Genomic DNA, 144179 nt, shown 5'->3' with positions numbered 1-144179 from the left:
GGTGGGAGGGAGGAATGTGCTTTCAATGTGCTTTATATATATAGTAGGCAGCCTGAGAGGATTCGGTTGCCTTTTCCTCAGCAATCATTCCTTCTTATAGCAAGGCCTGTAATTCTGTGCCAACAGGTCTGGAGCCAAACCAGGACCACTGAGGAACAAGGACAGGATGTCCACATACTTGTGGGACCTCCAGGGTTTTACAAAAAATGGAAAAGCAACATGGGGGGAGATAAAGGTGGACCAAACAGTCCGTGACCAAATAGTCTAGTACTGGGCATGTTCAGTAGCTGCAGAATATTAAGCATCAGTTTGGGGTGAGGAACCAAAAACCAGGGAGTCGGGTTAATGAAATTTCCTGCTTGGAAGGAATGGCTGACTTAAACCCTGACCAGTGACTCAGCTACATTAGTCAAAATACAACATTATTTTATTTTATTTATTTTACAAATGTAAATTAATTACAATACCAAATACATATCCATAGAGTGAGATTTCTCTGAATCTTGAGACTTTCTGCCCAATCCCCTCCATGGTTCCTATTGTCAACATTTCCAACTGCATATTATTTCATAGTCTATCTTTTGTATCTATCCATATTGTCCATAGTATTTGTTACATTACAAGTTTTCATCTGCTTACAAATGAATAAATAAATTACACGTTTTAAATGCGTCATAACACTGTGACACCAGATGGCACTGTAGAGTTCAGCAATGTGATTTTGCATTAAGAGCTTTACAACGCGTTTTCCTGAAACTTTTTTTTTATGTGTCTAGATCCAGCCCAGGAACACTACAGTAGTAGTAGTAGTAGTAGTAGTAGTAGTAGTAGTAGTAGTAGTAATAGTAGTAGTAGTAGTAATAGCCCATCTTTTTACCTGACAAGGACTCAAGGCTGCTTACAGATAACAATAGGTAAAGGTAAAGGGACCCCTGACCGTTAGGTCCAGTCATGGCCGACTCTGGGGTTGCGGCGCTCATCTCGCTTTATTGGCCGAGGGAACCGGTGTACAGCTTCCGGGTCATGTGGCCAGCATGACTAAGCGCTACTGGAGAACCAGAGCAGCACACGGAAACGCCGTTTACCTTCCCGCCGGAGTGGTACCTATTTATCTACTTGCACTTTGACTTGCTTTCGAACTGCTAGGTTGGCAGGAGCAGGGACCAAGCAATGGGAGCTCACCCCATTGCAGGGATTCAAACTGCTGAGCTTCTGATCGGCAAGCCCTAGGCTCTGTGGTTTAACCCACAGTGCCACCCGCATCCCTACAGATAACAATAGGAAGCACTAAATAATTACACATTGATAGAATTAAGACTATCTATAGTTGTGTGTGTGTGCACGCGCGCGCGCACACACACACACACACACACACATAAAACACTATAATTTTTTGTCATAAGAAAAAAACAGGCCAACCAGAGTATATTTGAGAAGCAGAGCGGCTAGTAAGCCTGATCTTTATTAAAGGAAAATAAACTGTTTCAACAGGGTCCCCACTCGCCGCACACAGGAGGGAGGAGAACCCTGAACAATGGTGAACAAGCTCTCATATAGACTCTTGAAACTGCCCACCCTGTAGACCACCTCCCCCCAAAAAATACATCATACATACATCACAGAAGGAGGCGGTCTAGAGCAAAAATCCTGCCTGCCAGGATACCTGATAATGGTCACTGGTTGCATTACCTGGGCAGTTTGGCCATTCTTTTGTGATTTAGTTCCTGAATCCAGGTCACAGGCTCCCCCTATTCATACACAAATATGCCCTTGAGACAGGATTTGCAAGCAAAAAGACAATGGAAGGCTTTCCCCCATTCGCCTCCCTTACTGCAGCGGAATATCTGAGGTCATTGGGAGAGTCAAAACAGCTTCAGGATTGCTTTCCCATACTATTTCAGACACATGGTTCATATATTTAGACATGTGTGCATTTATGAATATTCTACATTTGAGACCTTAAAATCCTTATAACATTTTGCAGGTAGTGGTGAACAAGAGGCAATAGGAATCTGCATAATAATAATAATAATAATAATAATAATAATAATAATAATTTATTTATTTATTTATTTATTTATACCCTGCCCATCTGGCTAGGCATCCCATCCCAAGCCACCCTGGGCAGCTTCCAAAAAAGTATTAAAATACAGTGGTCTGTTAAACATTAAAAGCTTCCCTAAACAGGACTGCCTTCAGATGTCTTCTAAAAGTCTGGTAGTTGTTCTTCTCTTTGACATCTGGTGGGAGGGCGTTCCACAGGGTGGGTGCCACTACCAAGAAGGCCCTATGCCTTGTTCCCTGTAACTTGCTTTCTCGCAGTGAGGGAATCACCAGAAGGCCCTCGGCCCTGGACCTCATAGTTACAAGCTTTGTGGGAGTCAGTCTGGAGGACACCCTGTGCCCCCTCCAATCTAGTTTGTACGGCAGGGGTTTGGCCTGGGGTGTGTAAAAGCAGATTGGCTGTTGCCTCCACTGTGGGCTGTGCTGGAGCGAGCAAGTTTTTAAAATAAAATAAAAGAGAGAGAGATGAGCAGAAAACACTTTCTGACACAGTCCAACTGCACAGACTGCTGTGTGTGTGGTGGGGAGGTCCATCTAGCTCAGCAGAGCCTACACTGACTGGCAGCAGCTCTGTGGGAAACCTTTCCTAGCCCTATCTGGAGATGCTGGGGACTGAACCAAGAATCTTCTGCATGCTCTACCCCTGAGCTAGAGTCCTTCCCCATATTTCTTGTAACATCTAGTTCTGCTCCAGGGAAAGGCACGCTTGTGGATTTTTTAATTTCATTTTTAGCAGAGCTCCCTCCTCCCCAATTTAAAAGAACGAGAGAGTTTTTGCCAGATGGGAAAGGGTTTCCCTTCTCTTGAAACAGAAGGATTTCCATCCCTGCAGCCTTGGCACCCAATCACAAAACTGTCATGGACTTCAAAGGTGCCAGACTTCAGCAGTCTCATTTGCAGCTTGTCAGCCAGGACAGCAGCTCATTGCCGAAATCTGCAGCTGTGTTATGCAGAGGGGAGGGGAGAGAACCAATGGGAATGTTTATCTTGATGCCTGGGTAAATGTAAATTGTGCAAATGTAGCCAGATTTATCCTGATTGCATTTGTGCGCAGAAAGCAGTATTCATGCCACTGTTGTCATTTAAGACTGCAGTCAGAAACACATTTAAGGCTGCAATTGTATACACCTTTGTCTGGGAGCAAGCCCCATTGAGCAGAGTTTGACTTGCGTCTGAGTAAACATGCATCAGAGCATGCCCTAAAAAAACGATAAATAAATTAGGCACAAGGACATCATAATATCATTTGTTCCCATCTTTTAAACATGGCTTGCAGACACACACACATACACACACACACACACACACACACACACACACACACACACACACACCATATTGCCTAGGCAATCGTTTTCCTATTATCACATTTCTATGAACAGAATAATCCTCCTATTATCTACCCTGAAAGAAAGTGAAATAGCTCTGAAAGAGTGTGGATGAGGATAAGCTAAGAGCTGCAGGAAACCAAGTCCAGCTCAGAGTCTGCTCATTGCAATTAATGGACCTGTCTTTGGTGGGTCTGTTAAGTTCAACGGGTCTACTCTGAGTAGGAGCACTGTTACATTTCACCAGTGCTACAGAGAGTCCAACATGTCCACATCAATTTGCAAATCATTGTCATTTTTAAAAAGTCCTCAGCAGAATTTGTCAGCCTTTTAGAGTGCATTTCTCCCAACACACACATCTCTGCAACCCATTTCCCCTAATATAATGCGATTTTGCATCTTATTTTCTCGAATACATGCCTTTGAGCCAAAGGTTTCTCCTGTTTTGCACAGTTTTGCACATATGGTTTGGCTGGAGAATCGCACTGCAATACTTAGAAAAATTTGAATCTCCAGAGATAGCTACATTCCAGTTTGTTTCGGGAAGAGAGAATCAGGGAGTTTCGTATTAAGCTGAGAACTGAACCAAATATTTTCCCCATAGCCAGGGTACAACTTGGCAACCTTTTGTGCAGAAATTCTAGCTCAGCTGTGCTACTTAAGAAATCAAATGTGCATAATTTGGGCCTCTTGCAGTGATCACATTTCACCAAGCAAGTAACACTTCCTACATTGCCTCTGTGTGTGTGTGTGTGTGTGTGTGTGTGTGTTTTACCCAGAACCCTCCTCTCCTTTGCTCTTGGCATGTAAACATTTCTGCTGCTGTTGCCGAAGTTAAAGAGAACTGGAGAGCTGTCAAGGAGTCAACGTTCCCTTCCAAAATACTCAGAGTCCTGGTGGCGTGGCTGTGGGATCTTCAGCATGCAGGCACAGAATCCAAAGCGAGCCGTATTTACGGAACGAGGTGACTCAGGAATAAGCAGCATGCACTGACTCTGCCAGGGTAGGATCCCCAGCTGCTCATGGGAAAGGCGCCCACACATCGCCAAGTGGGTTACATCATCTGCGCCTCCATAAGTGGGAGTCTTGCAGCGCTGACACACCGCCTGGGTTTTGTACCGTTTGTCAGTTTTATATTCTGCTCTGCTGAGCCAGAATTGCCAACACACGGTCACCAGACAACCTCCCAAGTTCATGTGCTTCTTTTGTTTCTTTTCCAGGAGCAGAATAAACACACACACACACACACACACACACACACACACACACGATGAGATTGCATCATTTTGTTTGCAGCCGGGGGGGGGGGTGAGAGACAGACAGTAGAGGAGAAAGACAGAAGACAGGGAGAGAAGAAGCTCAAATGGACTGAAAAGAAAGTGGAAAAGAGTTCAGAATTGCTTGTCACTGTCCCATGTTTGTTAGTTCTTATGAAGGATTCCTCCTCCCCCAGTTGCAGCAAGAGCAGAGAAAACAAGATACAGTGGTACCTCAGGTTACATACGCTTCAGGTTACATACACTTCAGGTTACAGACTCTGCTAACCCAGAAATAGTACCTCAGGTTAAGAACTTTGCTTCAGGATGAGAACAGAAATCGTGCTCTGGCGGTGCTTCGGCAGCGGGAGGCCCCATTAGCTAAAGTGGTGCTTCAGGTTGAGAACAGTTTCAGGTTAAGAATTAAGTTCTTAACCCGAGGTACCACTGTAGAGTCCTTTTTCATGAGTTTATTCAATCATAATAGTGAGAGACAAAAGAACGCAACAAGCCTTAACAATGGCGTTGCTCCAAACTGGGCTCCTTCCTCCTCCATCCCAGCAACAGCATCTCCCCTTATGGTGGCCGCTCGGGGTCAAATGTCTCTGTTTCTGTTGTTCTTGCACTCTTAATGAATGCCATGTTCTGGGAGAAGGGGGATCACAAATACTCTCCAGTGACAAAGTGTCATCTGGCTGCCCTGCTGCAGTCATCGTCCCCCCATTCTTCTAACACTGCCTGACTCTTCTGTTCATCTATCTCTGAGCTGTGACTTTCCTCAAAGCCCTCTTGTAAATCAATCCTGCATCCAGTGTGGTGTAGTGGTTAAGAGCAGTGGACTTGTAATCTGGTGAACCGCGTTCATGTCTCCACTCCTCCACATGCAGCTGCTAGGTGACCTTGGGCTAGTCACACTTCTCTGAAGTCTCTCAACCTCACTCACCTCACAGGGTGTTTGTTGTGGGGGAGGAAGGGAAAGGAGATTGTTAGCTGCTTTGAGACTCCTTAGGGTAGTGATAAAGCGGGAAATCAATTCCAAACTCTTCTTCTTCTCTTCTACTGCAGCATCTGAAGACGGGGCGGGTGATCTCCACCATTCCTCCTCCTCCATCTTGCCCTCTTGAGTCCAATCCCTGACACCTCCTCACACACAGATTATTGTTTAGGGCAAGACTGCTTCACACACTACAAAATAAAGACCGCGGCCCTAGCTCTGTGCTTTGCGTGGTGAGCTAGCCTCTCCGCCCACAGTTGGGTCTATCCCATCCCACGTAGGTCCTCAGTTCAGAGCAGGGAGGGCTTAAGAAAGTAAGAAATGCATGGCTGAGTCAGGCCCAAAGGCCCACCTTGTCCATCACTCTGGGATCAATGTGGTCGGCTGGATGCTCTGGTGGGAAGCTCACTTGGGAAGATCAATTTCCCATCCTTTGCTGTGCTTAATTTTGCCTTGGGCCTCACCACTGATATTTCACCCTCAGGACAGTTGCCCAGAGATAAAAGTGAGCAGAGCAATGGCATACGGTCCAACTTTTTCTAAGCAAAATCTGGGACACCCCTCTCCCCAGATATCATTCTGCCCCTCACCCTTGCCTCTTGCCCTCCCCGCCTGCACCGCTAGCCCTCACCCTTCCTGCCCACTTGCGCTCCTCTCTCTCGCCCGGCGCTCTTGCGATCAGCGGAGTTGCACCAGGGCACTGGAATGGAAGGAGCTTTGGCACGACGCTGCTAATGATCACCAGAACGAGCGTCTTTTGGTCCATCGCTCACAAAAAGGGGAGGGGGCATTCCAGGATCAAAACAGAAACCGGGATTGGCTTCTGTGATCTGGGATGTCCCGCTTTAAACGGGACAGTTGGTGGGTCTGCAATGGAGGTCGGTTTTACTTTGGTTGCTTTCTACATGCACTCATGTGCCCCTCTCTAGTCACCAGGGACATGGGTAGTGCTGTGGTCTAAACCAGTGTTTCCCAACCTTGGGCCTCCAGCTGTTTTTGGACTACAACTCCCATCATCCCTAGCTAGCAAGACCAGTGGTCAGGGATGATGGGAATTGTAGTTCAAAAACAGCTGGAGGCCCAAGGTTGGGAAACACTGGTCTAAACCACTAGGCCTCTTGAGCTTGCCGATCAGAAGGTCGGCGGTTCAAATCCACATGATGGGGTGAGCTCTGTTCCCTGCTCCTGCCAACCTAGCAGTTCAAAAGCACACCAGTGTGAGTAGATAAATAGGTACCGCTGTGGTGGGAAGGTATATGGCGTTTCTGTGTGCTCTGGTTTCCGTCACGGTGTTCTGCTGTGCCAGAAGTGGTTTAGTCATGCTGGCCACATGACCCAGAAAGCTGTCTGTGGAGAAACACTGGCTCCCTCAGCCTAAAAGCGATATGAGCACCACAACCTCATAGTCACCTTTGACTGGACTTAACCATCCAGGGGTCCTTTACCTTACCTTTACCTCTCTAGTCACCACTAAGAGGCATCATCTGGGCTCAGAGACACATTCCAAGTGGGAGGTTGTGGATCTTGGAGAGTGCAAAGCAAGGCTAGTGATAGAGATAGCTCAGGAGGGTGCATGCCCTGGGGAGAGTTTGGAGCACCAGACAGAGATTCTTGGAGGTCCCAATCTGGCCCCTAGACCAAAGGTTCAGAGTATTCCATCTCTACTCTTTCCCCCTTTCTTTTTAAAGTCCTCATTTGTTCTTTTCTGACTCTGGCTTCTGTCTTTTGTCACGACCTCTGGTCTGGGCACACAAAGCAATTGTGACTTGAGTGCCACGGGGGTAGAATATACCTTGTTTGTCCCTTCTCTTGTAAGGTCAGCTCTCATCTGCTGTCTAAAGTATATGAAGATGACATAAGATTTCTTAGGTCTCGGCTGACCTCGGTGGCATTATCTGCCAGGGCCACTTTGCCAATAAAATTGCTTCTACCCTAAGGGAAACCCTGAGAGCACATTTTATTCTGTGCCCCTGCCTTCCTGAAGATGACACAACCCACTCAAAGCTCCCCAGCCTCTTTGCCAACTGTGCTGCAGCCCTGACAGATATTAAATGACATCTTCAAATAAGGCTTCAAATAATGAATTGTAGGATTTCCCCCCTTCAGCCTAGTGCTAACTCAAAGCGTTTCAGTAGGAAATAGGCCTTGCTTGGCAGTATCTGCCAATAAGCAATGCCCTTACTCTCTGTGACAAAGTCTGGATTAGAATCGTAAAATTGTAGAGTTGGAAGGGAGTCCCGAGGGTTGTCTAATCCAACCCCCTGCAGTGCAGGAATCTCAATTAATCATCCATGACAGATGGCCATTCAACCTCTGCTTAAAAACCTCTAAGGAAGGAGAGTCCACAAGCTCCCGAGGGAGTCTGTTCCCTTTTCAAACAGTTGTGACAAAGATCTCTTTCAAAGGTCTCTGGACTGTAGCTTGTGGGATTGCGATGCATATGGAATCCCTATAGGGAAAGTGACTTGATCCATAGCTCTTTGGCTAACTCCAGATAAGAACTTAACAATCTAACAGATTCTACACTTCTCTGAATTTTGCAATAATAATAATAATAATTTTATATTTATACCCTGCCCATCTGGCTGGGTTTCCCCAGCCACTCTGGGCAGCTTCCAACAGAATATTAAAATACAATAGTCTATTAAACATGAAAAGCTTCCCTAAAGAGGGCAGGGCTGCTTTCAGATGTCTTCTAAAAGTCTGGTAGTTGTTTTTCTCTTTGACATCTGGTGGGAGGGTGTTCCACAGGGCGGGTGCCACCACCGAGAAGGCTTTTCACAGTGAGGGAACCGCAAGAAGGGCCTTGGCACTGGATCTCAGTGTCCAGGCAGAAAATGAGGATGGAGACACTCCTTCAGGTATACTGGGCCGAGGCCGTTTAGGACTTTAAAGGTCAGCACCAACACTTTGAATTGTGCTCGGAAATGTACTGGGAGCCAATGTAGGTCTTTCAAGACCGGTGTTATGTGGTCTCAGTGGCCGCTCCCAGTCACCAGTCTAGCTGCCGCATTCTGGATTAGTTGTAGCAATGCAGTTCTTGGCAGTTGAAACCAGTGGTGGTGGTGACAGAGGGACCTCCAGCCGGCAGGTATAATTACACACACACACACACAAACACACCCCAGGCTAACTCCTGAGGCAGTTTTGGACTAGCTATGCCCACCTGCCATACAAGTGATGCAGCCTGCAGAGAACGCCCATTCAGAAGCAATGCAATGCAGTGACCCTGGAGTCCAGTGGTAGCGAGGACACTGAATCAGAAGCCACAGGTATGGTTGCCAGACCTCCAGAGCTGACGTGAAGTCCCCAGGTTTGCCTGGCACCCTGCAAGTGGCAGAAGGGAGGATTGAATATCCAGCTGGGTGAGAGACCCTTTCAGAAAAGTTTGTTAAATTAAGACTGGCTATAGCTCTGAATGGCTTCAAGCAGAGCTCTTTCCTGTTCCTGCCTCAAGATGCCAAGTATGGAAGTTGGAACCTTCTGCATGCAAACCAGGTGCTCCACCAATGAATGCCAGCCATTCGCTCTTCAGGGCAACTTGACCTTGAGTTGGCACTGCACTCCAGCTTACTCATAGTAGTAGTAATAATAATAATTTATTATTTATACCCCGCCCATCTGGCTGGGTTTCCCCAGCCACTCTGCAAGGCTTCCAACAGAATATTAAAATACTCATAGAAGGAACTTCTTCTATTTAAAAACTTTCCATAATTCCAGGACATCACAACATCACCCAATACATTATAATACATAAGAACTTCCACATGCCCCTCAAAATAACAATGCAGTGCCCAACAATTTAGTACAAGATATAAAATACCTCAGGGACCACCTCTCCCCATATAAACCACCCCAAACTCTGCATTCATCATCTGAGGCCCTTCTTCAAGTGTCTCCTCCACGAGAGGTTTGGAGGGTGGCAACACAAGAAAGGGCCTTCTCAGTAGTGGCTCCCTTGTTGTGGAATGCTCCCCCCAGAGATGCTCACCTGGCACCTTCATTGTACACCTTTAGGCACCAGGCTAAAACATTCCTCTTCAATCAGGCCTTCAGCTGATTGACATGCCCTTTTAAATATGCAGTGGGTTGTCTTTGTTCTTATTTTTATTATGTGTTTTGTGTTTTTTATATTGTAATTTTATATTGTGAACTGTCCTGAGATCTACAGGTATAGTGCAGTGTACAAATTTAATGAATTATTATCAATAATAATAATAATACTACAGTGGTACCTCGGGTTACATACGCTTCAGGTTACAGATTCTGCTAACCCAGAAATATTACCTCGGGTTAAGAACTTTGCTTCAGGATGAGAACAGAAATCGTGCCCTGGCGGCACGGCAGCAGCGGGAGGCCCCATTAGCTAAAGTGGTGCTTCAGGTTAAAAACAGTTTCAGGTTAAGAACACACCTCCGGAACGAATTAAGTACTTAATCCAAGATACGACTGTAAAAGGAAAATGCATCAATTTAACAAAAATGGCCGGGGACTGCTTAGCCAGGAAGGCGCCTCAGTAATCAATCTAATCAAAAAAAGTTTCTGGGAAAGTGGCAGGGGTATTGCACCTCTCTGACTGACCACATGATGCTAAAAGGGGTCCCACATATCTGCAGGTCTGTCCCTCCTGCTATCATCCTCATTTCCTTTTGTCTCTATGTAAGTTTCCCAGGAGACCAGACTAGGGCTTGGAACACTATCCCTGCCACAACAACTTCTGAAAGGAGTTTTGGAGATAAATAAAAGCACACCCACTGGCTTCTGCACACCCAATGGCTTTCAGGGTTGGAACAAATAACAATAAATACCCCAAATTAATAAAATAATATTTTAAAATAATAAAATAATAAAAATAAATACCCCATCATTCCAAAGGGCAGTCCAGCCACATCTGCTTCCCCTGAATGCTGAAGATCATTCTGTTATGTTATATGTGTGGAACCACTGACCCTTTGTATGTTGCTAGACTACAACTCCCATCATCCTTGACCACTGGCCATCAGCTGTTTGGGTCTGATGTGAGTTTCAGTTTCATATCCGACGTCTGCTTTAAAGCTACAGTAGCAGGAAATATCAGTCTCCTGCACTGCATGGTTAAAGGGAGAAAATTGCTCTTTTGTGGTTTAATACAAACTTCCAACTAAAATGTGGTTCTTCAGCTCATCTAGGCCGGGGGATATCTTTGGACTATTGTTGGGAGAATTATTAATGTTCTAATATGTTCCAAATATTTCTAGCAAGTGGGGCAGTTTTAATTCCCAATGAATGGCCCGCACCTGCAAAATTAACCCCCTCCCCTCTTATAAATCAAAACAGAAAAGAAAGGGGGGTGTATCACATCTGCCAGACAGGAATCAAATTCTCCTCCAGCTATTTTATTGAGGCACTATTGTTTCACTGCGATTTCCCCGTTTAATAAAACCCGACAGAAGCAGAATCTTCAGCTGCTTTTTGCAGGAGCCTGCCAAGCCTGAAATTATATTTTGCATTATCCCCATTCTGTTTGTCTCACTTGGGTATTCAGTGAGTAGATCAAGAAAGGAAGTAATGCCTAGTGGCTAAATTATTAGATTAGAAGTCTACAGAACTGGGAATAATTCTATTGACCTACATCCACAGCGCTGTAGAATTTAATTTGTGCATGGGACTACAAAAAGACTGCAGGTTTGTGAGATGTGTGGGATAACCAGCCTCATATAATCACCATGCTTAAGTCCAATTCATGCATGAAGGAGTTAATACCATAAGAGCAAACTGTCCTGCCAGGCTTAGCTATGTCCACTTTTCTTACCCTGTGAGCAAATAGGTAATCAAACCTATTGTTCCCTCCCCCAGCCTACCTGAGAAGCTCAGTGTGTGATGAGGTTTGAGCTTCATAATTTAGGAACATTTACCACTTTGTAACTATGCCATACCCTCCAACATTTCTCTGATGAAAATAGGGATGACCTAAGGAATAGTGGGACATTACAGGCTCAAATCAGAAACCGGGATGGTTTCTGTAAATCCGGGACTGTCCCTGGGAAATGGGGACACTTGGAGGGTCTGCTATGCTAAGTTTTTCTGCCTGTGGAGATGTATGGAAAAGCACATAAACCAGACCTTTAAAGAGTTTGTAAGTAAACCAATTTTAATTGACCAAATCTATAGTCTTTTCAATATGCTGGGGGAAGAGGGGAACTTTGGAAGGAACTTGGAAGGACATATCTTAAAGGTTTAACTCCTATATTTCCATGCTTTACCCTGATGCATATTTTGTGATTTTAAATTTCTGCTGGGGTTCAGTAGAACCCCACAAAAGATTAGTTGCCCCAAACCTGGATCTTGGCATCCAGAAATTTACAGACAGACAGGCAGACAGACAAACAAACAGACAGACAGACAGCTATAGAGATATATCATCAAGAAGATGTACCAAAGGGGATAGAAGGCAGAGAGACCAACAGTAGGTGTAGCTAGAGCCACCAACTAATTATGGTTTTGCCCTCTTCCTCCTCCCTGCTGAGTCTGATAAAGGAAACACAGACTAAAGAGGAAGAAACTGGAAGTCACTGCTACCCCCTGGACTCCTTTTAAGTAGGAAGGCAGGCACATGGTGGGTGAGCTCATTAAACAACCACTGACTATTCTGGAGAAAGCAGCCGTCCCCGGTTCCTTGGCAGGATTCTTAATCAGAACCATTCACTCCATGGGGGCCTTGGTTCCTGGCCATCAGTGCATATTGTTGGCATGGAGGAGGGAGGCCTCACGCAGGAGCAGAGGGAGAGGAACATGCCCACCAGACTGCTTGCTTTGTGCCACGTATTATGTGGTCCACAGGAAGGAACCAAGAAAGCTGAGCATCAGAACATAGAAAGCTGCCTTATATTGAATCAGAGGAGGAGGAGGAGGAGGAGGAGGAGGAGGAGGAGGAGGAGGAGGAGGAGGAGGAGGAGTAGTTTGGATTTGATATCCCACTTTATCACTACCCTAGGGAGTCTCAAAGTGGCTAACATTCTCCTTTCCCTTCCTCCCCCACAACAAACACTCTGTGAGGTAAGTGAGGCTGAGAGACTTCAGAGAAGTGTGACTGGCCCAAAGTCACCCAGCAGCTGCATGTGGAGGAGCGGGGAAGCGAACCCGGTTCACCAGATTACGAGTCCACCACTCTTAACCACTACACCACACTGGCTCTGTGTAGCTCAGTGTCATCTACACAGCGGCGGAGCATGACTCCAACAAGCCTAGGGCGGGAGGGAGGGAGCGGGAGGGGGTGGACTCCCACCCATGTAAGGGGGTGGGTCAAGTGGCAGAGAACAAAGGCATCGCACAGCCAACCCCCCACCGCCAGCTGGAGCGACCCCAGCCCCAAGCGGAGGCTGTTGCGCCCTTCTGGCACCCCCCCCTCCCCAGATCCAACCCTTGCAAGGCTGCTCAGTGTGGGGACGCGGCGTAAACAAAAGTCACCTGACTCGGTTGCTTTGCTTATATTTTGAAACACACTCGCTGCTGCAGGGCACTTGTTTGTGTGTGTTATGTTTTCCTGCGGGAGGTTCCGCTTCCAAGTTCGCACCCGCCCCACGCTCCAGTGGATGGAGTCAGGCTTCGCCCCCCACTTCCCACGGCTCCCCAAGCCACCCCCAGTTCAGGATGGTAGTGCCAGGAGGCGGGCAGCACTCTTAGAGCCGAGCGCCGGCATCAGGGAAGTGGCGCCCCCCCTTTCCAGCTGGTTGGCCATTTTGTCACCTCCCAGAGAGCCAGTGTGGTGTAGTGGTTAAGAGCGATAGACTCATAATCTGGGGAACTGGGTTCACGTCTCCGCTCCTCCGCATGCAGCTGCTGGGTGACCTTGGGCCAGTCACACTTCTTTGAAGTCTCTCAGCCCCACTCACCTCACAGAGTGTTTGTTGTGGGGGAGGAAGGGAAAGGAGAATGTTAGCCGCTTTGAGACTCCTTCGAGTACCGATAAAGTGGGATATCAAATCCAAACTCTTCTTCTTCTTCCGTCATTGATGACACCCAGGGCAGATCACACCCCCTGCACCCGCCTTCCTACCCCACTGCATCTATACTGACTGACAGCAGCTCTCTGGGGTATCAAGCAAGGTTCTCTCCCAGCTTTACCTGAAGGTGCTGGAGATACCTGGAACCTTCTGCATGCAAAGCAGATGCCACTGGAGGCTGATCCATCAGGGCAAGTGGAGTACAATTCTACCAACCTCAGTCGGCCCTCACCACCCCCCACCTGCATATCTTCTTGCTTACAACATGCCCAGGGGATCATGGCCCTAACTGCCAGCTTCCTCCCCCTCGGTCTCAGTGTCACTCTTGTAGAATCCAGCAAGGAGGAGGATGGGGACAAAGCAAGAATTAATTGGCTCTGCCTGCTGTTGGTTCTGGCGCCACCTACTGTTGGGCTCCCTGCCCTCTGCCCTACCAATCACAGTGGGTACCAGGTACCACTGGCAAATAACATATCACCTTTCCAACACCCCAATACAACGGCTGGCTAGGGCTGATAGGAGTTGTAGTCCCAAATATTTGGAGTGCACCAGTTGAGGAAGGCTGCCTTCTTTGTAGGCGTGCAAGGTTTCATCAGAAAACTAACGAAGCTATCTACTTTAGTTGGGCCCAGCCTCACCTCTTGAGGCTGTAAATTTAGAGAGACATTTCTTTTGGAAATGGGAGGGGTGCTCTTTTAATGCTGTGCTGATGTGTTAGTGTTTTAGAATAATAATAATAATAATAATAATAATAATAATAATAATAATAATAATAATAATAGACATGGCTGATTTCTCCCCTAGATGATTTGTGGGAGGTTTTGCTTCATACATTGTAATCTCTTTTACAGTCCCTATAATAAGAATTTGGAGTGTAAGGCTTTGAAGAACGTAGGCAGAGTTCTTCTGGATCAGACCCAAGGACTATCTAGTCTGGCATTCTCTTCTCACAGTGGCCAGCCAGATGCCTCTAGGAAGCCCCCTGGCAGTGTATGAGCACAATAGCTCTTTCCCACTGGTGACCCCCAGAAACTGGTGTTCCTGACAGGCTTCTATGGCATCTGTGGCAGGCAGCAGCTGCCACACACTGATCAATACCAGCTTGCTGGGTCTGTGACCTGCCATTTTAGCTTTCTAACACATTCCCAACATAGCACTGAATTTGTTCCAGGTCAACCATCCTCTGAAGACCTTTCAGAAACTGAAGCTAGCCCCGAATCCAGCAGCCAGATAGTTGGCTGGGACCAGATGCTCAGAGCATGTAACACAACTTCTGGTCCAACTGAGCTAGCTACCAGTTAGTTTCTAGGCTCCATCCAAAGGGCTGGCTTTGACCTATAAAGCCTTATGCAGCTCAGGAGTCTCATACTTCACTGATGGCCTCTTCCCTATGATTCTAGTTTGGTCACCAGAAGTCCTTCACAGTGCACCTTTTCAGGTCTTCTCAGTGGTGGCCCCTCTGGGATGCTGTCTCCAGGGAAACTCTCAAAATGCAGCATCTCCTTCCCTTGGCCCCACTTTTGATAGTCCTGAGAAGCTCCAAGAGGGCCAAACTCAGGGTGATTCAGGGCTGTCTCAACTTGCTCTGGGTGAAGGCCATATCAGCCCATCAGCCAGACTTTAGATGGATTGATGGCTCGCCTTACTGGGTATGTGCCTCATGCACCTCCAGATTCCATTTTAGGAAGTGAGACTTGACTCCTTAAAACTTAGCGAAGACCTGGAATGGGTAGCATTTCTAAGTACTTAGGAAGATATATACCGAGTTATTGTACAATTGACAATGGCCAGTGCATGTTGTGCTGTTGGAAAATATGCTACAATTCAAAACTTAATTGGTTTTTTATTATTATTGCCTAGCCTTCCTACGCTCCTGTGCGTCAACGTAACTAATACGGCACCCTTACGTGCGTCAGCTACTTTGAGGTACTGTATTTCACGTACTCCCAGAGCTTTCTTGCATGCTGCTATGTCAATAATCTCCATATATAAATGTCTCTGAGGCCTCGTTGCCGCAAATTGCAATCGCAAGTTTTAAGAGTTTTAATGGAAGATGAGGTCAATAACGTGTGTTGTAAAAGAAAGAAAGAAAGAAAAATCTTTCTGAAATTGTACATTGTGAGATTTATGGGCTCCAATTTTATACCTTATGGCTTTGGAAACGGCAGTGGAAAGCAGAGCCAATGTGGTGTGCTGCTTAGGATGTTGGACTAAGACCTGGGAAACCAGGGCTCAAATTCTCACTCAGCCATGAAGCTCACGGAGTCACCTCCGGGGCCAGTCACTGCCGCTCAGCCTAAAATACTTTACAGGGTTGTTGTGGGGTTAACTGAGGAGGGGGAGGACCTCCTCCTTGAGCTCCTGGGAGGAAATGTGGGCTGTGAATGCAAAGAGCATGTATAGTCACAATAAAGAGCTGGTGGGAAGTCTTGTGGGATGTTATGACAAGGCAAGCAAAGGTGCTCTTATGGTCTCATTCTTGGAAGTCTATGTGATGGCTTGGAACTCAGGCTCGGACTCAGAGCCAGAGGAGTCTCAGTCACAGCTGTCAACGTTTCCCCTTTTTAAGGGAAATTATTCCGAATAGGATTCCTCACAAGAAAAGGAAAAAGTTGACAGCTATGGTCTCACTCCACACTGGATCCTTTGCCTCAGGCGGCAGCTGAACCTAGTCTGGGGCCTGATTCTGAAGAGCCCCAGTCTGCACAGGTTCCCCTGCAACAAGCACCAGCTGGGCTGAGTCAGGGGCCTGAGCCTGCCCTGGCTCCAGATGTGGAGATTACCTCGTTGCCTCCAGCTGGGCAATCACTTACAGCTGCTCCACTACCAGTTGGGTCAGGAGAGGCTGAGGCGGCCTCTGGGTCTAGTAACCCACCGACGTCTCCCAAGCTGCAGAGACTGAGGTCTGAGAGAAGGAGAGACCTGAGTACTCGCAGGAGGAGTGCTCGCCTTCGGGCGAGGCAGGGAGGTGAGTCACAGGGGGTTCAGGACCCGCCGTTACCCCTACAAAGATAAAAGGCTGCTGGACCCTGCCCAAGGTTGCGGGATTAACGTTGCTGTTTGCCAGAACCTGTGCCTGACCTTGCCTGGTTTCCTGCCTCATGTCCTGCCTTGGCCCTGTCGGACTGACTCCTCGCAGAACCCTTGGATTCGGGACTGGACCTGGACCACATTACTTGGGTTACCCCCGGGCCCAGCACAGTCTAATTCTTGACCTGCCTTTCAGCACCTGCTACTGAATCTGTGTGGTGAATCACTGCAGGCTGCAGTTCCTCACCCCCTGAAGAACCTTCTGACCCTGGGCTGCTTCCACTCACCTAAGCTGGCCATTGGATCTACCTGGGCTGTTCTTCTTGCTTCAGCCGAGCCTCCCTTGAGCAACCTGGTAATTCTGAGTGCAAGTGTGTCCCTGTCTCCTTGTTGATTCTTTGGTCCTGACTTCCTTCCTCAGCCCCATCTCCTGGCTTGTCCTCTGGTCCTCAGTTGCCCAGGGCTCCCCTCAGACTGGGGAATGGCTGCAGCTAAATGGAAAAGCATCAGCTGTGCATGCAGAAGGCTGCAGGTTCAATCCCCAGCATCTCCAGGTAGAACTGGGACAAGATCCTTGCCTGAGACTTTGGAGATCTGCTGTTAGCCAGTGTAGGCAATCCTGAGCTGGGTGGACAAATGGTCACAGCCCACCCCTGGTACTACTGATGCATTTTCCTCATCCAAATCTCTCCTGGTTTTTTTCTTCTAACCTGTAACAAATGCACTAGAAATTTTACTGTTCTCGTTCCCACCTGCTTTCCTTCCAATATACAAATTTCTTTTGCATATGCACAGTTTCACCAAGGCTTTCCGCTCCTTCAGTTCAGAGGCTGCCCCGAGACAGTCTGCAGCCTGGGGTCTTCGGAATAGGGGTGGGAAACCTTTTCCAGAGGCCACATTCCTTTCTGGGTAAATTTCCGAGGGCCACATGCCAGTTAGAAGAATGGCCAGAAGCAAAGGTTGGTGGTATTATTATATCACACTCTATTTTCCACCCAGGTAAGCAAGGAGCGGGACGCGGGTGGCACTGTGGGTTAAACCACAGAGCGTAGGACTTGCCGATCAGAAGGTTGGCGGTTGGAATCCCCGCGACGGGGTGAGCTCCCGTTGCTCGGTCCCTGCTCCTGCCCACCTAGCAGTTCGAGAGCACGTCAAAGTGCAAGTAGATAAATAGGTACCGCTCTGGCGGGAAGGTAAATGGCGTTTCCGTGCGCTGTTCTGGTTCGCCAGAAGCGGCTTAGTCATGCTGGCCACATGACCCGGAAGCTGTACACCGGCTCCCTCGGCCAATAAAGCGAGATGAGCGCCGCAACCCCAGAGTTGGCCATGACTGGACCTAATGTTCAGGGGTCCCTTTACCTTTACCTAAGCAAGGAGCATTGCAGTGGCAGACCGTGGGTTCTCAAATCTCAGTGGCGCCTTGTGCGATGCTAAAATCCCCTGCCTCTTGCGCTCCGTTCTACACTATTATTGCAGCACCCCCTGGAGCCAAACAGGATGCACTGCCTTAGAACTGCCTCTGAGCATTATCAGACTTCAGTAATAAATCCTAGTCAGGCCAAGAGAGTCAAATTACATTTTAAAGAAACGACAAAAAGAGGGAATAGGCAGGAAGACAACCTCTGATGCCAATCCATAACAGTGTGCAAATCTGGAGTGCGCAACTGCCAGAAGCCCACACACATCTAGGCAGATCAAATCAAGTGCTTCTTCAGAATCGCACCTTGCCATCCCTAACTGGGTCAGGTGGGAGTTACTGGCCGCCACCCTAACCACCCTTAAGCCAGTCCGAATGTGTGTGGATTCGTCAGAGGTGTCTATCTGCTTATTTCTTCCAGCTCAGCTGGTCTCCGCCAGCTGCCAAACATGTGGGTGGTTGGAAGGCTGCCTGGTGGCATCCCTGCCAGCAGAGTCTGGTGGAAAGCTCCAAGAGAGGCCATCATAAAGGTGGTGAGGGGGCCGGCCTGAGCCAACCACCGGATCCTGATCTGGTCTCACAAGTGGCCAACTTCAGGCCTGATCACTGCACCAGCCTGGACCTGGCACAGGGCCGGAAGCAGTCTGCCTGGGTCCCTGTCTGCTGCTGCCACTGCTTCCATGCATAGATGGGTTGGGGTGCAGTGGTGGACCCCCCCACACACACACTCCACAGAGCCCCAGCAATAGAGAGTCAGGCTTGCTCTGTTCACTTCTAAACATCTGGAGAGCACCAGGTCAGGGTAAGATGGTTTAGACTGCTGTAGCCTCAGATTAGCTTGGCATAACAAATAAAATAAAAACACTATGTGACTCACGAGGGTGTATTTCTGTGGCTTGATCTACCAGGGGTTTGGCACCAACTCTAGACAAGATGCAACATCAGAAATTCTCCGCCTGGCCCATCACTGGGCCACTGTTGTCTTCCCAAGGCCTTCTGTTTTTTTAAACTTTCTACTCATAGAGCAAAACAAAATAAATTGTGGCGTATGCATGTTTCCTTGAACCGCAGGAGCCTACTGAAGGCGGGGTGGGGAAACAAAACAAAATTATGGTATATCGCTGCGGTGACTCTTTTCAGAGCACTCATTCGCATGCGCTTCGTTAGGACCTGGATGAACTCTGGAGGACAGGAGACGACTGGCTGCTGCAATACTAAGAGTGGGGTAGGGGGGACCAGGCCATTTTGTGTATCAGTTGTTTCCAAGGTTAGAGCCGAGTTGGAAGTTCTTTGAAGAAGGTTTCTTGCTCAGAATAGATAGCTCTTAGGGGCACTGGCGGAGGAAGAGTGCGGGGGGAGTGCACTGCCCCCGACAGCGCGATCCCGGTGAGGTACCATTGCAGCTGCCCCCCCCGCCTGCGCTGGGCACCACGCCCCCGCAGGCAGCGTACCACGCCCCCAAGACGTGTGCCAGCCCAGGCGGGGGGCTGTATTCCGCCCCCAGTGCCAGAGCATGAAGCTCTGCCACTGCTTAGGGTTGAGAGAAAAAGTAGTCCAGGCTAGATTACTGCCATGTATTCTATTTGGGGCTGCCCTCGAAGACACACCAGAAATTGCTAATTGTGAAAAATGCTGTGCCAAGAATGAGGATAGGGGCAATAGGCTTCAGGCTTATTACCCGCACCTCAAATCAGCTGCACTATTTCCACTCACATTTCCACTGGAATTCTCTGACAACCAATCCCTCTCTCACAAATAGAATCATCAAACTGTAGAGTTGGATGGGACCGCAAATTGGAGTCCCCCAAACTAGGGGTCATGTTATACACGGGAAAATACGGTAATTGTTTTCATTGATAATTTTCATTGTTTTACCCTTTTTTTGCAAAGCACTTTAAGAGTTCCCCCAACCATTAAACTTGGGTATAAATTTTATAGAAAGAAAGAAAGAAAGAAAGAAAGAAAGAAAGAAAGAAAGAAAGAAAGAAAGAAAGAAAGCTTTCTATGAAAAAGCAGTTTCCGTTTGGCGGGTTTTCCCCTCCCACAACATGGTTATGTCCTCCTGATTTCCCACCTCCAGGCCTGGCTCCTTTGTCCCCCATTGCTCTGCCTTCTTACCTTGACTCCCTGGCTCTGCAGCTCAGCAGGTGACAATTCGCAAGGGAACAAATACCGTATTTTTTTGCTCTATAAGACTCACTTTTTCCCTCCTAAAAAGTAAGGGGAAATGTGTGTGCATCTTATGGAGCGAATGCAGGCTGCGCAGCTATCCCAGAAGCCAGAACAGCAAGAGGGATTGCTGCTTTCACTGCGCAGTGATCCCTCTTGCTGTTCTGGCTTCTGGGATTCAGAATATTTTTTTTCTTGTTTTCCTCCTCCAAAAACTAGGCGCGTCTTGTGGTCTGGTGCGTCTTATAGATTGAAAAATACGGTAGCTTCAGGTATCACCTACGCCATGGTACCGAGCAAAGCACAATTGCATCCCTTGCTGTTATGAATGGGGGGGAGGTGTGCCTGACAGGAGACGCGCAAGTGTCACCGCAGAGAAACGTGATCTTGAAACATTTTGGAGAGGAGTCAGACCTGCTGCCACTGGCGGGCAATATCAAAACCACTGCTCTTCCCACCAACACCTGGGATTATCCATTTGAAGTCTGGGGCCTTATAAAGACCTTGCTGTCTGACAGAAATCTCACAGGAAGTTGGTGTTTCGCCCCAGGGAACAGACCAAAAATATGTACATAAAAGGCCTCAGTTTTTCAAAGTAAAAACTCCCCCCCTTTTTTTCCTTTTAAATAAACATTAAAAAGTTGTAGTAGTACGGAAAGAGTTAGTTGCCCACCGAGCCAGTTCCATGTTGGCAGAACTCTGAGTACTTGAAGCTAACATGAGCCACATTCCACAGCTCTAAAGCTCTAAAGGTGGGTGTGTTAATACTACTGTTAATACTCTCTCTCAGGCAGTGCCAGTGGGACCTGCAACAAAGTGTTGCAGCGTGGCATGCTTCTCTTCAGGATTCCAGATACTTCATTCCTCCTCCTCCTGGTTTTCCATCCTCCTTGCCTCTCCAAAGCTTTACACATCCACCGAGCAAGCTTAGTCTCCTTGGCCACTTTATGTGTGTGTTGTTTTCCCCCTTGAGAGTTTCTTTCTAAATATTCTTTTAGACATAAGCCAACTGATAGCTGTCACAGCATTACAAAAAAACCTGAGGTACCTATTCATACATATCATCTATGATTCCTGCATTGTAGCGGGTTGGACTAGATGACCCTCAGTGTACCTTGAAGCGCTACCATTCTGTGACATGTATATATTATGATCCCTTTGTTATAAGAAAAAACTGCTCCTTTTCCCTTATGGGGAATTGCAGAGCCTATATAGAGTCCTTAAGTGGATTCCCTATCGGTAGAAGAAAATAACAGAGGCCAACCAGAGTAAATTGAAAAGCAAAGTGGCTAGTAAGTCTGATCTTTATTAAAGGAATTGTTGCAACAAGGTCTCCACTCACCACACGCAGGAGGGAGGAGAACCCTGAACAATGGTGCGCAAGCCCTTATATAGACTTTTGAAACTTCCCACCCTGTAGCCCAAAACATCATACATACATCACAGAAGAAGGCAGTCTACAGCAGAGAAGGCAGTCTACAGCAGAAATCCCGTCTACCAGGATACCTGATAATGGTCACTGATTGCATTACCTGGGCAGCCTGGGCATTCTTTTGTGATGGCTAGTACCTTAGTTCCTGAATCCAGGTCACAGGCTCACCGTATTCATACACAAAGACACCCTTAAGACAGGATTTGCAAGTGAAAAGACAATGGGAAGGCTTTCCCCATTTGCCTCCCTTACTGCAGAGGAATATTTGAGGTCATTGGGAGAGTCAAAATGGCTCCAGGATTGCTCTCCCATACTATTTCAGACACATGGTTCATATATTTAGATATGTGCGCATTTATAAATATTTATTCTATATTTGAGACCTTGAGATTCTTATAACACCTTCAAAATACCAAACATTGTCAGTGACTCAAGGGCAGAATAGCGTTTTGCTGAAAATCTGGCGCATAGAGAGAGAAAAGGTGGAAGAGAAGCATGAAAATGACAAGCATCAAAGAAAGAACAAAAGCCAAGTGAATTAAAGAGAGAAACAATGAAGTTAAAAGAACAAGGAGTTTGATAAGACCATCTGAATTTAGTTTTTTTAAAAAACAAAAAAACCCTAATGAAATAATGAGACAAGAGAGGAATAAAGAGTGATGGATGCTCACTCTGAGTGCTATTTGCATAAGTTCAAATGGGCCAGAACAAATGTTTGCTCTTCACTTATTGGCTCTCCAATGAAGGCTGCCTCTCTTGTTCCAATTCCCCTCTCATCTTTTTGAAACCACACGTGAAGAATCAGCCGAAAGACAAAGAGGGGTTTTTTTTAATGCGAGGATGATCAGACACAAGCGTTCGGGCTCCTTCTCATATCAATCTGCAATCACTCTCAATGGGCTGGCTCATGTGCCAAACAAGGAAGGGGAGTCCGCAAATGTTCCAATTAGGGACAGGGGAGAAATTTGTTTCAGTTTGCATTTAAAGCCAAATCTTTCTAAAACAATACGAGAACTGAAACACGGCCATCCTAAGGTGCAGGCGATGCTGATTACCAAACCAGAGCAAATTGCATTTTAATTGCTAGTTTAAAATGTGCTGTGATGAATTTTAATCATTGCTTTTTAACTAGTTTGCTTTTATTATTCTGCATCTTGCAACCGGTGCTTTTAAATGTTGTGAGGTGCCTTGAAATCCCAGCTAGGGAGAAAGGCCGGATAGAAATATATTAAATAAATAAAACAATTCCTTAAAGAATCTCAACTCATTTTGCAATGCAGTTCTCCAACTGAGGAATGTTTACAGAAATGCATATATTAGAGACCTAGCACACAGAAATGTGCACATTAATCAATCTGCATGCAAAAAATGAGTTTATTGGGGAGGGGAATCACTCTAAAATGCTAATGAATTTTCATGAGAATTTTTTTTAAAATGGCTGAAAAAATGTAAGGAATTGAATTTAAGATTGGTTCTCTTCATTTCTCATTTTTCCAAAGTGGACAGATCCTTCCGTTCCCACTTCTAAGCCAGTGGAGGGTGAAATGCCATGTGTGAAATCAGGGTTGTTTGGGCCATGACTGCCTCCAGGTTTGAGGAGACCTTCAGCAAAGCGACCTCTGGTGGGGCCTCTTCTATGTAGATAAAAAGGACCCCTGACCATTAGGTCCAGTCATGACTGACTCTGGGGTTGTGGCGCTCATCTCGCTTTATTGACCGAGGGAGCCGGCTTACAGCTTCCGGGTCATGTGGCCAGCATGACTAAGCCGCTTCTGGAGAACCAGAGCAGCGCACGGAAACACTGCTTACCTTCCCGCCGGAGCGGTACCTATTTATCTACTTGCACTTTGACATGCTTTCGAACTGCTAGGTTGGCAGGAGCAGGGACCGAGCAACGGGAGCTCACCCCGTTGTGGGGATTTGAACCACCGACCTTCTGATCGGCAAGTCCTAGGCTCTGTGGTTTAACCCACAGCGCCAATGGGTAAATCTGTCCATTTTGTTTTCTCTTGTTCTCTCATTTTTCCAGCCTCATGTTCAGTTCTCCACATTTCCCCATTGGTTTGCAATTTCCAAAGTCCTTGTGGAAATTCAGTACACAATTTTGTCCCATTTTGCGCAACACTGTTTTCCCTGATATATGATGCATTTTCAGTGTCGCTTTCACTAATCTATGCATTTATATGCACACTTTACAATAGTATAGTAGACATCTTTATACATATTCCTTGACAGGAGAAATACTTGTCTTGCGTTTCAGTTCAATTAATTTACATCTTTATGCTGTAAACCACCCTGTAATCTTTGGATGAAGTATATACATCTAAATAATAATGCTAATAATGATATTCTGTGAACCACCCTGAGACCCCTGCAGTGCCAGATTTACGTATAAGCTAAACAAGCTATAGCTTAGGGCCCCACTCTCTTTGGGGACCCCAAAAAAATTGAAGGGGGGAAAACTGGATGTACATTTCCCAAATATAAGAGAAAAAACAAATAAAATAAAACCTACATACAGCAACAGTCTTTTATGTTGTGTAGGCTCCTATGATGTAAGTAAGGGGCCCCGCCTGCTAGCCTGCTCCCTAAAATATCAGTGGTTTGCTCATTTCTATATCAATTACTTTAATAAAGTAATTGAATATAGAAATAAAGTAATTAATTTGCTAACAAATAAAGTAATTTGTTATGTGCAAATGTCTTTAGATACCTATTAGGCCCATAAATTACCATATAGCATATATTCAACATTTCCGAGCACAATTCAAAGTGTTGGTGCTGACCTTTAAAGCCCTAAACGGCCTCGGTCCAGTATACCTGAAGGAGCGTCTCCACCCCCATCGTTCTACCCGGACACTGAGGTCCAGTGCCGAGGGCCTTCTGGTGGTTCCCTCACTGCAAGAAGCCAAGTTACAGGGAACCAGGCAGAGGGCCTTCTCGGTAGTGGCGCCCGCCCTGTGGAACACCCTCCCACCAGATGTCAAAGAGAACAACAACTACCAGACTTTTAGAAGACATCTGAAGGCAGCCCTGTTTAGGGAAGCTTTTAATGTTTGATGTATCACAGTATTTTAATATTCTTTTGGAAGCCGCCCAGAGTGGCTGGGGAAACCCAGCCAGATGGGCAGGGTATAAATAATAAATTATTATTATTATTATTATTATTATTAAACACAGCAACAATTTGTTGTTGACAAAGGACAGCTGGGCATATAAAAGGCCCCATTATCTTCAGTAGCTTAGGGCCTCATCAAACCTAAATCCGGCCCTGGACCCCTGGGTATAGGGCATTATATAAAGTCAATAAATAAATAAATAAAATTATTCAGAAAGTGTGACTTAGGGGCGCTCTCCTTTAAATGTGAACTAAATCAAATTCCCCCCCCCCCCCATCCCTACCTCAGGCTTATCTGGTGGTGGTGGCAGCACAACTATGAGCGGCCATTTTGAATTCTCTACAGGACCTCAAATCTAGGATCTGCCTCCTCTGACCTATGCTTTTTAATTGTGTGGGGAGGGGGATTGCAGACACAGCTTCAATTATCAAAAGAATGTCATTAAAGGAAGAGAGGAAAAGATGGAAACCATTTAAAACAAAGGATTTGAGACAGAGCACTGTCCCAGCACCTGAAGTGGAGGCCATGTGGCTTCTGCCGTCTTCAGTGTCCTTATCTTCGCCCACAGCAAGTTGCCGGGAAGCACAATGAACAAAGGAGGCTGTGGAAGGAAGCAAGGAGGAGTTCTGTGGTCAAGAGTTTCTTCACCTCACCACGCTCCCGATTTATGCCTTCCTTCCTGTCTTGAGCTCATGACTCAGGAAGCTTGGCTTCCAACCAGTGAATCACTGCTTCAGTCAAGATGTTGTTTTTTCTCGAGGAGGGTAGGAGGGGAGGGAAACCAAACCAAAAATTAACACAAAACAAAGGTCACTGAACAGCTCTGTTGACAGAGCAGCTTACGATACACTCCAAGAAGCCAGAACAAAGCACAAAATCCACTACTATCTCCTTCTGTGTCATAATTTCCATGGTAACCTTAACTAGATCAGCCAAGAGTTGACCGATGGAAGGGGGCGCAGGAAGCATAGGTTTGAAGCTTTAAAAAGAACTTTTGGTATATAAACTTTGTGGGAAGGCACCTGGAAACTTTGGCAGGCGTTGTGACCATTGTTGACCTCCCAAGTCCTTCCTTGAGTCCTCTGGTGTGTCCAGAGACCTCATGGGTGAAGAAGGGTGAGTCTCTGAGGTTGGACAACAGCTGGAATTTGTCGTAGTTAATAATTAAATTTATATCCCTTCCTCCCTCCCAAAGGAGCCCTGGGGGACAAGTTGTCCAATACTTATTATCTACAGAATTTCATCGGGGTACAATGACTGTATGTAGGGTCAAGATGGGTGACTGTCAATTTTGATTTCTCTCTGTTTCTCTCTCTTAAGTTCAGTTCTACAGCAAGTCCTTCTTAAAATTCATCAGCATTTCAGTCTGAATTTCCCTAAAACACACATTTTTGCAAAGCAATTTTCAAGGGCCGTGCACCAGATTTGGCAGAATCCCAGATAACACACTGATTCAGGCAGGTTCAAGTTGACTCAGGATTTAGCCGGATCAGGTTGAGGCAACCCAGAATTGCCACAAGTCAGAATGGGTCCATCTGGAGTAAGTCAAATTTGTGAAAAGGGGTGGTAATCTGGCAGCGAGGAAAGGAGGGCAGCAGGAGTAGACTTTGTGGATCTCTTTCTTCCCCTCCCCCCCCCATTAACTGCATCTTTAATTAGGGGTTTAAACCCTGATTCAACATCCAGTCAGGGGGAGAAGAAGGTGTATGTCTCCTTCTCCACAAAATCTGGCTGCTTGTTTAATTGTTTTAGATGTGCAAGGATCCCAAATCAGGCCCAGAACAGGGTCAGGATTAGATTGGAAGTACCAGATCAGGCCCCAAATCTGACTGAAGGTGGACCCATACACAGCCCAGCAATTTCTCCTGATATACAGTGGTACCTCAGGTTAAGAACTTAATTCGTTCTGGAGGTCTGTTCTTAACCTGAAACTCTTCTTAATCTGAGGTACCACTTTAGCTAATGGGGCCTCCTGCTGCCGCTGCGCCATCATCACGCGATTTCTGTTCTCATCCTGAAGCAAACTTCTTAACCTGAGGTACTATTTCTGGATTAGCAGAGTCTGTAACCTGACACGTCTGTAACCTGAAGCGTCTGTAACCCGAAGTACCACTGTAATGCTGGTTTTGTTTGTTATTTTGTGTTTTCAGACCCAGAGACCTCCCCCCTAAATAAAAACACATTTGACTAACATTTTACTTTGGTTTTTGGCAGAATTTAGGTCACAACTTTATTGATTGCAGAAAGTGAGTGGTTGCATAGGCTCTGATTCGACTAGCTCCCTGCACCCTTGCAGATAATGCTGACCCAGAGCTCCATCATAGGTCAGCCAAGGGTGAACACCTGAGGTAGGTAGAAAGCCCAGATACAGGCTATATCCACTCCCCAGATGCTCCCCTGGACTCAGGCATGGGCAAAACCCCCTCTCGGGAGTTGAGTCCCTGGATTCCTTTCAGTGGTGTAGCATGGGGGGTGCAGGGGGGCCGGCCGCACCAGGTGCAACATCGGGGGGGGGGGCGCGCTCACACTCGCAGCTCTCTGCCCCTACCTGGCTCACTCAGGGTTAGGGGGCGCAAATTACTTGCCTTGCCCCGGGTGCTGACAACCCACGCTACGCCACTGATTCCTTTAACAGAATACCCTTCACATAGGGATGGCGAGACCGTTCCCCCATCCCTATCACCTGAACCAGTGCCTATCCACAACCTTACAAGTTGTGACGATTTGCTACGTGGCAGGCAAAACCCAAATGGCAACAGCCAATCAGCCAAGTGGGGAAAATCCCTGCCATGCCCCTGCCCCAATGATAGATGACACACGATGGCATAGCAAGGTCAATCGCAAAAGTACCTAAATATAGGGAGAGGTGGGTGAGTGTTCCGATGCACGAGCCAAAAGAGGAAGCTCTGGGTCACGTGCATGGGTATTTATAGGTCCCTCGATCTGTTGAGACAGCACCCCATTGGCCAGATTAAACCCAGCAACAAGGGACCTACCAGTTGGGTGTTGTGACTGTCCAATATACCCACTCACAACAAGAAGGTCAGTCTACAGGCCTCACCACAATATGTGCCCTCTTTTAGGGAGGACACACTTTTACTAACATAAGACATTCTAATGCACACTTTCACCAAATATAGGCATTTCGTCTACACATTATCCTCCACAACAGAAGCATTTTTCTACACATAATTTGGACGGCACCACAAAATTTGCCCAAATGTGATTATTGAAGGATAGCTAAGTTTTGGTTCACAAACTGTTTTGAAAAATGGTATCACTCCTGATTTTGGGAACTGTATGTGGGGAGATGAATGCCTAGGGGCATCTCTGCACGATGGCAAGACCCCCTACCTTTGTAAGGCAGAAGAAAGAAGAGTTCACAGGAGCTAGCAGCATCTGGGAGAAGTTGTTTAAATCTCTCTTGCCACTTCCTGAGTGGCACAGCACTTTCTTTGCATGCAGAAGGTGCCAGGCCCAATTCCTGGGAACTGTAGTTGAGTGCCAGGGGGTGCAGAACCCCTGCCTGAGGCTCCTGAGACTCACAACCAGTCAGAATGGGCAATACCAGGGTAGATGAACGAATGGTTTGCTCAGCCATAAGGCAGTTCTCCGTGCTCCCAAGTATCTCTCCACCTGATACAAGGTGACCAAACGACCTCAGGAATTCCCTAGTTTTCAGAGGGCTTGGAGGTCAGCCTCTTATATGACACTCTGAAGCGCAGAGAAACAACCCATCTGTACACTTTGATCAGTGCAGAAGGAAGTTCATGTAAAACAGCACAGGAATATTAGGCTCCACTCTTGATCTCCATGCATTTAGGGATGGGGTTTTTCTGAAAATATTGTCGTCATGCTTACCCGCATGGATTCCCCACCCCCACCCCCAATTCATGTCTTGCTCCTTGATATTGATGCAAAGCAAGTTTTTCCAATTCTTTCTTCTTTTACCAGTGCCACTGAAAGTACAGACTCTCATATGCATTATAAGACATATCGTATTACAAACACCCCCAGTTTCCTCAAATAACCTAGCACTTAAGCAGATACATACAATAATGCATTTAACTTTATATTTAAAAAAATAGCTTTACTTGCCCATGCCTATAAAATGCTGCAGATAAATAGTATTGCAAGGGGGTTAACTGTTTTATTTATTCATCTTTACCATAATCTTTTATTGTATTTTATTGTAATATTTTGCTGGAGGCTGCCCAGAGTGTATAAATGGGCAGTGTATAAATAAATTATTATTATTATTATTATTATTATTATTATTATTATTATTATTATTTCTTCTTCTTCTTCTTCTTCTTCTTCTTCTTCTTCTTCTTCTTCTTCTTCTTCTTCTTCTTCTTCATTATATTTCATTCATGAATTGCTTCCCATGAGGCATACTTGTACATATGCATATTAAAAACAGGTAAAACATTATATATGACAATTTTAATCTCTCTCTCTGTCTCTCTGTCTCTCTCTCTCTCTCTCTCTCTCTCACACACACACACCCTTTCAGATTCAACACAGAAAGAGATCCCAAGTTATAGTTTATGCATTTCCCCCTCATATGCCATATAATTAGCAAGGTTTAAAATCCAACATTTCACAAATGGCCAAAACAAAAGCAAGTGTGCTGATATATGCATGACTCGCTCAGATCAGAGCTGTCTGAATGAGTTAGTGACCATTAGTTAGTGACCTCCCACATCCCTGCATGCATTCACTTGAGTGTCAGAAGAGACCCTCCATGTGTACAAGGGTACGTCCGGGAGGGTCTCTCTCTGCACAGCTGGGAACCAGGCCTTCACTAGTCAGTTGCCTCTGCTGGCACTATCAGGGAATGCAGTTCCAGCCCAACAGTCCAGTGTGGAGAGATAGAGGGAAGGCAGGCAGGCAGCGTTCAGTCCTAATCAGGGATTCAGTAACAAAGGGGAGTCAGGCACAGGTCTTTCAGGACCCCGGACAGGGGACAGGGAGCAGGCAACTTGGTCCTCTGAAGGCAGAGCTTCCCATAGACCCTTTTAGATGTCATTTCATTTCAGAATCACTTCCTATGAAGCTTCTTGAAGCGATTTCTCAACACAATATAAGTATATCTAAAGAAGCCCATGTATGAAAATCAGTTTTAACAACTGCATATTAAAAACAGTTGCACATATAAAAATAGCTGTGTATTATCTATTACATGTATTTCCCCCAAGCAGCTCAAGTTCTCCGTGGTTCTCTTCATTCTTCCAACATCCCTGAGAGGCTGAGAGATGGTGACTGGCCCAAGGTCACCCAGTGAGCTTCACGGCTGAGTGGGGATTCAAACCCCGGTCTCCCAGGTCAGAGTCCGACATTCTAACCATTGCGCCACACTGGTGAAGGCAGTTGCATATATAAAATGGTTTCAGATTCCATAGAGATACTGACTGTCATAAAAGAAATCCCCACTTAGAAGGCTTGCTGGAGGAAGAAAGTCTTCAGCAGGCAACAAGACAAGCAAGACAACACCAGTCTGATAAGTCACAGGAGTTCGTTCCAAAGAACAGGTGCCACCACACTAAAGGCATCGTATGGAATGGCATCGAGCTTCATGGCTGAGTGGAAATTCGAACCCTGGTGCCCTAGGTTCTAGGTCAGTTCCTCACAGTCTTCCCGCTGAGGCAAGAGCTAGGGTTGTGTATTGGTTAGTTAGTGTGCTGAACTAGACTCTGAAGGAAGACTCTGTCTCAGCAATGGAGAATGATCCATTAGAATGAATGGGGCAATGCTCCACCAACCTTAGCATGCTTTCAACACACCAGTCCTGAAAGACCTACATGGGTTCCCAGTATGTTTCTGAGCACAAGTGTTGGTGCTGGCCTTTAAAGCCCTAAACTGCCTCGGCCCAGTATACCTGAAGGAGCATCTCCACCCCCATCGTTCAGCCCAGACACTGAGATCCAGCGCCGAGGGTCTTCTGGCAATTCCTTCACTGTGATAAGCGAATTTACAGGGAAGCAGGCAGAGGGCCTTCTTGGTAGTGGTGCCCGCCCTGTGGAATGCCCTCCTGTCAGATGTCAAGGAAACAAACAACTATCTGACTTTTAGAAGACATCTGAAGGCAGCCCTGTTTAGGGAAGTTTTTAATGTTTAATGTTTTATTGTGATTTTAATACAGTGGTACCTCAGATTACATACACTTCAGGTTACATACACTTCAGGTTACAGACTCTGCTAACCCAGAAATAGTATCTCGTGTTAAGAACTTTGCTTTAGGATGAGAACAGAAATCGTGCTCTGGCAGTGCAGCAGCAGCAGGAGGCCCCATTAGCTAAAGTGGTGCTTCAGGTTAAGAACAGTTTCAGGTTAAGAACGGACCTCCAGAATGAATTAAGTACTTAACCCGAGGTACGACTGTATTCTGTTGGGAACTGCCCAGAGTGGCTGGCGAAATCCAACCAGATGGGTGGGGTATAAATAATAAATTATTATTATTATATTATTATTATTATTATTATTTCATTGTGTGCCCACCCACCCTGTCTGTCTGTCTTTTAAAAAGGTCATTGCACTAGTCCTCAAGGTGACTAGCCCACACAAATAAAGGGAACGTGGCCAACACATGCAAAGGAAAGAAAGCAGCCTCTTGAAAAAGCTGGTCTGCTGAAAGGAGAGGCAGTGATATATTTTCTAGCTGGCTCGGCATGCCACACACACAGCAGCCTGCCTTTTGAAGTCCCTCCCCTCCACAATGGAGCCCTATCTTGTGTTGCTCCTTTTATTTTCATTATCTAGCCAGAGCTTACTAGCTCAATGCAGCTCCAATGAACCTTAGCGAAACGATGAAGGGAAAGGGATGACTAACCAGACAAGCAGAGCTGCTTTTTTTTGGAGGGGGGGGGAGGCGGAGAGGCGGCAGCTGGCAAGAGGTCATGTGAACAGGATGGCAACTGCAGCAGACAGGTTGCTGCTCCCTGAGAGAAACAGAGGGGGGAAAGAACATGAACTGGATTTTCAGATTTTTGGTGCATAGATAGATGCATAAATCTGAGGACCCACCTGTGGGTCAAGCAGTTTCCCTGGACAGTGATAGCCCTTCTCAATGATAATCCTACATTGAATGTGACCAGTGCTATTTTTCCAGAAAAAAAGGTGCCGGAACATTCCATAAAACTCATTCTCTTATAATGGCAATAGTGGCCACCTGAGAGGTGCCGGAACTGAGTTCTGGCATTTTCCAGCTGAAAAAAAGCCCTGTATGTGACTAACTAGGGTCCATTAATTTCAATGGATACAGCACTAGGTGTCCATCGAAACCCTCTGTCCACTCTCTTAAAAGTTTTTTTTTCCTGGCTTTTGGGAGTTGGTGGGAATCGGCCTGCTTTCTTGTCTATGTTTAAAGTTGTGTTTAGGTATTTTGCCTGTTTCCTGGAACCAGGGGGAGGTCTGAGCGCTGAGAAATTTTCTTCTGTGTAAATGGGCATTTTCTGGCACCGATAAACAAGGGACAGTTAGGCAGAGATTTATGTTATGTAAAATGAACAATGGAAAGAGAAGAGGGATATAATTGGCATTTTAAGGTTGTATAAACGAATATTCTAAATTGTAAAACAGAAAATTTAATAAAAATTAGAAAACAAAGGACAGTTACAGTACTTTGATTTCCAGGTGGGCCACTGGCCAACCCACAAACTTGGGGACCCCTGAAATAGATACACACATACAATTTTCCCCTTAAGCCACCAAGATGCCACATTTAGCTGGATCCCGAAGTGAAGCGTAAGTTTGCATAACAGCATTTCTCCAAATACACCTTCCAGTATCTTCTCTCTCCACCCTGATCTCATCATGGCTTTCCTTCCTGGCCATTCCGAAGTTGCAGTCTTGTGCTTACTTGCCAGCAGGGGTTGCTTGTGCCTATGGGGTCTGGTAGGGCAGAAAGTGGGGAGTCCAAACACTAGGTGTTGGACACATTGGAGAGCCAGTGTGGTGTAGTGGTTAAGAGCGGTAGACTCTAATCTGGTGAACTGGGTTCGTGTCCCCGCTCCTCCACAGGCAGCTGCTGGGTGACCTTGGGCTAGTCACACTTCTCTGAAGTCTCTCAGCCCCACTCACCTCACAGAGTGTTTGTTGTGGGGGAGGAAGGGAAAGGAGAATGTTAGCCACTTTGAGACTCCTTCGGGTAGTGATAAAGCGGGATATCAAATCCAAACTCTTCTTCTTCTCTTCTTCTAGGTGGAGCCAGAGCCCATGACAGGCAGAACCCACTAATTATAGTTATCTCCCCATCCTCCTCCTCTGTGGTGAGTTCAACAAGGGCAACACCGAGACTGAGGAAGAAGAAGCTAAGAGCCAGGACCCCACTCTGGTTGTACAAAAGCAAGTGGGGCTGCTGGAATCTAGACTGAGGTTGGTGGGGCAGTAAGGGGAGCAGTCTCCACTGAACACAGCAGGACTTCCGATTAATTGAACTTGCATGGTGTTCCGTTGCCAGGTTAGCAAGCCCTTGGGGGCAGAGAACTCTTGGGTTTGGTTTGCATGTGCTCCCCATGCATCGTGCTGTGCCGATAACACCGATGCCACTATATAAATAGTCTCTATTACACAGTAGCTCTAAGCGTGAATCGTAGTAAAATTCCCAGCTGGGCCTATTGTGTTTGTGCAGACATGCATGTTGTCCAGAAGCCAGCTGAAAACAAATTTCAGTCGTTTAATATGTGTACTCAGGAGAACCCAGACTCATTTAATTTAAACAAATCACACAAATTCCCACCATTGCCAACGTGACTGCGAAGGCAAATAGATTAATCAGGGGGAGAGATCTGGCAAACCAGCCTTTTCCAGCAAACCGTATCATAAGCGTATACAAGCGATAAGAGTTACCACGCAATTGCCAATCCTTAAAATACAATACAGAGGGAAGGATGCAACAGAGGCGTGAGATGCGGGATTTGTGCCACAGGTCAGCTCCACCTTCTTCACTTCACATTACTGCTGACTCTCAAGGAGACCTGTCTAAAACATCAAGCATAGTGCCCACCTTGCTCCCACTGGGTACACACACAGGGGTAGAACAATGATGGAGGATCACACACCTGGGGAATCAGACCATGTCAGCATATAGTAGCTGTGCTCCTACCCTGGTTGCTGATTTGCTGCTGGTACAGGTTCAAGGTGATATATATATATATATATCTCGGGACAACGGGTGGCGTTGTGGTCTAAACCACTGAGCCTCCTGGGCATGCCGATCGGAAGGTCAGCAGTTCAAATCTCCGCAACAGAGTGAGCTCCCGTTGCTCTGTCCCAGCTCCTGCCAACCTAGCAGTTCGAAAGCATGCCAGTGCAAGTAGATAAATAGGTACCATTGCGGCGGGAAGGTAAATGGCATTTCCGTGCACTCTGGTTTCCGTCAGTGTCCCGTTGCACCAGAAGTGGTTTAGTCATGCTGGCCACATGGAAAGCTGTCTGTAGACAAACGCCGGCTCCCTCAGCTGGAAAGCGAGATGAGTCATCTTTGACTGGACGTAACCATCCAAGGGGTCCTTTACCTTTACTTTTTTATTAGTATATAAAGCACTTAATAACTTGAGAACTGTTTACCTGCAAGATGGCCTGGCCCCAGGTATGCCCACTTAACCATTTCAATCTACTCTTACATATGCCACATAAATTCCTCTTCTACCATGCAATAAATCAAACTTTTAGCATGGCAGCACCTACACTCTGGAACTCCCTGCCTATTGACACCTGTGGAACACAGGTGGCTCTGTGGTCTAAACCACTGAGCCTCTTGGGCTTGCCGATCAGAAGGTCGGTGGTTCGAATCTGTGCGATAGGGTGAAGTCAGAAAACCACAAGGTAGGGGGAGTAAAATGGAGCGACTGGAAGCCTGTGGGAAAGCACTCCAAATTTGTGTTGGTCCTCTTCATAATAAGCTTCTAAAGCCAATAATTTCTAATGAATGCTTTCATGTGGCATCACCCTGTTCCAATACTGAATGACTGGGCTCCATTGTCTCAGCGAGGTTTCTTTTAATTTACTTTTCCCACCCCAGAGAGGTTTGAAACAAGTCACCTTATGCATTAATATAGTGCTCCAATTATTTTTAATATCTCAATTGCTGGAAAATGTCCTTATTTGGAGAGTGAAGCCATTAAAATAGTACCTGTGGTTAAGAGATTTGCAAGGAGATGCCTAGAGGGTCAATTTAACGTTGGGTTTCCAGCAGCCTAATAGGACAGGTATAGGCATCATATCCAATAGATTTTCAAAAAACTGCTGGTACAATGTGTCTCTCTGCCTGCATTTGAATGATTCTTTGTCTCATTGACCCTATCTCTCCAGAGTTTCCTGTATCTCAAAAGCCTCTTTCTGGAGAATGCGGGGTCCTCAGGACTGATTTTGGAGGGGCTCAGGGACTGTAATGTGGAGGAAGAGGGGACGGAAAAGCCCCATTATATGATTGGACTTCCACACCTCCAGATCTAGCACATTGCCATTCTTTGGCCTATCCCCATTTAACATCTCGCCAGCCCCTGCCCAGCCATAGACAGCATGGACAATAGTCAGCGATGATGGGAGCTGTTGTCCAGTTCCTGCATTGCTACAGATTCCCTATTCATTCGTCTAGTCAAGGAGTGGAGAACCTCCAGCCTGCAGGGCAATCGTGGCCCACCAGGGGGAGTCCAAGCTGGCCCACAAGGCCATTTCCGGCCAATCCACACTGCTCAGTTGATATCACTTGTGACATCTGATGGGTGGTAGGGTAGGATTAAATTTGTTCGTTTGTGCATTTTTATCCTACCTTGTTCAAGGTGGTGTCCATCGTTCTCTCACCACCATTTTATCCAAGAGACCATATTGGCTGTGATTCCTGGAAGCCTCTTTCCTTTGGAACCTACCTGGACCCTGAGATCATCTTCTGAGACCCTCCTTTGTGTGCTGCCTCCTCGAGAGGTCTGGAGGGTGGCATCATGAGAACAGGGCCTTCTCTGCAGTGGCTCCCCGTTTGTAGAATGCTCTCCCCAGGGAAGTTCGCCTGGTGCCTTCATTACACACCAGGCAAAAATGTTCCTTTTTAACCAGGCCTTCAGCTGATCTGTTTGACATCCTATACCCTTTTAAAATGTGGCTCTTCTCTGTCTCTCTCTCTCTCTCTCTCTGTGTGTGTGTGTGTTACAGTGGTACCTCAGGTTACAGATGCTTCAGGTTACATACGCTTCAGGTTACAGACTCCGCTAACCCAGAAATAGTGCTTTAGATTAAGAACTTTGCTTCAGGATGAGAACAGAAATCGTGCTCCGGCAGCACAGCGGCAGGCCCCATTAGCTAAAGTGGTGCTTCAGGTTAAGAACAGTTTCAGGTTAAGAATGGACTTCCGGAACGAATTAAGTACTTAACCCGAGGTACCACTGTATTGGGTTTTATTCTGATTATATACATTGTGATCTTTTCTGTGAACTGCCCAGAGACCTCTGGGTATAAGGCAGTATATAAACTCTAATAATAATAATAATAATAATAATAATAATACCTGCCCACGGAGAAATAAATAAATTGCACCCCAGTTTAGCCCCTGACTGCTCATTCATAGCGATCAAACTGGGCAAAGAGAGAGTCTAAAATGGGGCACGTATTGTTTCATCTACTCCATGATCATCCAAGTTGTCAATTTTAGTCTTTGGGGTAGGGATCAGAATCAATAAGGTTTGGACAGAAGTCAATTTAGAAATCAAAGCAGACAAAACAGCGTCAATGAGGTCATGGGCTGATCCAAGACTGAGTTCTGAATTCTGGAGGGAGCATACTAGGCAGGTGGTCTTGAATAAGAAAGGAGAGCTGGAGTTTAATCTTGATGAATTATAGGTGGAGTTAGCCAGAACCTAGGAGAATCAACTGGCTCCCCCCCCCCCAATTCTCATTGCTAGGAGTGTGCATCAGATTTGGGGGGGGGGTTAAATGTCAAGCAGAAGTGAGGTGCCTCAGTGAGATGTTGGGCTTGTTTGATGTGAAGCAGGACACACCAGCCTGTGTGTCAAAGCAGACACCCACTGAACTGTTTCATGGCGCCTCGGTGATCCAGGTATCCAAAAATGCTGCAGACAAGTGCCCGCTAAAAGCAATTTCTCCAACCTATCATTTGAGCAATCACACCATGGTGAAGAAAGAGAGAACATCAGAATGGGGAGTACGCATAGGGATAGCTCTGTGGTAACTGACCCTCGGGTTAAGTACTTAACTTAAGTTCTGAAGGTCCGTACTTAACCTGAAACTGTTCTTAACCTGAAGCACCACTTTAGCTAATGGGGCCTCCTGCTGCCGCCGCGCTGCTGGAGCCCGATTTCTGTTCTCATCCTGAAGCAAAGTTCTTAACCTTAAGCACTATTTCTGGGTTAGTGGAGTCTGTAACCTGAAGTGTATGTAACCCGAGGTACCACTGTATAGCTTGTAGTCAGAGGGAAAGATGTTATCCCGAAGTGAATCCTTTCTAGTCCTCCTCTCCCCTCTCCCCACCCCCACCCCAAGAAAAAACACATTAAAGGTACCTAATACAAAAGTCACTGGGCTGATTTGTCTGAAACGTAGCAGGTTTCTTACCCAGGGGAACCTCTTTCATAGCTGAAAATTTCAGACCAATTGTCCTGAAAATATCATGGAAGATTAAGTGATTAATTCTTCCCTCCCCAAGGTGATAGCTGCCCCAGCAGAAAAACCATGACAATTATCTTTTTGGAATTTGGCAGGATTCTTCGACTCAGAAGGGGCAACGCTGCCTGTGAATTTCATTCAACTCTGCCCTCCCCCAATAAAATAAAAGTTACAAAAGATGCCTGCAACTACCATCTACTTCTGCCAAAATAAGGTACTTACTAGGTACTTGCCACAAAAAACTTCTGCTCCTTAAAACACCGATTGTCAATCCTACATGCAATGGTCAGTTGCAAACGGTTGTCTGTGTTACATTTCTATAATTATATTTGTTGTTCAGTCACAAGATCATACACCAGACTTGCTGATATTAGCTACTCATATCAATAATGCGGGGGCATGGGGGAAAGAGGAAGAGAGAAGGAGAACAGAAACTGTTTTCAGGCAAAAAATAATGCTAAATCACAATAGGTGCCACTATATACGAAAGAGTTCATTTTATTACATTTATCAGCCAGCAAAAAACCCATATTAATGGCAAGCAATTCCATTAAGAGCTCATTATTTCCTTGTGTTTATAATAGGGGAAGCATTATCAAGGGTAATATTCATCTGACACAGCAGAAACAGTTTGGGAAAGTCACAGGAGAAGACGTTGAGCTTAATTCCTAAAAAGAAATAGTTATGTTCTGCCTTCCGCCCCCCCCCCCCCGCCCCCCGAAGTGAGTTCTGCTCATCAAAAGCATATCAAACCTTCATCGGAAGGGATGAGGGTGCAGAGGCATCTATATAAATGCCATGTATATGTTATTGTCTCGGTAATCCCCGTAACAAATTAAAGTAGGCAATTTATGTTAGCCGCACATTGCAGAGGGAGACCAACCCAGTGTGTCGAAGACTAAACCGACATTTCAACCAAGGACCTGCAGGCATTAAACCACTATGCTACAATTAATTGATATTGTTATAATTCAGCTATTATTGGGGGAATATTGGCAAACATAAGAACTTATTAGTTATTCTGCAACATTATCTTCATTTATTGCATAGTCGGAGAACCTAAGCCTTAGGGCTTAATTGCAGCCCTCCAAGCCTCTCTATCTGGTCCTTGGGGCTTTCTCCTGGCCACACCCTCTTTCCCCGAGCCACACCCCTCCCTGGCCTTGAATCACAGCCTCCTTGAGAGTTTTTGCCTGGCTGTTATGTGCCCTCGACTCTCATAGAGGCTCTTGCTTGTCTGCCTGGATGGATGATAGACAGGAGAGGGTGAATGTGAAAATTCTGGACTGTACTTCCCATTGCCCCTGAGCATTGGACATGCTTGCTGGAGCAGATGACATACCCCCCAACAGTTCTCTGATGAAAATGGGGACATCCTATTCTATTATTGGGACGCGGGTGGCGCTGTGGGTTAAACCACAGAGCCTAGGACTTGCCGATCAGAAGGTCAGCGGTTCAAATCCCCACGACGGGGTGAGCTCCCATTGCTCAGTCCCTGCTCCTGCCAGCCTAGCAGTTCAAAAGCACGTCAAAGTGCAAGTAGATAAATAGGTACCATTCCAGCGGGAAGGTAAACGGTGTTTCCATGCCCTGCTCTGGTTTGCCAGAAGTGGCTTAGTCATGCTGGCCACATGACCTGGAAGCTGTCTGTGGACAAACACCGGCTCCCTGGCCTATAGAGCAAGATGAGCGCCGCAACCCCAGAGTCGGTCACGACTGGACCTAATGGTCCGGGGGCCCTTTACCCTTATTCTATTATTATTATTTTTTATACGATTTATACCCCACCCACCTGAATGGGTTGCCACAGGCACTCTAAGCGGCTTCCAACATATATATAAACACAATAAAACATTAAACATTAAAAAGCTTCCCTATACAGGGCTGCCTTCAGGCAGCTTGGGGGTCAGATAACTCCATACCCTCCAACATTCCTCCAATAAAAATAGGGACGTCCTAAGGGAAAGTGGGATGTTCTGGGATCAAATCAGAAACTGGGAATGCTTCTGTAAATCTGGGAATGCCCCTGGGAAACAGGGACACTTGGAGGGTCTGAGATGGCAATCAGGGTCCAACAACACCAGGAGAGCACCACATTGGCTATTCCTGACCCAACAGTCAGTTTCATTCCAGTGGCTTTTGGATTCGTCTTGCAGCCATTGCATACAGAAACCGCAATAAAATCTGGCCTGGTGTGCCTACTTAACCCTGGAGAGCTGCTCTGGGAGCTATTACGTGTGCATTTATGGATTGATTATTTTTGCATTAAACGCGCGCGCAGCCTAGACTATTCGTGTGTGCATCTCTCATCCCTCTGTAAAAAAACAAAACCCAAACCAAAATAATGACCTTGCAAAAGGAGCCAGATGCACTTCTCCTTTGTGTTTCATTTGCGAAATGTGCTCTGTGTAATGCAGACGATGACAACAGCAAAAAAATATATATTAAAATAATAATTCAAGTCCCTCTGATCCGACGCAGCCAGACTGCCCTCATACTTTGCAATCATAGATTTTCTTCCTTTCCTCTCTCTCTTTCTCCCCTGCTACCAGCGTCTTCCCCTCCTCAAACCTTTGAGAAAAAGACGCCCTCTTTTTGCCCTAGTTGGATCTGCAGTAAAAATGAGAGAGATACTGGGGGGAAAGGAGAGAGAGAGAGAGAGAGCGCTTTTGGGCTGAGGTTTTCCTGTTACTATCACTGTAGCATTTATTTAGCCAATCTCTTAACTATGACGTCTGGGTGGATGGCTTGCTCATAATATTTTAACACACCCACCGAAGGCCGGCGCTGCCTCCTCCTCCTCTCTCGGCCAGCCAATCTGCTGCATTCAGTGTGGCTCCGAGGGGGGAATAGCGCTGCACCTGCCAAACGCTCCCTCCGAGCGCGCTCTCTCTCCCTCCTCCCCCCCACTTTCCCTTTCTGCCTTTCCACATTTATTTACCCCCTTCCTCTTCTTCCCCACGAAAAGCAGATCCGCACAGCCCAGCGCGGATACAACCCTAGCTGCTACCTTGCTCCAAGAAGGACCGCTAATGAATGTGATGCTCCTATAGATCTTTTATTTTCCCCCTTCTAATTCGCCTCCCCCCCCCCGGCACCACCCTATTTAAATTCTCTATTTTGGGTCATCTGGGAGGTTATTATTTCTTTATCTCTCCCCCTCCCTCTTTGGAGCAAATGAAGGGATTGCATTTTTCTTATATATAGTGCGGGTTTTCTTTTTTCTCCTCCTGCACTGATTTATTTTTTTAAGAGAAAACCTCTGTCCTTTCAAACCCCCCCCCCCCTCTCGCTACCCAATTCCTGGATGAGCCGATCGCTCTCGCCCAAGCGCTGGAAGGAAGCTCCGGAAAGAAACATGTTAAAGAAAAAAACCAGCGTCCAGCCAATGTTTTGAAACAGTCGCGCAGAAAGGGAGAGAGCGAAGAGAGCGAAGAGAAAACGGCCAGAGGAGAGAGAGAGCGAGAGCGAGAAGGCAGTTAGATTTTCGCCTCCTGCCTTTTTTCCAGCAGCTGCCGCGCTCGTTTTGCAGAGAACCGGGTAGGAAAAGAGAAGCTCGAACAGAGGACCAGAAAAATAATGGGCTGATTCCTTCCCTTCTCCACCATCATCTCCCTTTCTTATGGTCCTTTTCTGAAATCTCGTCATCCACCCCCCCCTTTTACCTTTTAAATTTAATTTCTTTTTAAATGCTCCTGAATTCTTTGCCTTTATTTCCCTCGGCTTCTTTCTCCCTCCCTTTTTTCCCCAAAGGCAAAAAGAGGCCGATGTTGTGTGCATTCGGGGAGGTCACGTCCAACATCCGACTCTCTCTTCATTTTTTGCATCTGTTTTGACCCCTTCCTGCATTAAACCCGTCCGACCGTGGGGTGCTCCGAGGACTTTTTTTTTAAAAAAAAGATTTAATTTGCAACTCTACAGACCGCGATGCTGCTGCTGCTGCTTCCGTCGCCGGCTGCTCCTCTGTTTTAAAAAGACTTGCCTGGTGCGGGGGTAAAGAAAAACCCGATTTATTTATTTATTTCTGGAAATGACTGGCTGGACCGGACCGGGAAGTCCCGACGCTTTTGTGTTTCTTTTTCTGTGAAAAAGCCCACCCAACTCCAGCCAGCCTTTCTTCCCCACCTGGCTGGGGTCCCTTCATATATTTATTTCCAAATTAACCCCCCAATATATTATATATATTTATTTCCTCCTCCTCCTTTCCAACCGAGCCATGAAGATGATTTTGGTGCGCAAATTCCGGATCCTTATCCTGATGGTGTTCCTCATCGCCTGCACCATGCATATCATGATCGACCTGCTGCCCAAGCTGGAGAAGCGAGCGGCGGGCGCCGACGGAGCCGGAGACGGCAGAGGAAGCGCTGGAGGAGCCGGAGGAGGCAGCGCCAACGCGGGCTGCTCCTGCTCGCACGCCGCGGCCGCCGCCGCTGCAGCCAGCCGAGCCGGGGAGAAGGAAGGCGCGCGGGGCTGGGCGCCGGCTCCGGAGCTGCCCGAGCAACAGCAGCAGCAAGCGGCTGCCGCAGCGCCGGCGGAGAGGGCCCGCGCCTCGGAGGCTGCCGCTGCAGCCGCGGGCTGGCCTAGCAAGCACACGCTGCGGATCCTGCAGGACTTCAGCAGCGACCCCAGCTCCAACGTGAGCTCGCACTCGCTGGAGAAAGGCGCCTCGGAGCGGGCCGAAGCCTTCAAGCGCGCGCAGCAGGAGAAGCAGCAGCCGCAGCCAAAGGGGCCGGATCTGACCCAGAAAGCGCTCATCCAAGATGGGGAGCTGCGCCACGGCCAGCCGAGCAAGAGGAGGCAGCAGCAGCCGGGGAACCGCCTTGGAGGCCACCGGCCTCGCCAGCAGCCGGGCTACGAGGAGGAGGAGGAGGAGGACGAGGAAGGCGCGTATTTCTCCAAGCTGGAGGCGCTCTTCGAGCACCCGCTGTACAAGCTGCCCGTCCCGCCGCTGGGAGACCAGGACGTCCTGTTCAGCGTCAACAGCGACATCCGATTCAACCCCAAAGCGGCGGAGAATCAGGAATGGTGAGTTGGGGGATTGCTGGGCTGGGGGAGAGGAAAGAGGCTTTGGAAAACGCCCCGCCCCGCCGTCGAAAATAGAGATGGGGGTAGGAGTGAAACTAGGCTTTCTTTCACCCGGGGCAAAGACCCAGGTTGGCACACTCCCCGTGCGTATTTGCGCGCACGCACACACAGGCTGGAAGTCTCAATAGCGCCCCTTTGGAGGCTTCACCCGGGGCAAAACCTCCCCCGGCTAGCTTCCCCACTGAATTGGGGTTGGGGGCTGCTGGGGGAGGGGGAGGAGAGAAGTGGCTTTGGCTTTAGGTAACGCCCCACCGCGCCGTCCAAAATAGAGGAGTGGAGGGGGGGTCTAAGGGAGCGTTGCCTGAAGCGGCCCTTTCGGATTCTCGGCTTAGGAGCAATCTTTAAAGAGCCTTGTCCTAATTGATTCTCTGCGCCCCCACCCCTTCCGCACCGGTGTCTTTCTTTGCCCGTTCAGATTCTTGCATTCAGTGATTCTCTGCTCTCCCCCCCCCCAATTAAATAGAGGGGGGAGTCTTTGCCCCTTCTGGTTCTCTCCTGAAGAACAGGCAGCGTTGGTTGATTCTCTTTCTTTCCCCTAAAATTACAATAGGGAGGGAGTCTTTCTGGGAAAGGGTGGGCTGCTGCTGCTGCTGCCCCTTCTCCACCCTTAGAGTTTAATATCTCCCCCTTCCCTGCCTGAAGACTGGAAGAGAAGCTTGCATGGGCTGACAAGCCCCCCACCCATATACTTCAGCATAGAGGGAAGGGGGCAGAAAGTATTAGCTGACGTTGGCAGTACCTCCTTGCTGGTTCTTGCCTTCCCTTCTTAAAGAGAGGGAAAGAGAATCTTACATTGACAGCTTGCCCACCCACCCTGTAAATAAAACAGGGAATGGGTCTTTCTAAGAGAGCTTCGAGTGATGTTGCCCCCTAGGAATCTTCAGCTCCTTCCAAAAATTATCAGCTCTCCTTCCTTAACAAAAATGGATAAGAGTCTCCTCTTGACTTTTACTGCTCTCCCCTCCCCCAACCCAAGAATACAGTGCAGAAGTCGTAGTAGCAGCGATAACATTTCAGAAATCTTCCTCCCTTACAAAAAAATGGACAAGTCTTGCATTGGCTACCACGAGCTCCCCTTAATATTTTTTTAAAAAAAGGCCTCACACACCCTACAAAAATATAAGAGACAGCCGAGTTCTGTAACAGCCTCAGCTGATGCCACCTCTTCTGATTTTCTCCTCCCTTCAAACAGTAGTTAATGCCCCCCATAAGAGTCTTACAGTGATTGACACTCCCTTCTTAAACTAGATAAGATATCCTGAGATAGCAATGGCTGGTGTTTCTCCCCCACTTCTCCTCTGCTCCTGGTTTTGCAGTTATTGATGCCAAGGCTAACATTAACAAATACAAATATTTTACTGACTGTCACCCTTCCAAAAAAACAAACAAACCAGAGTGCATTCTATGATGCCGCTTTCTCAGTAAGTTGCTCCTTTGCAATGTATTTCTCTTCTCCAGCTGTTGTAAAAATGAAGGAGTCTTGGTAGACCTCCCCTCCCCCCAAATAAGTAAGGCAGAGATAATGTTTCTAAGACAGCACTGTGTGTTGTGAAAGGTAGCTTTGGTTTATGATAAATCCCTTCTTTGATTCCCACCCAACCTCCCCGCCTCCACTGTGGAAATAGATAAGGATCTCAGGGGCAAAAAGGCAGTGTTTTCCTTTAAAGATAGCACCTGGAGATTTCTTGCCCACCCAAACAAAAACTGAAGAGGCAGAATTGCCATGTCTTCTTCTCACTCTTAATTATTCTCCCACTGCCGCCCCCCCCCCTCCAAACAACAGATAATGGATAGTGGGTTTTTCAAAAATAACACAGACTAATGTCTTTTAAAATACCACTTTGAACTTCCTGATTGGTCTCCTGTCTCTCTCTGCCTATGTGCAATTGTTACCCCCTCTCCCCAAAAAGGAAGGTGAGATACAGTGTTTTTAGGAATCCTGTCATTGAGAAGAAGGTTGTTAGATTGTTTCATCTGAGCTGAAATGGGTTTGCAGAGTTAATCTACCCAAAAGACAAATAACTAGGAATCAGAAGGAGGAGATGGACAATTCATGGTCTTCCCACCTGTCAGTAATCCCCCAGCCCATGTTTACCCCTTGTTAGGTAGAGAAAATAGAATTTGGAGGATTTTATTTCAGTGGAGGTGCCAGATTTAATTCACCACAGGAAGAGGAACTGGATAGATGTTATGACTTCCACCACAGCCAGCCTTCCCTTCCCAGGAACCTTTCTTAAAAAACACGATTGTTTGAGTTGTGTGAATGGAGCCTGCTAATCTTATCCACCAAAGATGAAGCGGTGATGGTGAAATAGGAAGTATGTCCAATCCCATCTCGTTCCTCCACTGCCTTTGTCAGTGTATAATCTACTCAACTTCAACCCTTTGCTGGAACTGCTGAATGAATTGCTTACTTTTAATTATATAGGATGTCTCCCTAGCTTAAATGGCAGTTTTACTTGGAAATAAGCCCCATCAAACATAGTGGGATTTACTTCTGAGTAGACATGTACAGGATTGTGCTAGTAGTGGGTTCCTGAAGAGAACCAGGTATGTTAGAAAAAAGGTGTGTCTTTCTCTCCCCCCCCCCATCTTTCCAGGCTTCTGTCTTCCCAATTTCTCTTAAAAAAACCCAACACACCCAGGGATGAAGGTCTTAGTATGTTGTCCAATAATTTGAAATGCTGAGGGAGCTCCTGCAGATTTAAGCCCAGACACACCCTGGAAGGATGCAGAGAATTTGAGATAACCATGCTGACATCCTCACCCACTGCCGCTACTACCACTTCCAGTGTTCGAAACTCCCATTGATCTAGGCGCATTTCACAACAGGGAATTTAATGAGTTCTAGGTGCAGTATTGCACCTAAGATTTCAGATTAAAACTGCAGAGTGGAAGGAAAGGAGGACCTTTTTCTGCCTCCCCACTTCCAGCTACTCTCTGAAGAGGGGAGAAGAGACCCTCTTAAAGAATATTACTGAGGTGGGCAGGGAAAGGACTAGACCATGTGAAAAATGAACATAATATTTTAGCTGCAGTTCATTCATTTTTCAGCTCTGTATTCTTATAAAAGAGAGTGCTTAGAATTCTGTTGTTGCGCCTGTAACCTAGGTTTAAGGTGCCGTCGAGCTCCTAACTTTCATATCTCAGTTTCTAACACTGACCACTACTATACTAGATCCCGTTTTCCATATATTTGGTGACACCACTAGATATTGTTCCCACAGGAAGCAGTGGTGGCCACCGATTTGGGTGGCTTTCAAAGAGGATTAGACGAGTCCATGGAGAGGAAGGCTATTGATGACTACTGGCCAAGATGGTTATACTCTGCCACCACAGTCAGAGACATTAATGCTTCTGAATACCAGTTGCTGGAAACCACAGTAGTAGGGAAAGTGCTCTTGAGCTCTGGTCCCACTTGTGAATTTTCCACAGACATCTGGGTGGCCACTTTGAGAACAGGATGTGGACTAGATGGTCTGATCCAGCAGAGCTCTTATGCTCTTAGCTTTCACGCTCTGGTCATTTACTGATTGATCCTGTAGTCCAGGCATGTCCAAAGTCCGTTTTGGGGGCCTAATTCAGCCCGCTGGTTGGTTTAGTTTATTTCCTGGGGTAAAATCCCAAAAAACTTCAACCCTAAAAAAAGGTCAACAACTTTGGTCGGCCCTCATGGCCCTCCACTTCATCAAATCTGGCCCTCTTTGAAAAAGGTTTGGACACTACTGCTGTATTCCTATACTCACTGAGAGTGAGCCCCTTTGGATCGACGTGTGTAGGGCTGCACTGCTAACTTCCAAAGCTGAAAAAATTGCAGGTGGTCTAAACACTGTTTGCAAAAACTCTTCCCACCCCTTAGGATACCATTGTAGGAGTTGTTGTTATAAAGATAAAAGCAAGTGCATGAGCAAATCCCTAGGGTCCATCTCCAAGTAAGAGTATTAGGAGCTGGATCAGGCCAAAGTTGCATCCTGTTCTCACTGTGGCCAGCCAGAAACCTATGGGAAGCCTGAGAGCAAGAGCTGAGTGAAAGAGCACTCTCCCCGCCCCTTTGTGGTTTCTAGAGGTTGGTATTCAGACATCCATTTGATGCTTTGCTTGCTGCATTTATAACCCACTTGTTCCTCCAAGGAGCTCAACGTGATGCCTTTAGTTCTCTGCCCCCCCGTTTCCTCCTCACAACAACCCTGTGAAGTAGGTTAGGCTGAGAGTGAGTGACGGGCCCAAGCTCACCCAGTGAGCTTCATAGCTGAGTGGAGATTCGAACCTTGGTCTCATATGCTAGTCGGACACTCTAACCACAATACCACACAGGTTCTCTTTTTTTATTGTCCCTGAAAGAGTCAGAGATCCTGCTTGGTAAGGTGCATGTTTCCATTCCCTCTCCCGACAAAAGTAATTTGTCCATTTACACTCCACCCAACAAAACAAAAAATTCCTTCCAGTAGCACCTTAAAGACCAACTAAGTTAGTTCTAGGTATGAGCTTTCGTGTGCATGCACACTTCTTCAGATACTTCTTCAGATGGTATCTGAAGAAGTGTGCATGCACATGAAAGCTCATACCTAGAACTAACTTAGTTGGTCTTTAAGGTGCTACTGGAAGGAATTTTTTGTTTTGACTATGGCAGACCAACACGGCTACCTATCTGTAACTCCACCCAACAAAGACACCCTTTTTGTGTATGCAAATGTCATGTGCTAAATTGTAGCCCCAAAGACATAGATATATAACAAAAGGTGTGAGCTGTATCCTTCCTGCTTTTGTGGCCTCATTCAGGATTGTCCCTTGCCTGCTGTTAAACAATGCATTCATAAAAAATGAATACGGGTGGATAATATTTTTATTGTACAGGTAGGTAGCCATGTTGGTCTGCCTTAGTCAAAAGTAAATAAAAAAATTCCTTCCAGTAGCACCTTAGAGACCAACTAAGTTTGTTATTGGTATGAGCTTTTGTGTCCATGCACACTTCTTCAGATACACTGAAACAAAAGTCACCAGACCCATATATATAGTGAGAGGGTGGGGAAGGGTATTACTCAGAAGGGTGGTGGGAATGGGTGATTGGCTGATAGGTGTGGTAAACCTGTTGACTTCTTCAGTGTATCTGAAGAAGTGTGCATGCACACGAAAACTCATACCAAGAACTGACTTAGTTGGTCTTTAAGGTGCTACTGGAAGGAATTTGTTTTGTTTTGACTATGGCAGACCAACACGGCTACCTATCTGTAACTGTTGACTACTGTTAACAACTGCAATTGGTCTTACAGGAAAAAGCAATGGGTGAGATGGCTAAAACAGCTTTATCATGTATAATGAGATAAGAATCCAATGTCTCTATTCAGACCAGGTCTCTCCATGGTTTTAAGTTTGGTAATAAGTTGCAATTCAGCAACTTCTCTTTCCAGTCTATTTCTGAAATTCTTTTGTAATAAGACAGCTACAGGTTTACCACACCTATCAGCCAATCACCCATTCCCACCACCCTTCTGAGTAATACCCCTCCCCATCCTCTCACTATATATAAGGGTCTGGTGACTTCTTTTTCAGTGTATCTGAAGTGTATCGTGCATGCACACGAAAGCTCATACCAATAACAAACTTAGTTGGTCTCTAAGGTGCTACTGGAAGGAATATTTTATTTTATTTTTATATTGCTAGGAGCAATTTCTGGATCCTTTTTCTGATTGAACTAGTCCCCCTTTCCCTCAATACAGAGGGCTGACTTCTTGGATATACAAGGCCAGGTAGACAGGCTCTTTTCTTAACTCCTCTCTGGACCCCTGCTCTCCTCATATTGTCCCTTAAAATGGCAGAGCCTTTGATAAATGCAAACGTTACATATCTTTCCCATCTGTTCTCCGAGGAGCTCAAGGTGGTGTCATATACATTTCTTATTTCACTGCATGTCCCTGTTCTTGTAGGTGCATTATATATTGAGGCAGCTTGCTTATTTATCTCCTCTCCCCCTCCACATTGGATGCATAGTCCCAAGGATGCCCCTCCACCCTTTTACAGCAGCTTTCATCAGCCTGGTGCCCACTAGATTAGGCTCCCAACCAGTGCCGGATTTACTGTACATATAAGCTAAGGGACGTGGGTGGCGCTGTGGGTTAAACCACAGAGCCTAGGGCTTGCCGATCAGAAGGTCAGCGGTCCCTGCTCCTGCCAACCTAGCAGTTCAAAAGCATGTCAAAGTGCAAGTAGATAAATAGGTACCACTCCAGCGGGAAAGTAAACGGTGTTTCCGTGCACTGCTCTGGTTCGCCAGAAGCGGCTTAGTCATGCTGGCCACATGACCCGGAAGCTGTACGCCGGCTCCCTCGGCCAGTAAAGCGAGATTAGCGCTGCAACCCCAGAGTCAGCCACGACTGGATCTAATGGTCAGGGGTCCCTTTACCTTTACTTTAAACAAGCTATAGTTTAGGGCCCCACTCTCTTTGGGGACCCCCCAAAAAAATTAAAGGAAAAAAATATAAGAGAAAAAACAAATAAAATACAATCTACATATAGCAACAGTGTTTTGTGTTGTGTAGGCTCCTATGATGTAAGTCATGGGCCCCGCCTGCTAGCCTGCTCCCTAAAATATCACTGGTTTGCCCATTTCTATATATAGGGTGCCTATGTTCTGCATGGACTGGTTGCAGGGCAACAAGGGCAAATGGCTTTAGATACCTATTAGGTCCATAAATTACCATGTAGCATATATTTAACATGAAAAACAGTGACAATTTGTTGTTGACAAAGGACAGCTGGACATATAAAGGGCCCCATTACCTCCAGTAGCTTAGGGCCTCATCAAACCTAAATTTGGCCCTGTCCTAACCCTCTTTCAGCCCCAGATCAGCGATACAGCAACTGCTTTGCGTGCAGAAACCCCCAGATCCAGTCTCTGGCATCTTTGGCTAGAAATGCCCCCCCTCTGAAATTCTGGAGCGCTAGTCTGGTCATTGGATAAGTGGACCCAATGGTCCGTATAAGGCAGTGTTAATAGGTGAGGTATTGCAGCTGAGAAGGCCTTTAAAGATGTGAGCCTAAACATGTCTACTTAGATCCAGCTGATTTCAAGAAGGCATCCCCCCAAGTGCATGCAGCCTGAGATGATGGCCAGATGGGAGGATTTTGCCCTGTATGGCTTTGCCCATCATAATTCTTTGTGGTTGGTATGTGTGTTGAAACTGCAATGGATATTACCCACTCCCATCCCTTTACTGTGCAACTCGTAAAAAACCATCGTTGCCCTCTCACCTGGACCCTATTTATTTATTTCCATCATTTCTATCCTGCACCTTCTTCAACATAGATGTTTGTTTGTCGTTGTTCCCAGACTGGTCTACAGGGGGAAAAGTACCATTGAAAATAAACAATTTAATAGGATAACAAGGTTTATTACCTATTGGAACCCTTTTAGTACACAGAGTGAGTGGCATTTAAACTAGTGAATCTTGGTTAGAGAGTAGATTTTGTTCATTGCTGTCACACACATACACATAAATGCCTGCACGTAAAAAGTAAAATAAAGTTGTTTATTGTAGGAAATAAATAACTTGGACAGAAAAGGTGTCTAGTTTTAGAGGTTGGGTGGCCATCTGTCTTGGATGTTTTTGTTGAGATTCCTGCATTGCAGGGGGTTGACTTGACGACCCCTAGGGTCCCTTCCAACTCTACAGCTCCTTGAACTAGACAAAAACAAGGCAACCATGCTTACTCCTTTGTTCTCTCAGGGAGGGAGGGAGGGAGGGAGGGAGGGAGAGAGAGAGAGAGAGAGAGAGAGGAGGAGGAGGAGGAGGAGCAGGACCAGGAACAGGAAAACAGAGTGCTATCTGAGAATATCATTCTAATATCAAAGAGAGAGAGATTAAAAATACAGGGATAGTATGGGACTGTGGAGGTCCCCAACTCTTTTGTCTGTTTTAACCCCATGCAAAACCCCTCTTCTGCAAGCTGAGTCGCACCCAAATGCCCGGCATAATATAACAGAAAGCCTACAAAAAAAACCTAATGCAGCAAATTAAAAACAAACCTAAAGCAGCAACAGCCAATTTAAGCAGATGGTAAAATCAAACGGCTCTGAGTTTCGGAACGCTTACATTAGCAGTTCTTCAAAGCCTGGGAAAACAGGAATGTTTTTTGCCTGGCGCCTAAATGATAGTAATGAGGTCTCTAGGCAGACTCCCTCAGGAAGGGCAGGATGAAGGCGCTGAACCCTCCTCTTCTCCCTTTTCCTCTCATCACACATGAAAAGGGATCTAGGGATCCTCCAATTGGACCAGGAGGGCCATGCTCTACCTCTACTGGCTTCTGAATTACAGCTTCTGGAAATTGCAAATAGGGAGAGAACGATATGGCACTCAGATTCCGCCTGCTGGCTTCCCAGGGGTTGGACATTGTGGAAACAGACTGCTGGATGGGAGGGGCCTTGGCATGATCCAGCAGAGTTCTTCTTCTATTTTCATGTTCCTCAAAAGGCTGCAGTCTGAACACCACTTATCTCTGGGAGCGAGGCCTGTTGAATCTGGTAGGACTTACTCGTGAGTACTCATGGGTAGGATTGTAACCAGTTCAGCCTGAAAGCTCAGAATTGGATGAAAGGCCCCCCTAAGAAATAAATAAGAATCATTATCCTGTTATAAGAGTTTAAGGTCATATATATATAAAATGAAATGTTCATAACTGTATATATAAACCACATGTCTGAAACCCCACAGATTAGGGCCTGAACAAATTGACCTCAAATATTTCCCTGCAAGGTCAAAGTGGGAAACCTCCCCATTGTCTTGATCCTCACAAATCCTGTCCTCACAAATCCTGTCTTAAGGTCACATTCAAGATATGAACAGGGTGTGGACCTGTGACCTGGATTCAGGAATTAAGTAGTTTTAATAACAAAAGGGTGGCCAAAACCCAGATAATGCAATCAGGTAACTTGCCAGACAGGAGATAAACAAGCACTCAGATTTCTGTTGTAGACCAGCTTTTCTGTGATGTAGGTATGATGTATCTGGGGGATGGTCTTGGACTCCAGGGTGGGCAATTTAAAATGTCCATATAAGGGCTTGCACACATGGCTCTGGGCCCTTCTCCTCTCTCCTGTGTGTGTGGGAGCACCCTGTTGCAACAGTTCAATAAAGATCAGGCTTACTAGCTGCTTTGCTTCTCAATATTCTCTGGTTGGCCTCTGTTATTTTCTCCTACCGATAGAGAACCTACAAAAGGACTCTATATGGGCTCTTGGGTATCCCATAAGGGGAAAGGAGCAGGTTTTTTTTTTACTTATATCATCCCAAAAGTGCACCACTGAAGAATTAGATCAGAGTCAATTTTGGCAGGGATATCAAATCAACTTCTCCCTGGTGGAGAACTCTTTCTTCAAGGCATCCTTACCAAAGCATCCTTCCTAATGCAAAAAGTGGGGGTGTCAGCATGGTCAAGGGGAACCCCAATATTTTCCATATCATCATCATCAACAACAAAACCCTTTAGGGGTATGCGTGTCTACATATAGGCACCAAACCTGGGTATTTTGGAACCTGAGTTCTTCCAGGTGGAGAAGCTGTGATTTAAGATGAGACCCCAGGAACCATGAGGAACATTTGTATACTTTGGTAGTTTTAGTAAAAGGATCAACCTGGGTGGTGCTGGGTGAGTTATTCATAGTGAGACAAGTCAGGAGTTGCACATGTTTTTATATTGCAAAAACCAATGGATGATTCTGGAGATCAGTGGTGGCTTATATTTGGACCAATATGGCAAAGGTGGGGTGTGTGTGGAGAGAGACAGACAGACAGACAGACAGACAGACAGACAGACAGACAGACAGAGACCCTGAGACCAACAGCTCAATGAAGGCTAATCATGCTTAGTGGCTACAGAATACTAACTGGCTGTTCTAGGAAGGGATTGGAATAGAACGCAATGGAGTAGCCTGGAAATGGATCACAGCTAGCTGGCTGGCCAGGAACATTTTTTTTACAAGTCCACTTGTATTCCTTATATTCAGTCAAATATCTTTTAACATCGGGGGGGCTCCAGCTTCTATAGATCATAGCGAACACATCTTCTTTTAGCAACTTTTCTATCACAGTTCTGGGGTGTGTGTGTGTTTCCAATATATTGTGTAGAAAATGTGCTGGTTTAGTTATGCGAGAGAATTCCTGTCACACTTTTCCATCTAGAGCACCTGCAATTCAGCTTACTTTTTAAAGGTTATGACATTGTTGCTTCTAAGCTTTGAAATGCTGTCATTCGGGGAACTGTTTGATTTTCTCAGCAGTTGAGAAAGGGCTTACTAGTGTGCCAAGAGGGGCTGAAACAAGATAACGTTATAAGTTATTTACCTGCACTTTTAAATCCAAACACAGAGTTGATGTGTCTGTATTTGTGTGTTAACTGACAGTATGCAAAGTGCTTTTTATTATTAAACTAATTCCCTGTTTTTGTTTTTTAAAAATATTTATTCTTTATGTCTGTACCTGGGCTGCCACCACACACCGGGGAGTAAGTCCCACTGAGTTCAATGGAATTTACTTCTTAGAAGATGTTCATTGCTTTGTGTTGCCTATGGATTTGCAAAATTTGAAACCCTGTAAATAAAGGCAACAATTTTCTGGGGATTGCTTTTGCCTGAACCTAATAGGAATAAACAGGATCCGCTGCAATGAATGGAGAAATTCCCTTTCAACTGTGCATCTATCTGAAATACCCACCTTGCTCTCGCTTTGCCTTGCAGAAAGAACAACCAATAAAGTAGCACAATTGCCTTCCAAAACCTTCTGACCAGACAGCCTGTCTCCCTGCATATGTGTATCGGTAATCTGAGACTGCGTCACAGGACAGAACAAGGTTCTTACGCCTCAGGCAGGAATGGGGAACTGTAGCAGCCCGAGGGCCACATTCCTGCCTGAGCAACCTTTCAGGGGCCACATGCCATGGGTGGGTGGGATCAGAGGCAAAAGTGGGCGGAGCAACTACTGTTATTTCTACCTTTGTGTTGTAGGCTAATTTACACACACACATGCACACACCCACACAACCACCCTTCTCTATTCTATCCAGGCAAGCATGAAGCATTTTCAGAATGCAAGGACAAATTCCAGCCAGGCAAAAACACGTGAGGCTGCAAAACAAGGCTGGTGAGAGGTGTGGTTTGCGAAGGTGTGTGACCTGTTGAGAGTCATGTGAGTCAGGGAGTAAGGGCCAAAGGACTACGTTTGGCCCTTGGGTTTCATGAATTGTGGCTTAGCTGAATTAAGCGGGCAAGCTCTTACACAACTTGGCATGAACCATAGAATATTGTTTAAAGAACAAGGACAGTTATGTTGCAGGTTTCTTAATGGGCTGAGAAACCCTTCCCCCCAAAATGTTAATGTTAGTTTTCTCTTGAAATGTAGTTTTTTTTCCCCTTAGACAGTTTACAGTATTTTACTCTCTCTTCGTAACACTTTTAACCTTTCGTTGTTTGTAATTGAAAATGAAAATAATGGCTTATTAAAGGATCTGAAATTGGGTTGCTTACTCAGATCCAGGGGCAGAGCAGAGGCAACCACTTACTGCACAGAACAATTCTGTCTCCACTGAATAAGTGCTTTCTGGCTCTGGTTTTGTCATGCAAACTTGATCTGAAAGCACAAGACACAAAACGTTTTCTGAGGCCCAAAATCTCCCCCAACATAAGACTGGAAATCTCATGGCAGTACTAAAAACACCCCCAAAACATTGCTGTTTGTTTGTTTTGAGAATGGATGAAAGTTAACCAGACATTTATTGTAATTATTATTGATCTTACCAGCACCTTCAATGTGCATTGTGCTTTGCACCATACAAGAGGCTAGGTCCCTGCCCCATTGAGCTTACAATCTAAAATTGGAGATGGGAGGGAAATGGCAGCAGGAGCTAAACAGAGGAAGACCAATGAATTTGCTCTGGTCATTTGCTGCAAGTTCTGCTGCCAAGATGCTATTTGCTACCAAGTGTTTTACACTTTTCGTGTTACTCTTTTGTTGTCTTGATGGCATATTTTGTCAGTTTCAAAATTTGTCCATAGGCTGCCTTGGAGAGCCTTTGGCAAGGCGGAAGCGGGGTGGGAGCTTTCCCAGGGAATAAAATGAAATGTCGAAACTGCACATGCCAGATCCTCTCCCCCTCCTGAAAGCTAACAAAGTTAAACACACATATAAAGTGGGAAAAGGGATGTGAGAGCAGTACTGTAGAATATTAACTCCTCTTGCAAACAGGAGAATCAGCATCAAAGGTCACAAAGAAAAACCATTTGCAAGTATCCCTCTATCCCTGAGATTTTTTTAGTTATCTTCATGCCCTAAATGGCAGCTTGATAACTCTGCAGCCTTCAGCTTCTGCTTCATACTGTTACAGAAAAATCTAGGTGCAAGGCTGCTCAGTCACCCAGCTCATCGGGCAGAGCCCACGGGTCCCTGCGGAATAATAAAGGAAGGAGTCTAGCCACCAAATGGAGCAAATAGCTGTAGGTCAAAGTTTATTGCACAACAGGTTCAAAGAGGAATTTTGAACCCCGAGGTTGGGGTGACAATGACTTTTAAAACTTTCCCACCATATCCCAGAATACAGTTCGTACAGCATCATTGATACATCATTGATGCATCACTGACATGTCGCAAAAACGGGAGGGGTAGACAGGGGTTGGGACGCGGGTGGTGCTGTGGGTTAAACCACAGAGCCTAGGACTTGCCAATCAGAAGGTCGGCGGTTTGAATCCCTGCGACGGGGTGAGCTCCCGTTGTTTGGCCCCAGCTCCTGCCAACCTAGCAGTTCGAAAGCACATCAAAGTGCAAGTAGATAAATAGGTACCGCTCCGGTGGGAAGGTAAACAGCGTTTCCGTGCGCTGCTCTGGTTTGCCAGAAGCGGCTTAGTCATGCTGGCCACATGACCCGGAAGCTGTATGCCGGCTCTCTCGGCCAATAAAGCGAGATGAGCGCCGCAACCCCAGAGTCGGTCACGACTGGACCTAATGGTCAGGGGTCCCTTTACCTTTTTAGACAGGGGTTACACTAGTTTAAGTTGGGCAAACATGTCAGGGCAAGACCCAGGTATAAGATTAGCATAGGCAAACACCTCTGAAGTCCCACCACCCAAAGTACAATAGAACTCCCTTTGCATGTCTGGACCCCTTGGCAAGTCTGGTGATGGGATTAGGCTTTCCTTGGCCAACAATCAGCTCAGCAATTGTCACCTCTGGACACTTCCCAGAGTCAATATTTTTCAAGGGCAAAATAGTGTTGGAATGGAGGAACCTGGCAAAGGAGCTGATTTTATATGATTGTTAAAGCTAGGTAACTTCCCTGAGCTGCCAAGTCAAAAGGATACATTGAAGCATAATACTTGTAACATTTAACAACTTTAAAGATGTGGCCGCCGCCCCCTGTAATTTCCATAACAATACTGAAAGGTGTTTTGGATTTCCTCTGTGGATGCCACACTTGCCAACATGAGCAGATGATTCTTAACCCAGCTGCACTCCCCTTCCCAATGTACTGACATGGCCCTGTTGCATTGTGGTATGTTATACCTGCTCTGGCAGACAACCAAGATGGGTGGTGTTTGTAACTTCACATCCCTCTTTTTTTAAAAAAAGTCTTCCTTCCTTGGGATCAATTCATATTGGAATGAGATAGGTCAGGCATGTCCAAAGTCCGTTTGGGGGCCCTAATCCGGCCCACCAGCCGGTTTAATCTGGCCCCTGTGGCCATTTATTTCCTGGGGTAAAATCCTAAAAAAAGAAAAAAGCTCAACAACTAAAATCTTAGAAAAAGCTCAACAACTTCAATCCTAAAAAAAGGTCTTCACGCATGTTCACTTCATCAAATCTGGCCCTCTTTGAAAAAAGTTTGGACACCCCTGAGATAGGTAAATCAGTTTGTAGGGGGGCATGTCCTGAGGGGTGGAGAGAGAACATCTCCTGATGACCAAACCAATGATGGGGGTGTGTGATAGGAATTTTGAAGTCTTAGGTAAAGGTAAAGGGACCCCTGACCATTAGGTCCAGTCATGGCCGACTCTGGGGTTACAGCGCTCATCTCGCTTTACTGGCCAAGGAAGCTGGCGTACAGCTTCCGGGTCATGTGGCCAGCATGACTAAGCCACTTCTGGCAAACCAGAGCAGCACATGGAAATGCTGTTTACCTTCCCACCGAAGCAGTACCTATTTATCTACTTGCACTTTGATGTGCTTTCAAACTGCTAGGTGGGCAGGAGCACGGACCGAGCAATGGGAGCTCACCCCATCGGGGGATTTGAACCTCCGACCTTCTGATCTGCAAGTCCTAGGCTCTGTGGTTTAACCCACAGCGCCACCCGCATCCCTTTTGAAGTCTTAGATATATGTTAAATGTTCATAAGTGTACCAACCAAGCACGTACATAGATCAGCACAGGAAGACTTACTTGGAACCATTTTGATTCCCAAACTGTCCCAAATTGACCACATGTTTTCTCTGCAAGGTCAAAGGAAAATGGAAAAGCCTCCCCATTGTCTTTTCCTTCACAAATCCTGTCTTAAGGGTATGTCTGTGTTTGAATAGGGTGTGAGCCTGTGACCTGGCCCAGGAACTAAGTATTTATCATTACAAAAAGACTGGCCAGGCTCCCCAGGCAATCCAATCAGGTAACCCGCCAGACAGGAGATAAACAAGGACAGGAGAAAAACAACATTCAAATTTCTGTTACAGATAGGTAGCCGTGTTGGTCTGCCATAGTCAAAACAAAACAAATTCCTTCCAGTAGCACCTTAAAGACCAACTAAGTCAGTTCTTGGTATGAGCTTTCTTCAGATACACAAATTTCTGTTTTAGACCACCTTTTCTGAGAGCCAGTGTGGTGTAGTGTTTGTTGTGGGGGAGGAAGGGAAAGGAGATTGTTAGCCGCTTTGAGACTCCTTAGGGTAGTGATAAAGTGGGATATCAAATCCAAACTCCTCCTCCTCCTCCTCTTCTTCTTCTTCTTCTTCTTCTTCTTCAATGTATGTATGATGTTTCTGGGGGTGGTCTTGATCTACAGGGTGGCAATTTCAAAAGTCCATATAAGGCTTTTTTTTGCATGCCATTTTTCTGGGTCCCTCCTGTCTCCTGCGGGTGAGGGGAGCACCCTGTTGCAACAGATCAATAAAGATCAGGCTTACTAGCTGCTTTGCTTCTCAATATTCTCTGGTTGGCCTCTGTTATTTTCTCCTACCAATAGGGAACATATGCAAGGACTCTATATGGGCTCTTGGATACCCCATAAGGGAAAAGGGCAATTTTTATTTACAACAGGTAGAAGTTTCTAAGTTCTTTCACATTTATTTGGGGGTCGACTTAGGGGTTGCCAGTGTGACACCCATGGGCACAGTGGTGCCCTTGAAGTCTTCCTCTGGTGCCAGCTAAGACTTGCAGCTCCCCCCCCTACACTCTGCTCCTTTGGTCATGAAGTGGTGAGGGAGATACAGTGGTACCTCTGGTTAAGAACTTAATTCGTTTTGGAGGTCTGTTCTTAATCTGAAGCACCACTTTAGCTAATGGGGCCTCCTGCTGCCTCTGCGCTAGCGCTGCACGATTTCTGTTCTCATCCTGAAGCAAAGTTCTTAACCCGAGGTACTATTTCTCAGTTAGCGGAGTCTGTAACCTGAAGCGTCTGTAACCTGAAGCGTCTGTAACCCAAGGTACCACTGTACCCCCTTTCCCCCTCTCCCTTGCAAAACTAGAGCATGGCATCTGTTTGATTGTTGTTTTATTAGGGAAGTTGACTCAGGAAAGCAAGGCCTAGAGTTTGCTTATGTAGGTTTGGCAAATATTAAAGTTTTGGACCATTTTTGGCAGTGTGTTCATTTTGTTTTGTGAGGTGCTATAGGATTATGCACTTTATTTAGAGGTGTCTTTGAAGACAATTTTGAAACTTCACTGGGTCCAGATTGATAACACTCAAAGAGGGTTGTTAGCAAAGTCTCTTTAAGTAATAAAGATGAAGTCCAGAGAGAAAAGAAAAATACTCTGATAAGACTTTAATGAGGAAATTATTTTGTGCATAGTTTAGTGTATAATTTTAGGAGAAATAAGCAGAGAGCTTTTGTGCACTGGCAACTTAACTTCAGGCCTTGTACATAGCAGGGAGACATGAAACCAAACACACGGAGGAAAACCTCCCTCAGAACTATACAGCCAATCAGAGTATCTGTTATCTCAGCAAACATCATGGCACTCTGCCTGGTTGCTAAGCAACACCCCCACTCATCCTCCTCTTGGCTAGTTGACTATAACACTAACAGAATCAGCACATAAGTTACACATTGAATGATCTCTGCCATTGCACTTCCAACACAAGCAAGCCAGAACACTCATCTGCAGTACAACAGAGTTTAAGAATTGCTGCCCTAACCTATTGCTTTTCTTGGCACCTCCCCAGGCTTGGAATCCGTCCTATTTGCTCCCCTCCCCAATTCCGCCCCTCCCTCACTGACATGTTGCAAAGTGCATTGCTGGCATTTTAAGGAAACCTAATCTTCTCCCGTCTCTCGTTCAATTTTATTTTGGTAGGCAAAACGAAGGCAACGAAGACGAAGAGTTTCTACCCACTGGAGAAACGTCAATTGATTCCTATCCAAACTGGCTCAAATTCCACATTGGCATTAATCGATATGAACTGTATTCCAGACACAACCCGGCAATCGGAGCCTTGCTTCAGGACCTGGCCTCCCAGAAAATAACAAGTGTCGGTAGGTTGATGAACACGCAGTTCCTAACAGCAAACTGTGCAAATCATTTGTTCCTTCTTTTTGTTTCTGCTTGTGGATAAGGGATATTTTATTTGGGTTTATACTGGCTGCTCCTAAAAGATGGTTCCAATAAGGTTTGCTTTCTGCTTCGGGAGGCTGTAAAGAGAAGCCACCACTGCTAGCTATGAATTGGCTTTGCAGCATACCTGCTACTGGCTCCGAATTGGATTTAAAATGAATCTGCTGCTGGCTCTGTATTGGCTTTAGAGTGAACTTGCTGCTAGCTCTGAACTGGCTTTAGAACCAACTTGCTGCCAGCTTTGTATTGGCTTTAAAAGCAATTCCTAAGAACAACCCTTAGAGGCGTCTAGTGGCAAAATGCAGCCATAGTGTTGAGCTGAGAGGCAGCAACCTTATGGGGCCTCTTTGGTGGTGGCGACACGTGAGAAAATCTAGAACTTCTCAGGGATAGGGGCTTTCATGGACAAAGAGCACTGGCTTTTTCCATTCTTCTTTCAAATGTAGTTTGCTGCCAGTGCTCATGCCTGGCCCACAATGCCCACCTTGGAATGACTCTATTTGGTATTATTCTAAAGGAGGGCATTCTGGAGGGAATGGCTGCTGTTGATAGTGTCAGAACTACATTAAATGGAGGAGAATCCCTGTGCCACTGGTATATGTCCCAGTCACACCCTACAAGTCCTCAATATTTTCTCCCTTCCCCCATTTTTTTTTTTTTTTTGGAGAAAAATCTATATATTTATTGTCTGCGTATAGGTTCCTTTTATATACTGCCTGTATCTGTTAGTGAAGGTGCTTTTCATTTGATAACAATGACATGCAGTCTAAGAGACGTGCTACTAAAGGAAAAACGGATGAGGAGGGTAGAGAAGAAATAAGGCCAGATGCTAACTCTTTTGTTGCTTTTATGTAATGAAGTTACATGTTGCCCTGGCTGGAATGGCCAGTGCTTATTGGTTTGTTGTTCCTGTTTTTATTAAGTATTATGCATTTTTTTATCTTGTATTTTTATGTTGTGAACCGCTCCTGAGATGAAGAGCGGAGTACAAATTTAATAAATAATTAAGTGCAGAAGGGAAGATCCAGGTAGTGAGTTGCTTGCAGCTGAGCCAATGGAAGAGGCTTTGTTTTCTTTGCCTCTTTCTCAGACATGGGTGGATGGAATGACAGAGCTGGTGCAGGGAGCTCTGGCAAAGGAGGGCCCCCCCGAGCTGACAGATGGGGTCTCACCATCTTCCACCTTTCTCAGATGCATTTGTGCTGGTTTATGAGAAGTTGGTTAGACACGTTTGACTTGTGTGGTTAATACGTTTCATTGATCCATCTCGCCACCTAACTTTGATCTATGCCTGTCCACTTTGGCACGTTTTGAAGAATGTACTCCTTGAATAGTCTGTTTCACCCAGTTCACATCCGCACTGGACATTTAAAGCGCTCTTATACCGCTTCAGCTCTTAACAACGGTATACCCCGAAGCATCCTGGGAACTGTAGTTTGTTAAGAGAATTGTTAGGAGACCCGTATTTTCCTCACAAATAAATACAATTGCAAATGCTACTGAGGAAGAGGAGTTGATTGTTAAACAAACTGGAGTTTGTAGCTGTTTGAGGGGAACAGTCTCTTGACCACTCTCGGCACTCTTAAACTACAGTTCCCAGGATGTGGGGGTAGGGCAGGAGCCATGACTGTAACAGCGATGCAATAGTGCTTTAAATGCACAGTCCGCATGTGTCGCCTCAGATGGGAGCTGTGAAGTTCAGCACTAGCGGGCTCTGTGGAGAAGCAAACCTGTCTCTTGGCATCTTTGCCAGTCCTGTACAGTTTTGGCAGATGCGGCAGCTCGCAGTCTTCCCAGACCAGCTGAACCTACCAACATTCCTTAATAATAATAATAATAATAATAATAATAATAATAATAATAATTTTATTTATACCCCGCCCATCTGGCTGGGTTTCCTGAGCCACTCTGGGTGGCTCCAAACAGAATATTAAAAACACGATAAAACATCAAACATAAAAAATTTTCCTAAACAGGGCTGCCTTCAGATAGTTGCTTCTCTCCTTTACATCTGATGGGAGGGCATTCCAGAGGGTGGGTGCCACCACTTAGAAGGCCCTCTGCCTGGTTCCCAGTAACCTCACTCCTCGCAGTGAGGGAACTGCCAGAAGGCCCTCGGTGCTGGACCTCAGGGCTGAATGATGGGGGTGGAGACGCTCCTTCAGGTATACTGGGCCGAGGACTCAAAGGACCCATGCCCTCTATACTGGGTCACCCTTCTTGCTTCTGTCTCAGAGTGCCACCCAGGCAATGGAGGAGGGACAAAGGATTCAAACATGTACATGTCCTTTGGAGAAAAATCCAGTAAAGGTGGTTTCCTGGTGGGAATAAATGCAAAGGGGGTACTAGAGCCACATTTGTTCGTAGGCCACATTCTGGAGGGCCGCATACTGTGCATGGCAGAACCAATAGCAAACATGAGAGGAGCAACAGAGATGGTTCTTCCCTTGGTACAGTGGGGTACAAGAATCAGAGGTTCATATATACAAACACATCTCTTTCTCCATACTCCATTCAGGCAAGCAAGAGCCATTGCCACAGTTCAAGGACATATTCTAGCCAGGCAAAAAGCACAAGGAATGTGTGATCCTGCAAGGACTTACGGTCTGGTTTGATAAGGACTCCACAGAGATGCAGGCCAGGGGCAGGGAATTTATTTCTCACAGATTTTTAGTTTTCTGGTTTGATCCAGCACTGCAAAGATGGATAGATCCCCTACGAACCTACCTGGGTTGGTTCTCACAGTTTAATATCATGACCTGACAAGGTGTCATTGGCTTAACAACTAGGAGCACGGTGTACAGATTACAGAATGTAGCACCAATTATCAGTTGACAACGAAGAGATTAGCACATATAACAGGTGGAAGTGTTTTCCACAGGAATTCTGACGTGTGATTCAACTTTGGAACGTCTCCACATTTTCGGCACTGTTAAGGAACTGCCTAGTATATTATATTTGCACAAGCCTTGAATATTCTAGTTAGGATTAGTCAGTGACAAAACCTGAGCGCAACTTCTCAGCAGCAAACAACACTGAATCCACAGGCGCTTACTTCCAGGTTGAGAGGGTAGGGTGACAACCTAAAAGTACAATCTTAATAACTTAACTGTGGTTGCTGCTATTGTTTTAATTTATTAATCACTTGCAGCATAAGCAGTCTTGGAAAGGGAGCAGCCAAATTAAAAACAATAAAATGAAGCATAGCATAAAACCGGGAGAAAACAATGAATCATAATACAATAATAAAAATACTCGGTTCATACAGCGCACCCTGTAAAAAAGCTAGAAACGTTGGCAGCAAAATCAGAATCAGTGTGGTGTAGTGGTTAGAGCACTGGACCAGGACATAGGAGACCAGGTTTTGCATCCCTATTCAGCTGCAAAGCTCCCAGGTGTCCTTGAGATGGTCACTAATTCTCAGCCTAACCTTTCCAGATTCTCCTGGACTACTAGTCCCATCACCCTTGAATCATATTAGAAACTCAGATATAAAAGCTAGGCACCTTAAAACCTAGGTTACAATCATCACAACAGAATGTCTGTTTGCCAGGGGGCTGGACTAGATGACCCCCGGGACCTCTTCCAGTGCTACAATTCTATGATTCTATGGTCTCAAGAAGAAGAAGAAGAGTTTGGATTTGATATCCCACCTTTCACTCCCTTTAAGGAGTCTCAAAGCGGCTAACATTCTCCTTTCTCTTCCTCCCCCACAACAAACACTCTGTGAGGTGAGTGGGGCTGAGAGACTTCAGAGAAGTGTGACTGGCCCAAGGTCACTCAGCAGCTGCATGTGGAGGAGCAGAGACGCGAACCCGGTTCCCCAGATTACGAGACTACCGCTCTTAACCACTACACCACACTGGCTCTCAACTACATTGCTTGACTGGAGTTTGCTCTTAAAACAATTCACGCCCCCCCCCCCCCATGCAAGAAGGAGAAACACATATGGCAGCAATGGAGATGGTATTTACTATGGACCAAGGCAGAGGTTTTTAAAATGCGGTTATGAACCTGGCACCTGGAAATCTCTATGTAGTCGAATTGGACCCACACCAGGAGCAAAACACACCTGGCGCCTGGGGAATTTTGAACACTGCCCTTGAACCATTGGCTGTGCTGGATGGAGCTGATGGGAGTTGTTGGGGAATCTTTGCAATCCATTGTTTTCTGGGGGCTGGTAGTGTTGAGATACTGCCAGGGAGATAAAGCCCATCATGGCCCCCACGTCGCCTCCAGACGATCCATCGATCTCCCGTAGATATAGTATCAGCAATTAGCGACACGAGCTCCAGAAAATAGCTTGCCACATTCCAGAGCTGATGCACGCTCTATCAGCAGAATTCGCACAGCGAAAGATGCACGCAGGAGAGCATTATTTAGAAGTTTATTCAGCATTGGTCAGAACAAAGGAAAAAACATGACTGCCTGCTTGCGTGTTCAGGCACAGAGAGAGAAACGAAAGCAATAGAAAACGTAAACTTCCTGTGAACAGGAAATACGCAGACTCTGTGACTCACAAAGCTTGCTCCCTTTTAAGGCGGAACGGAAATATCCTAACATCTAGGAGGTGAACACCTGGAGACCACAGGTGCCTCTCTGCCCCATCTTGAACCAAGTTTGACACTGCTGAGGCATCTGCTCAAAGATCAGGACCTTCCCTTGTGGGGAAGTAAAGCTGAATGTGCAGCGGTAGACTACAGAAGGATGAAGGGGAATAGGCAGGCCTCGTTGCCATGGCGACAGAAAAAGAAGAACTCCACATAACCCTCAAGCAGACAATTTGACCTTTTGGGAGTGGATAAAATGGAAGCCAGTAGGCCAAAATAAGTCAGGTGTGCCCCACTTACTTCCTCATTAAACACAAAACCAAACAAAAGAATGGGAGACACAGCTGAACTAGGTCAGACAACTTGCTTTGAGAGTATAACCAGCTTCAGCTACTTGGCTCTTTGCTGGCTCCATTCAGACTTAATGTTGCTCAGTCCTTTTTCCTGTTAAAATGCATACTCCGGAGTGCCTCGTGTCCTCCAGTTGTTGCTGGATTACAACTCCCATCATGCCTGACCATTTGCTCTATTGGCTGGGGCTGCTGGGAGCTGGAGTCAAACAAGGCCTCCGAGGGGGTCTCTGGTTCCCCACTCACTCTCACTTTATTGAAATGCTTTATTTATTTATATACGAGTGGGGAGTTTCCAGCATTGCCTGAACATCTTTAGAAACACTTCCCATCCCCCATTAATTTGGTTGATTTTTTTTAAAATGGATAGTGTAATTTGTGAGTTTGGATCCATCACACCAAAGATCGGGTGAAGTCACGCCTAAGTCGTGTTTTGGTCTGCCATCTTAATTCAAAATGGCACCTGGCATCCAAATGGCAAGGAAAACTGCCATACAGTGGTACCTCGGGTTACATACACTTCAGGTTACAGACTCCGCTAACCCAGAAATAGTGCTTCGGGTTAAGAACTTTGCTTCAGGATGAGAACAGAAATCGTGCTCCGGCGGCGCGGCAGCAGCAGGAGGCCCCATTAGCTAAAGTGGTGCTTCAGGTTAAGAACAGTTTCAGGTTAAGAATGGACCTCCGGAACGAATTAAGTACTTAACCCGTGGTACCACTGTATTGGGAACCCTCATGCTGAGCTTGTCGATGATATCTCGAGAGGCAGCGGAACCTATGCCGAAAAACAGGCAAAGTCACGTCAAAGTGACATTTTGGCCTACCGTTGTGATTCAAATTAGTGCCCGGCACCCAAACATCTACCAGAATCACCACCCACACCCTGGGAACCCTCCTGTTGAGTTTGGATTTGCAGCGCTTTGAGCTCCTTAAAAGAAAAGGTGGTAGATAAATGCAATTAATAAATTAATAAATCTTCACAGTCACAAGGACTAGAACCTTGGTTTAAGTTTTGAGCTCAGCAGGAGGCTGAATTCTGGGCCTATTGCTATCAAATGCAAGCTCCTCTTTTCGGCGCTCTGGCAGAATTGCGATTCTGGTCTTTATTACCACCCTCACATGCTGTAGTGTTAGTTTCAAGATCTTTTATCTTGCGTAGCTCCTGGGCAGTGTATGTTTCTTTGAAGAGTTTCTGTTTGAGGCACCTGAGTGTTTCACTTTTCATATGTGAAATTGTGTGTGCGTCAGCAACCCACAAAGCATCTTTCAGAATACGTTTGAACAAAGGCAGGGGTGGAAATCTCATACCTCAGCTGTGTTTCTGTCTCATTGCTTTCGAGATACAGAATATTGGTGGCTGACTTAGGCATGCAAGAGTTTGGTGGGGTCATATTTCGCCAACTACTTTCAGAAGCAAGGCCTTCTGTTCTAATTTCTGATTTGATCCTGGAATGTCCCACTTTTTCTTTGTTGTTGTTGTTTAGTCGCGTCCGACTCTTCATGACCCCATGGACCAGAGCACGCCAGGCACTCCTGTCTTCCACTGCCTCCCGCAGTTTGGTCAGACTCATGTTTGTAGCTTCGAGAACACTGTCCAGCCATCTCGTCCTCTGTCGTCCCTTTCTCCTTGTGCCCTCAATCTTTCCTGACATCAGGGTCTTTTCCAGGGCGTCTTCTCTTCTCATGAGGTGGCCAAAGTACTGGAGCCTCAGCTTCAGGATCTGTCCTTCCAGTGAGCACTCAGGGCTGATTTCCTTCAGAACAGATAGGTTTGATCTTCTTGCAGTCCATGGGACTGTCAAGAGTCTCCTCCAGCACCATAATTCAAAAGCATCAATTCTTCAGCGATACCAGCCTTCTTTATGGTCCAGCTCTTTTAGGACGTTCCTATTATCATCTGAGAAATGTAGGAGGGTATGGAGTTATGTGACCCCTGAGCCAAGGAGATAAGTAACTATACAACCTTTAGAAGACATCTCCTATAGGGAGATTTTAAATGTTTAATGTTTTATTATGTTTTTAATATATATACTGGAATCTGCTCAAAGTGGCTGGGGCAACCCAGTTAGATGGGCGAAGTACTAAACATATATATTATGATTATTATTATGGAATAAAGTGTCCCTATTTTCATCGAAGAAATGTTGGAGGGTATGAAGGTGCACCCACCCACCCAGCTTTCACCTGGGTGTCTACCTCTTCTCCCAGTCTCCCACCCTGAGAGACTGGATTTGCACAAAATGTTGATCATTTTGGACTGCACATTTTCAGGAAAGAAGTTGGATCGCAAAGCAGTTTCAGGTATGGCCACAATTGGCCTCATTAACAATTTTCAGGGATGAAAATTATGTATTTATTCATAGATATGGATTCCCTCTAGCAGAATAGGAAGAACCTTTGGCCCTCCAGATGTTACTGAACTACAGCTCCCTGGCCACTAGCCATGCTTGCTGGGACTGATGGGAGTTGTAGTTCAGCAACATCTGGAGGGCCAAAGGTTCCCCATACCCAATGTTCAGGATTGGATTTACGGATCTGCTGAATTCTTGGATTGCCAGCCAGCAATGTACCACCTATCTATTCAAATTCAGTTACACAGGGCTTTTAAAACTGAGGAAAGGGGGGGTGTTTGTACTTATGAGAGAAAGTTGCCATAGCAGTGCAAGGTAATGTTTTACTAAATGAAATATTTACACTTAACACTGCTACATATGGTGTAATTTTCAAGCAATTAAAGAGTGCCATGAAAACAAAAGCCAAAAAGAAGACCAGATGCTTCTGCAAAACGCAAGTTGTGACCGGCTGGGAGGGATAGCCTGTCATTTTCGGTTTCTCTGCATTTCTCAGCTTCCCAGTCTTCTCTTCAGTCCTCCCCATATCTATCAGTTTGCAATTTATTCATTTTTTAAAATAAAAAAATCCCCTCATGAAAATGCCTTTGCTTTTTAGTGAAAGCCCATTTTTGCAAGCTATTTCCCCTGATACAATGCACTGTATGTATAGCTTTCACTAACATATTCATTATCTTATCTATTTATCTAGTTTTCAAAGTTATACAGAAATACCTATTTTAATGCACACTTTCTCCTAATGCATTTAGCTGGAGAATGTATGCATTTAGCTGTATGCATTTAGCTGGAGAATGGCATTGCAAAATTGGGAGAAGTGTGAATTTGCAGGGATAGCTGTGTTTTGGCTTGCATACTGTTCCAAAAAGTGCAAATTAGAGAATTAGAGAAGTTTGCATCATAAGTCTAATTGAACCATGTTTATCCTCCATCCCTACAGGGTGGTCGCTAATCATGAGATGCTGGTGCTTTAAAATGACTGTGACAATCTGAAGGTGGTCAGACAAAAGTTAACCTGGTTGTACTGCGGTGACTCCCCCTGCCCCCTAGAGAACCCTGAGAATTGTAGTTTTGTGGGAAGTAATTTGATAATTCCATTCACAGAACTACAATCCCAAGGAATCCTGCAATGGGGAAGGGCCCCCACGACAGTAAAACTGGTTGAACTATGGTATATGGAATACCCCAGACATACACTACTTTGATTTGTGTGGGGCAAGGATGGGACACCTGGAAGTCACACAGATATTGATGAACTAGAACTCCCACCATCCCTAACTATTGTCCATGGGCTTGCCAATCAGAAGGTCAGCGGCTCGAATCCCCATGACAGAGTGAGCTCCTGTTGCTCTGTCCCAGCTCCTGCCAACCTAGCAGTTCAAAAGCATACCAGTGCAAGTAGATAAATAAGTACCTCTGCAGCGGGAAGGTAAACAGCATTTCTGTGCACTCTGGTTTCTGTCACGGGGTTCCGTTGTGCCAGAAACTGTTTAGTCATGCTGGCCACATGGCCCGGAAAGCTGCCTGTGGACAAACGCCGGCTCCCTTGGCCTGAAAGCGAGATGAGTGCCGCAACCCCACAGTCACCTTTGACTGGACTTAACCATCTAGGGCTTCTTTGCCTTTACCATAATGGAATCCAACAGTGCCACAGGGTCCTAATCCTTGGGCCAGAGAAACTTGGACTGGCTCAAATGTCTGCTCAACCTTTCAATCCACCAAGCTGACATGAAAAAAGACCTGAAGTCTGCTTTTTTCTGCCAGAACTCAACAAAACTCAGTTCTGGCACCTCTTTAGGGAGTGCCATCACCATTATAAGAGAACTACGGGGGCATTCATGTTGAGTTCCTGCATTATCAGCCCCTTTCAGCATGGGAGACACCAAATGGGAATTGCAGTACAACAAGCTCTGGCGGGCCACAGATTCCCTTTTGTTTTCTATGGAGCTCCAGGCAATGCACATCCTTTCTCTACCTCCTCCATTTTCTCTGGTCCTAGGCATTAGGACCTCGTGGCAACCAGCACTGTTGGATTCCATCAGCCTGAGCCAACAATGGTCAATAGGTAGGGATGGTGGGAGTTCTAGTTTAACAACATCTGTGTGGCTCACAAATGCCCCAGGCCCAAATGTCTGCTGAGCCTTCACCATTATATTAGGAAACGTTGCTTTGCAAAAAGAGGAAGTATATATTAGGCAAAATTGCACACAGATAGGTGTATATTTGGAGAAATTGGCAGTCAAATGCTGCTGATTTTTCATGTGGACTTAAAAGAAAAAGTAATCACAAACTAATGTGCAGAACCAAATTTAAGGTTGGAGAAATGAGAAACTGCAGTTGAAAGTTTGGCCCATTAATGTTTCTTTTTTTTATGTTATCTCCCCTTCCCCCATTCATTCATTCCATGCTATGCTCTTAAAGGATAATTAGATCCTTAATATTATTTTGAGCTGAACACTGGCAGTACATTTTCTAGGAAAGGTGAGCATTCTGAGCTCATAGGCTCAGAAACATAATTATCTGAATCAAGACTCAAAAATGACCATAATTAGCCATTTCTTTGTGCAATTTGAAATTTACATCTGCAATAATGCCACCTGCATGAGCCAAAGAGTTGTTTAATTAGAAACGCGGCATGGTGTAGAATGGTTAGATGCAACTTGCTAATAACACTGGGCTTTTTCCTTCCCCGAGTTAAAATTAACGGGCGGCTTGAGCTTGATTTCTTAGGGAAGAAGGTAGGCCTCAAGGTGGTTTGTTTTATTTCCCTGCCTGAAGAAACAATTGCATAACTCGAGTCAGTTCATTTCTGAAATCTACAATGCGTCTTGCTTGGGTGGGCGAAGTAATTAAAGAGGTGCATGCAGTTATGGAAGCAATTAGCGAGTGGGACCGATAAGTAATCTGGGCACTGGTGAAATGAAAATGAGTTCAGAGTTCAGCCCAGAGAAAGTTGCCTTCAGTTAAATATTTGGCTGTGTGTGAGATCCTATGTGTATTTACCCAGAGGTCAGCCCCACTGACTTAGAGATGCAGCTTGAGGGTCAAAGTTCATGTTCTGACTCTGAATAAGTCAGAAAGGGGCCCATCTAGTCCAGCACCCTGGCCAGTCCAATTGCTGCAGGAATACCACAGGCAGGGCACAAAGGCAACAGTCTTCCTGCTCTGTTACTCATAAGAGCCTAAGAAAAGTCTTCTTGGATCAGGCCAATGGCTCATCTAATGCCAACACTCTGAACTACCACCCTAACTCTCCATTCCTTGAAATGCTAGATTTCCCTGTGCAAGGATTATTTTGCCTGGGAATAATAGAATTGCAATTTGTTCCTGCTTATTTTAAATTGGGGGTGGGATGGGACATCCCACACACTGTTTGCCCCATAAAGAACCAAATCTATTTCTATCTGTGACTGATGAATTGGTCATTGGCTTGGAAATGGAGGAAAAAACAAAAAGCAAGTGTTTCCATCTGTCAGCAGATTAAAAAAAAAAGTAAATTATATTCTGGTGATGGGAAAAAATAAATCACATGCCAAGTCAAAGACATGACTGAGCTAGACCTACTGACTTCCCCCATTGTTTGGTATCCTTTCTCGAGATATCTAGAGTTATCTAATACAGTGCCTTACTCTGGCACCTGAACTTTAAAGGCCCCATCTACACTAAAGATTTAAAGCAGTATCCTACCACCTTAAGCAGCCATGGCTTCCTCAACAAAGGTTCATGGGGACTGTAGTTTGTGAATGGTGCTGAGAGTTGTTGGAAGACCCCTATTCCCTTCAGAGTTACAGTTCCCAGAATTCCCCAGGAAGAGGGACTGATGTTAGTTAAACCACTCTGGAAACGGTAACTACATGATCAGCAGAAGTATAGTGTCCTGGTCAAGTGAAGTAAGAGTGGCACTATATTCTGCCTTGGTCTAACCACATCTGGAGTACTGTGTCCAATTCTGGACACCACAATTTAAGAGGGATGTTGACATGCAGAGGAGGGCAACCAAGGTGATCAAGGGTCTGGAAACCAAGCCTTATGAGGAATGGTTGAAGGAGCTGGGTATGTCTAGCCTGGATAAGAGGAGACTGAGAGGAGCTTTGATAGCCGTGGTCAAATAGCTCAAGGGTTCTCACATGGAAGAGGGAACAAGCTTGTTTTCTCCTGCTCTGGAGGGTAGGACACAAACCAATGAATTTAAGTTACAAGAAAGGAGATTCTGACTAAACATCAGGAAGAACTTTCTGACAGTAAGAGCTGTTTGACAGTGGAATGGTCTCCCTCTGGAGGTGGTGAACTCTTCTTCACTGGAGGGTTTTAATGGATGTTTTAGCTGAGATTCCTGCATTTCAAGGGGTTGGAATAGATGACCCACAGGGTCCCTTCCAGCTCTACAATTCTGTGATTCCATGATAGGAATAAGAGTTCTCCCAACCATGGTGTATCGTGAAACAGTGATGTTTTGTATCTGGAGACGTAGTGGTTGCTGCACAACTTGCGACAACTTTGTAAGGGGATTAGACAAACACATGGAGGATAAAGCTAGCAATAGCTACAAAGTTGAAATGCATATATGGGACATCTAGTATCAGAGATAGCTGGTTGCTGCTGAACACTACAATTCTGTGATTCTACGGAGAGAAGCCCATGTCATGCTTGCAGGCTTCCTGCATCTTGTTTTCTACTGCAGGAGCAGAATGCTTGACTAGACCGACTTTCCTCCTGCTCCAGAAGGGCACTTCTGGAGTTTCTTAATGGTATTTACTGGGAATTCAGTGCCTTCCCTGTGTGATAGGAATTTTGAGGTCTTGATATATGGTCATGCTCATAGGTGTACCAACCAAGCACGTACATAGATCAGCACAGGAAGACCGACCTGAAACCATTTTGATTCCCAAACTGACCAAATGTTTTCATTGCAAAGAGGGGGGGGGGTCAGGGAGCCTTCCCCTTGTCTCGGGAACTGAGTAATCAGCATTTTAATGGGTGACAGACTATCAGGAAAGGCAAGCAGATAACCTGGCAAACAGGAAAAACAACATTCAAATTTCTGAAGAAGTGTGCATGCACACGAAAGCTCATACCTAGAACTAACTCAGTTGGTCTTTAAGGTGCTACTGGAAGGAATTTTTTTATTTTGTTTTGACCATGGCAGACCAACACGGCTACCTATCTGTAATTCAAATTTCTGTTTTAGACCGTCTTTTCTGTGATGTAGGTATGATGTATCTGGGGGGTGGTCTTAGGTTACACCCCTTCTGTGATGTATGTATGATGTTTCTGGGGGTGGTCTTGATCTACAGGGTGGCAATTTCAAAAACCCATATAAGGCCTTGCGCACCATTGTTCTGGGTTTCTCCTCCCTCCTTCGTGTGGTGAGTGAGGACCCTGTTGCAACAGATCAATAAAGATCAGGCTTACTAGCTGCTTTGCTTCTCAATATTCTCTGGTTGGCCTCTGTTATTTTTTCCTACCAATAGGGAACCTATGTAAGGACTCTATATAGGCTCTTGGATACCCCATAAGGGAAAAGGGCAATTTTTGTTTACCACACCTGCAAATTGAGTTGAAACAGAGGAGGAAATGCAGCCAGGAAAGGATTGTCCCATGCTATACATTTGCAGATAGGTATAGATAGATGAGCACAAAAATGGGTCCTACTTAGCATTAGAGGCACAGCTATAGTCTGGAAGTTGGTGGTTGGAGGCAGTTCCAGGGGCAGCTTCCAGTGTTTCAGATCGGGGCTGTCCTTTAACCACGAGAGAAGACAGCTTGATAAGTTCATCTGTGCTGCCTCTGCTGTTTTTGGACGATTGGCAGCTCCCCCACCGATGAGGACCTCATGACCATTTGAGGATGACTGCGGAGCAGGATGACTCTGCAGGTTCCATAAACCACTGGCTTCCTTGATATCTTGCAGCTGCCTCGAGTTTCGAAAGGAATAAAGGGAAAGTCTGACTTTTAGGACGGCTGTGAAGTAACAGCCTGTTACCCAACCCAGGCAATCAGTAAGGTTAAACGACAGAGAAGGAGATTTCTTGTCCAGGCAGGTTTATTGCGGTTTGGTAATGGAATGAGATACATCAGCAGGATTGCTTTCTCTGGAGATGCGATAGTAGAGGAGGCTGGGCAAGCACTGTTTGGGGAAGGGAGCTGGGTTGGTGCATGACTGTTGGGGACTTTGTGGCTTCCTTTGCATAGACACGGGGTGCAAGGAAAGGGCCGGATCGTGTGCTGCAGTGTGGAGGTGGCTAAACTGTGCGACTTCTCTTGCACTTGATCCACAAGCTGCAGTTAGTGCAGAATGCTGCAGCACGATTGCTGGCAGGAGGGAGACCTTGTCAGAATATAACACCTGTGCTCTGAGATCTGCACTGGCTGCTGAATTGCTAGCGCACCAAGTTCAATGTGCTACAGTTAGTATAAAGGTAAAGGAACCCCTGACCATTAGGTCCAGTCGTGGACGACTCTGGGGTTGCAGCGCTCATCTCGCTTTATTGGCCGAGGGAGCCTGCATACAGCTTCCGGGTCATATGGCCAGCATGACTAAGCCGCTTCTGGCGAACCAGAGCAGCACACGGAAACACCGTTTACCTTCCCACTGGAGCGCTACCTATTTATCTACTTGCACTTTGATGTGCTTTCGAACTGCTGGGTTGGCAGGAGCAGGGACTGAGCAATGGGAGCTCACCCTGTCAAGCGGATTTGAACCGCCGACCTTCTGATCAGCAAGTCCTAGGCTCTGTGGTTTAACCCACAGCGCCACCCACACCCCACAGTTAGTATATGAAGCCCTTAACAACTTGGGACCTTCGAAATCACCTTACCCTATGTACACCCACTCGGTTGCTTTGAACAGCAGAACTGGCACTGGTTACAGGTGCCACATAATGCCTTTCCTGGTTTTGTAAGAAATCAATCTTTTAGTGTGGCAGGACCCTTCGGAACTCCCTGCTTATTGACGTCAAGGAAGTGCCTTCACTGTACTCTTTTCTGCGCCTGCTAAAAAACATTTTTGGTTAGACAAGCCTACCCAGATATGTTGACTTTTATTTTAATCTGTTTTTGTTTTATCACTGATTTATATATATTTTTACGATATTTAAATAATTGTTTTTAGCTGCTTTTAGCAATAATTTTATTGCTTTTTTTGGTTAACTGCTTGGGTTTTGTTTTGCTTGTACAATCAAGCGGTGTAGGATTTTTTTAGTAAATAAAAAAATAACTGGGGCTATGGAAAAAGGCCTCTGGGAGAGGGGGGTTGAGCAATATAAGCCCACCCCGTGACCATGAGATGTCCTCTTAGGCAAGGTTCCCCTTTTGACTGCGAATTTTCATCTCCAGTCTAGAGCATGTGGGTGTGACACTGAGATTATGAGTATTAACTGTGAAGCTCTCAGCACCACTCGCTTCAAATGTCACTTCACTCACCCCAGATTGGCTCAACAGTCAATCTCTCTTCACAGGGAACACTGGGAATTGTAGCTCTGGGAGGTGAATAGGGGTATCGTGATAACTCTCAGGACCCTTAACAAACTACAGCTCCCATAAGTCTTTGGGGGAAGCCATGACTGCTTAAAGTGGTATCACAGTGCTTCAGATGCATGGTATAAATGTCTTAGTCTTATCGAACACAACTGCTCTTCCCCTGCAATGTGCAGCTGTTGGACATCTTCTGGGGCACACTGTCAGCTGCTACAGAGCAAGAACCCGCCCCAAAGGTCTAGCTAGAATTCATTGATTTGACCCTACAGCAGGGATGAGGACCCAGTGGTCCTCCAGAGGTTGCTGGACAACAATTCCCATCATCCCTGACCATCGGCCATGCTGGTTGGGAATGATGGGAGTTGGAGTCCAGCAACATCTGGAGGGGCAAAGGGTCTCCACTCCTGGCTTCATCTCACCATAGGTGCTGAATGGACAGAATTGTGCATGTCTCCTCTTCTGTAACTATTGCATCTGTTGGGGCCAGGCTGAATAACTCTCCTAAGGACCACCTTAAGGAAAGCCTAAATCCAGAATAGCCAATGTGCTACCTTCTGGATACTGTTGGACTACAACTCCCATCATCTCAGGACCATTGCCCAGAGTGGCTGGGGCTGATGGGAACTGGAGTCCTGCCCTAGGATCCTGTGCTGGAACATGCATCTGAGAAGATCCCCCAGAATCCTTTGCAATATGAAATTATTCTCCAGCATACAAGCTGTCATCTAAAATGTTCCAGTAAGGTAGAAAGTTTTTGGGAAATGGAAAGGCGGATGATCCAAAGGGAAGATGACATGAGAAGGAGGTCAGGGCAGGAGAATATAATTAAAGGTCTGATCGACAGCCAAATAGTCATGGAACACTTTCCTGAGTGCAGTCCTGAAACTCTTCCAGTTTCCCCCCTCTTTTACCTGAAAGTAAAAGTAAGTAAGCTGAAATTCTAACTCTTTCAAATTGGCTGTGCTCTTCTCCCTTGACTTTGGGGTCAAGGTGATTGCTGGTCTTTTTGTTTGTTTGTTAATCTTTATATAAGATTACTTAACTCACTCTTTGCTTTCCATTCTTTGGCATGTGTTTTTTTCAGATGCTGAAAGATTAAATGTAACATTTGCATTTGAATGCGCTTTCAACACTATGTAAACGTTCTGGGTAATCTTTGCCAGAGTTAATGATATATACCTTGGGGAGTTGTAAAGGCTATGACGAAAATAAAATCTCTGCTTCCAGCATTCATACATACCTAAGGGCTTCTGGGGGAAAGGGCGATTATGACTGTGATTAGAGGACACTTAAAAAAACATCACACCTCTGGTTTTATATTCATTTTGAGGCTTTTCAGAGAACCTTGTGGATCTGTTGGGTGGGGGAAATCCAGTGTCTTAATGGAGTCATACTTTTATCAAGACCAACTAAAAGGTGGTGTGGAACCTCCAGCCCCTGGGTGCAAACAGGCTTTCTTATATGGCCCAGGGGGCTGCTTTGGTCAAACTACACCCACTCCACCAGACAGATATCTTCTGGTGGAAGAGATACTGCAGCAGACAGGAAAAAGTGGTGTGTGCCACAAATACAGGGTTTGAAAGGGAAACAAGGCCTTTTTGCATTCCTGCACATGAGACTCTTGCAAGGCAGAAAGCAGAAGTAAACTGTTATAAGAATTTCTGGGTCTCAAATATAGAACAACTATATCTAAATATATGAACCATGTGTCTGAAATAGTATGGGAGAGCAATCCTGGGGCCATTTTGACTCTCTCGATGACCTCAAATATTCTTCTGCAGTAAGGGAGCCAAATGGGGAAAGCCTTCCCATTGTCTTTTCGCTTGCAAATCCTGTCTTAAGGGCGTATTTGTGTATGAATAGGGTGAGCCTGTGACCTGGATTCAGGAACTAAAGTATTAACCATCACAAAAGAATGGCCAGGCTGCCCAGGTAATGCAATCAGGGACCATTATCAGGTATCCCGGCAGAAAGGATTTCTGCTGTAGACTGACTCCTCTGCTGTAGACCGCCTCCTTCTGTGATGTATGCATGATGTTTTAGGTGAGTGGTCTTGAGCTACAGGGTGGGCAGTTTCAAAAGTCTAAATAAGGGCTTGTTCACCATTGTTCAGGGTTCTCCTCCCTCCTGTGTGTGGTGAGTGGAGACCCTGTTGCAACAGTTCCTTGAATAAAGATCAGGCTTACTAGCCGCTTTGCTTTTCAATTTACTCTGGTTGGCCTCTGTTATTTTCTTCTGCCGATAAGGAGCCCACTTAAGAACTCTGTACAGGTTCCGGAATACCCCATAAGGGAAAGGGAGCAGTTTTTCTTATAACAAAACAAGCAAACAAACAAAAAACTTGGTAGTCTTTCTGCTGCTAAAGAGAGCTGGAAATTCTGGTGAGAGCCAAATTGGCCTCCCATTTTGAGGCCTCGTTAGCATGCCGTTCCAAGGCTATTACTGGCAGCAATGACTTAGTGTCATTATTATGTGGCTTCCTTGAAAACTGTTGACACAGTTCTGCCTGCTGTAAATCCTTATGACAATGTTGTTTGGACAGAAACGAGAGTCTCGAGTTGTCATCTCCAAATGTGCAAACAGAGTCTTGGAAACGTGAGTGGCTTTCTTGTAAAAGAGAAGGGAAAAAAAGGAAAGGAAAGAGGGGGGGATGTTGGTTGGTCTGACACAGGAATGCAAAGCAAAATTGCCATGTGTCGTTCATAAAAATAGGACCGGAAACAGGAACATGAAACTCAGTGTGGTTGGGAACGCGTGGGTGGGCTGGGCATATATTTGAGTTGATTTGGATGACGTACACAGACCCTGGCAGGCTTCAGGCTTTTATGGACTTCTCAGTTCTCTGAGCACCATAATGTCAGGGATTGGCAATGTAGCATCCTCCAGTTGTTGTGCCATTCCTCCAACTCCCAGCCGCAGCCAACATGAACAACAGCTTGAGAGCACCACGTTGGCTACCCCTGCCATACATAATGCTCAGTTGAAAATACGTCTGCACAGATTCTTCTTATTTCCTGTAGTTTTCTAAGGGTGCAGAGAGTTGTTAGGAAACGATTGGAACACTTAGAGTTTGAAAATCTCTTTGTCAAACTTCAAAGGGTATAATGCCACAACTAATTTACCAAAAGGATAAATTCCAGCTTGATGCTTGCTCCTGCTATATGTTAACTCCCTTTGTAGGAAGGAACCCCTCCTCCCCCAATTGCATGATGTAAAATGAGTGTGTATTTATCAGTCTAAAAAGGTAAAAAAGGTAAAGGACCCCTGACAGTTAAGTCCAGTCGCAGACGACTCGGGGGTTGCGGCGATCAGCTTGCTTTACAGGCTGAGGGAGCTGGCGTTCGCCCAATTACAGTTTTTCCAGGTCATGTGGCCAGCACGACTAAGCCGCTTCTGGCGCAATGGAACACTGAAACCAGAGCAGCGCATGGAAACACTGTTTACCTTCCCGCCAGAGCGGTACCTATTTATCTACTTGCACTGGCGTACTTTCGAACTGCTAGGTTGGCAGGAGCTGGGACAGAGCAACGGGAGCTCACCCTGTTGCAAGGATTCAAACCACTGAACTTCCAATCAGCAAGCCCAAGAGGCTCAGTGGCTTAGACCACAGTGCCACCCGCGTCCCATTTATCAGGCTGTGTGTGGCCAAATGCCAAAGGACTTTCTGACATTGACCTGAGCTTATCTCTCATGGCTTGGGTTCTTACAGCTATATATTTGGCTTTTTCTTGATGTATTTGTAGTTGGGTTAATGGTTTTGTATTTTGTTGCTGGCAGGAGGTTTGGGCAGGGGCTGGCCGCTTTAGTTCTTTTGTCAAACTCCCCAGGAAAATGCTAAGCTGCTGGGTGGAGGATTACTCAAGGTATCAGTTGTGTTTGCTGGGGAAAGTCCAAAATCGACCTGGTAGGATGGATGATTCTGCAAGTGTTTTCATAGTCAACGAATAGTCAAGAGCCTGTAAGTGCCAAAAAATGAATCACTATGGTCATATTGGCAGTGATAATTCCTTTTCCTTGTCTGGATCATGGGTAGGCAAACTAAGGTCTGGGGGCCAGATTCGGCCCAATCACCTTCTCAATCCAGCCCACGGACAGTCCAGGAATCAGCGTGTTTTTACATGAGTAGAATGTGTACTTTTATGTAAAATGCATCTCTGGGTTATTTGTGGGGCATAGGAATTCGTTCTTCCCACAAACAAAATATAGTCCGGTGCCCCACAAGGTCTGAGGGACAGTGGACCAGCCCCCTGCTGAAAAAGTTTGCTGACCCCTGTTCTGGATGGAGGCTAGAGAGGGTTTCATGCATGTGTGTAAAAAACTACCCTAGTGTACAAAATTTGCATCCATTGCCTGGCCCATTTTGCCACTGGCATGTAGCACTTAAAAGATTGCCCAGTAACGAATGTGGTCTTTGGTCCAAAAAAGATTTCTCACTCCTGCTCTGCATAATTCTTCTTCTTATTATTATTATTCATTAATTTATATACTGCCAAAATGGCTTCTAAGTAGTTTACAACAGTGAAATCAGAAAACAGAAAAATACACCATAAGAAATCCACAATTAAAAAGCATAGCAGTTAAAAAGGTTTGAAGAAAGCTGAACTGCCCTGAAATCTGTGGATGAAGGGGCAGCATACAAATTTAATAAATAAATTAAAAATAAAAATAAAATAAAACCAGAAGTTCTGCTTGCCCAAACAAGTGTGCCTTCGGGATGAGGTGGAATACCAACATTAACAATGCCTCTTGTATTTACTCCCTGGATAGCTCAGTTGGTTAGAGCATGGTGCTGATAATGGCAAGGTTGCAGGTCCAATCCCCATAAGGGGCAGCTGCATATTTCTGCATTGCGGGGGGTTGGACTAGATGATCCTCAGGGTCCCTTCCACCTCTACAGTTCTATGGTTCTTTGATTTCGGGGGGGGGGCATTCTGTAACACTGGCACCATCAGTGAAAAAGCCCACCTGCATGGTACCACAAGCTGATAATCTTCATACACCAGCAGCAGACTCATTCTTTGAGTTTGGATATTGACAAAGCCAGCACAGAATCATCCAAAGGCAATAGGGACGCATAAGCAGGCTTGGACAAACCCCAAATTTTGCACTCAAAAAACCTTTGGCAGACCCTAGGGCGACCCCTCCCCAATAACCTCAGTGCAAATGGGAACTGAGAATTGGTAAGGTAAAGGGACCCCTGACCATTAGATCCACTTGTGGCCGACTCTGGGGTTGCAGCACTCATCTCGCTTTATTGGCCGAGAGAGCCGGCGTACAGCTTCCGGGTCATGGGGCCAGCATGACTAAGCTTCTGGAGAACCAGAGCAGCGCACGAAAACGCTGTTTACCTTCCCGCCAGAGCAGTACCTATTTATCTACTTGCACTTTGATGTGCTTTCGAACTGCACTGTGAAAAGCAGACTGATTGATCATCAAGAGGGGCATGAAAAACCAGAGAGGGAGGATGAAAGGGAACGGAGTATTCTGGAAAGGGGATTGCTGGCTGGCTGGCTACCTAGAAGGACCCCTGAACAGAAGTAGCCCACCAAGCAACATTTTGTTTCAGGTGCCACTTGTTTTATAAACAAGTGAAGAGAGTTGAAATGAGGACACACGGTGTGTTCTCAAGCAGCCTTGACAATGTATGGCGAAATTTTGTTACAATGCGATGTGCATTTGCAACAGATCTGACTTCAGGCAGCTGCTTCGAGGACTGGAAATGAGGTTTTGCTTTCTTTAAAATGACAGCATGCTTTTCTCCCCTTAAATGCATTCCGAGTTTTGGCCTACTCAGCACCACCAACTTAATCTAATATGTGAAACCTGTGCGTTCCTGCTCTGCCTATTCGGTGCAAATTGCTTAATGCACTTTAATTTCTAATTATTTATTTGTTCCTGTGGGATGGGTCGGTAATGCAAGAGAAGGCTAGGGTCAGCAGAAAACAGCGAGGCTGGAGGGACTGTTTTGCTCTAGCCGAAGAGTAATTAAACTGACCGGATTTGCATAACATTTTGTAGCACAGAAAAGAAAGGAGGAGGGAAAAGGACAGATTACAAGCTGGTGACCTATCAGTAACAGAGCACCGAGAGGAGTAATTAAAAGGACGTGTAGCTAATATCATTGGTTCAGGGAGAGAAAACGTACAGGGCCAAAGAAACTGAAGGACAACAGATCTGAAGTAGAATAATGTGACATTTATTTACGCATGCACACCCCCCAAAAATAAATCTGGATTATTTTTTTGTCAGCTCTCCAAAAGATGTGGGTTATCTGACCTTTGGAAGGAAGGGGGTTTTTATTTTATTTATTTAAAGAAAGGACGAAATTGCACACACTAAGCTGCCTAACAGATTCAGCTTTGAAGATAGTGCTTTTAAAAGCTAAGGTGCAGCTTGTTACATGTTGTCTGCTGCTGGTGTGATGACTTGTGTGTTTGTGCATATGTGTTACGACCCCTGAACCCAGCCCCGCCTGCAATGCCTCCAAAGAGAATCCAAATGAGGAAGAAAAATCGGGAGATGAGGCTAGTGGCTATTAGTCATCATAGCTATGTTCAACCTCACTGCTGGAGGCAGTTTGCCTCTGGAAACCCGTTGGTGAGAATCACAAGTGGGGAGAGTTGGTTCTGCTTATGGGCCACAGTGAGAAGAGGATGCTGCACTAGATGGGTTTTTGGCCTGATCCAACAGGCTCTTATTAATATTCTTAAGATGCTTAACCCTGTTGGTTGGTGTGGGGTTTTTTGGGGGGGGGATTTTCAGCATCTCCCGTACTCTCCCAGCTTAGGGACAGCACCCCCTTTGCCTTCTTCAGACTCTGAGGACTACCCCTTTAACCTCTGTCTTGTAGAAGCCAGTGATTCCAGAAGCAGGCAATGGTTCTTTGAGGAGCAAAGCTTCTCCAGGGAGGTGGGTCCAATTCCAGAAGACATGCTCGCTAGCCTTCATGGGGCTTCCAATGGATACAGCTCTTTGCTAAGGCAACATTCCTCCCATTTCCTACAATAGAGCCAGCAGAAGAACCCACTGGGAGCTCTCCGTGGTCCTGATGAGACTTGTCTGGCTTGGAATATACCTTGCCAAGCCACATTCTCCTGGACCTCGACTTTACTTAGCATGACCCTCCTTCCTGAAGACACTGCTTGACACGTCCTTGCCAAGTGGCAATTGAAGATGTGGCCCTACTTTTGTAAATTCATGGAGGAAAGGGCTGCCAGTGGCTGCCAGCCATGATGGCTATGGTCTACCTCCTCAGTTAGAGGCAGCAGTGCTCTGAATACAGTACCAGTTGCTGGAAAACATAGGATGGGAAGGGTACTCTTGTTCTGTGTCTTGGCTTACTATTGTGAGAACAAGATGCTGGACTAGATGGGTCAATGGGACAATTCAACTGGCTATTCTTCTGTTCTTAACCTTGCCTTGAGGGGAAGCTAGGAATGGGGAATAAATATTGCTTCACTTCTTGCTTCAATGTGAACCTATCCAATATGGAGACCAAAGTGCACATTGCCTTACAAATTTCCCCTTTTAATAATAATAATAATAATAATAATAATTTATTATTTGTACCCCGCCCATCTGGCTGGGTTTCCCCAGCCACTCTGGGCGGCTTCCATAAAAACCAGAAATACACTAAAATATCACAGATTAAAAACTTCCCTGAACAGGGCTGCCTTAAGATGTCTTCTGAATGTCAGGTAGTTATTTATCACTTTGACATCTGATGGGAGGGCGTTCCACAAGGCGGGTGCCACTACCGAGAAGGCCCTCTGCCTGGTTCCCTGGTTTTCCAGATTTTGCAATCCAGTTCTCCCAGCAACAGCAAAAGAGAATAAGAATGCATATATTAGGGGAACATGCATATACTATATGCACAGAAATGCATGTATTTGTGGAAATCATGTGCTAAAATGCTTGCAAGGGAAGCTGGCTTATATTGCATATGCAGTGGTACCTCGGGTTAAGTACTTAATTCGTTCCGGAGGTCCATTCTTAACATGAAACTGTTCTTAACCTGAAGACCACTTTAGCTAATGGGGCCTCCTGCTGCTGCCGCGCCACCGGAGCACGATTTCTGCAAAGTTCTTAACCCAAGGTACTATTTCTGGGTTAGCGGAGTCTGTAACCTGAAGCATAAGTAACCTGAAGCGTATGTAACCCGAGGTAGCACTGTATTAGGGGAATATGTATATATTATATGCACAGAAATGCATGTATTTGTGGAAATCATGTGCTAAAATGCTTGCAAGGGAAGTTTGCTTATATTGCATATATTAGGGGAATATGCATGTACTATATGCACAGAAATGCATGTATTTGTGGAAATCATGTGCTAAAATGCTTGCAAGGGAAGTCTGCTTGCATGTGATAGGAAAATGTGTGCTAAAAGGCTGATGAATTTTCATGAGGGCTTTTTAAAATAACAGTACTAATAATTCACAAACTGATGTGGAAATCTGGTGAAGTTGAGACTGAAAACTGAGCAACTGGGAGAAATCGAAACTGACAAGCTCATCCAGCTCTCAAGGAGACCACACATTAAAAAAAACTTCCCAGTGTTAAAAATGGCACTGCTGTGTTTTTGATGCTCACTGCCCTATAAATAACCCTTCTTTCTCGCTGCAGGTGGTTAACTGTGACATTTCAGTATTAAAAATTTGCTGGGTGTCTATTGAACTGTACAGGCATGGTTTAACTATTTTTCTCTTTCTTTCTCCCCTTCTGCTTTCCCCTACCTTTACAGCAATGAAATCAGGAGGCACCCAGCTCAAACTGATAATGACATTCCAGAATTACGGGCAAGCCTTGTTTAAGCCAATGAAGTAAGTGGGGAATTCCTGTCTTTAAAAAGCAACTTTACAAAATTTCTGATGCCTGCAAAGAGATCAGTAATGGGCATTCTTGTCCGCAGCCAAGCTTGTGGCAGAAAGAGATATGACACTAATGACACAAGGAGCAATGATTGTTTGGGTGCCCCTACCTGCTTTTAAATTAAAGGGATGCCTCGGGTGTGTGTGGAATCTGGTGCAGACTAAAGGTAAAGGTAAAGGTAAAGGTACCCCTGACCATTAGGTCCAGTAGTGACCGACTCTGGGGTTGCAGTGCTCATCTTGCTTTATTGGCCGAGGGAGCCGGCGTACAGCTTCCGGGCCATGTGGCCAGCATGACTAAGCTGCTTCTGGTGAACCAGAGCAACACACAGAAATGCCGTTTACCTTCCTGCCAGAGCGGTACCTATTTATCTACTTGCACTGGCGTGCTTTCAAACTGCTAGGTTGGCAGAAGCAGGGACTGAGCAACGGGAGCTCACCCCATCACAGGGATTCGAACTGCCGACCTTCTGATCAGCAAGTCTTAGGCTCTGTGGTTTAACCCACAGCGCCACCCGTGTCCCTATGATGCAGATTACAGCATAAATAAAAGGGACTTTTAACGCTTTCCCCTACATTGGTCCCAATCAACACCTCCCCCCCAGCCAGGTGTAGATGATATTTGCATGGGGGGTGGGGACATAGCACGAAATAATATTTTGTGCTGAGGATACATTCACAACCAGAGGCGTAAACTCAACTCAGGTTGGTAAGGCAAGCATGCACTAACCAGAAAAGCTCATTTGCTTTGCAGATGACTTACTGCTTTCAACTTGCCTGCTGTATGAACCTTTGCCAGACATTTAACGAACTCAGGGAAGGTCAAATATGGATGAAGGCTCATGAGTTAGATTTGGGTTTAAGATTCCAGCTTTACCTTGGACTCATTGCGGGGAAGAGTTTGGAAAATAATTCATCTTCAGATGGTAGGAAAACTGATTCACATTTATGGTAATAGCCAAATGCATCCCCCTGCCCTGCCGTTCCCAGATTTCCCTTTGGTTGTATATTCGTTTGTGATTTGTGCTCGTGATTGCATCAGTAAGTAAAAAAAAATCCAAATTATTATATTATTAATTAATTAAATAAATTTGTTAGTTGCTTTTTTGCTATGGCAACTCAAAGTGATGTGCAGTATTTTAAGCAAAAAAAGAAAAAAGAAAGCCTACATACATTAAAACCAGCATATATGTGTATATATGTACACACACACACACCTGCATACAACCAGCTGTCTACAAGCTGCTGGGATCCTGCACATGCCAGATATTTAAGTGTCTTCTTGGCCCCAGATCAAGCTAAACCTGGGGCAACAGGCTAATGGAAAAAACGTTCTCCTACAGACAGACTTACCCAGTTGCTCACATCTCCGCTCCTTTTGGATTGGAGCTAATCCTCCAATCTGTGTTAGTTAAAACCTTTTGGGGCCTTGTGATAATCTCTGATAATCTCTACCATTTACCTGGTGCCATCAACAACCTTTCCCTCTCTTCCTGCCCCAACCTGACCCTGCAAGGAACAGTCTCAGTCACAAACAGTCCAGTCCTGTGCAGGAATAGGGAATGTGTGGCCCTCCCGAGGCTGTTGGGACTCCAAAAGACTCAGCCAGCATGCCCAGTGGTCAGGAATGATAATAATAACATCTGGAGGCCCCTCGGGGCAGAGACCTCTTATGATTTGTCCTGTATCAAATGGAGCAGCTGCAGTCAGTGGCCAGTCAGGCTTCTGTATTCTCCTAGGCTACGTATGCACTATGCATTTGAAACAGGCAACTCTTTTCAAAGAATCCTGGGAACTGTAGTTTTGAGGATTACCATATTTCCAAAAAGTAAAAACCAGGACACCCCAAACGTTGTTGAGGTGTTGTTGTTTTTTAAGGAAGGCCCCCAAACACCACCTTTTAATTTTTCAATCCTGCCTTTGAAATCCCGGCAATGTCCAGAAACATCTGGATGTATAGCAGCCCTAGTTTATGGGGAAACTACAGTTCCACCTGGGGGTCTTAGGGCGGTTCACAGATCTTTGCTTACCCAAAAGGCAATCAGATTGAAGAACAGCAGCAGACCTGGATGCTAGGGTTAAAATGAAGATGTGCTGCAGGTCTGTAAAAGGCAGGGTTGTGCCTCTGAATTCCACTTGCTGGGAACAACGTTAGGAGAGAGATCCTGCGCTGTGTTCTGCTCATGGGTTTTCCATAAGCATCTGGTTGGCTTTTGTGATGGGAAGGTGGACTGGATAGGCCTTTGGCCTGATCCAGCAGGGCTTTTCTTACGTTCTGATCATAGAATTGTAGAGTCGGATGGGGCACCCAGGATCATCCAGTCCAGGCTTCCTCAAACTCGGTCCTCCAGATGTTTTGAGACTACAATTCCCATGATCCCTGACCACTGGTCCTGCTCGCTAGGGATCATGGGAGTTGTAGGCCAAAAATAATCTGGAAGGCAGAGTTTGAGGATCCTTGATCAGTCCAACCTGTGCAATGCAGGATTGTGCCCGGTACAGGCTGTGTTTTGTAGTAAACAAAACTTCTCTGACCGGCCACAGCTCTCCAGGGCCTCGGATCTAGGCCTTTCTCATCTCGGATCATTTTAACTAGTGGTTAGGTAAAGGTAAACGGACCCCTGACCATTAGGTCGAGTTGTGACCGACTCTGGGGTTGTGGCGCTCATCTCACTTTATTGGCCGAGGGAGCTGGCGTACAGCTTCCAGGTCATGTGGCCACCATGACTAAGCCACTTCTGGTGAACCAGAGCAGCGCACGGAAACGCCGTTTACCTTCCCACCAGAGCGGTACCTATTTATCTACTTGCACTTTGACGTGCTTTTGAACTGCTAGGTTGGCAGGAGCAGGGACCGAGCAACGGGAGCTCACCCCATCGCAGGGATTCGAACCGCCGACCTTCTGATCGGCAAGTCCTAGGCTCTGTGGTTTAACCCACAGCGCCACCCGCGTCCCTAACTAGAGGTTAACTGGGGCTTAAATTTGGCACCCTTTACCTGCAGACCAGCTCTGCCCTCAAGTTGCTGCCCTTTCCTTTGTTGGGAGAATGAGCAAAAAGAATGTATTGGATGGTCGTTCCATATTAGTGACTTGTGTTGGAGGCAAGCCCTGTGGTTGTTGTCCTGAAGGATGATAACGCATCTATCAAGATTTCTGCATGGGGAGGGGATTCCAGGAACCTAAAGCAAGCCGAGGAAAGCAGAAGGGCACCTGGGGCGATAAATACCGTAGGCTTGGTTTTCTTAACCCAGGAGGGATTGGACTTTCAAATTAGGGACGAGGGTGGAAATCAAAAGCGGAGGTAAGGAAATTTGAATAAAGGCAGGGGCACACTCGAAGGAGGTCAGCACTAAAGTGGAAGCGTGGTGTGTTTATTACACTGGGTTTCGCAAAGTCGCTTGGGGCCGCCGAAGGTTTAACAAAGCCGTTCAGCATCCGTGTTGGGGCCTTGCCGCAATCATAGGCTCATTTCCTTGCTTTGTTTCCCTGGTATAGAAGTTCAATTATTAGTTCCCTCCAAGTGGGTCCATAAAGCAGGAGAGTCGGGGAGAATAAGTGGCTTTGAGTATCTATTTAGTATTCCTCACATCCATGCTAAACATCAGGTTTCCTGTATGAAGCCTTCAGAAGGCTGCAGTACTTAATTTTTCAAATGAGAATCAGCGGGGATCACAAATCATGTTTTCTGGCCTGGTGGCTTTTTCCTCTCAGTCTCAGTTCTTTTGTGGGGAGGGGGACATGTGCTTTGCTTGATGGAGGACAGCCCACTATTTCAGGGATAGGGAAACTTGTATCCCTAAAGATGTTGTTGGAACTCCCGCTCTCATCAGCACCACCCAGCGTGGCCAGTGGTCAGGGATGATGGAACCAGGCTGCCAAAAGGATCACCTGGTTCTCAATAGTAGAGCATCTGCTGTTTTGGTTCCCTCATCACAAGAAGTGAGATTACAGGGAACCAGACAGACGGCCTTCTCGGTAGTGGCGCCCTCCCTGTGAAACACCCTCCCTTCAGATGTGAAGGAAATAAGTAGCTATCTTATCTTTAAAAGACATTTAATACTTACTGCTGTATTGTTTTTAACACTTGATTGGGAGCTGCCCAGAGTGGCTTGGGAAGCTCAGCCAGATGGGCAGGGTATAAATAAAAAATCATTATTATTATTATTATTATTATTATTATTATTATTATTATTGGCATGCAAAGGTCCCAGGTTCAATCCCCAACATCTGCTGTTGAGCTGGGAATGTCCACTGCCTGAAACCTTGGAGTGCCACTGTCGGTCCATATAAGACAATGCTGAGCTAGATGGACCATTGAGTCTGATTCTATATAAGGCAGATACCCATGGCCCACATCACCAAGGCTCTGGGGGTTTTTTGCTCCTGCCAACTGGGTTATAGTGGTTGGCACCTGGAAAGAGGGCCTTCTCAGTGGTGGCCCCCTATCTAGCTCCAAGAGCCTTCTGGCGTTTTTCTCATTACAAGAAATGAGGTTACAGGAAACCAGGCAGACGGCCTTCTCAGTAGTGGCACATGCCCTGTGGAAATAAACAACTATCTTTTAGGAAACATCTGAAGGCAGCCCTCCTTAGGGAAGTTTTTAATGTTTGACATTTTACCGTGCTTGATGTTTTCATTTGTTGGAAGGCGCCCAAGAGTGGCTGGGGCAACTCAGTTAGAAGGGCGTCAAATAAATAATAAATTATTGCTATTATTCTATCTCTAGCAACAATATACTACTGCAATATTGAGAAAATGTTTGCAGTCAAGGAGATAAAAGTATCATTGCACTTGCAAAGTGTACATTTCCACTAGGCTTTACAAGGAACCATAAAGCACAAAATAAATAATAATTATATCAAAGAATACTTTAACCAGCAGACAACAAGTCTTCTGGGCAAGGTCCTGTTTCAAAGATCTTCCTCAGATAATAATAAAGCTCAAAAACCTTTTGAAGCCCTGACTGTAATTTTCACAAATGGGAGGACTCCAGGAACGTTTATCTCTCCAGAGACGTTATTTGATTCCAGAAGGATAATACTAGTGCAAGTGTCCAAAATTATAATGATATACAGTATTATAATGATATTTTGTCTACTTGAGGGAGTTTGGTATGTTCAGCATGGAAAAATGGAGACTGAGAGGAGATGTGATAGCCATCTTCAAATATTGGAAGGGCTGTCACATGGGAGATTGAGTAAGCTTACTTTCTCCAGCTCTGGAAGGTAGGACCCAATCCAATGGATTCAGGTTACAAGAAGGGATATTCCGATGGAAGAACTTCCGACGGAAGGCAGAACTTTTGACAGAAAGAGCTGTTCCACAGTGGAATGGACTCCCTCAGGAGGTGGTGAACATTCCTTCCTTGAAGGTTTTGAAGCAGAGATTGGATGGCATCAGACAGGGATACTTTAGCTGAGATGGAGACGGCTGGACTACGTGACCCCACAAGCTTATCTTTCTGGCATTTGCCAGGGAATACGATGATGATGACCTTTGAAGAGTCTTTTATCTCTTGAACTGAGCCGCCTTGCCATAGAATCATAGAATCATAGAATCATAGAGTTGGAAGAGACCACAAGGGCCATCGAGTCCAACCCCCTGCCAAGCAGGAAACACCATCAGAGCACTCCTGACATATGGTTGTCAAGCCTCTGCTTAAAGACCTCCAAAGAAGGAGACTCCACCACACTCCTTGGCAGCAAATTCCACTGTCGAACAGCTCTTACTGTCAGGAAGTTCTTCCTAATGTTTAGGTGGAATCTTCTTTCTTGTAGTTTGGAACCATTGCTCCGTGTCCGCTTCTCTGGAGCAGCAGAAAACAACCTTTCTCCCTCCTCTATGTGACATCCTTTTATATATTTGAACATGGCTATCATATCACCCCTTAACCTCCTCTTCTCCATGCTAAACATGCCCAGCTCCCTTAGCCGTTCCTCATAAGGCATCGTTTCCAGGCCTTTGACCATTTTGGTTGCCCTCCTCTGGACACGTTCCAGTTTGTCAGTGTCCTTCTTGAACTGTGGTGCCCAAAACTGGACACAGTACTCCAGGTGAGGTCTGACCAGAGCAGAATACAGTGGCACTATTACTTCCCTTGATCTAGATGCTATACTCCTATTGATGCAGCCCAGAATTGCATTGGCTTTTTTAGCTGCTGCGTCACACTGCTGGCTCATGTCAAGTTTGTGGTCAACCAAGACTCCTAGATCCTTTTCACATGTACTGCTCTTAAGCCAGGTGTCACCCATCTTGTATTTGTGCCTCTCATTTTTTTTGCCCAAGTGCAATATTTTGCCTTTGCTTTTATTCCAGTGATCTTGTTTTGTACCTTTCCTGTGTTTTATGACGTGGACAGTTTGATGCCATTGTGCGCAAGGCATCGGATAGAATTTGAAGCAAGTTGTTTGTTTCTTCTTGTCTGTTATTAATCTACCTAATAAGATCAATGCATAAAGAAGCATTTTGGAGACCACTGTGGTAGCGGAGCCTAAGGTTCACTTATGAAGACAGACATTTGCCACCACTATCCCTGGGCTATGGAGTTGTCATCAGGTTGAGGGAACGCTTGTGTGCTTCAAATTAATGTCTGACTAAGGCTGCATCCATGCTATATATTTAAGACAGTATCATACTGCTTTAAAGCCATGGCCTCCCCCCCCAAAGAACCCTGGGAAGTGTAGTTTGCTAAGAGTGCTGAGAGAAGTTAAGAGACCCCCTCATAGAACTATAATTCCCAGAGTTCTCTGGGAAGAAGCATTGACTGCTTAACCACTCTTGAGGACTGTAGCTCTGTGAGAGGGAATAAGAACAGCTCTCAGCACCCACAACTCTCAGTATCCATAACTAGGTAACACTACCCAGGAGGATGACTGTTTAAAATGGTATGATAAAATGAAATGCCATGACTGTTTAAAATGGTATGATACTATAGTGCACTGAGGACCTAAGAGGAAAGAGAATGCTGTTTTTGTGGTGACACCCAAGCTCTAAATCTCCCTTCCTAGGTGGTCATCAAATCTTCCTTTTAAGCACATTGTTCAGTCTTAGCGACTTCATTGTAGCCTGTCCAGCTACTTTAAAATGCTGCTCTTATTATTGTTAATTTTCTGGACTGCTGCTGCTTGTTTCTTTCTGACAATTAGGTTTTTAGGACTTTTTAAATTGAAAAAATAGGTTTGTATTTATTTATTTTTAAAGCATATGTGGATCTCTTTTTTTCACTAGCCATCTTGAGGGTTTTGTGTGAAAGGGAGATACAAAAGTTTTAAACAAACAAGAAATAAAGAACATGTGTGTGATAGCGAAGCAACAACACTCAATGGTCTGATCTGCTCGGAATGTTTCTAAAAGTTCAGGGAATAAAGCTGTCGGAATATTTGCAGTTACGTTTCTGTTAGCAGAAGGGCAGTGGTAATTTTGGCTGGGGTAGAAACCTCAGGCACAGCCTGGGAATATTACCTTTTGAAAGGCAGGTTGAGTAGTGGAAATAATTTCCAGGTGATAGAGGAACTGACAGGCAGCAAGCTCAGTTGTTGAGGAGAAGATACAGGAAAGGTAACAGGACTGGAAACAGGAAGGGTAAATGAAGGAGGAGGCTTGAAGAAACTGGGGCGCACGGTGGGGTTAATAAGATAAGGGGCAGATTTACTTATTGATTTGAGCCAACCAGACTGCTCTTGGACTGCAGGCTTCTAATTGCTTTATTCTCCGACCTCTTAAATCAAATGAAAGGCAGGGAAGGAAGGCTGAAAGAATGCCCTTGCGTGAGCGGAGCCCACCGTGCAACAATTATTTCATTTATTTGAAGATCTACATCCTCCATCCTGAACTAATTGCCCATAAAAGGTTGCAGGGTTAGCCAGCTCTATTTACAAATCCTTATTGCCCAATGCAAATTCTGTTGCTAATTCTGCATGAATCAACCCCAAATGAGAATGCTTCCAGGAAACACCAAGGGAGTTCTGAGCATAGCTGAAATGTATCTAACAAACAATTAGCGTGGAGCTTTGCTTAATATACTGCAATATTCCCCACATATTGAGATTTCTCATGCTAGGCTTTCTTAAACGGCTCAATACACCGGGTAGGAAGCCACCCAAAGCCAGACCAGCCAAATGCTGGAAGGTTAGTAACACCAAGTGGCTTTTTATTACAGTGGTACCTTGGTTCTCAAACTTAATCCATTCCAGAAGTCCGTTTCAAAACCAAAGTGTTCCAAAACCAAGGCGCAAGCTGCAGAGCTGTGCAGGACAGGGTATCCTTGGGCTGGCTTATGCAAACCAACCTGGCTGGCCTAGCAAAGAGCAAATCTGTTAACATGACAAAATGTGCTGATGAGCCATCTAAAAGGAATCATTTGGCCTGGGGAGACAGATGTTGCCAAGGTAATGGGGTGCGTGAAGTGACAGGAAAAGAGAGCTTTTAGCAGGGAGGAAGACGGAGGAAGAAAGATGGGGATCCATATTGGGCAGGAAGGCTGAAGGCTGGCTGGGAGAGATGCCTCGGACTCCAGCGCTGCATTGCTTTGAGGGGCAAGCGCTTCTTGAAATGACCATGCTGTAAGATCTGGACTCCCTCCATGAAGACTGAAGGTGTAAATGGGTGAATAGACCATATTTCTCAAAGCTACGGCAGCCACTGTGTCTCAATTCTCCAAAGCTCCACAGATCCGAGGTGAGTGCCTGAAATCCCATGGGCTCTTGCCAGCAGAGGGAGGATGAGGCAACCAACTTTTGTAACACTATGTTCCCCAGATTCCCCAAACAATGTGTTACCCTCCCCACTTTCTCAGTTTTCAGTTGGTATCTCCTCAACCCGTGCCAGGAAAAGACAAATAAAATTACTTGGAGAAGCTGCGGGGCATTCCTTCCTTTTAGCATGGCGAGGGTGTGGCCATCTTCACAGTTATTTTTGAATTGCCTTTCTATCAAACGTGCTCAAGGCAATGCAGAATTAAAACAACAACATAGAAATGACAGTCCAATAATTTATTGGTGTCTCCTGCTTTCAAAGGGCCCGAAATTGGTGTACAGTTGCCAGGGCCTGAGAACAGCCCAAGCAAGTTGTGGCTGGATGAGACTTGAACCGACAGCTGGATTCAAACAAGACGTGCTTGATGTCTATGCTGTTTGCAACACAACTGCGCAGTCTGCAGATTTGCATAAACGTGGCTACCTACCCTTAACGGGATTCACAATCCTCCCTCCTTCCTTTTTCCTAACATTTGTACCTCATTCATCACCCAAAAGATCACCCATAGCAGCTTGCGGATCAATCAAACCAGCATAGCCCTTGCAGACATGGCACAAGAGGAAAGGGGAATGGAGAGGGAAGAGGAAATCAAGAATGCTCAGACACCAAATGCTTAATGCTATATGGTTCTTGTTAATCGTCATAGTCAGCTGAGATTGGGGGGGGGACACAGTCACCTGTGACAGGACCTTCTCAGTGGTAGTTCCCAACTTACAGATGCCTTCCTAGTGAGATGTGTCAGTCTCCTTCATTGTTAACTTTTAGAAGAAATTTGAAAACATCTCTTTTTACCCAGGAATTTGAAGGCTGAAAAACGTGCACTCGTTCCTAGTGAGATGTGTCAGTCTCCTTCATTGTTAACTTTTAGAAGAAATTTGAAAACATCTCTTTTTACCCAGGAATTTGAAGGCTGAAAAACGTGTCCCTGACCACCCTGAAATTATTCATTTTGACAGTAGGTGATGGTTTAAGGAATTTTTAGGTGTTTTCAGCAGGTTGTTTTAAACTGTTCACCACCAGCATGCCTCTATAACTGAAATACTTTCTGCAGACATTTTTTTGGAGATCTGGGTTTGCCACGAAATGCCTGCTTTGTTCCCCTGCCAGCTTGCATGGGCGATAGCTGGTGTTAAGTGGCAGACATCTTAGATGGAGCCTAACACCAGCCTGTAAGAATCCCAAACCCTTTGAAAACGATTCATTTGAAAAGGAAAATAAAATAACATTGCATGCAGTTCTGACTCCGGGGATGGGGGGTGGGGGAAGGCGGAATTAATTCGGCACACTTGGCTTCCAGCATCAACACACCGCTCCAGAGTCAACGTAGCAATTAATTCAAATTGCAGCGGCTCCCCACCTTCACTCCAGCATCTTCCTAAATGCAAGATGCGTTCAGTAACCGTGATTCTAAAAACACTGGGATTGCTCTGTGACACGCTCTGCTGAAGGAGCCACAGTGGATGCGCAGAGAACGCCACTCTGGCTGGAGAAACAGCTTAAAGCGATTTCCCATGAGGATGTCGCTGTTGCAATCCTTCTGTGCACAAGAGGCTGATATTCCAGATTTGTGATGCGACAAGCTGATCTGAAGGGCAGAAGCTGATAATCAAAACATTCAGGACTGCCGTGCATGTTTAGAACTGAGAAGTGCCTTGTGTCTGAAGATAGGAAACAGGAAATGCCTCTCTCTCTCTCTCTCTCTCTCTCTCTCTCTCTCTCTCTCTCTCTCTCTGTTGTGAGCATATATTTTGACGGAGAAGCATCACTGTTTTCTATTCTGCCCTGTATTCATCATGTACAGCACTGTCTCCCTTCAATTCGCCTCCTGCCCTGAATCATGCTATTTGTTTCGTCATGGCGAAAATACATAACTTACGTACCGTATTTTTTGCACCATAACACTCACTTTTTTCCTCCTAGAAAGTAAGGGGAAATGTCTGTGCGTGTTATGGAGCGAATGCCTACGGGTCGCGGGGGGGGGGGGGGGATCTGCTGCAGTTGTGAGCAGAGGATCCATGGTTCCCCTTCCTTCCCTCCTCCGTGGCTCGCTTTGAAACAGCAAAGCGGGAGAAGAGCCGCTGAGTGGGGAGGAGAGAGGGACAGAGAGCCTGCTTCTTTAAAGGAGCAAAGCGGAAGAGGAGAGGAGCCTTCTCCCCTTATACCCCTCTTCTTCATTATTAGCAGCAACCTTCTCCACCCACCCCATGCATGCTCCTTGTCCCTTGAGTGCTTTTCCTTCCCTCCCCACTTAAAACGTGGTTACAAAGCATGGATCCACATGGATCCTCAGGATTTTTGCATTGGGCTACTCCAAACTCACTGTCAGATCACATGTCTGTGGCCACAGCATGAACCACAAAAATCATACACCCACTGTTTCGTTTAGATTTTTTTTTCTTGTTTTCCTCCTCTAAAAACTACGTGCGTGTTATGGTCGGGTGCGTGTTATAGAGCGAAAAATACGGTAATTTACGCAATTAATTGCGTAAGTTGCCTTGCCATAGTGTTATTCCACACCACTCATTTCCATGAAAAAGCAACAAAATGGAAATTGGAGGGAGTGGTGGTAACCAACTGCATATTGCTTGCAGACTAAAAACAACAATAACAGCAAATACCGATTATATTCACCAGATTGATTTCTGCTCTGGACATGGGATGAACAAGCAGATATTGGTATTATCCATTCCCATTTCCGTTTTCATCAGAATTCCCCGACATTCCTTGCTAAGCATGCTTGCAATTTAGCAGAACGATCCAGCCTGTGGTTCAAACGCAGGGTGTGCGCATGATTGCAAGGGGATGTGCTATCATGGCTCCTGTGTGCAGCAGTGACCTGGACACAGATTCGGAGACTGCAGTGGCACCAGATGGGGAGCTGGGTCTGGGTATCTCCTACCACGTATCACCTGCCTGGGAGGGCACCAAGAGGAACAAAGGCATGTCTTGTTCCACAGGGCTACAATTTCCAGAGTTCCCTTGAAGAGGGATTAGAGCCTAGGACTTGCCGATCAGGTCAGCGGTTCGAATCCCCGCGACGGGGTGAGCTCCCGTTGCTCAGTCCCTGCTCCTGCCAACCTAGCAGTTTGAAAGCATGTCAAAGTGCAAGTAGATAATTAGGTACCACTCCGGCGGTATGCTGCTCTGGTTTGCCAGAAGTGGCTTAGTCATGCTGGCCGCATGACCCGGAAGCTGTACGCCGGTTCCCTCAGCCAATAAAGTGAGATGAGCGCCGCAACCCCAGAGTTGGCCACGACTGGACCTAACGGTCAAGGGTCCCTTTACCTTTACTTTAGGAACTGTAGCTCTGTGACGGGAATAGGCACCTCCTAACAACACCCGACACCCTTAACAAACTACAGTTCCCATGATTCTTTGGGGGGGCAGCTTTAAATGTGCAGTGTGAATGTGGCTTGTGAGAACAAAAATGCTGGAGTAGCTAGGCCTTTGGTGTGGAGCCAGCAAGGCTTTTTTTAAGTTCTTCACAGAAATTTGGGGAAAACAATAAGAGCCCATCTTCCCCATTGAAATTGAGCGTGTTGCTTCCTGTTATGCGGATGTGTTTACTATAAAACCGCTTCTCTCCCTCTCTCTTTTTTTTTAAAAAAAAGAACTAAAGCACATTTTTGCTTTTACTGTGTTGTCCTGTTTCTTTTCCAAGTCCTGCCCACACCAGGTCAGGCCTAGGTAAAGGCCCAGCTCTGAATTCACGGAAGTGGGCACTTTTGGCTCTGGCAGTCAGTATTTACTGTCAATTCCACCTCTCCGCCCCCACCCTTAAGGTCTCTGACCAGCTCATCCTTTCCGTAGGGCCTATTTAGTAACCCTCAGCTTCCTGCCTGTGGACATGTCTAAAAATCAAAGGTAAATATATAAACAGCAGGAATTCTTGCGGAGACGGCAAAACCAATACAGAGGTTTCCGGATCCCTGGGTTCAAGCCTTGCTAAAGGCTCAATGACTAGGCTGCAGTCCTCAGAGCACTGGACAGGCGCAAACAATCCACACCCCTATGTAGTGAAGAAAGCGTTTTGGCTAGCAGGGTACTGTTGAGGACCAAGAAGCCAGAGGAGAAGGAGAAGACGATGTTTGCTCAAGCTTCCTTGTACCATAATGCTCACCCTGCAATTGTGGCTGAGCTCTGCTGAGGAAAAAGCTAGGGCAGAAATTACAGGGTGTTGTAGACTGAGGCTCTAGGACTGTTTGGCAATTCTTTAGTTCTAACAGGACTCAAGAAAGCTGTGCTGCTCGTGTTGTCCTAGCATTAAGGGAAGCTAACTTGGCTAAACTTTACGGAATAATGTTTTCAAGGAAAAGAAACCTTCCTCATCTCAATTAAAAGGACATGGGGCGAACCTGTTGGATCAAACCAAAGGCCTAACTCAGTGTTTCCCAAACTTGAGTTTCCAGCTGTTTTTGGACTACAGTTCCCATCATCCCTGACCACTGGTCCTGCTAGCTAAGGATGATGGGAGTTGTAGTCCAAAAAAACAGCTGGAGACCCAAGTTTGGGAAACGCTGGCCTAGCTAGTGCAGTATCCTGGTGCTCCAGATGTTTTGGAATACAGACCCCATCATTCCCTCACCACTGGCCGTAGTCGCTGGGCCTGATGGGAGGTGTGGTCTGAACCATGTGGCAGGCAGCAGGCTCAGGAGGCCTGGACTGGTGTAATTTATTTAATCTGTTTATTATTGCATTTGTATTACACCTTGGCTACTAGCCATGATGGCTATATTCTGCCTCCACATCCCGAGACAGTAATGCTGGAAAGCTCAGGAGGCAGGGAGTGATCTTCTGCTTGGGACCTGCTTATGGGCTTCTCATTGGAGCATCTGCTTGGCCATTGTGAGACCAGGATGCTAAATGGGCCACAGGTCTGATCCAGCAGGGCTCTTCTTATGGCCGTACCTTTCCTCCAAGTAGCTCCAGCTGGCCTTCTGCTTCCCCATTTTTTATTCTCACCGCAAGGCTGAGAGACAATGACTGGCCCAAGGTGAGCTTTATGGCTGAGTGAGGATTTGAACCCTGCTCTGCCAGGTCCTGGTCCAACACTCTAACCCACCGGTGGGGAACTGGTGGCCTTTCAGATGTTGCTCCCATCATTCCTGAGCATGGGTCCGATAGGAGTTGGAGTCCGATGAGACCCAGAGGTTCCCCTTCCCTGCTCTAACCACTCCACCATATTGTCCCCTGAACCATGCTGCAGCCTGCAATGCAGCCTCCACTCTCTGTGGTTACTAGGGAGATAAAGAGTTGCTTACTGAGATAGCGAAGCCGGAACTGAGCCAGGAAAGGATCTAGCGTTGGTGCTGCCCAAGAGAAGAGGGAATCCATGCAGAAAGGAAAGGTTTTGCTGTGTGGCCAAGCTGCCTGCTCAAACCCCTGCCATTCTGGCACACAGGATGTTGTCTGACAACTCGTGTGCAGGCTCAGTGCCATCCAGGCAGATGGATGCCATTCGTCTGGCAGGCATTGATGCCTGGCTGGCTGTCCCTTGCGGGTGTGAAGGGCAGAAATGCCCGGCTGGTCTGTAAATTGCCAAAATGGATCTCTCTCTCTCTCTCTCTCTTTCTGGATGCTGTTATAAGCTTATGAGGAATGCAATGGGAAGCAGGAAGACTTTAGGTCTGTTGTTGAAGAATTTTGATCATTGGGCCATAACTGAACCCACCATCTGTCTTGGGGTGATCTTTCACCGCTCCATCGTTAATAAGTGGGATCCTTTGTGGAAAGATTCATTGATATGCCTTGGAAGTAAAATGCAGAGGAATAGAAGCTGGAGGGGTCAGAACTGTCAAGGACCTATTTGCCCACCCCTTCTCCATCTTCTCTCATTTTTAGTTGAGTTTTGAACATTTCTCTCTTCTGGAAACTGGGTGGGAGAAGAGCAAATCCACAAATTACAGGAAAAATGCAGTGACCCCCCCCCTTTTTTTTTTGCCTGAGAGCCTTGAACATTTGGCTTCCAGATGTTGCTGGACTCCAGCTCTCATCAGCCGCAGCCAGCATGACCAGTGATCAGGGGTGATAGGAATTGCAGGCAACAAGATCTGCAGGGCCACAGGTTTCCTTATTATTATTATTATTACTACTACAAGTGTTCTAAACTGGGACAGAAAAACTATTCGCCACATGGTTCCTGGAACCTAGGTTGCAGGTGCAACAACAGAATGTCTAGTCACACCCCCATCTCATTCAGTCACACTTTCTATTGATTTTTTTTCCAAAACTCTTATTTTAAAATGTGATATTGTTATCTGAGTGTATATGTGTGTGTTATATAAAGTATTTTGCCAGATTTGAACTTGCATGTTTGGTGTGGGGGAGAAGAGGCAAAGCGTCACACAGAAGGGAGCAGCCAGCGATCTAAGTTGCGTGCATTTCCATGCCCTCAGTGGTCAGCGGCGGCCATTTTCTCCTTGAGTCTCAGTCTCCACACGAGGTGCCAAGACATCGTAGAATCATAGTACTGTAGAGTCCAACTCCCTGCAGGAATAGTTTGCCCGGCGTGGGTCTATTCCCACAACCATGAGTTTTAGGAGCCTCGTTCTCTACTGACTGAGCTAGCTGCTCGCGATCTGCTAATCCCTGGTCACAAAATGTACCCAGCGCCCGTCTAATTCTGAACACCGGGAGAGGCTGCTGTCTGAAACCCTAGAATGCTTCTGCCAGCCAGTGTGGATGATACTGAGCTCAATGGACAAAGCACCTGACTTTGCAGGGTTGTTGTGAAAATTAAATTTTGGGGAAAGCTGTGTATGCCTCCATCAGCTCGTTGGAGGAAAGGCGAGGTGCATAGAAGTGGTGCTGGTCATGATGATACATAATCAGTGTCATAGTCAAGAGGTTTGTTCCTGCAGCTGCATTAAATTAGCTCTTCTGTGCATTCACACACAACGTGAGTCATGCTAGGCCAAAGGTTGAAAGGCGCTGATGTTTCATTAAACAGCAGGATCGTTACGTCTCAATTAAGGGACGTGGCGACTGCCAAAACCTTTAAGCACGTACCAGGGGCTGTTTTTGCCGTTTTGTTTTGTTTTGTGGAGCTAAGCAATGTTGGGTTGGGGTTGTTGTTTTCCCGCCCTTGCTTCGGCCCTCATTTTCAAATACTAGCATCATTGTGCGAGCAGATGAAACCATCAATAGGAGCCTGGAATTTAATAAGCTCGCTGCTGAAAAGCTCTGTTGAAGCCATATAAAATGTCTTTCTTGGGAGAGGGGCTACCCCGTCCCCCACCCGTTCCCTGGCATCTCTCCAGCGCTTCAAGCACATTGCTGTGATTGTGAGGAGGTCCCCCCAGGAGGTTTTTGTACAGGTTGGATGTGCAAGAAAATAACATTTTGCTTATATTCCACCTTCCTTCTGTCACAGGGAGGTGCGTATATGTTTCGTAGGCAGTCTCCCATCCAGAGATTGACCAGAACTAGACCTGCTTAGCCTTAGCAAAGTGGTCGACCCATGTACTTTTGGAACCAAGCACCGCAGCCAGTGCTGGATTAATGCACAAGCCCAGGGGTCAGCAAACTTTTCAGCAAGGGGCCGGTCCACTGTCCCTCAGACCTTGTGGGGGGGCCAGACTATATTTTGAAGAAGAAGAAAAAGAATAAATTCCTATGCCCCACAAATAACCCAGAGATGCATTTTAAATAAAAGGACACATTCTACTCATGTAAAAACACACTGATTCCCGGACCATCCACGGGGCAGATTTAGAAAGCAATTGGGCCGGATTCGGCCCCCGGGCCTTAGTTTGCCTACCCATGCACACAATAAGGTACAGTTTCGGACTGTCCAAGGCCACTGAATACAAAAAACAATTACAAAGCCTGCTTCTTCACCATACATTTAAAGCATATAACTTCCTCCAAGGAATCATGGGAACTGTAGTTTGTTAAGGGCACTGGGAACTGTAACTCTGCAAGTGGGGAAACTACCATTCCCAGAATTCTTTGGGGGAGGTTACATGCTGGGTATGTGTGGTTCTTACGCAGCCTAAATTTTGAGTTTCGTAGCCTTAGATGGAATGGGGAAACCTGACTTTAAAACAAGACGTTATCATTGTGATATGACAAAAAGCTTCCTAATGGCATAACTTTACCTAAATTTTATCAGACCAGGTGCCCATAAGCGGTCAAATAGGTGGCGTGTGAGATGTGGTTCAAGGTACAGAGCCTCTTAAACATATATAGGGCTTTGACCTCTCTAAGGCCCCATCTGCACTATATATTTAAAGCAGTATCATACCACCGTAAACAGTCATGGCTTCCTCCAGAGAATTCTGGGAGCTGTAGTTTGTCAAGGGTGCTGAGGGTTGTTAGGAGACCCCCCCTTCCCCTCTCAGGACTACAGTTCCCAGAGTTCCCTGGGATGATTAAACCTTTCTGAGCAACTTCTCATGCGTCTGTGCAACTTTCATATGCTTTTGAATGTAACCTAGCAGGATAATCTTATAATTAATTACACTCTTCTTGCGGAGCTACACTTAGAAGTACATGTTTAATTAACACATACAAATTTATTTGCTTTTCATACTTGGCCTCTGCAGGCAGGCAACAATAAATCTCTTTGGAATTAATTTTTCACCTAGATGAAGAAGCTCACCATTCCCTTCTCCCTCCTACCCTTGAAGCCGCATCGGGGATGGTTACCTAGATACCTTGCTATAAAGGATGTGCTTGCCAGAGCCATTTAAATAGCTTGATTTGTCATCGAAATGCTGGCATCATTAGGGAAGTGCTCTTTGGCTGCAGTGCTGTCAGCTCAATAGTAATGATTCCTTTTGGCACAGCGGAGTGAGATTCACTTTGATTGCCAAATCTCACTGCTTTTACATGATTGTAACTCGCAAACGGAGAAGCCCAGTCCCCAAAATAAGTTTATTGATCCTGCTCTACCTGCATCCAGCACAACAGTAGGAAAAAATACTGTTTTTTAAGGACCATGCAGAAACTTTTCCCCACCCCATTAACCATAAAATTCAGCTATTGGGGGGGGGGGAACACATTTTTTTAAAAGAGTATATGGTATTAGGGCGTACCATGGCGGTAGGGTTTTTGGGGGGACTCTTAGCAGCTTCCAGAGCAGGAAACTTTCCCCAGCCCTATCTTGGAGTTGCCAGGGATTGAACCTGCGACTGAGATGCTCTACTGCTGAGCTACAGCCTGTTCCCAATACAAGGCAGCTTCCAATGAACAGCTAACGAAACACGAACAGCAAGGGATTCATTATGCCATCACCAGGGGAAGCCCAAGCCATCTGTTGCAACTTTGATGAATTTCACGTCTGCCCTCAGTTGCTTCGAGGTGCAGGTGGATGAATTGGGGTGCTTGCAATTCTGCTATCCCTCCAATTTAAAGCTGAAGGTTCTTGTTAAGAGTTTCAGACTCTGCTTGGCTATTTAAAGAAATTGATTTTACTTGCATTATAAAAGCCTGAACCTGACAATGAGTCAATTTATTTAGTGCTTTTAACAGCAGCATGTGGTGACAGGAAACCTCAGTCCATGGTAGCTTATTCATGTTTGACTTTTATAGGTGTTTTTGCATGAAATGATTGTGGTGATGATATTTATTACTAATTTATAGGCTTCTTGATGCCAAAATAAGCTTTTGTGTTGTTATATATAAACACTGAGGGCCACTGTGGTGGCTGAGGGCTTTGTAGCTGCCCTGATGACCATGGGGCTGTCCCAACATGTCACTGGCCCAATGGATGTGGCAGTCCACACTTCGGACTTCGTTTTCTCAACTGGGCAGGAAGAGGGTGGTCTGAAAGTGGGGGGATATTCAAATCAGTCCCTTGGCATGGTCAGATCATTTCCTGTTGCGATTTCGGCTTTCAGCACCTTTTCCCCTTTGCAACTGGGTCCAGTGGGTTTTCAGACAGCTCTGGGGGATTTTCCGGCTGATATGACTGGCGCTCCTGTTGAAGCACTGGCCAACATCCCAAAGACTCAAGATGTTGAAACGATTTCCCCTGAGCACCCTCTCCTACTTCGTGGAGCCTATTTGGCTCCTTAGTATACAGTGGTACCTCGGGTTACATACGCTTCAGGTTACAGACTCCACTAACCCAGAAATAGTACCTTGGGTTAAGAACTTTGCTTTAGGATGAGAACAGAAATCGTGCTCCAGCGGTGTGGCAGCAGCAGGAGGCTCCATTAGCTAAAGTGGTGCTTCAGGTTAAGAACAGTTTCAGGTTAAGAACGGACCTCCGGAACGAATTAAGTACTTAACCCGAGGTACCACTGTACTCCTTATCTTAGGTCGAGGAAACAAGCTGGGAGATGACTCAAACACAAGTGAGGGAAAGGACTGGCTAAATACAATTGCAAGAGTGAGGGCTCATCATCGAGCCTAGCTAGCAGCTGACATTTAAAGCTCTCTGTACAGTGCTGCCTTCAGATGTCTTCTAAAAATCATAAAGTTATTTATTTGTTTAACAGCCAATAGGAGGGCATGCCACAATATGAGTGCCACAACTGAGAAGGTCCTCTGCTTGGTTCCTTGCCACTTCACTTCTCGCAGTGAGGGAACCGCCAGAAGGCCCTCAAAGCTGGACCTCAGTGTCCGGGCTGGATGATGGGAGTGGAGTCACTCTTTCAGGTATACAAGGCCAAAGCCACCGAGGGCTTTAAAGGTCAGCACCAACACTTTGAATTGTGCTCGGAAACATACTGGGAGCCAATGTAGATCTTTTAGGGCCAGTGGTAATAATAGTAATAATAATAATAATAATAATAATAATAATAATAATAATAATAATAAATTTTATTTATACCATACCCCGCCCTCCCCAGCCAGACCCGGGCTCAGGCCAGTAAAATTACAGTAAAAACATAATAGGGGAAAAAAACCAATTTAAAATACAGGTTAAAATGCAATTTAAAATGCAGCCTCATTTTAAAAGTAGCCCATAGATAAAAACCATAAGGGGAGGGAAACATAAGGGTCAGACTAAGTCCAAACTAATGGCCAGGCGGAACAGCTCTGTCTTGCAGGCCCTGCGGAAAGATGTCAAGTCCCACAGGGCCCTAGTCTCTTGTGACAGAGCGTTCCACCAAGTCGGGGCCAGTACTGAAAAGGCCCTGGCCCTGGTTATATGGTCCCCTTGGCCGCTCCCAGTCACCAGTCTGGCAGCCACATTCTGGATTAGTCCCAGTTTCCAAGTCACACATTATCCTTCCCGTAGTTTCTGTATAATTAAGGCACCTGCAGTTGGGAGCATAGGAAGCTTACCTTATCCATAGTCAGACCATTGGTCCATCGAGGCCAGTATTGTCTACACTGACTGGCAGCAGCTCTCCAAGGTTTCAGGCAATTATCTTCTCCCAGCCCTGCCTGGAAATACCATTGAGGATTGAATTTAGGACCCTCTGCATGTAAGGTACTTCGCTACTGGCTCTTCCTTTCTGTATTTCTGCTGACCTATAACATACTGCTCCTTACCCTTTTCCATTTTTAATTGCTGTTCCCGAATGCTTTATATAGCTAGTCTTTTAGATTCAACGTTGGCCTGTGATTTATTTGATGCCGTTAAAACCAAAGCAAAAAAAAAGGCAGGCATTTTCTCCCGATTAGCAAGCTCCAATTCCGCCTCTACCGACGGATCAGTCAACACAGGTATTTTCGTAATTGGAGATGCATCGGGATTGTTTTATAAGTTGAATTTATCGGAGGAAACATCTCATCATAACTGATTTTTTCTTCCCGTAAATCTGGGCGCATGCATACATCTTCCAGGTGGTGATTAAATTCTTTTGGTGACACGCAGTGTATTTTCTGAATGTCTTCCTCATAATGAATATATTTATCATCGTAGAAGCCCACCATATTTTCTGGCTGTTGTGCCAGTAGATCTCTGCATATAAATAATGCAAAGCGTGATGGGGGGTGGCAATCTCTCCCCCACTCCCACCGCCCAGCTTTTCCACATCTATTATGCCATTTTTAAAAAAATCTCCTGCTGTTCTTTCTGCTAGGGACATGCAGCATGGAAAGAGATTTGAGAGATTGTTTTCAGTGATCAGCAGCCCTGGAAGCAGGGAAAAGTTGATGCCTGTATCTGCAAGTGCCAAGTCAGGTAGTTTTACTGGCAATTGCTGGCGTTAATTACCGCACTGAATCATAGTGGGTGAAAGCACATAGAATTGTAGAGTCAGGAGGGAACCCGAGGGTCATCTAGTCCAGCCCTCTGCAAGTGGAAAGCTGTAAACTGAAGCTGAAAGACTACCTGAAGTAAAGTTCTTAGAAATAAAGGGAATTTAAGCCCTATTCAGGAGATGGGGCATGTTGCCTAGCACTTGCCCCAGCATCACACACTCTGACTCCCCCCCCCCCAAGCATCCATCCATGTTGCACAAAGATCCATAGAGAAGCCGCCTTCACACCTGAGGGCTTTGTTCTCCAACAAATTGTGTTAAGGATCAGGGCAGTGCTCAGAATATGGGAGGGGAAAGGAAGTAGGAGGCTTTGCACAAGCCCCACCTCCCGACCCCCACCAATTTTTAACAAAATAATGCTCTTTGTCTCCCCCCCCAAAAAAAAACAAGCATTCATATCAATTGGTAGGAGTCTGGAATCTTCTGCCCTTCGCCTGTAATTTGAGTATAGGTTAGTAAAGGTAAAGGTAAAGGGACCCCTGACCATTAGGTCCAGTCATGGCCAACTCTGGGGTTGCAGCGCTCATCTCGCTTTATTGGCCAAGGGAGCCGGTGTACAGGTTCCGGGTCATGTGGCCAGCATGACTAAGCCACTTCTGGCAAACCAGAACAGCACACAGAAATGCTGTTTACCTTTCTGCCACAGCGGTACCTATTTATCTACTTGCGCCTTGATGTTCTTTCGAACTGCTAGGTTGGTAGGAGCAGGGACTGAGCAATGGGAGCTCACCACGTCGCAGGGATTCGAACCGCCGATCTGATCAGCAAGTCCTGGGCTCTGTAGTTTAACCCACAGCGCCACCCGTGTCCCTATAGGTTAGTAGAGCTTATTATTATTATTATTATTAAAAGCAAGGGTGCCTTTGCAGCTCTGCAATTTTTTATATTAATTAGCCGGTCACTATAGTGATTATCTATGTTTTTATTAGTATTTTTTTTTTAAATGGCGGTATAGAAAGGCTTTTATATATAAATGGGAGGAGGGGCAGCACATGAACATCCCCAGAATCTGGGAGCATTGAGTGGGAGAGAGGAACAGCAGGTCCACAACTTGCAGTGATTCTTGAGGGTCAGGAAATCTTGCCTCTGCTGAGTAGGGACAGTTGGAGTGGGACAGGTTGTTTTTGCCCTGGAAATGTGCAGTTTTTGAAACCAGCAGCAGACGCCAAAAGTCTCAAGCTGTGCACCTGGCCTGGTACTGCAAATACTCTTTAAGTTCTTGTTATGTCTTGCCTTTGGAGTGTTGCAACATCCCACAGACATAATTTCAGTGTTTCTGTTTTGATGTCTTACTGAACCTTTTGGTGGGTTTCAATCACGGTTTTTATCTTCTGTGCCGGCTTTTTGCTTGCGGTTTTACAGTTGCAGTTGGCGTGGACTGTTAAGCGGCATATAAGTCATTCAGATGAATGAAAAAGGAAGAATGAATGGAAGAATGATTGATTAGACTCCAGGTCTTTCATGAGGTCCTTGCTTTGGAAGCTCCAAACCAAGAAGATATGGACAGGGCAGTTCTTAGCAGGCTACAACCAACCTGCCAAGGGATGTAGCTGCCATCTGTGCGAATCCGGGCTGACATTCAAGTATCGATTGGCTATTTTAATTGAAAGTGTGCTTTGCGGTGGCAATTTTAGAGCCCTTAATTAGCTGCGCACACTTGTGGCAAATCAGTATTGCCAGCATGTGCTGTTCGCAGGTGCCAGGGATGGGGAAACTCAAAGCTCTCCCCATGCTGTTAGTTCCTGTCATCCCCAATCCTTAGCCATGGATGGCTAACAATATCTGGAGGGCCACAGGTTCCCCATCTCTGGTCAGCGTGCAAACCAACCAGTTACAGATCCAACCGGTTACAAAATCTGGACTGAACTTGATATTGCAGTGAATCACAGACCTGGATGCTAAACGCAGCCATTTTAGGCGGGAGAGAGACAGGGGGGAAATCACGAATTAGAAACATTCCCATAGGAATCAGTGGGAATCGTGGACTCATTATGCAAACACTCACTTAACAAACAATTTCCAGGGAACCTATTTTGTTTGGTAAGCAGGACCTGCATGTATTGCTCTTCTTTGTACCCCACCTCCCTCTGGTTCTGTGCTAAAGCATTGCAAGGCCACATCCTGCACTGATGGCTGCACACCTTGCAGGCCCTCTCGCACAGCAGGCTGCAATGCCACTGACATGCTAAACAGTCCCCCCTATGCTTTCCTGTCAAAAATCTAGGACCGCTTTTTCCTGCCGCCTCTAGATACCACCACCAGGCTGCATCTAGCTTCGTTTAAGTGACTGTTTCCTTGTCCCTGTTAACCCGCCTCTGCCGTCACCACCTCTTGCTGATAAACAGGCATGCAAGCCATCCTGGAGATAGCATAACTTCCCCAAGGTCTGCTTAAAGCTAACACAGTGCGTCAAAAGTGGTACCCTCTTGCCCTTCCTCATGCATCATCCCTCTCCTAGTCCACACATCCCTTGGTTGCTCCTCCCGGTGATGCTGTGCATGTCTCAAAGTTGGGTTGTTCGCTTTTCCAGGAGGGTACTGTAATGGTTCTAAGGAGGTTGCTCGTGCGTAAGTTGCCGCCACTCCTGGCTAGGTTGCCTGGTTGAACCCTTTCTCTCTGGACAGCCTTGCATGCGTGGCTGTCTCAGTCGCTGGCAGAATCCGTCAGTGGGCGTTTCTTAAACTTCTTCCAGCAAAGAAGTTCTTTGACGCCCAGTCTCCTCCTACTCTCCCTGCGCGGAAGTCTTCTGCGCAGGGAGGGTGTGGGCAGCGGAGTACCCGTGCTCTCCCCACTGGTCTCCTGTGAAGAGTCCTGGAGCCTTCTCTCCGATTCCCCCATCTGCCCCCCTTCACCCCTGGTGTTACGCTGATTTCCTTCCCCAGCGGATGGGCTGCCTCTCTCCCTGCTGGGACCCTCTCCGGCATCGCTCTGGAGCCTTCCCTCCGCCTCTGGCTCCGATGGCAGTTCCCTGACAGGTACCTTTGTTAACCTCTCACAGCAAAAACGCCAAAGAGCCTTGGGGCAGCTTGAAGGCTCACACAGTTATCATGACCCGCACTTTCGTCAGCTATCCCAAGTGCTTCCGTTTCTCTGCCTGCTGTGGGACTTGGAATGCAAGACTCGGAATGTTCAAGCAGGTCATCCTTTGGGAAGGGGGAGAGGAGGTTAATAATAATAATAATAATAATAATAATAATAATAATAATAATAATTTATTTATACCCTGCCCATCTGGCTGGGTTTCCCCAGCCACACTGGGCAGCCTCCAACCAAATATTAAAAACAATACAGTGTCAGACATTAAAAACTTCCCTGAACAGGGCCACCTTCAGTTGTCTTTTAGAAGTAAAATCGTTGTTTATTTCCTTGACATCTGATGGGAGGGTGCCACTACCGAGAAGGCCCTCTGCCTGGTTCCCTGTAACCTCACTTCTCGCAGTGAGGGAACTGCCAGAAGGCCCTTGGCGCTGGACCTCAGTGTCTGGGCTGAATGATGGGGGTGGAGACGCTCCTTCAGTTTAGACCAGGGTTTCTCAAACTTGGGCCTCTGGCTGGTTTTGGACTACAGTTCCCATGCTCCCTGACCACTGGTCCTGCTAGCTAGGGATGATGGGAGTTGTAGTCCAAAAACAGCTGGAGACCTAAGTTTGGGAAACTCTGGTTTAGACAAGTATGAATATGACTATATATAGGCATGGTTGGGTTTTTATAAAATAAAATAAACTCAGAGGAGAAGTGATAGCAATGAACTTCTTCTTATATTTGTCATTCAGCGCTTTCACATTACAGTCTCCCTTTGGTTGTCTTTTTGCTTGAGGTTGCCTACCTTAAAGTCACTTGCATACCCTAGAAGGTCAACATGCCTTCCCCCCCACCCTGGTTTTTCTATATATCCCCTTCTGATATCCAGATTTATATCCACTGCCACCCTTTTTGTGTAGAGACTGGCCTGCTTTTCAGTTTTGGGGTATTTAAAACTATGAAAATTGGCTATATCGTGAAATCAATCTAAAAAAAATAATCATGTCAGCATTTAAAGTTTCTGACCGATTTTTTTTTAGATTTCATGATACAGCCAATTTTCATAGTTTTAAATACCCCAAAACTGAAAAACAAGTCTGCACTTTTGAAAAACAACAACTCTGTAATCAATATTATTTTAGATTTTAAGATGAACAACTATGTTTCATTAATTTTTTCTTTTACAGCTATGGATTGTAGGAAAGTTGTACCCAGTAGCCATTCCCCCCCCCCCGATGTCCAAAAAACGTTAAATTTTGTTACAAGACATAAGAGACCCATAAATTGTATTCTTTGTTGAGAAAGAGCATGTCTTTGCAATAATTTTCACCATCAAAAACTTTTGATTGCATAGTGCCCCAACGCTGAAAATTTAGGTTTCCAAAACCTAGTTTTTCCACCCAAAAAAGCTACATTTATACATTTTTTAGGCATTTATAAAATCTTTTGAGTGCTGGTGTATTTTTTCCTGAAATCCTCATCATGTTATCGATTTCTGTGTAAAATTTCAAAGAGATCTGATCATTGGTTATGGAGAAAAAAAATAAAATGCACACAAGGCCAGGGATCTCAAGGGACAGAAACACAGATTTCACAAAACTTTGAAGTGCTATAAAATTTAAACCGTTTGAGATAGAGGGGGAAAATTTAAGGGGGTTTCTTTCAACCATAAGGGAAGGGTGTACACAAAGTTTCACCAAAATCAGAGACGGTGGGTGGCGAAACCCTTGGTTTTTTGCGTTGATTTGATGTGGAATGACCTGCAAATGACTTGAACCCCTGGTGTTGTGGGCAGTGGCGTAGCGTGGGGGGTGCAGGGGGGGCCGGCCGCACCGGGCGCAACATCTGGGGTTAGGGCAAATCCACGGGTTAGGGGGCGCAAATCCACGGGTTAGGGGGCGCAAATCCACGGGTTAGGGGGCGCAAATTACTTGCCTTGCCCCGGGTGCTGACAACCCACGCTACGCCACTGGTTGTGGGTGACATCATTAGGCCCTGTGACAGGTCTGCCAGAGTAGACACAGGGGAAGAGTTGATATCTGGGTCTGCTGTAAGACTCTGGTTCGCTCTGGCCATATCTCTGCTCTGTGGGAATGACAGCATTCCAGATGTGTTCCTTGCTTGATGGCAAATGTTTATATAGATATAGCTTCTGATTATTGAGAGCACACGGCAAGAGGAAAGGAGGGTCCATTCAGCAGGCCACATGCATCAATTTTCCTTGCCTCACAACTATCGACAGGGGGGGTGGAATTCCCTGGGTTGGTGCTTCCTGAATTCAGACAGCTGTCAGTTGCCTGGTGTCATTGTGACATCAGGTAATTAGCAGGTGGGTGGTCCTGGACACCTGTCGAAATCAGCCAGAGGTGGGTAGAGAAATTAACTTCCCCACCTCTGCTTTGTAGGGCTTGAACCTGGCTATTCTAACAACGCGAGACTCCTTCTCCAACATAGCTCAATTGGTAGAGCATGAAACTCTTAATCTCATGGTTGTGGGTTCGAGGCCCACAGTGGGCAAAAGATTCCTGCATTGCAGTGGGTTGGACTAAATGACCCCCATGGACCCTTCCAACTTTTATCATTCTGTGATTACAATTCAGAATGTTTTGCAACCTTGTTTGCAATTAGGCAAAAGGCCTGGAAAACGAGAAAGGAAACTTTGCAGCACAAGAAACATAATAATATACCATATTGTATCAGAGCGAATCCCATTACTTTTTATGCTTTTTTCCCCTCTTGCAAAACAGAACCTGAAACAATTAAAACTCTCCCCCCACCGGGCATCTCGCCCTTTGCTGTGCATTAAAGAATGTTAATTGCAGCAGTAAAACAAGTTCAAGGGTGTGTGTTCTTTATTAGGAAATGGCACTTCTGAAGATTCAGACACTTTTAGCCCTAGGGTGTGATTATAGCGCTGTAACCACATGCCTCCTATCACGGCCAGGATAATTATTAAATATCTTTGGGATTTTGAGCAGAGACAGTCTGGGAGAGGAGGTGCACTCTTTTTCAGGGATGCAGCTCAGGGGCTGAACATCTGCCTTGATTGCAAAAGTTTCCAGGTTTGGTCACTGGTCTCTCCAATTAGGGCTGGGAAAAATTCCTGCCTGAGACCTGGGGAGCTGCTGCCAGTCAGTGTCAGCTATATTGAGCTAGATGGAACAGTGGTCTGTGCAAACAAAAAGAGTTGCTGTACCTTGCCTGCTGATAGGCTATGACTGGGCCAAATGTCTGCTGATTTGCAGGGTGGACGCGGGTGGCGCTGTGGTCTAAACCACTGAACCACTTGGGCTTGCCGATCAGAAGGTTGGCGGTTCGAATCCACACAATGAGGTGAGCTCCCATTGCTCTGTCCCAGCTTCTGCCAACCTAGCAGTTCAAAAGCATGCCATTTCAAGTAGATAAATAGGTACCGCTGTGGCAGGAAGGTAAATGTTGTTTCTGTGCGCTCTGGTTTCCGTCACAGTGTCCCGTTGCACCAGAGGCGGTTTAGTCATGCTGGCCACATGACCCAGAAAGCTGTCTGTGGACAAACGATGGCTCCCTCGGCCTGAAAGCGAGATGAGCGCCACACCCCATAGTCGCCTTTGACTGGACTTAACCATCCAGGGATCCTTTACTTTTACCTTCTTCCCTATTTGTTTGCAAAGCCTTACATTGGTCCCTTGGTTTAAGAACAGCTTAGTTTATGAACAACTTGGATTAAGAACGCTGCAAACCCGGAAGTAGGTGTTTTGGTTTGTGAACTTTGCCTTGGAAGCAGAACATGTTCCGCTTCCTGTTGAGTGTGTTCCATTTGTAAATTGAGTCCTCCGCTGCTATGGGAAAGCACACCTTGGTTTAAGAACACTTTGGTTTAAGAACGGACTTCTGGAATGGATTAAGTTTGTAAACCAAGGTACCACTGTATTTCCTTTTGGCTAGAGTCATGCGAGTCAGGGCATGTAATATTGTCATAACACTTTGTAGGTTTTCTGTCCTGGAGACAGTATATCTCCATCCTGATGAGGAGCCGCACATAGCATTATTCTCCACCGATTTGTCTACTCCCCTTCTGAAGCTATCTGAGTTGGCAGCCACATCTTATAGTAGCTGATTTCATAAATTAATTTTGCATTGTGTGAAGAAGCACTTCTCTCTCTGATTTACATCTCCTGCCAATCTGTTTCATTGGCAGACACACACTCCTTGAATTCTAGCGTTATGAAAGGGATAGAAACCACTCTTATCAATTTCCTCTCTTCTGCACATCATTTTATCAAACCTCTTTGTCTTCCCCTGTGCTAAAATTGGGGGGGGGGGCGGGGAGAGTGAGAGAGAAATGAAACATTTTTATCCGGGTTTTTCAACTTGCCTTGTTCCCAACGGCTTAGGACAAGGAACAGCAGATAAAACAAAGTAATCGAAAGACGTGGAAATGTAAAAAAACGCATTAAAAGTACCTGCAAAATTAAAAGAACTTATGGCTCATCCACAAGTTCTGAAGAACAATTTATACATCCATGTACTCCCTTTAATAGCTAACGACTCAGCAACTAATCAGTCAGTGGCTTCCAACTGATGGGGCTGTTTGAGTGGGAAACAGGGTTCCTGCATTTTTCTACTGCTCTCAAAAGGACCTTTTCCTTGCCTTGCTTGTTTGCTGCATGGTGATGAACCCAGTGCAGTGCAGTGAAATTTTTCATAGGGGAACAGCTCACGAGGGCAATTGGGGTAGGGGGTGATGCGTGAGCATCACACCTCCCTCTCTAAGCCAGGCAGAAGTTCCCCAGGCTTTGAGAAAGAGGTGCCATGTGAACATTTACAAGGCTAGCCTAGTCCCCCTAGCCCACTGATGACACACCATTGAACCCCCTGCAGTCTGTGGAGCATTCAGACATACAATCCGCCCCCCAACTAGAGCTTGATGAGGTATAGTCCAGAAAATGCTTGAACACGGATGGGAAACCTGTGGCGTTCCAGATATTCTTGGACTACAACTCCTGTTCGCTGTGCTGTCAGGGGCTGGTGGGAACTGGAGTCCAGCAACAACCAGAGGGACACAGGGTCTCTACCTATGCTTCAGCAGATGATATTGAAGATTATATAATATTGGTTTTGCCTTTGACTTTTAGAAAAGAAAGAAGTGTTCCATATCACATACACACTTTCCTGGGAGCAAGCCCAGTTTAACTCAGTGGGGAAGTTTAAGCCTAGGATTGCACTGTCAATCTGCCTGTGCTAAAAAAAGCCCCAACCCCCCCCCCAAAAAAAAACAACAACCACCAAATTTCAAACATGAATCATAGAATTGTAGAGTTGGAAGGGACCCTGAGGATCATCTAGTCCAACCCCCTGCAATGCAGGAATATGCAGCTGTCCCTCACGAGGATCAAACCTGCAACCGTGGCATTATCAGCACCACGCTCTAACCAGCTGAGCTATTCAGGTGTTGTGAAAAATAAACTACAGGACAGTTTTCTTCCTGTAGAGAGAGAGAGAGAGAGAGAGAGAGAGAGAGAGAGAGAGAGAGTGTGTGTGTGTAAACTGCTTTGTGAGTCGTCGTTTTTGAAAAAGAAAGAAAAAAGGAGAGAGAGAGAGAGAGAGAGAGAGAAAGGAAAGAAGGAAGGAAGGAAAGAAGGAAGGAAGGAAGGAAGGAAGGAAGGAAGGGAAAAATAGTTTTGGTGAATACATATTGGATGCTGATATAGAAGCATTGCAAGAGTATCAGTTGGGAGCATGCATACCTGAACCAGCCTATGGCAAGCCGCCCTAAAAAGAGCATTGCCTTTGATGTGGTGCATGAGCACATGAATTCTTGGGTCTGTGGTCGGGAGGCTTGCGTGAAATTCCTCCCTGGATTTTTGAGTTCCCAGTTTTGTTGCTCTGTCACTTTGTGTTTTATAGATGCTAATTCCTTCTCTGGTGATATGTTAATTATTCAATTAATTATTCAATATGATTTATGCTGTATTTGTGATGTTTTATTGCGTTCAATCACACTGTTGTTAGCTATTGTCTGGAAGCCACTTGGTGTTTCATTCGACTGAAAAGCAGCATAGAAATGAATCAAATCAGCTGCCTGCCATTCTTGCCACCCTCCTCCCCTCCCTATGGTGCCATCATGCAGGCAAAGGGGGCTGAGTGGGGCAGGGACCCATGGGGGCAGTGGTCCAAGTACATACACCCCGCTCTGCTTTCCTGGACATAAGCAGTACAGTAGTACCTCTGGTTGCAGACACGATCTATTCCGGGGTGCCCTTCACACCCTGAAAAGTACATAACCAGAGCAGCGCTTCTGCGCATGTGCGAAGTGCAATAGAGCGCTTCTGTGCATGCACGAACCGTGCAGAACACTTCTGCGCATGTGTGAAGCATGCAGAAGACTTCTGTGCATGTGCGAAGCGCACACGGCAAAACCCAGAAGTAAACACTTCCGGGTTTGCCGTGTTCTTAACCCGAAAAAACAGGTTTGCAACATGAAGTGTTCACAAGAAGAGGTATGACTGTATTCTTTGCACTTTATAATGTAAGCACTTCCTCAGACTTCAGAAACACTTTTCATTCCCACAGTTTCTGTTTATTTCAGTGGGCATTACAGCCAGAACTTTAGAGTCTGTTGGATTATATCCATTGTTATACAGACAGCAGGCTGTCCCTTATGTGTTCATACTGAAATACCGGTAATAATATCAGGACAGTTGTAACACGATCCACCTTTCCATGCCATTGGCTCCAGCAGACGTTTTGGGATGGCAGTTCACGCAGCAATTCCCGGACCGTCTGCGGGCTGGATCCAGAAGGCAATTGGGCCTGTTCTGGCCTGTGGGCCTTAGTTTGACGACCCATGCTCTAAGTCATATGTTCTCAACCTGTGGGTCCCAAGATGTTGTTGGACTACAACTCCCATCGTCCCTAGCTAGCAAGGTCAGAGCTCAGGGATGATGGGAGTTGTAGTCCAACAACATTTGGGGACCCACAATTGAGAACCGCTTGTCTAAGTCATCTGCTTGGCCCCTGTGAGATTAGGATGCTGGACTAGACGGGCCATTGGCCGGACCCAGGAGGCCCTTCTTATGTTCTTATCACCAAATGTGCCAGTTAGTTTGTTTTGACCCACTTTTGTTGCACTTTGAGTGCAAGAGTTCCCCTCCAGATAGCAATAATTCAGTGAGGTTGGTGGAACATCACAATGCTAATGAAGTAGGATGGACTGGGGACCACCCAGTATAGATCCTCCACTTTCACTGTTGTGGTGCTAAGGACAGTTTGCAGAATTCCCCCACGGGGGGGGGGGGTTAGGAGGCCCCCCAAATTACTGCAGTGTTGATTTTCTTGTTGCTATTTTGATTTAATTGCTTCTGCGGCTTATGTCATTTCCCTTTTGAACATCACTTTATTTCGGTGTAGATAAAAGCTTTTTTATCCTATTCTTTTTTTAAAAAAAAAAAGGGGGAAAGGAAAAAAGAAGTCTTCATCTGTCAATAAATTTTCCGCCAAACTGATTCCCTTATTGGAATACAGAAGCCCATTTGGATGACGCTAGTGTCAGCAGAATTTCAATTTTATATTGGGAGAGAGAAAGCAATGTACATCGGAAATGGTTGACTTGGGAATTATATATAGTCAGGCTGTCAGCCGATTAAAGATTATTTAGTTGATTCATCAACCGGCTTTCAATTAAATCAGTGCAGTTTAAATAAATTGCTGCATGACCAAAGCCTGAGTGTAGATGCCTTTTTGAGAATATTGAAGGCAAATGAACTCTCCTTTTAAAAAAAATAGAGAGAGGCTTCCGTTCCCCTTACAGAGCCACAGTTCCCAGAATTCCCTGGGGAGAAACAGCTCTTCTATTCTGCAAGTTGTGGCTGTATCAGGGGAAAGGGTTCTCCTAGCCACTCTCAGCACCCTGAACAAGCTACAGTTCCCAGGATTCTTGGGGGGAAAGCCAAGACTACGTAAAGTGAGACTGCTTTAAATGTATAGTATAGACTTCTGGCTTTGTTCTGTGGGCCCTCATCATGAATAGAACATCCATTTAGTGCATGGTTGATGCACTGAGCTGTATTGAACAATGCATGTGCAATGGATCTTTTGTTTCCCTGCAGTCCTCCAATACCCTTTCCCCCAAAAAAGGTTTTCCACAAGTTGGGGAGGGGGCAGCCAAACATTGTTGGCTTTGTCTTCTGGGGCTGCAGTGGAAAGTTGTCCTGTTTCAGTTGGGGAACTCCTCATCAGAGGAGACCAGAAGGTCCCAGTTTACACCAAACCCTAGATCAAGCTCTATATGGGGGTGAGGAGCTGGGATCCTTTGACAAGGCTGAGGAGGGGGCCATCTGCACCCAGGGCGAGTTCGGCTTCTGACATCAAGGAGGAATGGGTCCCAAGTTTGAGGGAAAGCCTTAAACTCCAGGTAGAAACCCAGTCAGTCCAGAGAAGCACCCAACTACAGGCAAGGACTCCTCATTAGGGCTGGGTGATATATTAATATAACATCCAAAACTAGTTTGAAATCCGTATTGCGATATCGGTTTCATAATTTTTGACTTGGCAATATACAGTGGTAACTCAGGTTACATACGCTTCAGGTTACAGACTCCGCTAACCCAGAAAGAGTGCTTCAGGTTAAGAACTTTGCTTCAGGATGAGAACAGAAATCGGGCTCCGGCAGCACAGCAGCAGCTGGAGGCCCCATTAGCTAAAGTGGTGCTTCAGGTTAAGAACAGTTTCAGGTTAAGTACGGACCTCCGGAACAAATTAAGTACTTAACCCGAGGTACCACTGTATTGTGAATCATGATGCATGTCTGCACTGGATTATATATCGCCCGAAACTGGTTTAAAGTCCATATCATGATATCAGTTTCATAATTTTTGTCCTGGCAATATATATTGCAAATCATGTTGTGTGTGTGTGCTATGCAATAGCCATCATGCAGGAAAAACAATGCCCTTAGTCTTTATAGTTCCATCCTTATTTCAGATATCATGATATATCGGTATATCGTGACGTTTAACTGGTGATATAGCACAATGTTGAAAACAATATACTGCCCAGCCCTATTCCTCATCAGTAAAGGACTCTTTAGCAGTAAACTCCTCCTCTCAGAAGATAAGGGATAGGAGTCAGCTGAGGTTTTGTGGGGTTTGAGCAGCTCCAGCTGAGAAACCCCAGTGCTGGGCTGGACTTGCTCCTGGAACAACTTCTGAGCTTTGCCTGGTACTGGATCATCTGCCTGCACCAAACCTGACTGCAGGCTGCTCAGATTTTGCCTCTCACTTGACCCTTTGTTGTGGAATCTGCTGCCTTGGACTCTGACCTTGGACCTGCCCTTGAATGCTGCTTCGGTTGCTGCCCTGTTGCTTCTGGCAAGTCCACTACTGACTCAGGAGCTCAGGGAGAACAGGACAAAGGTCTCCGGTCTCTTTTTAAAAAGTTAAATATTTTATTCATTTTCCAGAAAAAGGATTTAAGCATGAACATAAACATTATCAAAACAATTGGTTTCCTGCTGCTCCCAGCCTTTTCCCCAGGACAGAAGACTAATGCATCAAATTTTCCCATAAACCTATATACATAGTTGGTGAGTGCCAGTCACGAAGGTGTTCATTTCAGTATTTTATAAAAGAGTACCATAGTTCAACAAACTCATCTGTATCATAGGCATCATTCAGGGCAGGTACTTAGTTTCTCAAATAAAGCAATTGTCTATACATTCTGTTTCCATTATGCGATGTGTAGATAAGAAGGTCCTTTCCCAAAATGGTTGCACCAAGTTACATGTCCACCACATGTGGAAAGTTGTGCCCGTTACCTTGTCCCCTCTCCACCATGTGGAAGAGGGTGCTTTGTCCATATCGCTGAGTCTTACAGATGTTAGATGACATCTAGGTAAAAGGTAAAGGACCCCTGGGCAGTTAAGTCCAGTCAAAGGCGACTATGGGGTGGCGGCGCTCATCTTGCTTTCAGGACGAGGCAGCCGGCGTTTGTCCACAAACAGCTTTCCAGGTCAAGTGGCCAGCATGACTAAACCACTTCTGGCACAACAGGACACTGTGATAGAAACCAGAGCACACGGAAATGCCTTTTACCTTCCCGCCACAGCAGTACCTATTTATCTACTTGCACTAGTGTGCTTTCGAACTGCTAGGTTGGCAGAAGCTGGGACAGAGCAACGGGAGCTCACTCCAACCTGTGGATTCGAACCAGCAACCTTCCAATCGGCAAGCCCAAGAGGCTCAGTGGTTTAGACCGCATCGCCACCCGCGTCCATCTATGTATTAACTTAAAAGAATTTTCTCTAATGCAGGTTGATGTTAATTTTTGGAGGTGGTTGCCCCTAGGTTGTTCCAATTTAAAGGTCTCCAATCTTAGGTCAGTGGAGCAAAAGTCTCCTTTGCCTAATATCAGTGGATTCTCGATTCTCCCTGCAGCCCCTTCAACACAGTCTGCTGTGGCTGGTCTGCTTCGTCGCCTGCACCAACTCTCTTGATGGCAGGAGGAGGGAAGTGGAAAGCTCCATTGTGTGAGCTTGACTCTAACCCATTGACTTGGCCTCCCTTCCTTATTACATTTGTCGGTGACATCCTGTTCTTAGAAATAGCTGGTGTGTAACCAGATATGCCACTGCCGGCACCAAAGAATTCAAGCACCCAGATTCCAGCGGCGCTAGAGAAAGGCGTTGGGTCATTTTGGCACCGTGTACCCATTGATGCATTAGCACAGCAAGTACCATTCATTTTCCCAAGGATGCACTAAGCCCCCGAAGTGCATGCCAAGTGGTGTTCGTAAAGAATCTTGCAAGTGATGCTAATCTATGTGCAAAATTTAGCTTATGGTTGCCATTAATTTTGTTTTTAACTCATTTTTATAATGTTTTATAATGTTGTATTGTTTTAGTGTTGTTAGCCGCCCTGAGCCCGGCTTCGGCTGGGGAGGGCGGGATATAAATAAAATTTATTATTATTATTATTATTATTATTTATTAAGCTAGGTACAAGGGACAATGGCGCGACAGCCTCAGAGGCATTCCTTTTGTCTACAGGCTGCCTCTTTCATTTAGGATAAATCAGGTTTACACTACCTTGGGGCAATCTTGATACAGTCTCTGCACAGTCAGAGTCAACATCAGGGAAATAGCTTGGAAGACGTTGGCAGCCTTCCTTTCAGGTGCTAAGAAATGGTTGTTGTTGTTGTTGTTGTTGTTGTTGTTACAGCTCGTTTGTTGCTTGTTACACAAACAAAATGTGCACAAGCAATGTAAAACATGTTTAAGAGCACAAGCACAGGTAAAAATACATTTAAAGAAAGAGAACACGTGAAATTGCTTTGGCGTCACAACTAAGAGCAAACAATAAAATTGCAATCCAACAATGGGCAGGCCAGAAAGTGAGTCAGAAAGGTGTCAGTGGAAGCTCCAGGCAGGCCTCACTGGGGAGGGCGTTCCACAAATGGGGAGCCACAACTGAAAAGGCCCTGTCTCCTGTCATCCTCCTCTGAGCCTCCCTCACAGGAGGGATTCTGTTGCATATGCAAAAGCAGGACCAACTCTAGAAAATGTAAGAGAGTGATATGCAAGGGGGGAAATTATAGAATGTATATATAATTCTGTTTTCTATTATATACATGGTGGAAGGGATGGTGGAAGGTCACAAGTTAGCTGGGGCTATCTTAGTGCATTAACTTCCATGTGACTCCTCTGAATTTATGTATATTGTATTCTTAAATACAATATACATAAAAATGCAAAATTAAGGCACAGGTGGCAGTGGGTTGCGGGGTTGTCAAGATTAGTAATAGCCATCTATATTGTTGCTTGGAGCTGTGGGCAGTTAATAGAAAAGTAACATTTCCAAGAGTATATTATTCCAGCAGTGCTGTAATGACCACTCCCCATGTCCGAGAGGCAGCAGCAATGAACAATTAATGTTTTCAGTAGATAGCTCTGCTTTCATGATAGAAGAGTTTGGATTTGATATCCCGCTTTATCACTACCCGAAGGAGTCTCAAAGCAGCTAACATTCTCCTTTCCCTTCCTCCCCCACAACAAACACTCTGTGAGGTGAGTGGGGCTGAGAGACTTCAAAAAAGTGTGACTAGCCCAAAGTCACCCAGCAGCTGCATGTGGAGGAGCGGAGATGCGAACCCGGTTCCCCAGATTACAAATCTACTACTCTTAACCACTACACCACACTGGCTCTTTGTTGGGTATACTTGGACGCGGGTGGCGATGTGGTCTAAACCACTGAGTCTCTTGGGTTTGCCAATCAGAAGGTCGGCAGTTTGAATCTCTGCGATAGGGTAAACTCCCATTGCTTTGTCCCAGCTCTTGCCAACCTAGCAGTTTGAATGCACGCCTGCAAGTAGATAAATAGGTACCACTGTGGTGGGAAGGTGAATGGCATTTCCGTGTGCTCTGGTTTCCATCACAGAGTTCTGTTGCGCCAGAAACGGTTTAGTCATGCTGGCCACATGCCCTGGAAAGCTGTCTGTGGACAAACGCCAGCACCCTCTGCCTAAAAGTGAGATGAGCGCCGCAACCCCATAGTCACCTTTGACTGGTCTTAATGTTCCTTTACCTTTACCTATAGTTGGAGATATCACCAGAGGCCCTGTGGAACCCCTTGAGATCCTTCCCAGCACCTTCTCCCTGCTGGGCTTTTGCTCTACTAGAACTCTGCATCTCTCCCCAGTTCTTCCTTATCTGGCCCCACTCCAGAAAGGAGAAATGTCCCGCTTGTCTAGCTGCAAACCTGTCTCTCCATCAGCAAGCCCCACAGCTGCCCTAGGTGGCTCCTGGTGGCCCGTTGCAGTCTGTATGCAAGTGGAGCCCACAACAGCCCCTCCTGTTGGTTTTGGCCCATGGACCCAAAAAAGTTAGCTACCGCTGGCTTGGCCATTTCTCCAGCCACATTGGCAATACTTCAGCTTCGTAGAGACTCCATGTGGAAGGGGCCTGAACATGACATAGAGCATCTTCACCTGGGCACCCACAGGCAGTGGGGCGGTGCTTCAGGGCACACTAATTCTAGGAGTGGGATGAATCATAGAATCATAGAAGAGTTGGAAGAGACCACAAGGGCCATCGAGTCCAACCCCCTGCCAAGCAGGAAACACTATCAGAGCACTCCTGACATATGGTTGTCAAGCCTCTGCTTAAAGACCTCCAAAGAAGGAGACTCCACCACACTCCTTGGCAGCAAATTCCACTGTCAAACAGCTCTTACTGTCAGGAAGTTCTTCCTAATGTTTAGGTGGAATCTTCTTTCTTGTAGTTTGGAACCATTGCTCCGTGTCCGCTTCTCTGGAGCAGCAGAAAACAACCTTTCTCCCTCCTCTATGTGGCATCCTTTTATATATTTGAACATGGCTATCATATCACCCCTTAACCTCCTCTTCTCCATGCGAAACATGCCCAGCTCCCTTAGCCGTTCCTCATAAGGCATCGTTTCCAGGCCTTTGACCATTTTGGTTGCCCTCCTCTGGACACGTTCCAGTTCGTCAGTGTCCTTCTTGAACTGTGGTGCCCAGAACTGGACACAGTACTCCAGGTGAGGTCTGACCAGAGCAGAATACAGTGACACTATTACTTCCCTTGATCTAGATGCTATACTCCTATTGATGCAGCCCAGAATTGCATTGGCTTTTTTAGCTGCCGCGTCACACTGTTGGCTCATGTCAAGTTTGTGGTCAACCAAGACTCCTAGATCCTTTTCACATGTACTGCTCTCAAGCCAGGTGTCACCCATCTTGTATTTGTGCCTCTCATTTTTTTTGCCCAAGTGCAATACTTTACATTTCTCCCTGTTAAAATTCATCTTGTTTGTTTTGGCCCAGTTCTCTAATCTGTCAAGGTCATTTTGAAGTGTGATCCTGTCCTCTGGGGTGTTAGCCTGCACCGAGCCACACACCCCTCTTCGAATGCACATAAGGTTTTGATTTTAAGCAAATCATAATAATAATAGTCATTCTGGATCGATCCTGCCCCCAAATGCATCCGAGATGAAGGAACTACAGGTTCTTACAATGCATCCTTCTCTTGAGCTTGTTAATATGCAGGAGAGCACGGCACATGCCAAGTGACTATAAATGCGGAGATGGAGAGAACATTGGTGGAGCTCAGATGTAAAACGGAACTGTCATGTTTTACAGCGGAAGCAGTGCAGCAGCCAAAGTTGAAAGAGAAGCACAATGACTTTTGGAAATGTTATAATTGGGATTCACAAGGGTCTAATAAAGCAACCATCTTTTCTGCTGCTCTCCTTAGATGTTGTTCGACATCTAAGTGTTTGTGTGTTGAGAAGGGACGGTTTGTGGGGGAAAACTTTCCCATACACATGCGTTGCTTGGAAGCTGGAATTTCCTCATAATTAGGGCTTGTTTGCACAGTTGTAGATGTGAGAATGTTGTACAATGCAGTTACATGGCACATATGACGTAACTTAAGTTGCAGCTCCATCAGCAGTATGAGGGTGGTAATATTAAACTACCTTGCATGGCTAATGTAAGATTACTGAAATAATGTGTTCAAAGCCATTCTGAATTAGGAATGAATGGGACCGTCTACTTCCAGCCCCATTTTCCATGTGTTGATTCTTAAGTCTATTCCACATTTTTTCCCACTTTGAGCAGGGACCCTGTTTCATGTGTTTGAGTCTTCTAGGTTATCTTTCGTTTTTGATGTTTTAATTTTTATTTTTTTAGACTGAGCACCACTTAGAGATTTTTTAAATATTAACTGGTTTTTATTTAATGCTTTTAAATAAATAAAAAAATAATTTGCAGCATTTTAATATAAATTGCACAGAAATTCAGATTTAAGTAGTATCTCATCTCAAAATACACAGCAATTCCATTTTAGCTTAGTATATGCATTTCTATATGTATTTTAGCCCAAGATCCATATTTCGTAACAGCTTTTGAGCTGAGAATTTTATAGGAAGCCTGCAACTTATGTGCATTAACTTGTGTGCATTCAAATTTTTGCTTGTGGCAAAAAATATACATCAAAAACCGGAAGTGAGTGTTTTTGGTTTTCGAATGTTCTTTTGGAAGCCAAACTTCCAATGGGGCTTCTGCAGCTTCCGATTGGCTGCAGGAGCTTCCTGCAGCCAATCAGAAGCCGTGCTTTGGTTTCTGAATGTTTCAGAAGTTGAACGGACTTCTAGAACGGATTCCATTCGACTTCTGAGGTACAACTGTATATGCAATTTTGGCTCTAGGCACGATCCCCAGAATGTAACCCTTGTGTAAGTTGTGAGCTTACTGTATTGCAGATTTTGAGGAAATGCAAATGTTGAAGGCGAAATGTTTGCCATCCCTCAGATTAGGCCCCATCTGCACTCTACATTTAAAGCAGTAGCTTGCCACTTTAAACAGTCACTTATCCAGGCTCCCAGGTTAAAGACCCATCTGGTCTTTACATTGAAAGCACTATGGCCATGGCTTCTTCCAAAGAATCCTGGGGGCTGTAGTTTCTAAAGGGTGCCGAGAACCCTATTAGGAGACCCCTATTCCCTTCACAGAGCTACAATTCCCAGAGTTCCATAGAAAGAGAGATTGGTTGTTAAATCACTCCAAGAACAGTAGCTCTGTGAGAGGGATAGGGGTCTCCTAATAGGGTTCTCAGCACCTTTTAGAAACTACAGCTCCCAGGATTCTTTGGGAGAAGCCATGGCCATAGTGCTTTCAATGTAAAGACCAGATGGGTTTTTAACCTGGGAGCCTGGATAAGGTAAGTTTGCACCAGCAGTCACAGGAATCATGTACTGTTATGTACTGAAGTTCTCACCCTGGGCCAGCAGCGGGATACTGTAGATAGTTTTCACTCAGGTCCACTTATGCAAATAAGGAATTGAAAGTGACGTTCAGTGATTGGATAGTTACAGAAAGTTGTTACTGTTGCTTTGTAGGTGAGCTCTATATAAGCAGGTTGGCTGAACCCTTCAGCTCAGTTCTGTTCTGGGCCTGTGAATAAACAAGAGCTGTTGAAGAATCGCTGTGTCATCTGATATGTTCACCCACAACTTAACATGTACCTCAGGCATCCCTACTTAAAAGGCTCCAAGGGTGTCTCATCAGGGAACCCACCACAGAGACTTACTAACCCTTTTTTTTGCTTAGCCTCAAGTGTGCAATCTTCTCCTGTCTTTCTTTTTACAGGCAAACGAGGGAGCAAGAAACTCCCCCAGACTTTTTCTATTTCTCGGACTACGAGCGGCACAATGCGGAAATTGCAGCATTTCACCTGGACAGGTAAGGAGCATGGAGCAATAAAAAGAAAAAAATGACTGGGAATTACCTACTGAATATATATATATATATATATATTTAAAAAACCCTTGTGAAGTCTGACTCGGTGAACTGTGTTCCTGCTCAGTCCACTGTCTGAGGTGTTAACAGCTATTGCAGGGATAAGCAACTCCGGCCCTCCAGATGTCTGGGACTACAATTCCCATCATCCCTGACCACTGGTCCTGTTAGCTAGGGATGATGGGAATTGTAGTCCCAAACATCTTGAGGGCCAGAGTTTGCCTATGCCTGAGCTGTTGGGTAACTTCAAGCCCCCGTCTGCTCTCTTTCCTTTTCTTTGAGAGCCAATGTGGTGTAGTGCTTAGAGTGCTGGATTAGAACTTGGGTGACGAGGGTTCGAATCCCCACTGGGCCATGAAGCTCGTTGGGGGGGCAGTGCCATATTTACATATAAACTAAACAAGCTATAGCTTAGGGCCTCACTCTCTTGGGGGGCCCAAAAAAAAGTAAAGGAAAAAAACCTGGATGTACACTTCCAAAATATAAGATAAAAAACAAATAAACAACAACAACAACAACCTTTTTATTCGACCGTCAGTCAGAAAAAAAATACAAATACATTTGTCAATACACAGTTAAAACATCCAGGAAGATTTTAGAGCTTAGCCAACACTAAAAGGGCTAAACAGATAGCCCCAAATAAAGTAAAACCTACATACAGCAACAGTGTTTTGTGTTGTGTAGGCTCCTGTTTGTTACGTGCAAATGGCTTTAGATACCTATTAGGTCCGTAAATTATCATATAGCATATATTCAACACGAAAAACAGCGACAATTTGTTGTTGACAAAAGGACAGCTGGACATATAAAGGGCCCCATTACCTTCAGTAGCTTAGGGCCTCATCAAACCTAAATTCTGCCCTGGGAGGGGGGCAGTCAGTGCCTCTCAGCTTAACCGCCCTCACAGGGTTGCTGTGGGGATTACCTGAGGAGGGGAGGAACCATGTCCACTACCTTGAGCTCCATGGAGAAAAGGAGTGGGGTATAAATTAAATAAATAAATAAGACGGGCCAGGCAGGCTTTCAAACAGATGACACATTCAGACAGAGTACTGCCCATTGTAAAGTAGGGCACCTCACCCTTGCTGAGGTCTATAAACAACACAAGCAAAAAGGCTGCCTTTGAATTCAGTAGTATGTACAATAAATGAGGGGCAGGGAATTTGTTTAATTCACATATTCATGGAAACCTATCTATTTTACATTTCCCAAGCAGTCCGCAAACCAGAGCATAGCAATCCTTCAAAACACTTCTCTGAATGTTGGCGTTCTGTGCTCCAAACGAGCAAACAAAATGTGTTTAAAAAGCACACATATTTTTTGGGGGGGGTGTGCCCAAAAGTGTGTGTATTTGGGATAGTGATACAGTGGTACCTTGGTTCTCAAACTTAATCCATTCCAGAAGTCCGTTCCAAAACCAAAGCGTTTCGAAACCAAGGCGCTCTTTCCCATAGAAAGGAATGCAAAATGGATTAATCCGTTCCAGACTTTTAAAAACAACCCCTAAAACAGCAATTTAACATGAATTTTACTATCTAACGAGACCATTGATCCATAAAATGAAAGCAAGAAACAATGTACTGCAGTCACACAATCAATTGATCAATCAGTAGCTGAACTGGGTTCCACACAGTCACAAAAACAAAAACGCAAAATAAATAGCAAAAACAGACTGACCTCAGCTTAACACTCAGAATGGAAGTGTGGCACTCGTGGGTCTTAGGACCAACAAAGAGGACTACCAACATAGTTGGCAGAGAGGGACTGACAGAGAATCAGACGCCTCGGACGTGAGGAATCCGGGCTAAGAACTATTTTTTGTTTGTTTTTTCTAGACATTTGTCTGGGAAGGGACAGAAACCGGGGCGGGGGGGGGGGGGAGAGAATAGAACTATAAAATGTTTTGTCTTGTTTTACTTGGTCAATGTGACCTATAATTAATATAATAAAGGGAAAATTTGTGGAGGGGAAGTTAGATCGACCTTAAAAAAAAAGAAATTAATGATTATAAGAGAATTGGATAAGTTGAATATAGATAAACAAAAAGAATTTAATTTTTAAAAACAATATGAATATCTTTAAGAGGTTAGGTAAGAACTTGCTGAATTAATTTTGGAACTGGGATGTAAGAGGAGGGGGTGGGGGGAAGTCAATGAAAGTGGGTAAAGAAAATTAGGGTATGTAATTGTATTTGTGTGTTTGTGTGTTCTTGTCTTTGTGTGTGTGTTTGTTGTTATAAAATGTAAAAACCCAATAAAAATTATTTAAAAAAAAAAAAGGAAGTGTGGCACTCAAAACGGAAGCGTGACACTCAAAATGGAGTATATTTGGCTTCTGGAAAAAGTTCACAAACCAGAACACTTACTTCCGGGTTTGCAGTGTTTGGGTTCCAAGTTGTTCGAGTACCAAGGCGTTTGAGAACCAAGGGACCACTGTATACCAAAAATGCACTACATATGGGGAAATGGCTTGCAAAAGTGCATCTATTAAAAGAGCTGCCTGCCCAAACACCTAGAACTTTTCATGCAGACTGGTACAGAAGTGGGTCAAACAGATTTCAAGACAGGAAAAATGAGAAACTGAAATGGTCATTTCAATGCCATACTCTCTCTCTCTCCCCCCCCCCCCACTCAGAATCCTGGATTTCCGGCGTGTCCCACCAGTCGCAGGCAGATTAGTTAACATGACAAGAGAAATAAGGGATGTTACACGTGACAAGAAACTATGGAGGACGTTTTTCATCTCACCAGGTATGTACTTCCGTTCTGAAATGTAATTCACTTTCTTATTAAAAAATCTTTATGACAATATATTCCAGAGGGCTTTGCAGCAATACAGCAAGTAAAATTACAAACTGGATAATGCAATCAACCATCTAGCAGCACAGATAAAAACTACACTATTTAAAATAAGCTTTTTTTTGCCTGACATAGAAAATAAAGCAAGGTTGGCGCCAATCGAGCCTCTCAGGGGAGGGCATGTTTTTCTTACTGCCATAAAAACAGACCTTATTTTAACATGGCGAAGGTCAGGTTGATGGTTCCCACCAAGTCCTGCATCTTTTAGAAGAGGGAAACCGAATCTTCGGCCTTCCAGATATAGTGGACTACAACGCAAATACATCTTTCTGCCCAGACTGTGATGGCCTGAGACTCAGGCTCGGAATCAGAGCCAGAGGAGTCTCAGTCTGCACCAGATCCTTTGCCTTAGGCGGCGTCTGAACCTAGTGTGGGACTTGATTCTGAAGAGCCCCAGTCTGCGCAGGTTCCCCTGCAACAAGCACCAGCTGGGCCGAGTCAGGGGCCTGAGCCTGCCCTGGCTCCGGATGCAGGGATTACCTCATTGCCTTCAATTGGGCAATCACTTACAGCTGCTCCACTACCAGTTGGGTCAGGAGAGGCTGAGGCGGCCTCTGGGTCTAGTAACCCACCGACATCTCCCGAGCTGCAGAGACTAAGGTCTGAGAGAAGGAGAGACCTGAGTACTCGCAGGAGGAGTGCTTGCCTTCGGGCGAGACAGGGAGGTGAGTCACTGGGGGATCAGGACCAGCCGTTACCCCGACAGAAATAAAAGGCTGCTGGACTCCGCCCCAGCATTGCTGTTTGCCAGAACCTGCCTGTGATCCTGTGCCTGACCTTGCCTGGTTTCAAGCCTCGTGTCCTGCCTTGGTCCTGTTGTACTGACTCCTTGCAGAACCCTTGGATTCGGGACCAGACCTGGACCATGTTACTCGGGTTACCCCCAGGCCCAGCACATGGGCCCTTGGCCTGATCCTGCAGACTCTTCTTATGTTTCATGCAGGATGGTGTTTATGGCTCTCCGTTTCCTGCAGGGTCCAAACCATTTGTGCCCATCCTGTTCCCTGAATCACTGCCTTTTGATGCCAGCGTTCCATACTCTGCTTATACTGAGGCTTAGTGAACTTCAGCATTTGTAGAGAAAGACCCCTGGTGACATTTTGTTAATAACAGCTGACTGGCAAAGAAAAGGGTCGAGGGGAGCTAGATCACCTCCACGTAAATATTTCAAGCGATTTGCAGATATTTAAAATTCTTAACTGGACTCCTCTCACTAACAAAAATAGACAGAGGCTGCACCGTTCTATGAACGTCTAGAATTATATAAGGATCGTAAGGAGACGGTTATCTTAGCTGGCAGCCTGAACAGTGAGTTCCTGGGCTTCTGTTGTTTTTTAAGTTCCCAAGTTGCCTTTGCAGTTTTACTTCTGGAAATTACTCAGGTTGTTCCTTAGGCTTCAATATATAACCAGGGTTGTTATAATAATGACAGTTCTTTTGCAACCTTTGCTGAAGCCTGGTGGTAAGGATAAGGAAGAAATTTTATCGAGTTGCATTTAAAGGCAAACCTATTGAATTCCAAAACAATGCATGAACTGGAGCACCCAGCAGGATGAAAACCCACCTATTCCAGCTGATTGACAGGTGGACTCCATTTGTGGAAGATGACCTCATGCATCAAACTAGATCCCCATACCAGCTAGAAGTTCCCTTATGGGCCTGAAGCTGCCCCATAGGCAAGCGGTTCCTCATCCTCATCTCTTAAACGCACAGAAACACACGCATAGCTGTTTTGGAGTTTCTACAGGGTGTTTGGGGCTGAAAAATGGCCATCACGGTTTTGTTCAAGAATTACTCTCCATCGAAGGCACCAGCCTTTTGTTTGAAGAAACCTGCCTGAAAGTGGCGGGGGGGGGGGGGAGGCGGGAAGTCGATAACACAATGCTACGTTTGGAAAGAAAAAGAGGACTGGAGCACTTTAGACTAAATGTGAGGAATGGAAATAGGTCAGTAATTATTTAAATGCACTGATACGTCCTTTTGCAGTTGGGCCGACTGCTATAACTCCAGGCCTTGGACGAATGAGTGGTAATTTAGCAGCAAAAAGAGGCATATTAACAATGTCTGCCATAGTTTCCAGAGTAATGGAAGTGGCAGTTTACCAAAATCAATGTTACATAGTTAGTAAGTGCTGGGGCTTTTGTTCATGTTAACCAATCACAGGGGATTATGGATTTCCACCCCAGTATCCCCCCTCCCTCCAAGTAAGCAAACAATAGCATATCTGCTCCTGTTACCCAGGAGAGATAGATTAAGATCTCTCTGTGTTTCCTTTGAATGTGTGCTAGATAAGTATCGCTCTCCAGGATTTTGAACGTGCAGAAGGATAAATGACTAACTGTGCAAACCATATTTCTAACCCTACCAAGACACAGTGGACTCTCTCCACAGATTACACAGCAGGAGGCCAAGGGTTTTCTCCCAGCTACCCAACGGGGCACCACAGCCTGTGGCAAGCCTAAAATATGACTGCCTGAGGCAAAATATAAGATGACGCCTCCCTCTCCATTCTGCAAGATAAAGTGGATAGAGAAAAGCTTTTTTTCTTCCTCTCCCATTAAGAGTAGAACTGAAGGGCATGCAATGAAGCTGTATGTTCGAAGAATCGGGACAGATAAATGAAAGTTGGAACTACCTGCCACTGGAGGCAATGATGGTCACCAACTTGGATGGCTTTAAAAGAGGAGGAGACAAATTCCAGGAGGAGAGGGCTATCGATGGTACTGTCATGGAATGGCTAGATGCAGAGGACTGGTGGGAGGCTACAGTTGGGGAACCCCCAAGGGAAGAAGGCCCAGAGCCTGGGGATTGGTGGTGGGATGACAATGAGTGGCCAGACGGAGAAGAGGGAGCAGACTAGGAAGAGGAGGTGTTGGAAGCTGAAGAGGCAACGGGGTTTAGTGAGCATGGAGAGGCTGTGGCAGAGAGCAGTCCAGACTCAGAGGTAGGAGAGGGGGTGGGAGACACAGAGATGAGGCAGGCTGCTGAAGAAGCCAGGGAGTCTCCCCCTCCTGCTGCAGCCAGCTCATCCAGTCTCCCAGAACCCGCAGAGAAATGAAGAGAGCAGAGCAGAAAATGCAGTCTCCCAGTTGTTTGGGGAAAACCCTGCAGAAGAGGGGACTTAGGCAATTGCGGGAAAGCAGGGACCTTCAGTCCTCACAACTGCCTCATTGTGCAGGACCTACTGGAAAGAGTCGCTGGGATCACTAGGCCTGTGCTGTTTGGGTTTCTTTGAATAAAGAGTTAAATTCACGGACATTGTGTTTTTTATCGCTGACCTAGACCTGACTCCATCTCCTGAAGGTTCTTGTCATCTTGAAACTTCCACCATCAGCAACCCTTCCTCCTGGTTGCATTAGGACAGTATTCTTCAGTCTTTGTTCTCCAGACATTGCAAGACCAAACTCCAATTATCCCATAACTTTGGCTAAGCTGGCTGAGGGTGATGGGAGTTGTGGCTCAAAAGGCCAAAAGGTTGAAGAACACTCCTCCATTTTTTGGGGGGGGGCAACTGCTTTTTGGCTTTTAATCTCCCAAAATTGCTTCCTTCAGTGAGCCTTTCACCTGGGCGTTATGTAGCTTCATTCTGTAGCTGTTTGAAAATGTTTATGCAATGCATAAATGTAGCAAAATAAATAAATATATATAATTCCCTCTAATGGCAAACTCAGTCGGTGAGTGCTGATCAGGATTTGTAGCCAAAATGGGGCCACTGAAAAACATGAGGAAGTTATCGGCATGCTGAGGGAGATATTGAGGCTAGTAGAAGTAATTTTTTAAAAATATATATAGTGAGATAAAAGAAGGAAAACCTAGCTCACTGAGGACTGAGCAAGCTGAACATGAGTACTGGGGTCTTGATTGTCAGTTTGGAAAATAAAAACAAGGAAATGGGAGGTGGGTGGAATGGTATAGCCTGGAAAAGGAGCTTGGCTGGCCAACTAGCAGGAACCCTGAAGCTGAACGTTCCTCCTAGGAGCTGGAGATATGTGCTCAGTAGCCATAAAAACAGGAAAGCAGGTGGTGAACGGAATGGAGTATTCTGGAAAAGGGCACGTCTGCCTGGCTAGGAGCTGAGAATACACTGCAACATTTTGTAGCAGGTCCCACTTGTATCGGCTTAGTCATTCTGATGTGCTCTTTTAACATCAAAGACATGGAAGATGCTATCTCACCACCTCTCTCTTTCTCTCTCTCTCCTCAGCCAACAACATCTGTTTCTACGGCGAGTGCTCTTACTACTGCTCCACGGAGCATGCTCTTTGCGGGAAACCAGACCAGATCGAAGGCTCCCTCGCTGCCTTTCTGCCAGACCTGTCTTTGGCCAAAAGGAAAACCTGGAGGAATCCGTGGAGACGCTCCTACCACAAGCGCAAGAAAGCCGAGTGAGTCCTCCTCCCGTTTAGGCAAAAGGCTTCCCGGCACCCCGGCGGCTATTTTTGCTGGGCCGCTTATGAGCAGCAGGCAATTAGTTTTCCATGGTTTCATAGCCAGACTTTGATTCAAAACCTGCTGAGAATGACTGGCACATTTCCATCGGCTTCAGTTGGCTCTCTTGAGGAGAGCAAAACCATAAACCGTTCCAACCCATGTTCCCCATCTGGACACCACTTTTATTTAATTCAATTAAGTGATCTTCTTTCCCCCCCTGCCGATGTCATAGTCTCCATAGGAGAATCTGCTTGAAAAGCTTCAAAATCAAAGCTTCTGGACTCCATTGCAGCTGTACTGAATCACAAACTTAGGAAGATACCTTATACTGATTCAGATCATTGGTCCATCTACCTCTGTATTGTCTACACTGACTTGGCAGCATCTCTCCAGGGTTTCAGGCAGGGATATTTCCCAGCTTTTCCTGGAGGTGCCGGGGATTGAACCCGGGACCTTCTGCATGCAAAGCACATGTTCTACCACTGAGCTGCAGCCTTTTGCCTTGCATTCTCTAGAACTGACAAAGAATCTGCCCCCTTCTACACCAACGTGCATCTGTACCAAAACAGAGATGTGAAAGGGAGAAATCTGTGTGTCCCTGCCCCGCATTGCTTTTTCTAGGTATTCTGTTTCTTCCTCCCAGATTTCTCCCTGTGCCCCTCAGACATTCACATCTCTGTACACCTGCATTGTGGTGCAGAAGGTGTTGACCAGATGCAGCTCTAATGAGTGCAAGCTTCAGTAAATCTATATCAAACAGCTGTGTCTGTCTGGGTGAAGTGGGGCCACAAAGCTGGTGTTGGGGAAATTAGTAAACAGTTCACCTTTACTGGGGTTTCCAAGAGGAGCAACAAGAGACACAGGTTTTAAGTGAAAACTTAGGCCTTTATTAATCATAAAAAAATCAGAAATTACTACTGTCAGGCATCACCTTTATACAGTGGTACCTCTGGATACGCACACCTCTGGTTGCGTATCCTTCAGGATGTGAATGTGGCAAACCCGGAAGTATTTTTCCAGGTTTCACCATGCATGCATGCATGCGCAGAAGTGCTCTACTGTGCCGTGCACATGCGCAGAACAGGCACCTCCAGTTTCAAATTACTCGTGATCCAACTGGAGCTGTGGAACGGATCCCGTGCGCAACCAGAGGTACCACTGTATATATCCAACTACACAAGTGATTACCACTTAAACAATCAGACAGTTATCACAGCAGTTGTCTTCATCACAGTTAAACAGTTACAACACATTGTTGTCATTCTTAAACCACTCAGAGATCATTAGACCCTCCTGACTAGCTTACCCCAACCTTCTCATTTTAATATGTAAATACACATAACCATCTTTCAGCGTCTTTCTTTATTGTCCTCTAATAGATCTGTGTATTATCTGTCAGCCAATGTCTGCTGTCAGTTATCTATGTTGACATTTGGGGTCTCTTCTTGACCTAGGATTTTGTGTATTTACTTTGCTCAGCCAACCTCCTAGCGTTTAGTTCTTCATGTCACATCTTCCCCGGTCATATTCTATCCCTTCCAGTTGGGGTAGGAACTATAAAAGAACCCAAGGTTGCCCATACGTCTCCTTAAAAGCAGCCTGTTTGTTAGTAAAGCTCATGCACAGATTTCAGACTGCAAAGTTCTGAATGCACAAAATGAATTTGGAGATGAAATAAAATAGGGACATTCTCCTACGCTACCTTACCAGCAGGTGGGTCGCTTGCTTACCTGGAGCAAGGGGTGAGCAGGAAGGTCAGTGTGGAGGAAAAACAGGAGCAGGAGTGCTGGATTGGATCCTCCTTCCATTGTGTTTGCACCATGCTGACCTCCTCATCACCTCATCTGTCTCCCAGAAAGCAACAGCCTTCTGCCTGCTGGGAACCCAGTATAGTGACTCTGCCCCACCCAGGGAGCTGATTCTGGTACCGAATGCCCGAACCATCTTATATGTAATTGGAAGTGATGTTTTAGTTTCCTGGCTATTTATAGAATAAATAGGCAAATGCCATCCTGTCAAAAGTACATCTGTCTTCCTTTGACCTTTCATTACTTGAAGTCTGTGAGATGATCTTTCCAATATAACTATTTGCCAAACCCTAAAGTACCAATACTGTAGATTCTTGAACTTAATTCTCCTGCCTCAGTATTTAGCTATTGTCGCTCTCGCTGTGAAAAGATGACTAATCAGTTCCTTCTCCTTCAGATCTTGCTAAATAAATAATTCTAAAACTGTTCCCTACACCACACTAGCTGTCAGCTTCTTGTAAGGGTGACTGTAATACACACACAAAGAGAGGGAGAGAAATAAAACTGGGACGCATGCCAGAAAGCCCTGAAGATTTTCTCCTGTTTATTTTGAACTCAAGGAGAAAGCTCCTGCTGACTTTAATATTGAAAAGATAAGAGCGGTGTGTTTTTCCATCTACATTCTCCTAACGCTGTTGCTTTTCCCAGGTGGGAAGTTGACCCGGACTATTGCGAAGAGGTCAAGCAAACACCGCCCTATGACAGGGGGACCAGAGTGCTGGATATAATGGACATGACCATTTTTGATTTCCTCATGGGTAGGTATCCTAGATCTTGAAATAAAAATGGCACCGTGTGAATCCCAACTCAGTTCTGCACATGTTAGCAGGCCTTTCAGACGGATGGAGGAAAAAATCATTTCATTTTTAAGCAAACACACACACACACACACACACACACGCGCGTGCGCACGCACATACACAGCCTGCACTGATACATAGATTGGCATGTAATTATTCTTCTGATGTGCGGCCCCCTCAGTCATGGGGCGACGGGCTTGCTGTGGAGGGAATCGTGCTCCATTTGGAGGAAGCGGCTCAAATGCAAAGTGCTTTCTCAGCAGAGGGGGAAATGTTCCTTTTCGACTCCTGAAGTAGCCTTTCCCCCTCTTCAGAGATGATCTTCCATAAATCATAGAATAGAATTATGGACTTGGAAGGGAGCCCACCAGACTGGTGTTTGCACACAACCTCCTCTCAACTGTGAAAGGTGCCAATCACCTGATATTATTATGGTGTCTTGTGATTGACAGGTGGGTATTCCTGTGGGGGGCAGCGGAGTTAGGGATCCATTACCTATCCATGGTTTACTGTCATGTGTGAACGCAACCAAAGTTTGATGGAAATATGTGCTGTGTTGCTTTTCCGAGCCATTTAATAAGTATTTGGTGTGCATTTGTGTTTATCCCTTCTGCATTTTTTACCCCTTTATAGGCAATATGGATCGCCATCATTACGAAACCTTCGAGAAGTTTGGAAATGAGACATTTATTATCCACTTAGACAATGGAAGAGGGTAATTGCTGGTGTTTCTTTCCCTTTTAAACCAATATATTTGTTTAATTTCCCCCAACATTTTTACCCACCTCCCCTCACAGAACCATCTGACACCATCTACCCCGTGGGAAGGGTTCTGATGATTATTATTAATATTAAGTTACTTATTTGCCATGTTTTCCTTAAAAGCTGAGGCGTAAGGAGTCACAATAAATAAATAAGTCCACAAACAGTCACCTGATCATTCCTGCAGACCAGCGTATAAACTGGCCATGCCATAGATCTTGAGAAAGTTCTTGTCACTTTAAGAATTGCACAGAAGGGGAAACTCTGCTTACTACAGATTTCCCACAGCAAAAGCTGCCCTTAAAGCTACAGGGCCTTCTTAGATTTTTGCGCTGGCAAAAGGCCATAGCTCAGTGGTAGGGCATAAACTTTGTATTCAGAGCATCTGAAGGACTCATTTTCAGAAGAGGGCAACCAAGATGATAAAGGATCTGGAAACCAAGACTTACAAGGAATGCTTGGGGGTGTCAGACATGTTTAGCCCAGAGAAGAGAAGACTTAGAGCGCATGGGACAGATAGCTGTCTTCAAATATCTGAAGGGCTTTCACATGGAAGATGGAGCAAGCTTGTTTTCTGTTGCTCCAGAGGGCAGGACTCGAACCAGTGAATTCACATGATGAGAAAACAGATTCCAACTAAACATCAGGAAGAACTTTCTGAGGGCAAGGACTGTTTGATTCCCTCAGAAGGTGGCCAACTCTTCTTCCTCACAGGCTTTTAAAACACACCTTGATGTTATGCCCACAGAAGTGGTAGCTTATTCCAGCCACCCACCACCGGGGGCATCATTGGAAAGAGGTGCAGTTTTCCAGACGCAGCACTGCACGCCTACATTTATCCTGGTTAAACAAACTCCATTGCAAAACTGATGCCTCAAGATGCTCTCCTGACGCCCTCTTCTCTTGTTTCTGCCTCTGTGATAGGTTTGGAAAATATTCCCACGACGAGCTATCCATCTTGGTGCCTTTAAATCAGTGCTGCAGGTATGCCTTCCCTTGTCAGTCGTGAGCCCAGTGGCGGCCTCATGGGGAATGATTTACGGGGGTGGGCGATGTCTCAAGAAACACTAAGTGTTTTGAGGATTGGTCTGTAGTGGTGTCAGTTCTCTGAGGCACTGAAGAAACAACTGGACCTCCCCGAACAGCTGGGAGTAATAGAGGCATGAACACGTGCCCAAAAGCCATTTTAATTTCACCAGGGGAAAGTAGTTGTTGTTATTTATTAAATTTATATACAGTGCTACCTCAGGTCAAGAACTTAATTCATTCTAGAGGTTCGTTCTTAACCTGAAACTGTTCTTAACTTGAGGTACCACTTTAGCTAATGGGGCCTCCCGCTGCCATGCAATTTCTGTTCTCATCCTGAGGTTCTTAACCCGAGGTACTATTTCTGGGTTAGCAGAGTGTGTAACCTGAAGCGTCAGTAACCCAAGGTACCACTGTACTGCCCTTTATCCACAGATCTCTCTTTTTTTTAAAAAAAATAAAAATCATTATTAAACATTCAACATTAACTTACACAACAATACACAATAGTACAATATATACAAAGGTTAAACCACAGAGCCTAGGACTTGCCAATCAGAAGGTCGGCAGTTCAAATTCCTGTGACGGGGTGAGCTCCTGTTGTTCGGTCCCTGCTCCTGCCAACCTAGCAGTTTGAAAGCACGTCAAAGTGCAAGTAGATAAATAGGTACCGCTCCGGCGGGAAGGTAAATGGCGTTTCCGTGCGCTGCTCTGGTTCGCCAGAAGCGGCTTAGTCATGCTGGCCACATGACCCGGAAGCTGTACCTTGGCTCCCTCGGCCAATAAAGAGAGATGAGCGCCGCAACCCCAGAGTCGGTCACGACTGGACCTAATGGTCAGGGGTCCCTTTACCCTTTACCTTTTTACATACACATACTTTACAGAAAAAGAAAAGAAGAGAAGAGACGAAAAAGAAGAAAGTAAAAGATAAAAGATGAAATAAATAAAATAAACTTCTGATTATCCACAGATCTTAGGTTGGGTCATAACATAAAAATACAAGATAAAAAAAATACATAATAGAAACAAAAACACTTAGGTAACCATCCTGTCAATGCAGCATGGTTACTTAGCACCACATCAGACGCAAGCCATTGTTTCTATGTTCCAAGTCACCCCTAGAAATATCTGCTCAGGCGTCAAGTCACTGGGTAGGCCATTCTCTCATTTTTGGCCCTCTTCTAAGGTACAAGCCTATCCTACAGGGATACTAAAATGCCCTTCAGCTGGAATAGAGATGTTGGCTCAAATAGCATGGCCAATAGTCTGTGTCGTCCAGGAACGTCTAGAGGGGCCATAGGTTCCCAACCTAGAGTTATACTGAACAGAGAAAAATTGCAAAATGGGGCCTTTGTACATCGCTCCATCAAAGCAGCAAACTTGGCATGTACCCAATGATGGAGGAGGAGTTTTCACCCACCATGGCAATCTAAACTTTGTCAGAGACTCATGGCCCAGAGAATCTGTTGCGGGGGGGGGGGGGGGGAGAAGCACATTTGTGAAAGCCCCTCTTTCTCTCTGCCCTGTAGAAACTCATATCCATTTGGTATTTTGGAGCTGTTCCAGCTCCATGCCTAGTTTATCCTCCCCTCCCTCCCTCCTTACCCTTGCAGCGTCCCCCAATTTCCATTGTGTTGTCCTTCCTGGACCAGCCGTTAGAAAACCAAGGTGATGCCTACTGAGAAATGAAACAGCCCTTTGAGATCTCGGGTTACCTGATTCTTTCTGAGGGCACAAAATGTACCTTGGATTCAGTGCATTCCAGTCCCCGGAATTAGATGACTAGTGCTTGACATTTAATTAAATCTGGCTTTTACAGAACAGAGCACAAGGGTGAGGGAGAAAGAGGGCCGTAAGCGAAGAATGTAAGAAAAACCCTGTTGGATGAAACCAAAGGTCCAGCATTTTGTTCCCACAGTGGTTAACCAGAGGCTTTCAGGAGAGCCACAAGCGGAGGCTGGAACACAAACAGCGCTTTCCTGCTGTTGCTCCTAAGCTGTTTAGTATTCAGTGGCATACAGCAAAGAGCAGGGGCTTCCAAAATGGACCACCAGTGATCTGCAAGCTTGACTCCAGTGGTCCGTGGCATGTTCACAGTAAACACCCGAATTATTTAGAAACTGCATTTTTATTGCTTCTTCCATTTCTTCTATTGCATTTCACAGCGTTGCAGCTTCAATTCTGCCGCATGCAAATTGCAACACAGCATAAGAAATAAGAGAAACCATAAAAATGCAATTAAAAAACATGTGGCATCTGACAGAGGCAGAAAAATCATTAGGGCTATCAGCAGTTCTCAGAAATGTTTGGGTGACATTGACACAGAAGCTCTGGATCCCAGACTACGCTGGTGGCTTGGTTGCTCTCCAGAGACCACAACTGCCTCCAGCTGCCACTTCAAGGCTTCTGCTGCTTTCTGGGTTCAGATCGGGATGGGGAAGCTTTGTCAGCCTCAAGCCTGTATTCATTTTGTTGAATTAATTAAACTAAATAGTTTTAATTGAATTTCAAATGAATGTGCAGCAGTTGCAAGCTACCGGTCTCTGCAGCCACAGCAGGCGCTGTGATTCTCCAGCCGCTTGACTTCACCCCTGGAGGTGCACTCCATTGTCCTTCGAGACAAACAGATGCCAACAAAACTTGCATTTTATTGTGTTGTGATCGTCCTTAGTGAGTCATACAGACCCCTATTCTGAATACAGTGGTACCTTGGTTCTCAAACTTAATCCGTTCCGGAAGTCCGTTCCAAAACCAAAGCGTTCCAAAACCAAGGCATGCTTTCTCATAGAAAGTAATGCAAAACAAATATTAATCCGTTCCAGATTTTTAAAAACAACCCCTAAAACAGCAATTTAACATGAATTTTACTATCTAACAAGACCATTGATCCATAAAATTAAAGCAATAATCAATGTACTATACTATAAAATAAATAAGACAGTATTGCAGATGATAAAAAAACTCAAATTAATTATTTCGTTAACTGCACTGATGATAGTCATTGTTATCCATTGTTATCCGCAGTCACACCATCAATTAGTAGCTGAACTGGGTTCCACACAGTCACAAAAAGAAACTAACCGAAAAAGCCTCCCAAACAAAAACGCAAATAAATAGCAAAAACAAAAGTGCCAAACTCAATACGTTCCGGAAGTCCGTTTGGCTTAGCCAAGAGACATTCAGCTTCCGAAAAACGTTCCAAAACCAGAACACTTACTTCCGGGTTTTCGACGTTTGGGAACCAAGGCATTTGAGAAGCAAGGTACCACTGTAATGTTTTTATCAGGTAGGGTGGCCTGGGGATGAGTTTATGGAACCCGTAGGGATGTGGCTTGAAAATTTTTGGGAACTGCTGCTCTAACCACTCCACCGCAATGCCTCTCTTCCCCTGCTACTGCCAGAGCCAGCAGCATGGGCAGAACTCCATGTGCCACTCACCGCGGCAAACCTTAAATGCAGTCCTTTTCCCTCACCTTCAGCTTGCCTCTTTCTTTCCTTAGAATACGGAAGTCCACCTACCTGCGGTTGCAGCTGCTAGCCAAGGAGGAATACAAGCTCAGCCACCTGATGGAAGAATCCTTGCTGATGGACAAGATTGCGCCCATCTTGTACAAGCTTCACCTGGAAGCAATGGACAGAAGGCTCCGGATAGTCCTCAAGGCTGTCAGTGACTGTATAGAGAAAGATGGCTACAGTAACGTCGTCGAAAATGACTTTGTCTCCGATGTGAACACGATGGCTACCAAGAGGTAGTGGAGATCACAGGACCACCTTTTTATTGGTTCCGTGAAAGAAAGAACTGGAGCCGGGGAGGGAGGAACAGTCTTGCGAGGGACTGTGTATGCCGCTGTGTGAATTCAGTGAATTCAGAAATTGCGATAATAACCATTCTCAAAGTAGCTAAGGCGTTGACTCTGCAGAGGATTTAGCTCTGGGGCTCGGGCGCAACCAGATGGACCAATTTGGATGCCCCTTGGGGAATCTACAAGTTTTTGGCAGATGCGGCCTCCCAGTTGCCACGGCCTCCATGCAGTCCTGCTTCCCTTCAGCCCTAAATTATTTCTTCCCGTTGCCCGTGGCGGCGCAAGGGTTACAACCTTGTGGGCGGAGCTTCTGGCAAGCCCTGCCTTGTGTGGTGTTGCTGTAGATCCTGGGATGTGGTTGTGGCCAAGCCCTCTCCAACCTATGCGCAGACACAAGACATACAGGCATGCGGGGCACATGGGCGAAGCATACCAGCAATGTGGGGAAGGGCTTGCAGGAAATTTTGAGGTGGGTAAAGGAATAGTTGTCTATCTCCGGATTAAGTGATTAGAAAAAGAAATGCACTCATTGCCACACTTTTAAAAAGAGCCGATCCCCAAAACGTGATTTGGAAAAATATTTTGAGAACATGAATTGCCTGGTGGCAAAATGCACTTCTTTCCTTTCCTTTTGAGCTTATTTTGTTTGTACAGAAAGCAGATCTTTATTTAATATTTTGTATTTATATATGGAAAGAGTTGTCCTTTTTGTTTGGTTTTTTTAAAAAAATGCAAGCCTGAGGGAGGGAAGGAGAAAGCAACCGCCTCATGTTCACAGCTCACGATTTACTGTCGAAGAAGGGCCATACAGAAATAATTCAACACTGTTTGCAACTATCCTGGGACTCTTTTCCACTTAGAAATCCCAAGCAGGGAGAGAATCGAACCATTATGTGCTCCCCAAGTTCAAAACTGCATGCGCATAGGAAATGTAACATGTCAAGGGGAAGGTTCGGCCTATAAATATTGTTCCTGGCATGCTAGCTTTCAAAGTGCAAAAGAACTGGTGACGTGGAAAAAGCTTTCTCCTCCCCCTCCACACCCACAGACACATACAGTCTTATAGAAGAACATGCTTAGGAATCAAAGAATCAGAGAATTGCAGTTGGAAGGGACCCCATGGATCATCTAGTCCAACCCCCTGCAATGCAGGAATCTCAACTAAAACCATCCATGACATGTGGCCATCCAACCTCTGCTTAAAAACCTCCATTGAAGCAGAGTCCACCACTTTCTGAAGCAGTACGTTCCATTGTCAAACAGCTCTTACTGTCAGATAGCTATTCCTGATGTTTCATCGGAATCTCCTTGTGACTTGAATCCGTTAGTTTGGGTCCTACCGTCCGGAGCTTGCTCCATCTTCCATATGAAGATGGCTATAACATCTCCTCTCAGTCTGCTCTTGACCAGGCTAAACATACCCAGTTGCCTCAACCATTCCTCTTGGTTTCCAGACCCTTGTTCATCTTGGCCATCCCCCTTTGCACATGTTCCAGCTTTTTAAATTGTGGCACCAGAACTGCACACAGTACTCTGCGTGTGGTCTGACCAAGGCAGACTAGAATGGTACTAGTTACAGATAGGTAGCCGTGTTGGTCTGCCATAGTCAAAACAAAAAATTCCTTCCAGTAGCACCTTAAAGACCAACTAAGTTAGTTCTAGGTATGAGCTTTCGTGTGCATGCACACTTCTTCAGATACCATCTGAAGAAGTATCTGAAGAAGTGTGCATGCACACGAAAGCTCATACCTAGAACCAACTTAGTTGGTCTTTAAGGTGCTACTGGAAGGTATTTTTTGTTTAGAATGGTACTATTACTTACTTCTCTTGATGGGGAAGAAATTTGGTTCAGCTGATATTTGAAGGTGAACCTACTTACCGCAATGCTACATGAACCAAAATGCAGCCATCTTTTGAAATTCTGCATTTTGCAGGGCAGTTCTCTAAGCAAGTGCAAAATGTGCAAACAAACATATGTATGCTCCCATAAAGCTTGGGTCAGAATGAACATATTAGTCTAGCATTTTATTGGTCCAAATAGCTTGGGAAAACATGTGCATTAAGTAAAATTGCAAACCAGAATGTGTCTACTAGGAAGAATTTTGCACTAAGATGCCGGTGGATTTTCATGAGGACTTATTTTTTAAAAAATTGCAAGCTGGTGTGGAAATGTGAAGAAATGAACTCAGCACTGGCAGAAATGAGAAATGAGGAGAAACCGAAATTGAGAGATCTGCCCATCCCTAGCTATGCCTTCTGCGTTTATTTCTCAATGTGCCATTAAGATTCTTGTGTTCGGGTTGTTTCCTTTACTTTATTTAAATTGCTTCCGCCCCAACCCCACCCATGTCTGCTCAGCGCTTCAAGGATGGAGACATCTCAGAAACTGTTTTCTAAGGCAAAAGCCCCACTCGATAAACGGCAACCCGCCTAGACATAGTCAAAGCTACAGCAACATAGTCAAGAAGTGGATTTTGATAATTTGTGCATTGACAGGAATACTTGAATGTGGTTTTACAAAGTGATGTAAAAAAAGATATATGACAAATTGTACTATTTATCCATAAGGAAAAGTAGCGGCTCTTATCTTTCTAGACTGTCATAGCAGAGCAGCTGCTTTCCAGACTTTGCTTTTGATAGTTTTTGTGTAAATATATACATATACGAGTTTAAAAAAAACAACCTGAAGATTAAAAAAACAGACAAAAAAAAAGAGGCTGCTTTTGGCAGTGATAGACTTACTTTTGCAGCAATTTTTTTTTTTTTTTGGTGGATTTGTTTGCAATGTGGTCCCAGTGCAATAAAGATATGGCAAATGTGTAGCCAGAAAGTCTATGCGATGCTTATTTTGTCCATTTCAGCAGAACGAAATAAGGGAGAACGAAAACTCGGGAGAACGAACTCACTGTGTAGTAGGGCTTCCCCCCTCCAGATGTGGCTAGACCACAGCTCCCATCACCCCAGCCAACAACATCTGGAGAGCTCCAGGGTCTCCACCCTGCTGTATAATCAGAGAGATATCCCTATGGAAACAGGCTCTGAGCTGGCCCTGCCCAGCCAGTGTCCCCATTGGACAGGAAGGGCTTCCTGTTGGACTGGGAACTTGTCCCAGCAATGAGATTCTCTTCTTGGCTCTGCTGCATTCTCTGCCTCTCTTGGCTGCGACTTCTTGGCTCCTCTCTGGGTTCCTACTTATCGTCTCTCCTCCGACAGCTACCTACAGCTCAGCCCTGACAGCTTGGGTGCAAACGGAGCCCTCAGTCACAGGTGCAAAGTCCCGGGACTGCATTCAGGGTTGAATTTCACCTTAAGTGTTCTCTGGCAGCGGCACTTCATGCTGAGGGCGTTGCATGCATGCGTGCATGGCTGGGAGGTCGAAACACCTTTTTCTGCTTGTGTGACAGCCAGATTAGCAGAAGAAGATTCAGCGGCTCTGAAAGGGTGTCACTGTTTATTAGATCAGGAATCCGAGAGCTCAGGGGAATTAACATGACGAAGCGCAATGTCCTCTTGGAAGCTCAGCACACATCCTTCCAAAGGAGGGGGGTGGTTGCTTGAGTGCACCTTAAATCAGGGGGAGGAAATTTCCATAGGAATAAGAAAAGTTGCAGGGCTTCAATGGTTATTGTTTCCAGCCAGAACTGACTGGAACTTTCAGGTGGGTGCCATTGCCATTCTAAGAGAACAAGGAAGGCATTCATGGTGAATTCTGGCAGCTATTTTTCTAGAAAAATAGAACTGGTTATTTCTAATTACACCCCACCTTTGCTCCAGGGGGCATGCATCCCCTCTCTGTTTTATCCTCACAAAAACCCTGTGAGGTAGGTTAATGCTGAGAGACTGTGACTGTTGCAAGGTCACCCAGAGAGCTTCATGACCGAGTGGGAAGATTCGAACCCAGGTCCTACTCCAACCACTACACCACACTGGTTCTCAATAAGGTGTGCTATCACAAAACGGAGTTCAGTTGCTTGTTAGTTGTTCAGATCAAGAACCACATAACACCGGTCCTGAGAGATCTGCATTGGCTCCCAGTACGTTTCCGGGCACAATTCAAAGTGTTGGTGCTAACCTTTAAAGCCCTAAATGGCCTCGGTCCAGTATACCTGAAGGAGCGTCTCCACTCCCATCATTCTGCCCAGACACTGAGATCCAGCGCCGAGGGCTTTCTGGCGGTTCCCTCATTGCGAGAAGTGAGGTTACAGTAGTGGCGCCCGCCCTGTGGAACACCCTCCCTTCAGATGTGAAGGAAATGAGCAGCTATCCTATCTTTAAAAGACATCTGAAGGCAGCCCTGTTTAGGGAAGTTTTTAATATTCAATGCTGTACTGTTTTTAACACTTGATTGGGAGCCGCCCAGAGTGGCTGGGGAAACTCAGCCAGATGGGCGGGGTATAAATAATAAATTATTTTTATTATTATTATAGAGGTTGAAATATTTTCTACCACATACCCAGCACACAGTAAAGCGAAAGTTAGGATTCGCAGTTCTTTCAAATTCGGAAAATGTTCTGGTGTCGCTGTTTGAGTTTCGGATGTGCCGCTTCAGATTCAAAATCTGAATTTACACTTCAAATGTGAAATGTCGGCAACATGCCACTGAGGCTTTGTTAGTTGTTCTGCGATGGAAAGTTTTGCAGTGCAAACAATTCTACAGAATTTCAGCAGGCAGCTGTGAGATATGCACTGAATGAAAGAAAAGTGGTATGTGTGCCCCAAAACATTTGCAGACAAAACAGTGTGCAAAGTGGGGTTGTGTATAAGTGCCCCAATACCATCATGAACACAAATAATCATGAACACACAATAAAAAAAAGATGTCTCGGCCCATATTCCACGTCAAAACCATTTTCCTAACTCAGTATTGTCTACCCTGACATGCAGTGGTTTTGCAAGGTCTCAAAAAATTGAGTCTTTTTCCAGACCTACCCGTATTTTTCGCTCTATAAGACGCACCAGACCACAAGACGCACCTAGTTTTTGGAGGAGGAAAACAAGGAAAAAAAATATTCTGAATCTCAGAAGCCAGAACAGCAAGAGGGATCGCTGCGCAATGAAAGTAAAATCCCTCTTGCTGTTCTGGCTTCTGGGATAGCTGCGCAGCCTGCAATCGCTCCATAAGATGCACACACATTTCCCCTTACTTTTTAGGAGGGAAAAAGTGAGTCTTATAGAGCAAAAAATACGGTATCTAGAAATGTCAGGGGTTGATCCTGGGCCTTTCTATGTGCAAAGTAGATGCTCTGACATTAACCCTTTCCCAGAGTGGTTTTGGCTTTATGGCTTTGTGTTTTGGCAGACATCAAATATGAAACCTCCATAAGCTGTCCAACACTGTCAGTTATTAAATATTTCACAGAGCTGTCAAATAACATTTGAATATTAAACACTATTGCACACCGACCTTCAGACGCTGTCAGATACTAAGATCCATTGTACATCAGCTAAGAAATACTGTCTCCAGTGCTAAAGATCATTGCAATGCCATCAAGTCAAATACTGCCAGGCTGCTGCCATTGCATGTCTGGATTAAATGCTAAAGAGCATTGCATGCCTGCTGTCCCAATATCAAATCGG

General features: G+C 45.6%; 1 protein-coding gene across 1 annotated transcript; it reads left to right on the top strand.

Moving 5' to 3' along the window:
• The first annotated feature begins 40241 nt into the window (after window positions 1-40241).
• Window positions 40242-138698, top strand: FAM20C (FAM20C golgi associated secretory pathway kinase). Its single transcript, XM_081839753.1, has 10 exons — window positions 40242-42434; window positions 59036-59214; window positions 82761-82839; window positions 122965-123057; window positions 125749-125864; window positions 130177-130357; window positions 132860-132969; window positions 133645-133726; window positions 134698-134757; window positions 138300-138698. Exons 1-10 carry the CDS (start codon window positions 41626-41628, stop codon window positions 138550-138552), a joined length of 1962 nt encoding a protein of 653 aa, XP_081695879.1. The 5' UTR covers window positions 40242-41625; the 3' UTR covers window positions 138553-138698.
• The last annotated feature ends 5481 nt before the right edge of the window (window positions 138699-144179 follow it).

The sequence above is a fragment of the Podarcis erhardii genome (assembly GCF_964252035.2).
Source record: "Podarcis erhardii genome assembly, chromosome: 14".
In the NCBI taxonomy this organism is placed as follows: domain Eukaryota; kingdom Metazoa; phylum Chordata; class Lepidosauria; order Squamata; family Lacertidae; genus Podarcis; species Podarcis erhardii.
This window is presented reverse-complemented; position numbering and strand designations above follow the sequence as displayed.

Coding starts and splice junctions, on each gene's coding strand:
- FAM20C (XM_081839753.1), top strand. CDS start 41,626: ATGAAGATGATTTTGGTGCGCAAATTCCGGATCCTTATCCTGATGGTG. Junction 123,058..125,748: donor GCAGCATTTCACCTGGACAG/GTAAGGAGCATG, acceptor CCCCCCACTCAG/AATCCTGGATTTCCGGCGTG. Junction 130,358..132,859: donor CACAAGCGCAAGAAAGCCGA/GTGAGTCCTCCT, acceptor TGCTTTTCCCAG/GTGGGAAGTTGACCCGGACT.